The sequence below is a fragment of the Bubalus bubalis genome, chromosome 1 (assembly GCF_019923935.1).
Source record: "Bubalus bubalis isolate 160015118507 breed Murrah chromosome 1, NDDB_SH_1, whole genome shotgun sequence".
NCBI classification, from domain to species: Eukaryota; Metazoa; Chordata; class Mammalia; order Artiodactyla; family Bovidae; genus Bubalus; species Bubalus bubalis.
The window spans coordinates 151,183,643-151,327,821 of NC_059157.1; the positions used below are offsets into that span (position 1 = coordinate 151,183,643).

A 144,179-nucleotide genomic window follows, 5' to 3' on the forward strand; every position below is an offset into this window, starting at 1 on the left:
TACTCTGAACATCTGGGGCTGGGAAACATCAAACTATTGATACATTTCTAAGGTCTCCTGCTGGGTGGCTTCCTGTTAGGCACTGAAGGGAACTGAGGAACCTGAAGAAGCAGAAAGGCCCTGGCTTCCAGTGTGCGACAGTTGCTGGTGGACACTTGCTGCTATGGAAATAGACTCCAGATGAGCAGCCAGTGCAGAATCATCAGCCTTTAGTTAAGCGACACCACTTCAGCAGACCCTGGTGTCTTCAGGAATACAACAGCAGGTCAACTCGAAGGCAACACCACATCTGATCTCTTCTGATACACTTCTGACCTTCATCTTCCTTCTTCCTGCTCCAGGCCCCTTGTCTTCCTTTTTGCACTTCCAACTCCTTTATGTCAGTACAGTGTACAGACCATCTCAAAAATACTACACTTCTGTAATATTATATTCATAATCATTGGACACAATTTTAAACAAACTGAATTCCCATTTTACAGATAAGGAGATTGAGTCAGAGAAGGAAAGTACCTGCCTGAGAATCACAGCTGGGATGTGAACTCAGGACATCTCTTATGTCTATGCACTTAACTATATTCTATACTTCCTTTCACACACATATAAGTAGACTAAAAATTGTATTTCCACATGATGTCATATAAAAAAAAAAGCGACTGTATGGTAAAGACAGATGAGTACCACCTGTGGGCCTTTAAAATAAACATTTATTTTGTATCCTCATACTTTAGAAAAAGGAAGTTATAATAAAAGTTATATAATAAAGGATATGACCAATTTCCCTTCCTTCTTGATAGATTCATTCATATGCTTGGGGGTAAATATGGTTCCGTAAGTCATGCTACATGTCTGATGCTAACCTTTCCATAATAATATCTGACAGCAAAGGAGCATGTTATTGTGAACATTTATATTAATAGATCTGAACATTCTTAATGGAAAGAAAACTGCTTTTAATTTAACACAAAGGTCTCCCTGGATTGCCAAAACTGAAAATTGCTAGTCCTCATTAGTTGCCTTCTGCCTAATAATAACCTCAAAATGAAGATCCTCTCTTTTCCCTCACCTAAAATCCTCCTCTTCCCTTTTGCTAATGACAGCAATAACAAAGGGTCCTTTTGTGGACTCCAATAATTGCACTAGATGGAACTAAATAAACACACACACATACATACAAGCACCCTCTCTTCCATCACATTTTTCTCTAAAGAATATGTTAGATTATCAAAAAATGAATAAATTGCCTATTATATTGCCTAAATAAATCACTTAAATTTCTTTCACATAAATCACCTGATTTATTTATTATGATGATTTACTATTGGTGGCTCAGTGGTAAAGAATCTACCTGCAATGCAGGAGACGCAAAAAACACATTACCCTGGAGGAGGAAATGGAAACTTGCTCCAGTATTCCTGCCTGGAAAATTCCATGGACAGAGAAGTCTGGTGGGCTACAGTCCACGGGGTCACAAAGAGTCAGACACAACTGAGTGTATGAGCATACACACACACACACACACACACACGATTTACTATTAAAGAAAGAATCATTTCTTTTCCTCTAATATTAGCTCTACCTAATGACTCAGACAGTAAAGAATCTGCCTGCAATGCAGGAGACCCAAGTTCAATCCCTGGGTCAGGAAGATATCCTGGAGAAAGGAATGGCAACCCACTCCAATATTCTTGCCTGGAAAATACCATGGACAGAGGAGCTTGGCGAGCTACAGTCCACGGGGTCACAAAGAGTTGGACATGACTGAGCAACCCACACTTTCACTTCACTTTCACTATTAGTTTGTATACATGGCAATGCTTTTAACTCTCAAATTTTAATTCTGAAATAATAATCTACTTACAGGAAGTAGAAAACATATATATATACACACACACATACACAGGGAGGTCCTGTGCATTCTTCATCTATCCTCCCATCATGGTAACTAACATCTTACATAACTATAGTACAGGACCACAATAAGGAAACTGACACTGAGACAATCCATAGAGTTTACTCAGATTTTACCAGTTTAACAGACATATGTGTATGTATATGCGTGTGTACACACCTGTCTGTGCTATTTTATCACCTATGTAGTTTCCATGTGATCACCACAATCAAACTACGGAACTCTTCCATCATCATAGCTCCCATGTGCAATCTCAGTATAGCCACACCCAACCTCCACACATACCCCCATCACTAAATGCTGACAATCACTAAGCCATTCTCTTTATAAATGTGTTGTTTCAAGAATGTTATATAAATGGAATGACACAATTTATAACCTTTTGAGATTGACTCTTTTCACTCAGCATAATTCCCTTGAGATCCATCCAAGTTGTGTATATCAAACAGTTCATTCCCTTTTATTGATGAATATCCCACGGTATGAATGTACAAGTTTGTTTACAAGCAACAATTTTTAATTTTGTAAAAAATACCTGTTTTTCCCTAAAAAAATCTTACATGAAAATCAAATATCTAAATAAAAATGAAGTTGCTAGCTTGAAGCATGAGTTGGGACAGCCAGAGCTAGGTCTTCTTGGCCTCCTCCCCCATCTGCTCAGGACACCATTATTTAAATCAGTAAAGCCTAAAAAAAAGGCAGGAGAATGCATGGGAATGAACCCAATAAAATTTTTATATCTGCTCACAACAGTGAAAGTAGCAGTAAAACTCAGGCTGCTTTAAGGGAATCTACAGGAGTATACCCCCATCATCTTAACTGTAACCCTATGTGATGAGAGGGGGGAAGGGAGACTGCCTGTTTCTACATCAGAAAAAGTACTGTCCATTAACAACTACTTAATGAAATGAATTTTAAAGATGAGACTATCAGTTAGCTATTGCCAATAATACCACATAAGAAACCACTCCAAAACTCAATGGCTTAACAATAATCATTTATTCTCATACTTGGCATTAACAGTTATTTAGAAGAAGGAAATGGCAATCCACTCCAGTACTCTTGCCTGGAGAATCCCATGGATGGAGGAGCCTGGCAGTTAGTCCATGGGGTTGCAAAGAGTCGGACACGACTGAGCGACTTCACTTTCTTTCACTTTATTTCAAATACTAAAAGATGATGCTGTTAAGGTGCTGCACTAAGTATGTCAACAAATTTGGAACACTCAGCTGTGGCCACAGGACTGGAAAAGGTCAGTTTTCATTCCAATCCCAAAGAAGCACAATGTAAATAAGGTTCAAACTACTGTACAATTGCACTCATTTCGCATGTTAGCAAAGAAATGCTCAAAATCCTTCAAGCTAGGATTTTATAGTACATGAAGTGAGAAATTTCAGATGTACAAGATGCATTTAGAAAAGGCAGAGGAACCAGAGATCAAATTGCCAACATCTGCTGGATCACAGAAAACAGCAAGGGAATTCCAGAGAAATATCTACTACTGCTTCACTGACAATGCTAAAGCCTCTGACTGTGTGAATCACAACAAACTGTGGGAAATTCTTAGAGAAACGGAACACTAGACAACCTTACTGACCTCCCGAGAAATCTGTTTGCAGGTCAAGAAGCAACAGTTAGAACCAGACAAGGAACAGTGGACTAGTTCAAAACTGGAAAAGGAGTACATCAAGGCTGTATATTGTCACCTTACTTACAGAGTACATCATGTGAAATGCCAGGCTGGATGAATCACAAGCTGGAATCAAGATTGCCAGGAGAAATATCAACAACCCCATTTATGCAGATGATACCAATCTAATGGCAGAAAGCGAAGCATAACTAAAAAGCCTCTTGATGAGGATGAAAGACTGGAAAAGCTAGCTTAAAACTCAGCATTCAAAAAACTAAGATCATGGTGTCCAGTTCCATCACTTCATGCAAATCAATGGGGAAACAATGGAAACAGTGACAGGCTTTATTTTCTTGTGCTCCAAAATCACTGCAGATGGTGACTGCTGCCATGAAATTAAAAGACGCTTACTCCTTGAAACAAAAGCTATGACCAACCTAGACAGCATGTTAAAAAGCAGAGACAGTAGTTTGCCAACAAAGGTCCGTCTAGTCAAAGCTATGGTTTTTCCAATAGTCATGTACAGATGTGAGAATTTGATCAAAAAGAATGTATACCTGTGAGCAATTCATGTTGATGTATGGCAAAAACCAACACAATATTGTAAAATAACTATCCTCTAATTAAAATAAATAAATTTTTTAAAAAAAGAGAAGCCTGAGAACCAAAGAATTCATGCTTTCAAACTGTGGTGCTGGAGAAGACTCTTGAGAGTTCCTTAGACAACAAGATCAAACCAATCAATCCTGAAGGAAGTCGAACCTAAATGTTCATTGAAAGGACTGAAGCTGAAGCTTAAGCTCCAATATTCTGGCCACCTGATTTGAAGACCCAACTCACTGGGAAAAACCCTGATGCTGGGAAAGATTGAAGGCAGGAGGAGAAGGGGGCAAAAGAGAATGAAAGGGTTGGGTAGCATCACTGACTTAATGGACAAGAGCTTTAGCAAACTCCAGGAGATTGTGAAGGACAGGGAAGCCTGGTGTGCTGCAGTCCATGGGGTCGCAAAGAGTCCGACATGACTTACCAACTGAACAACTTTATCTGTCAACCCCACTAGAATGTGACTTCCCTGAGTGCAAGACCCATGTCTGTTATATTTAGCACTGTACATTGAGGCTAGTATGCTGCCTAGAAAATAAAAGGTGCTCACATATTTGAAAAAAAGACACAGTTATTTAGCGTGACCCTGCTTCAGATGTTCCATTCTGAGCCCAGTTGAGGAGGCAGAGACTATCAAGGGCATTTCTCTTTGTGGTGAAAATAGAAAGACAGGAACACAAGTGCAAATAAGCAAAGGCATTTTAATCTTCTTACCATATCCACTAACAACTCACTGCCAAAGCAAGGCACACAGCCAAGTCCAAAGCTAAGGAGCAAAGAAATACACTCCATCACCATGAGGACTGGGGAAATAGAATGCTATTTATTACCTACAGAGGGATTAAGAATTGTAACCAACAATTCAATCTACCACACTCAGAAGACTTGCTATCTCCCAAAATGTTTCCTCCATCTGACTGTGTCTTTGCTTAAGCCTTTGGTCCCTAACAAAAATGAAAATACTCCCAGCACTAACACTTTACTCCATAACTATTTATCCATCCCTTATTATGAGTATCAGACCATTTCCTATGAAAAGAGAAAAAAGGCCAACGTGTCTAGGGAAGGCAAAGAGTAAGGGACTGGGGAAACAACCCCAAACAAACTTTTGCAATATACAAATTTGCTGAGGATCAGAATCTATGTATTGTTACAAAATGAAAGGCAAAATGTTACAGAAATACAGTCACAGACGAAGAAAACAAATGTATGGTTACCAGGCAGAAAGGTGGGGGTAGAGGGGGAGGGATGAACTGGGAGACTGGGACTGACATATACACATTACTATACATAAAATAGGTAACTAAAAGACCTACTGGATAGCACAGGGAACTCCACTCAGTACTCTGTAATGGCCTATATGGGAAAAGAATCTAAAAAAAGAGTTTATATGTATAATTGATTCACTTTGCCATATAACTGACAGTAACACAACACTGTAACTATTCTCCAATTTAAAAAAAAAGGCAAAATGCCAAAATAGAACTGTACGATCAGAACACAGATATTTTTAAGATCCTCTCTGAAACACAGAATTCCACATCCCAGGCTATTCATAGTGTCACCATCCCAGGAATTTGTCTCATAACACTCTCCAGAGACTTCTACAGCATTCACTTATGCGGACACTCTAGATTCCAGATGAACATGGATTTATCTCAGCCTCTGTCAAGCAGCCTGCGCTTCAACATTATTTCTGATCTAAATGCATGAACAAAGAACTATCAGACATACTTAATACTTCCTGAATACAGCCCAATAGTTTATCCTTTTTATTAAAGGCTACCTTGTCTGAGTAGGTCATCTGTACTTCTCTGTCCACATGACCATTTACAAATACCATTTGTGCTATTATATACATTAAAGTACCCTGAAGGAAGAAAACTATTTGCTGTGTGTTGCACTTATGTTGCACGTGTGTGTTTGTGATGATACTAGGTCAGACTTCTGTGGTTCACTAATTATAATCAGTACTACTCAAATAAAATTTATCGAGCTTAGAATTAGATGTAGGTTTTAAGTAAAATGAAGTCTTGACCAACATAAATAACTCTCCCTACAAATCCCATTTACTGCCTCTCTAACACCATTTACATTTGCTTGATTTCTTATTTCATGGACAGACTCATAAGTAATTACTTAAAACTATGCCCATTTTTTAAAATACTGACTTCAATCAAATCATACTACTAACTACCCAAAGATTATGCATTGCACTCGCGTTGCCTTAAATAAATGCTAGTTAGAAAAGTCTAGTTAGAGAGACAAGTACATATAAAAACAGTAATGAGGAGTAGATATCTACATTTTCTGGGGTGGCGGCTGGTATGACAGCAGAGATGAGGCAGAAGCGCAAAGGCGATCTCAGCCCTGCTCAGCTAATGATGCTGACCATAGGAGATGTTATTACACAACTAATTGAAGCTCACCAACAGGGAAAAGACATTGATCTAAATAAGGTGAAGACCAGGACAGCTGCCAAATATGGGCTCTCGGCACAGCCCCACCTGGTGGACATCATCGCTGCGGTCCCGCCTCAGTATCAGAAGGTCTTGGTCCCCAAGCTTAAGGCGAAACCCATCAGAACTGCCAGTGGGACTGCTGTTGTGGCTGTCATGTGCAAACCCCACAGATGTCCACACATCAGTTTTACAGGAAATATATGTGTGTACTGCCCTGGCGGACCTGATTCAGATTTCGAATATTCCACCCAGTCTTACACTGGATATGAGCCAACCTCCACGTGAGCTATCCATGCGAGGTATGACCCTTACCTGCAGACTAGACACCAGATAGAACAGTGAAAACAACTTGGTCACAGGGTGGATAAAGTGGAATTTATCGTGATGGGTGGAACATTTATGGCCCATCCAGAAGAATAGAGAGATTATTTTATTCGAGATTTACATGATGCCTTATCAGGACATACCTCCAACAATATTTATGAGGCCGTCAAGTATTCTGAGAGAAGTCTCACAAAGTGCATAGGAATTACTATTGAGACCAGATCAGATTACTGCATGAAGCGGCACCTCAGTGACATGTTGACCTACGGCTGCACAAGGCTAGAGATTGGGGTGCAGAGTGTCAATGAGGATGTGGCCAGAGATACCAACTGGGGCCACACTGTGAAGGCAGTGTGCGAGTCCTTCCACCTGGCCAAGGATTCTGGCTTCAAAGTGGTGGCTCACATGATGCCTGATCTGCCGAACATGGGGCTGGAGAGAGACACTGAACAGTTTACAGACTTTTTCGAGAACCCAGCTTTCCGTCCTGACGATTTGAAACTCTACCCTACTCTGGTGACTCATGGGACAGGGCTCTATGAGCTCTGGAAGTCAGGAAGATACACGAGTTATTCCCCCAGCGATCTGATCGAATTGGTGGCCCGGATCCTGGCCCTCGTTCCCCCGTGGACTCGAGTGTACCCCATGCAGAGAGATATTCCAATGCCGTCAGCTCAGGAGTGGAGCACGGAAACTTGAGAGAGCTGGCATTTGCAAGAATGAAAGACCTTGGAATACAGTGTCATGATGTGAGAACCAGAGAGGTTGGAATCCAAGAAATTAATCACAAAGTCCGGCCATACCAGGTTGAATTGGTGAGAAGAGATTATGTTGCAAATGGAGGCTGGGAAACCTTATCGTACAAAGACCCAGATCAGGACATCTTGATTGGCCTCCTGAGATCACAGAAGTGTTCAGAGGAGACATTCCATTTCGAATTGGTTGGGGGTGTGTCCATAGTCCAAGAGCTGCACGTGTACGGAAGTGCGGTCCCCGTAAGCAGTCGGGATCCCACTAAATTCAGCATCAGGGCTTTGGCATGCTGCTGATGGAGGAAGCAGAATGAATAGCCAGAGAAGAACATGGATCTGGGAAAATAGCTGTTGTATCAGGGGTCAGCACCAGGAACTACTACAGAAAGTTTGGCTACAGACTGCAAGGTCCATACCTGGTAAAGATGCTAGAATAACACCACACCAGTCCACCTTGAGGCATCTCCTCCCGGGCAGGAAACCGATCCAGGATGTCTTGAAAACTCAGCACAGAGGCTGAGCAAAGCAATTGGATCTCCCTGAGCCCCTGGCAGGAGGCTCCCCCTCGCCCTGGAGCCTGGAAACCTTGCTTAGGGCTGGGTTGGGCTTCTGCTGACCAAGCCCATGGAGTCTGGACACTCAGACCCTGCCACACCACCCACTCCTGCATGTTCTCAAGATGTCACCTGTTTTCGAGGCTTAACTCCTGTATCTAGTTTCTCGGTTTTGCATGAGACTTGCAAGTGACCTAACCGTGACTCAGGCGAAGAGACAAAAAGCAAGTTAACCAGCTCATTTAGACACCACGATTCATGAACTAAAACTGGCTATGTCACTTAAGGAGTAAACTTAGGGGTAGGTTATTTATACAGAGTATAGACAAAGAGTCATGTCGGGATCATGTGAAAGCTGTCAGACGTTGATCTCTGTCCTGTTACTATAATACGTATGCGTTCCAGCACTAGTTTAAAAAATGAGCTTTCATTTTAATGGCAGTCATTGTGGTTCCTGCACTGCTGTTTGAAATATCTGTGATGGGGAGAGAACAGGTGAGGGTTCAAGCTTGAAACCAGCCTTTCTCAGTTCACTGGCTGCCATCTACAAAGGGCCATTACAGACATCCATTTATTTCAGGATTTTTATTGCCTGTACTTCCCACACACTTGACAACTGCAAAGCGCTGTGGGCGGCACTCTCGCCCAGAGAGGCGTATGGCGTCCCCGTTGGTCTGTCCTGAGCAGGCAGTCTGCCACACACACGTCTGAGCTTGTGTGTCCCTAAGACATGAAGACATAGCCATTCTTCCCTGCATTTTAATTCTTTCAGTTTTAAATGGAGAAAACTAAAAGTTTAACTCTGAGTTAAACTCACATATGAAAGTTAAAAAAAAAAATACTGGAAACGGGCCCAAATCTAAAAATAGGAGAAAGATTGGCTTTTTCAAAGCGTCATCTTCTAGGACTGCCTCTCTGTGACTTCCAGGTAAGCTATTAAGGAGACTCAGCCTGGAGAGGGTCTGTTCTTGAGCATGGCTTAACCTGCATCCCTGGGATTCGGTGGCATTTTACAAAAAGTTATAGTAAAGGGAGTTGATTCCTCTAAAGGTTTGAAAAATAAAATCTTCCACACACACACAAAAAAACAGTAACGATAACTTAGGAGGCATCTAAAAACTAAAGAGAGAGATGATAACTGTCCTAGAAGTTCAACACACAGATCACCATGGACTGGGCCCAACCTACTTAAGTTTGGAAAATATTAAATGAAAAGAGACAACAGGTCAATCATTAAGAACAGCAAGATTTTAAGAGACACTCCTAAAAATTGTACCACACAGCATCATTCTGGAAAAGACTTTTTGTAATGTGTCCTGAGATTCTTATATGCTCTTTGACAGCAATTTCATTCCTAAGAAAATAATGAGCAAAACAAAGATTGTTATAAGGAAAAAAAATGTGGCAACAACCAACTTTCGAGGTAGGATAATTAAATGTTGGCATATCAATCTACCAACTGTCTAATGCTGTGCAACAAGAGCAAACCCTAAGTGGCATGTAAGCTTATTGCTCACATGCCAAGTTAGTTGAGGCTGGTTCACCAGTTCTGCTGATCTTAGCTGGGTTTGTTCAATGTATGAGGTTGGCTGGCTTCATACAGGGTAACTGGGGCAACCTGGTCTGTGCCATCTCTTCCTCCGACACTCACCTAGGCATGTTTTCAGTTAAGACAGAGACACGAGCCTCCTGAGCCCTCAACTCAGAACCTTATTCTAATCACCAAACCCAAAGAGTAGAAAGGCACTACAAAGTTACATCAGGGGTCAACAAACTATAGACTACAGGCAAAATCGGACCCACTACCTGTTTTTTTAAATAAAGTTTTATTAGAATATAGACACTTCCTTTCATTTATATATTTCCCATAGATTTTTTACACTATAACAGCAGTGTAGTAGTAACAGAGACCATACAACCTAAAAATCCTTAAATGTTTATTATTTGGTCTTATTGTGAATTACAAGATAAAGAGAATGGACTCAGGAATAGTGAAGAATTAGGACTATTTTCATAATCCACCAGTGGAATATGTTTTATTATTAAATATGTTTTAAAAATTTTAATGGTTTAGAAAAGGTTTATAAAAGAATGTTAATGTTAAAGAGAAAGGAAGGTACAAAAATATACAGACAGTATGATCTCAACTCTACATAATTATATATAAGTAAATACAAATATCACAACTAATTCATGTATATAATCGTCATATAAATATTTAAAGGCAAGCCATAGACAAAAATATTTTCAAAATATATATCTGATAAAGGACCTTTATACAAAATAGACAAAGAATTTTTAAAACTCAAGAATATAATTAACACTGTTGTATGTTATATATAAAAGAGTGTAAATCCTAAGAATTCTCATCACAAGGAAAATTATTTTTTTCCATGCATTTAATTCTGAATCTATATGAAATAATGATATTCACTAAACTTATTGTGATAATCATTTCATGATGTATATCATTATACTGCATACCTTAAACATATATAATGCCGCATGTCAATTATATCTCAATAAAACTGGAAAAAAAAACTCAATTTAAAAATGGGCCACCAAAGACAAATATCATATGATATCCTTTATATGTGGAATCTAAAACAAAAATGATACAAGTGAACTTATATACAAAACAGAAATAGACCCACAGACATAGAAAACAAACTAATGGTTATCAAAGAGGATGGGGGATAAATTAAGTGTTTGGGATTAACATATACACACACTACAGTATCTAAAATCGATAACCAAAAAGGACCTACTGTATAGTACAAGGAAGTATACTCAATATTCTGTAATAACCTACAAGGGAAAAAAATCTGAAAAAAAAAGATACATATGTATGTATAACTGAATCACTTTGTTGTGCACCTGAAACAAACACAACATTGTAAATAAACTATACTTTCATTAAAAAATGGGCCAAAGATCTGAACAGACACCTCATTATATACAGAAGATATACCAGACGGCAAATAAGCAATATGAAAAGACACTAATCATCCTTTTATCAACAGGGAATTGCAAATTACAACCATGAAATGCCACCATACACCTATTCAGTTCAGTTCAGTCGCTCAGTCGTGTCCGACTCTGCGACCCCATGAATCACAGCACGCTAGGCCTCCCTGTCCATCACCAACTCCCGAATAACTAAAATCCAAAAAGCAAACAAAACCAAGTGCTGGCAAGGATGCAAAGCAGCAAGAACTCTCATACATTGCTAGTGGGAATGTAGAATGCCACTTTGGAAGACAGTCTGGTAATCTCTTCCAGAGCTAAACACAGTGTTACCGTAACAGCCAGCAATCTTGCTCCTAGGTATTCATCCAATTGACTTGAAAACCTTTATCAACACAAAAACCTGCATACAAAAGTTTATAGCAGATGTATTCATAATAACCAAAAGCTGGTAAACAAGATATTTTGACAGGTGAATGAATAAAGTACGGTACCTCTATACTAAGGAATATTATTCAACAATAAAATACATGCACTAACAAGGAACAAAAGACAAAATAACATTAAAGACATAATGCTAAGTCAAAGAAGCCAGTATATAAAAGGCTATATATGATTGCAATTACATGACACTCTGGAAAGGCTAAACTATACAGAGAGTAAAATGATTAGTGGCTGCCAAAGGTATCGGGTTCAGGATGAATAGGTGAAGTACAGGGGACTTTTAGAGCAGTAAAACTATTCTGCATCACACTATAATGGTGACTAGAAGACATTATGCGTTTATCAAAACCCATAGAACTTTATAGCACAAAATGGACCTTAATCTAAGAAAATTTTTAAAAATCATTTAGGAAGTCAGGGGATTAAATGCAGACTGTGACAAGAGATTCTAACTGTATTACCAATATACAGAAACTTCACTGAAGATGCATGTGTGCTCAGTCAGCCATGTCCATCTCTTTGCAACCCCATGGACTGTAGTCCACCAGGCTCCTCTGTCCATGGGATTCTCCAGGCAAGAACACTGGAGTGGGTTGCCATTTCCTACTCCAGGAGATTGTCCCAACCCAGGGTTTGACCTTGAGTCTCTTGCATCTCCTGTGTTGGCAGGCAGATTCTTTACCACTGGGTGAGCCACCTGGGAAGCCTGTACATGTATACCAAAATTACTGAATAATTAGATAAATGAATGGCAGATGAGAGGACCAGAGTTTTAGGTTTTGTTTTTTGTTGTTTTTTTTTTTTTTTTTTACTATTGGAGTGGGAGTTTACAGATAAACCATGGAAGTCAGATGGATCCACGATGTAAAGAATTAAAAGCTGGGGATAATATGAACTCATATTTAGCTTAATACAGATATAAATAAGTATAAACATTAATATATAGATTACTATAAAAGCATTTTTTTCAGTCACTCAAGGCCTGAAAGAAATGACACCCAGTACTTTTGCCTAGAAAATCCCATGAACAGAGGAGCCTGGTAAGCTGCAGTCCATGGGGTCGCTAGAGTCAGACACGACTGAGTGACTTCACTTTCACTTTTCACTTTCATGCATAGGAAAAGGAAATGGCAACCCACTCCAATGTTCTTGCCTGGTGAATCCCAGGGACGGGAAGCCTGGTGGGCTGCCATCTATGGGTCGCACAGAGTCGGATACGACTGAAGCGACTTAGCAGCAGCAGCAGCAGCAACAAGCATACCTTGTGCCTAGATACTGGCTTTTAAAACCATTCTCCAATAAATGGAACCAGAATTTCTTGGCAAAATGGCTGATTCTAAAGCAGTAAATACACAAAATGAGTCTGTAGTACCATAATTATGGTGGCAGAGAAGGGGAATGTGAAGGGGGAGGGAGACAAGGAATGGGGAAAGGGGAAGTAGAGAGAGGGGAGGAGGAGAAAGGAGAGGAAAAGGGAAAAAAACACATATACAAGCCCAATGGGACTGTGTCAAAGCAAAGGAAGATCAACCAAAAGAGCTACAAATAGCTGAAGCTAGAACAACTCAAACAGCAAAGTACAGTAGTATTAGCTAATAACCTCAATATAAAGTAAGTACTCCTGAGTCCATGTTGCTCTAAATAAATGACTGACCTAGTATAGATGTCCCTGAGAATCTGCAAAGGATTAGTTGCAGGACACCCCAGAGGCTCCAAACTACAAGGATAAAGGGCATAATATTTATACATTGCACACACCATGGTGTACACTTCAAATCATTTCTAGATTTATTTAAAATACTTAATACAATGTAAAGTGAAAGTGTTAGTTGCTCAGTCGTGTCCAACTCTTTGTGATCCCATGAACTATGGCCCTCCGGGCTCCTCCTTCCACAGATTTTCCAGGCAAGAACACTGGAGTGGGTTGCCATTTCCTTCTCCAGATCTTCCTGATCCAGGGATCAAACCCAGTCTCAGGCATTACAGGCAGACTCTTTACCATCTGAGCCACCAGTGAAGCCCAATACAATGTAAATGCTATATAAATCACTGTAACTTTTCCCCAAATATTTTTTTACAAAATTTTTTAAAAGTGAAGTATAGTTAGTTGATTTACAATGAAACACTATACTGAAGGGAAAAACAGAATGGTTGTATGGATACAGAATGACCGTAAGTTTATTGTTTACCCTCATTGCTGACTTGGAGCTATGCTCAATGCCACTGATCAACAGCACAAGAGTATTGTATTGCATATTTCTCCAGAAATGGAGAAGGCAATGGCACCCCACTCCAGTATTCTTACCTGGAAAATCCCATGGACGGAGGAGCCTGGTAGGCTGCAGTCCATGGGGTCGCTAGGAGTCGGACACGACTGAGCGACTTCACTTTGACTTTTCACTTTCATGCATTGGAGGAGGAAATGGCAACCCACTCCAGTGTTCTTGCCTGGAGAATCCCATGGACAGAGGAGCCTGGTGGGCTGCCGTCTATGGGGTCGCACAGAGTCAGACACGACTGAAGCGACTTAGCAGCAGCAGCAGCAGCAGCCCCAGAAAAGACCAAAATTCAAAGTACAGTTTCTACTGAATACACATCATTTTCGCACCATCATAAAGTTGAACAATCCTAAACTGAACCACCATAAATCAGTGACCATCTGTACAAGCAGAATTGATACAGAAACACAGTGACTATCAAACCTACTTCTATTAAGTTTGAAATATTATAGATCTTGTTTTACCAGAAGGAATCCTCCAACATGCCTCTTTCCAAGGCAATAAGGCAGCTCTTTCAAAATGTATCGAACTGATTATTCTCCTTAAACTACTTTTAAGTAGAGAGAGATAGTGAGACTGATTTCTTGCTTTCATCAAGGCTCACCACCTTACTGCTCAAGTTAGGTTAACATGTGACAGAATTGATAAACTGAGAATGAACAGCCTACATCTGTGCTTTTTATGACACCATTTCCTGATTCCTTAATTCCTAGGATGACTCAACTGAGGCTGGCCTATTTTTAAGTAAATTGGTCTATTTTTAGGAAAATTTGCCCCTATCATGAAAACAAGCCAAAAGCAGAGTGCACAAAGGCCCTGAATAAGGGAAACCCAAAACTTGCACAAAGAGTTCCATTATCGGCCTCCATGAATAAAATTAAATATATAAGAGGAGAACATGTGAAAAGGACAAAGGAGCAAGACTGATGGCACACCCACTAGCCAACTACAGGATGTGAGCATCAAAAGAAAAAATTAACAAAAAGAAAATAATCTGATTTTTAAAAGTAGGCACAGGTTTTAAACAGCAATTTTATCAGTTGAAGATATACATATATCAAGTAAGCATATGAAAAGATGCTCAACATAATAAGCCATTTTGTGTGTCTGTGTGTGCCTGCTCAGTCACATGCAACTCTGCGACTCCATTAGGAAAATGTAAATTAAAAAGCCACAAAGCACACCATCTACTATCTACCAAAATGGTTAAAAAAAAATGGCATCAAGTGGTAGTGAGGATACACAGTAACAGATGCTGACACACTGCTGGTGGGAAAGCATGCGTGAGTGCTCACGTCCCTTCAGTCGTGCGACCCCAGGACTACAGCCCACCAGGCTCCTCTGCCCACAGGGACTCTCCAGGCAAGAGTACTGGAGTGGGCTGCTATTCCCTTTGCCAGAGGATCTTCCCAACCCAGGGATCGAACCCACAGCTCCTGCACCTTCTGCAGTGCAGATGAACTCTTTACTTCTGAACCACCAGGGAAGCCTGGTGGAAAACTTTCAAAAAGGCACAAATCAACTGGAAAACAGTTAAATACACAATACTATAAAGATCCAACAATCAGATCCCTAGTTATTTATCCCAGTAAAATGAAAACCTATACAAAAATGCTCACAAGAGCTTTACTCCTAATCATCAAAACCTGGAAATTCAAATGTGTCTCAACAGGGGAATGGATAAACTGTGGTACAACCAATGTCAACAGTATTCATAATAAAAAGTAACAAACTCTTGATATATACCACACCTTAGACAAATCTCAACTGCACATGCTATTTGAAAAGAAGCAGACTTAAGTGTCTACATACTGTATGATTTCATATTACATATTTTGGAAAAAGCAAACCCTAAGATTAAAAAACAGAGTGGAAGTTGGCAGGGGTGAAGGATAGGTGAATGGTTTGAAAACAAAGGGGTAGGGTAGCAAAGGGAATTCAGGGGAGCTGGGGAGGATGACAGGATTTTTTTAAATTGTAGTGGCAATTATAAGGATCTATACATGTTAAAATTCAAATAATGTAAATCAAAGCATATGCTTCACCATTTAAAAATTAATGAATTTAAAAAGAAAAATCAAGTTAAAAGAACAACTGCAAAGGATCAAGTTTTTTAATCCCTTCAAACAGAAAACCAACTTAAAATAACCCAAGGTCTGAAAACACCTGGACTAATCAACACCATACATTTCCTGAGGCAATGCAATGAGAATTTACCACTACATCTGGGGTAATCCTGCTAAAAGGGCTTAACATCATTGTGAGGAAATATCAGACAAGGCTAAACTGAGGCCATTCTACAAAAACAACTGGTTTGGACTCCTCAAAAATGCCAACTACACCTTTAAAAAAACTCAGGAACGGGTTCAGATCAAAGAAGTCCAGTAAGAGAGCTCCACACAACACAATCTTAGATAAGGAGTTTATTATAGATGGGATAAATGACAAAATTTCAGTGTGGTCCACTGATTACATAACAATATTGTGTCAATGTTAATTCTCTGATTTTGATTACTGCACTGTGATTATGTAAGAAAATGACTTGCTTTGGAGAGAAAAAAAACAAGTATTTAGGGCGTTACTCATAAGTGGCTCAGGAAAAAAAAAATATTTTAAAAGACAAAGAAAAAAAATAAGGTTGTGTTTACATTTGGCAAATATGAGTGAAGGGTTTCCAGGAATTCTTTTTACTATTCTGCAACTTTTGTCTGAAATTATGTCAAAATTCAATTATTTTTTAAAATAAACATCCTTCACGCTAAAAATAACAGATCAAGTTATCTAAAGGTAAGAATCACCATGAACACATTTAATAAAATTAAATGTGAGTCATGGGAATGCTCTTATGACTTACTCCAAAACTGACCAGAGAACAGTGTCCCAGCACAAAGCCTGGAATTCTGGGTTCTACTGTGGCAAGGAACTAGCTTGATGCTGTTAAGCATCTTAACTACTGAAGCAACCCTCTCCCCTGGACTGCTTCCCTGTTCATCAAGGGCCTTTTGCCTATAAAATAGTGGCTTGACGTGGAGATCCGGCTATAAGAAAATAATCATATTGACTTAGAAATTATTCATATTTATAAACTGGGTTATAAATCAGGTTTCTGTGGTTCTGATTAATACCAGCACTTCTCAAATCGTATCAACCCTGGGACATCAACAATAGTATTTTGGGATCCATAAGCCTGGGAACTATCCTCTAAAATGGCAGATTTAGCAAGGCAGTGTAACTGTGCACACTCTTGGCTAACAGCTTTGCTTTTAGCTATATTCCTTCATCTTGTCACAGCTTTCTTTTAACCAACAGATTTCATTACTCATAAAGACAACATCAAAACAAGTAAGAAACACTAATTCTATCTAAGAAAACTGCAAGAAACTTAAATATGACACAAACATAATCACTTCAAGGACACAAAAAAGGGGGAGATTGTTTTTATTTTCATGCTTTTTAAAGTCTTGACACAGGAAGAGATAAAGACAGACCACAGGTAAAAATTTTAAATATACAGACAGAAAAGAAGTCACTTTAGAAAGAACATAGCTTTATTCATAACTTCAGGATTAAGGAGTCAAATCTTAAATAGGAAAGTGTTCCATTCAGCACTTACTCAATTTCCTTATTTAGTGATATATATAGAATTTATGAGTTAGCTCTTAGTTCTGGCATGCTCAGTTGTCTTGCTTATAGAAATAGGATCTTAAAACTTCATTTTCAGAACACTTTAAAAACCAAACCAATGCTTTCCCTTCAAGGATATGAAAGGTATTTCCTATTTAAATCTGATTCATGGTTTTATAAAGCAAGAAGAGCACATATTATTTCATCATCCATATGCTGGATTCTAACATTCTTTTTGACGGTGATGTGTTCAATGAAACAAACTTATAAAGACAGAATTCCTTCTCAATTTGTAAACCAAAATTTTAAAAGCAAAACCCTTGTAGAGACAGGAAGACATTTTTATAACATAAGCAGCTACAACACTAAGCTGCTGGCACAGACCAAAACAATTAAGGAATAAATTATTATTTAACCTTTCAATACTCTGTTTGCTATATAATTTGTAAATATTTTAAATATATCTTTTTCTGCAACAAAAAGATTATCCCCACCTTAACAGTTTTTGAAGATGTAGATACTATAAATAAAAAAAGATAACTTTCCTACTGAATGTCCAGTTATAAACTGAACCCTTAATTTTCCTATCCCAAGGATATAAAAATGATCTAAAGTAGATTAAAGTGCCCTACAAGTTCATCCTAAAAATGACTTTTCATATGCTCTTCCACTAAAGCAATCAATATAAAAAGAATGTAAAAGCATGTTTAGTGCTTGAAGGTTTAGGTAACCTCCTAGGAATCACAACTTGCAAGCTTTTAAACCCAGGGCTATACAATATATGAAAATACTAATGTCTCATAAAAAAGGCAAGCCAATAAACTTCTATTTGTAAATGGCCTAAATTTCAGTAATAATTCCATTCTCTGTAATTTTTTATCTAAACCTTCAAAGCCATCAACTTTTCAGTTCTTCAAGTGAGCAACTGAAATAGTTGCATTTATTCAGGTTTAAAACTAAATTTCTCTTCTCTCAATGTGAAGGCATAGACAGAACAGACAGTAAAACTATTTTGCCCAACATCCTGACCCTACAGATGTGGAAACCATATACAACATGATCTCATGTCATCATCGATTCACCTTCACCACCAGTAGCATCTTGAGAAATGTGAAGGTCTTCAAGCATCTCAGCCAGACTAATTCGAGGTGCTCCTTCATCATCTGTGTCACTTTCCACAGGAATGGTTGAATCTAAGACAAAATATAAAGAGAACTTCAAATAAATACAAATATAGACATACGCAAATACCTGCCCTCCCCATCGTTACTACTATTTAACCATATTATATCTGTAGCACTTAAATCACATCCAGAGCAGGCATTTAAATATGCACTGAATGACTGAACTTGCATAAATGTATGAATAACTACCCATTTGTATAGGCGACAGCAAATTGAGGGATCACGCTAGGATGCAAATTATATAAATGTAGCAAAGTAAGCAGTATTTTAGTGTTGTGAAAGTTTGGGATTTTTTTTTAGGGGGAAGATGGGTAAATGTTTCTAGAGTAGTTTTAGAACATACAATAAAAGTGGTTTATGGAATCGAAGTTTAAGATATCAAGATACTCATAGTGCAGAAATTATTTATTTACAGAAGATACAACTTAAATAATCCTTATTCACCAACCTCTATAAATGTTCACATTTTTTCTAATTGCTTCATCTTCTTCAAGATCTTCAAGGAAATCTTGGTATTGCCTACAGAAGGATAAAGAAACATTTAAGTATCTCTCCTTTACCAAAAAGTATGAAGTTCATGTATTCTTCATTTTCAGTATTACAAGGTGTGTTCCAAGTATTAAAATCTTTAAAAATAATAACTGAAGGTCAAATATGGATCTTAAATAAACACTGACAGGTTTTTGAAAAATATTTTCCTTCAAAATTACCTGATTAATAAAAAACAATACACACTTGAATATAAGTGAAAGTAGCTCAGTCATGTCTGACTCTTTATGACCCCTTTCACTATACAGACCATGAAATTCTCCAGGCCAGAATCCTGGAGTGGGTAGCCATTCTCTTCTGCAGGTGATCTTCCCAACCTAGGGATCAAACCCAGGTCTCCCACATTGCAGGTAGATTCTTTACCAGCTAACTCACAAGGGAAGCCCAAGAATACTGGAGTGGGTAGCCTGTCCCTTCTCCAGCAGATCTTCCTGACCCAGGAATCGACCAGGGTCTTCTGCATTGCATGCAGATTCTTTACCAACTAAACTATCAGGGAAGCCCCACTTGAATATAAGAGGACATTAAATATAAGACAATGAGAAGACCCCTTCATACTTTACCCTCTCCCTCAAAAAATGTATAGCCAAGTTGAAATACAAACATTTTTAAGACTATAGATGAAACAGTCAAATATGTACTTACAATATCTATTTATTATATATTTATACATACATACTTATTTTAAATTACACTATGAGACTATATTTTATAAATACTGCTGTCTCCCACTCACATTTCAAGACACTTTATTTAAACTTTTCATTTTCGTAGATACCAATATTATTAATGTCATCATTAAGGCCACTCTTCCAATCACACAATAAATTTTTCTAGAACACAGCATCTTCATTTCTCCTTAAATTGAAAACCAGCATATTTGGTATCAAAGAGCTGTTTTCTTTTACACTAAGTCATAAGTACTCATTTGCTCTCTGTGATATCCACAAGGTTATTATTGTACCTTGTGGATTATACTCTGGACCCACAAGAACTCATTATTTTCAAATGAATCATCTATAACAACATTGCAATCGTCAGGTCACAAATCAGGAAAAAATAACTAGATCTGTGGTAAAGGTCATTATATCTGCTCATCGTGATCCAAACAACGTATTGATAAGAAAACAAAATTAATATTGAGTGCAAGAAGCAACCGTGTGGTAACTATTTCTTGATGATATAAAAACCATAAAGACTTATCAAAAGGATTTCCTTTGAGACAATGTAAAAAGTATAAACAAAGTGTGACCTTTCATCTGTATCCGTGTTTTCTCTATCTCTTGCAAGTTCTTTCAGTTTCCAGTTCCTACGACGCTGACGTTTGGTACGGTCATAGCTCTTCTTGATTAATACCTAAAGAAATATTTGCAAAATTACAACAAATGGGAACTAAGTAACAAGACCTCAAAAGCCAACAAGATTTTTTAAAAGAAAGGTTATGGTAATGTCAGAAAGACCGCCAACTGATGATAGTGGTTATACCTCAAAGGAAAGGAGTACAGATCAAGAAGCAGTGTCAGAACTTTCAACATTTTTATTAATGTACTTAATATTTTATGAGAATGCATTTAGCCTTATGTGTATAACTGCTAAATTTACTAACTGAAATTTTCCAGTGACTGAGACTTTTTTATATTAAAAACTTCATGTTTCTGGTGGTTTCTTCCTTCTGTTACATCAAAGTTCAGTTTTCCGCTACCATTCATGTAAGTCATTCTGAAACATTATCAAAGGAAGACAATTTTCCTCCCTCATATTCCTACTAATAAATACTTACAGACTACATATATTCACAACTATATGTCCTAGAACAATTTAATAAAGTGGGGATAAAATAATTTCACAAAATCTTGTAAGACCATTTTAATCTCTTTTATGACCTCTTTGAGAAATACCAATTTAGACTTACACCTAAACCATGTTTCTATTTCCTAATTTATTAATTAATAAAAGCACAATTGGGTGATGAGGAGGGGAGTTCTTCTTATGCCACGACTTGATTTCTGCCCACAGCTAAAGAGATCAATATTTATTTTAAAACATTAAGTTAAGCAAGCAGGAAATAGCCTTTCACATTTCACATTCACTGTTGCTCCTGATTCTTATAAACTCATGTTAAAAATTAACATTTTTTTTTTCCGGAAGTAACATCCTTTCTCTTAAGACTTAATACTGTGAAGATTATTTTCAACTAATAATTATATTCAAACCTGAATGATGGTGTTAACTTTAAATGCCTTCTTAACAATACATGAGGGACTTTCCTGGCAGTGGTTAAGACTCCACGCTTCCACTGTAGGAAGCATGGGCTCGATCGCCGGTCAGGGAACTAATAAGATCTATATGAGCTGCCACCAAAAAATGAAGAAAAAAGGCATGAAATAAACTGAGCCTAAAAGAATGAACAGAATAAAGGTCATTGTTTTTAGCTATAAATTTATTTTTGCTCTATGGATACTATCAAGCAATTTGACAGAATGAAAATTTGCTAAGAGAAAACAAAAAACTCAATAAATCTTGGATTTTGAGATTAAGAATAATTATCTTACATAAAGATTTTGCTATTATAACTTAACTGCAATTTCAAAAGAAATATCTAAGTTTATTATTTTCAAAAAATGTGAACTCGTGCATCTTCCCCATAACAATTACATTAATCCCCATCAACACAAGAAAAAGGGGGGAAAAATCTAAAGCCTTACCACATCTGGGACTCTATCTGATTTCATTTTGTTGACATGCTCATCATTTAAGTTACAGTTGACCAAATCAAACCTGAAATGAAAATAATGAAACAATTAATGAAACACTTACTCTTTCCATGTTGTTTTATAAATGATCACCTAACAGTTCCTCCTAAGATCAAGCATTTAATACGCTTTCCCAATTCAGAAGGTATGCAGTAAATAGGCTTCTACAGATCATAGTAAAGATAATAATGCATTCTATCTCTAAGTTTCACAAGTCATCCACTATTGCCCACCTTACCATACTCTTGTAAAAGAACAAAACAGATATATATCAGTCTAATGTAAAGATTCAGTTAGATGGCTCCATTTATAAACAACAAAACCAAAACACCCTTCATTCTCCAGTAAAAAGAACTGAAACCCCAAGAGCAAAAGTAACGTTTAAGGCAAGCTTATTAACTTCTGCATCAGAATGGGCTATCCCATGCCCATAAAGACCCCTTACATATATAGCTGCCATATTTTAACAGTGAAATTTATTTTAACAGCATATGCCTAACAAAAAACTACTTGCTCCCCAAAAAAACACTTGCTCCCCCAAAAACTATACACATAATCTTATCATACAATTTCAGGGATCAATTACTCAAATCTTATAACAAATGACTCTAAGATAATGGCCAAAATGGAATAATTATAAGCTTCTGTCCAATCAGTAATTTAATTTATTATCAATAATAAAGTGAGCTATATAGCTCCTAAGAATTCTTAAATTCTTTTTAGGATAAACAACTTTATTTTAGATAGCTCTGCTGGCTCCCAGAGAAAATTTGCAATGCTAGTGGGCAGTTTAAAATAATATAAATTTATACAAACCCCAACACCAGGTCTCCAGGATTTAGAAGATGTCCCAAATGAGTGCGACAAAAATACTGTTTATCTGTATTCATTTCAGATGTTTTCTGTACCCAGACTTCCCCGAGGGTATGCTTAACAGGGAAGAAAATGAACTCTTCAATAATCTAGGCATAACTTAAAAAGTATCTCATAGAAAACTTAAATACAATGTTGATTTTGGTTTCTGATTTTCATTTTAAATTAAAAGTGTTTGACTTTCCAGACCTCTGAAACACTGTCAAAATTAACCAATTACTGAACTATGAGTAGAGAAAAACTCGTAAGTAATTCATAAAATAAATATTTTTGTTAAGATTTTATTCAAGGCTTCTAAAAACATTAACATTGTCACCTAAAAGCAGACACATATGTAGAACTTTCGAAAGAAATGTATTCACAGGGAGATCATCCAACAAAGACTGAGCAAAAAGAATAAAGTACGTTCATCCATGCGTGTGCTCAGTCACGTACAACTCTTTGCAATCCCACAGACTGTAGCCCGCCAGGCTCCACTGTCCATGGGATCTCCAGGCAAGAATACTGGAGTAGGGTGCCATTTCCTTCTCCAGGGAATTTTCCCAACCCCGCATCTCCTGCATTGGCAGGTAGATTCTTTACCACTGCACACCTGGGAAGCCACCTACTAAAAAAGCAGGGGGATCTTCATTTAAATACAGCAAATATCTTAAGTAACACCTTATGTTTTACACATAAGGTTAAAAACACCCGAGTTCACAGAAAACAATTTAACAATCCCAGCAGCACCACTGCCACAACAGCATCCAAATCATCCAATTAATTTTCTGAATGTCTACTATTTTGAGGCATAACTTTTTAAAAAAACTATCATGGAAACATCATCTCAAGTTTGAACTTTTTAAGCAAAAAACCACTAGGGCCCTTTCCAACATGGAATTTTACAAGCAATTGTAAATGACATTTCAAATTTCCTTGCTGAATTAAGTATAGCCATGCCAATACCTTTTACTAACAAAAACAAACCCAAGTAAAATGGGATTCAGAGCAAAACACTAAGAATTATAGATAGAATTAAAGAATCTCAAAGAGGTAAAAAGAAGAGATAAAGATAGAGGAAAAAACTGAAGTTAACAGACAGTTCCTGGATTTAGGGGAAAACTGGAGGGGGGCGGGCAAATTACCAGGAAAAGACTAAGTTCTAACAATGTATTTTCCGAAAACAAAAAAAACATATATCTAGCTTTATATATGTTGGAGAAGAAGTGGTGGTGTTTAAATGATAAGTGTCTGCTCTTAAATACTACTTTCATAGTAGAAGAAATAGGACTGACATGCTTGAAGAAATATCTGATTTCAGATATTGGAGTAAGAACTACACAATGTGATTTTAGAACACCTAAATGTTGTGGTGTTATCCCAAAACCTAACAATGCTTTCAAAGACTAGTAAAGAAAGTCATGTCAAAGGATATAAGAATACACCTACAGCTATTAAGAAACTGAGTCAATAATTAATAATCTTTCAAAACAGAAAGCATCAGGCCCTGATGGATTCACTGGTGAATTCTAGCAAACATTTAAGGGAGATATACCATTCCTCTAGAATCTTCTCCAGAAGGCAGAAGGACAGGGAACACTTCCTAACTCATTGACAAGCCCCACATTACCCTATAATCAATACCAAAGACATTACAAGGAAAGTAAACTACAGACCAATCTCTCATGAACATAGATTTAAAACTCAACAAAATATAAAAGAACTGTACACCATTACCAAGTGGAATTTAACACATGTAGGCAAGGCTAGTTCAATATTTGAAAATCAAGTTAATGGAGCCCATCAGTCATTAACAAGCTAAAAACAAAAAAAAAAAAAATCACACAATGATATCAATACATAAAAAGCATTTGACAAAATCTAACACTCATTCATGATAAAAACTCTCAGTAAACTAGACATAGAGGGAAAACTTCCTTCACTTGATAAGGAGTATCTATTTAAAAATTACAACTAACATTATACTTAATGGTCAGAAACTTGGAGCTTTCCCTCTAAGATCAGGTACAAGGCAAGAATGTCCCCTCTCACTACTCATTTGCAATATCCTACTGGAAACCCTAGCTAATACAAAAGATAAGGAAATGAAAGGTATATAGACCAGGAAGGTGAAAATAAAATTATCTTTACAGATGACACGGTCATCTACAAAGAAAACTTAAATGGACCAAAAAGCTCCTGAATATATATAGCAAGGTAACAGGATACAAGGTTATAAATGAAAGTCATCTTCCTGTTTACCAATACAAAAAATGATACTTGAAATGTTAAAACACCATTTACATTAGCATGTAAAACTTAAGTCTAACAAACTATAAGATCTGTATGGGGAAAACTACAAAACTCTCATGAACAAAATCAAAGAAATAAAACACAAAGATGTTACATGTTCATAGACAGGAAAACTCAATATTGCCAAGATTTAAGTTCTGCCCAACTTGACCTATAGATTTATGCAATTCTGATCAAAATCCCACGTTAAGCCACATAGGTATAATATACAACATAAAGAAAACAGTCAGTCATACTGTAATACCTTCGTATGGCGACAGATGGTAAGTAGATTTACCATGGTGATCATTTCATAATATTATGCAAATATCAAATCACTTGTATATAGAAAATAAACTACTGTACATCAACTATGTTTCAATTTTTTAAAGATCCCAGTAAGATTTTTCTGTGGGTAACAACAACTGATTTTAAAGTTTAAATAGATAAGCAAAAGATCCTGAATAGTCAACAAGATTTTGAAGGAGAAGAATAAAGTTGTAGGAATGACACTACCTAACTTTAAGACTTACCATACTGCTACAGTCATCAAGGCAGTGTGGTACTGACAAAAGAATAAACAAATAGATCAATGGAACAAAACAGAGTCCAGAAGTGTACCCACATAAATACAGTCAACTGATCTTTGACAAGGGAGCAAAGGCAATACAATGGAGCAAAAACAGTCTTTTCAACAAATGGTGCTTGATCAACCGGATGTGCACATGCAAGTTGCTTTAGTCATGTCTGACTCTTCGCAACCCTATGGACCATAGCCCGCCAGGCTCCTCTCTCCACAGGATTCTCCAGGCAAGAATGCTGGAGTGGGTTGCCATGCCCTCCTTCAGGGGATCTTCCCGACCCAGGGATCAAACCCATGTCTCCTGCAACTCTTGCACTGCAGGAAGATTCTTTACTGCTGAGTCACCAGGAAAGCCCGATCAACTGGATATTGGCATGCAAAAAAAAAAAAAAAAAAAAAACAGTCGATCTAGACACAAACCTTACACCTTCCACAAAAACTAACTCAAAATGGATCACAGACCTAAGTGGAAAACACACAACTGTAAAACTCCTAGAAGATAACAAAAGAAAAAAACCTAGCTGACCTTGGGTTTGGCAATGACTTTGTAAGTAAAACAAAGGCAGGATCCATGAAAGAACAGTTGATAAACTGAACTTCATTAAATTAGAAACTTCTGCTCTATGAAAGACAATGTCAAGAGACTAAGAAGATAATTTATACTGGGAGAAAATATTTCCAGAAAACACATCTAACAAAGGACATCATCCAAAATACATAAATAACTCTTAAAACTCAAAAATAAGAAAAAAACAATCTGATTAAAAAAATGGGCCAAAGACATTAACAGACAACTCACAAAAGAAGACATACAGATAGCAGATCAGATCAGATCAGATCAGTCGCTCAGTCGTGTCTGACTCTTTGCGACCCCATGAATTGCAGCACACCAGGCCTCCCTGTCCATCACCAACTCCTGGAGTTCACTCAGACTCACGTCCATCGAGTCAGTGATGCCATCCAGCCATCTCATCCTCTGTCGTCCCCTTCTCTTCCTGCCCCCGATCCCTCCCAGCATCAGGGTCTTTTCCAATGAATCAACTCTTCGCATGAGGTGGCCAAAGTACTGGAGTTTCAGCTTTAGCATCATTCCTTCCAAAGAAATCCCAGGGCTGATCTCCTTCAGAATGGACTGGTTGGATCTCCTTGCAGTCCAAGGGACTCTCAAGAGTCCTCTCCAACACCACAGTTCAAAAGCATCAATTCTTTGGCACTCAGATAGCAGATAAGCATGAGCAAATACTCCTCATCATGTGTTATCAGGGAAATATAAATTGACAATGAGATACTATCATATACCTATTAGGATGGCCCAACTCCTAAAAACGGATAAATCCCAAATCCTGACACCACCAAATGTTGGTGAAGATGTGGAGTAACAGGAACTCTCATACACTGCTGCTGCTGCTAAGTCGCTTCAGTCATGTCCGACTCTGTGTGACCCCATAGACGGCAGCCCAACAGGCTCCCCTGTCCCTGGGATTCTCCAGGCAAGAACACTGGAGTGGGTTGCCATTTCCTTCTCCAATGCATGAAAGTGAAAAGTGAAAGTGAAGTCGCTCAGTCATGTCCGACTCTTCGAGATCCCATGGACCGCAGCCTACCAGGCTCCTCCATCCATGGGATTTTCCAGGCAAGAGTACTGGAGTGGGGTGCCATTGCCTTCTCCAATACACTGCTAGTGGGAGTGCAAAATGATACCATCACTTTGGAAGGCACTTTGGTGGTTTCTTACAGAATTAAATATGTTCCTTGGTATTTACCCAAAGAAGCTGAAAACTTATGTCCACACAAAAACATGCAAAGGAATGTTTACAGTAACTTACTCATAACTGCCAAAACTTGGAAGCAACCAGTATGTCCTTCACTAGGTGAATGAGTAAACTGTGGGATATCAAGATAATACTTTGCATTTACAAAAAAAAAGCTATTAAGCCAAGACATGGAGGAACCTTAGACACACATTACTAAGTGAAAGAAGCCAATATAAAAAGACTACACAAGTCCAATAGGAGAAGACTATATGACATTCTGGAAAAGGCAAAACTATAAAGACAGTATTTAAAAAAAAAACAAAAAAAAAACAGTGATTGCCAGGGGTTAGGAGGGAGCACAGCAGGTTCTAAGGGGAATGAAAATATCCTGCATACTATAATGATGGATACTACAATGATGGATACATGTCATTATATTAATACATTTGTCCAAACTCATAGATAGTACAATACTAAGAGTGAATTGTAATGTCAAATATGCCATCATTTTGTGTGATTGTAACATGTCAACGTGGACATAAACTGTATGTCCATAAATCTATTCATACATTGTAACAAATGTACCACTCTTTTGGTGGGGGAAAGGCAATGACAATGGAGGAGGCTACCAGTGTGTGGAGGCAAGGGGTATACAGGAAATCTTTTATTGCATCTTAATTTTGGTATGAACCTAAAACTGCTCTAAAAAAAATATTTCTCCAGGCGATCTTGACCCAGGGATTGAACCCTGGTCTCCTGCATTGCAGGTGGATTCTTTATCATCTGAGGTACCAGGGAAGCCCCCCCACTTACCGCCCCCCCCAAAAAAAGTAAAAGTTATTTAAAAAAAAAACAAAAAACTTTTTTAAAGGACAGAAACTATTCTGAAGAGGCTGCTACTGGCTACATTTGAGGCAATCTGAGTAGAAGGGAGGGAGGCAGTGAAGGAAGGAAGGAGGTGGGAGAAGGCAGGAACAAAGGGAAAAAAATCAAAAATTTCAACAAAGATATCTGGCTATCAAACAATCAAACATTACTTGCTTCTTGATATATCACAAAAGGTATATATATCATCGCCTCTGAAATGTTCTGACAAAAAAAAAAAATTAACCTAAATTTAAATGAGACTTCAGATCCACTTTTAAAGGAAATATAAGAGATTATGAAGCAAGTTAAATAACATCAGGAGGAAATGAGAATATAAATCCACAAAATAAATGGCCTAGTTGCCTTAGAAAGTTGGTATCATAAAAAAAATAAATTAGAAAAAAAAAGCAGGTACTATTATTAATATTTAAGAGGTACAGTCAGTCCCCAGATAGGTACTGGTTTGAACAAACCATAAAAGACACTTTGGGACAAATGAAGAAATTTGGCAAGCTATATAGTTGATATGTATGATAATACTTTGATTATGTAGCAAAGGTTTCTAGGTTTTACAGATGCATATTGAAGTATTCAGTATTTAGTGATAATATATATATATTTAATTCAAAATGTTTGACATTTTTTAAAAAGTGAAAGCGGGTTAAGCTTATCATTTGCTCCTTCTGTACAAAAAGTAAAAGAAATACTTTTTCATAATAACATTTTAATATTAAAGAGAAAGAATTAACTTACCAGACAGCATAAGTCTGATAGTTTTCACCACAATGGCCACATGTTAAAAGCAAATGGCATACAAACACAAAACCCATTTTTAACTGAATGTGGTGTTAGCTTATTTGGAACCACAGTTTGGAATTACTAACAAATTAAAACCAAAAAAGAGTGAGAGAGGGAGACTAAAACAGTAAGTTAGGATTAGGGGAAGGTGAACAGGATGGAACTTACCTTTTTTGATATCATTCCAGCACCTGCACTGCGTTTTATATCTCGGACTATGCTGCATTCCATAACAATAAACTCCTCCAGTTGTTTGGGATGGCATAAACTATTGAAAGGGTGACTCCAGAAAGTGTTCCCATCAATATCTGCAACTAAGAGGAAACACAGAACATTAAAGAACGAAAGAACTGAAGTATTTCAAAAGACATCAAATGTGTTAACTAGGAAGAAGTTGATACAGTGAACTGAGAAGCATCAGGTCAACAGAAACCAGAGTGGCAACTCTCACTGCAGGGGACATCATTTATTCCTATACATCAACCCCAAATTTCTCAGAGAGTAAGTGAAACACCAGGTGTCAAAAATATCGTAAGTAGCTACTAACAAGTGCCTTTAAAATAAGAACGGATCCCATCAGCTGTATAGCTGTTTCGTGTGCTGGCATTTTATTTGACACATTATCAGCCATCTCAGGTGTTTAGTTTATGCGAAATAAATTTCTACCTGACTGATGTTCATCCCAATACTGCAAACAGAATTTTGACTGATGAATTCTAATTTATAAGGATAATAAATGACTTTCTAGAAAATATCAAACTCAATGTTTTATAAAAGAAAACTTGTATTACAGTAAACATATGAAAAAGATCAAGTAGGAGATGCAAGCAAGTACTGAGAGACACGTATCAATATAGGGTCTTCTTTTAAGTCAAATGTTTCAAAATGTAAAACATATGCTCCACACTAAAATTTGATAATGAACCTAAATAATTAGTCATAAAAATAAAAGAGGGAAATAAGTCCAGTTCAGTAGAAATTAATGGGATAAGACTAATAAAAACTTAAAAATTCAAACAAATTTTTCTTCAAAAAAAAAAAAAAAATACAAGAGCAACTTACCAAAAGTGTTAAATTCCAGTGTTTTAAAAACTGTACGGTATTAATTTTAACTAATTTTTTAAAACAGTATTACTGAGAATACTTCATAAAATTAACGTAACAAATTATTACTACTTTTTAAATGGAAATGTCAAGGCAGTTTCTAAAACTTACCTTGTAGGGTATTTGGATCTATGAGGTGGATGACACTCGTCACTCGAATACACACACAAATCTGGTTCATGTTTCCCAGGCTTTGTGCCAGTTTTGGAGACAGACAAACAACATTATCCTAGGAATAAGAAATAACATTTAGTGTGAAGCAAATTTTAAGTAGAAGTCTTTGATAAACACCATCAATGTAAACCTGATCAGAGTGCATTTGATCAAACCAAAATGTCATTTTTAATTCTATGTATCAACAGATGGCTTAAGAGAATCAGACTTTGCACAAACAGAAAATAAGCCATACCTTAAGATGGAGATAAGTGTCTTAATAAAATGGCTTTTAAAAGTATTTTAAAGATCCTAGTCACCAAGCTGTTTCTGTTTCAGTTCAGTCGCTCAGTTGTGTCTGACTCTTTGCAACCCCATGAATCACAGCACACCAAGCCTCCCTGTCCATCACCAACTCCTGGAGTTCACTCAGACTCACGTCCATCGAGTCAGTGATGCCATCCAGCCATCTCATCCTCTGTCGTCCCCTTCTCTTCCTGCCCCCGATCCCTCCCAGCATCAGAGTCTTTTCCAATGAGTCAACTCTTCACATGAGGTGGCCAAAGTACTGGAGTTTCAGCTTTAGCATCATTCCTTCCAAAGAAATCCCAGGGCTGATCTCCTTCAGAATGGACTGGTTGGATCTCCTTGCAGTCCAAGGGACTCTCAAGAGTCCTCTCCAACACCACAGTTCAAAAGCATCAATTCTTCGGCGCTCAGCCTTCTTCACAGTCCAACTCTCACATTCATACATGACCACAGGAAAAACCATAGCCTTGACTAGACAAACCTTTGCTGGCAAAGTAATGTCTCTGCTTTTCAATATGCTATCTAGGTTGGTCATAACTTTCCTTCCAAGGAGTAAGCGTCTTTTAATTTCATGGCTGCAGTCACCATCTGCAGTGATTTTGGAGCCCAAAAAAATAAAGTCTGACACTGTTTCCACTGTTTCCCCGTAGTTCATTTCAATTTTATTGAAGTGTGAATGCTTGGTTATTACTCTGTGTTAATATAGTTGGAGAAGACTCTTGAGTGTCCCTTGGACTGCACAGAGGTCCAACCAGTCCATTCTAAAGGAGATCGGTCCTGGGTATTTTTTGGAAGGAATGATGCTAAAGCTGAAACTCCAGTACTTTGGCAAAGAGTACATGCAAAGAGTTGACTCATTGGAAAAGACTCTGATGCTGGGAGGGATTGGGGGCAGGAGGAGAAGGGGATGACAGAGGATGAGATGGCTGGATGGCACCACTGACTCGATGGATGTGAGTCTGAGTGAACTCCAGGAGTTGGTGATGGACAGGGAGGCCTGGCGTGCTGCAATTCATGGGGTCACAAAGAGTGGGACACAACTGAGTGACTGAACTGAATATAGTGTGACTTCATTTACTCTCCATAAAAATTTCAGAGGAGCCATATGTTCCTCCTTCTCGTCTACATGTACCAATGTGTAATCAAAGATCTAATGACCCCCCAAGAGCACATATGCCTATGTGTGCACCAGGACATACTAACACCGATGTGGCTGTCTGTTTTTAATGTTATTAAAATATAAAAGGGAGCTGGATTATATTTTAAGCTGTATCTATTCACAATCATAGGCTCCCTCACTGAAAGGACACTCTGTACATCCTTACTGGCATCTAGCTCAGTCCTTTTTTTTTTTTCCTGAAACTTACTAAGATTCTCCAAAGATTAATGGAAAAACTTCTTTACACTGTATTCATTCAGCTACCTATATGAATCACTGAAAGCACTTAATACACAAGGCCTAAATATGTCCTCTCACCTAGATTCACTGCTTTATTTAAACTGGGGGGTCTGCAAAATAAGACCCTGAGGCAAATATTTGTAAATAAAGTTTTGCTGGAACACAGCCTAAGCCCTTCATTTACCTATTATCTATGGCCAATTTTGTGCAACAACAGCACAGCTGAGTAGTTGCAGAACAGACTATATAACCTAAAAACTGCAACTATTTACTATCTGGCTGTTAGAAAAAAAAATTTGCTGACTCTATTTAAGCCATCATTTCATGGTACTGTCAGTCAGTCAGTTCAGTCGCTCAGTCGTGTCTGACTCTTTGCGACCCCATGAATCACAGCACGCCAGGCGTCCCTGTCTATCACCATCTCCCAGAGTTCACTCAGACTCACATCCATCGAGTCAGTGATGCCATCCAGCCATCTCATCCTCTGTCGTCCCCTTCTCCTCCTGCCCCCAATCCCTCCCAGCATCAGAGTCTTTTCCAATGAGTCAACTCTTTGCATGTACTCTTTGCCAAAGTACTGGAGTTTCAGCTTTAGCATCATTCCTTCCAAAAAACACCCAGGGCTGATCTCCTTTAGAATGGACTGGTTGGATCTCCTTGCAGTCCAAGGGACTCTCAAAGAGTCTTCTCCAACACCACAGTTCAAAAGCATCAATTCTTCAGCACTCAGCTTTCTTTACAGTCCAACTCTCACATCCATACATGACCACAGGAAAAACCATAGCCTTGACTAGATGGACCTTTGTTGGCAAAGTAATGTCTCTGCTTTTCAATATGCTATCTAAGTTGGTCATAACTTTCCTTCCAAGGAGTAAGCGTCTTTTAATTTCATGGCTGCAGTCACGATCTGCAGTGATTTTGGAGCCCAGATAAATAAAGTCTGACACTGCTTCCACTGTTTCCCCATCTATTTCCCATGAAGTGATGGGACCAGATGCCATGATCTTAGTTTTCTGAATGTTGAGCTTTAAGCCAACTTTTTCATTCTCCTCTTTCACTCTCATCAAGAGGCTTTTTAGTTCCTCTTCACTTTCTGCCATATGGGTGGTGTCATCTGTATATCTGAAGTTATTGATATTTCTCCCGGCAATCTTGATTCCAGATTGTGCTTCTTCCAGTTACTAAACCATAATTAGTGATAACAGATTTAAAGCCTTAGAGTCAGAGACCTAAGTACAAATCCTGGCTTCCTTTTGTTGTTGCTCCTGCTGCTGCTAAGTCGCTTCAGTCGTGTCCGACTCTGTACGACCCCACAGACAGCAGCCCATCAGGCCCCACCATCCCTGGGATTCTCCAGGCAAGAACACTGGAGTGGGTTGCCATTTCCTTCTCCAATGCATGAAAGTGAAAAGTGAAAGTGAAGCCACTCAGTCATGTCTGACTCTTAGCAACCCCACGGACTGCAGCCTACCAGGCTCCTCCATCCATGGGATTTTCCAGGCAAGAGTACTGGAGTGGGGTGCCATTGCCTTCTGCGTCTTTTGTTGTTAACTTTGGCAAATCATCTAACCTCACCAAGCATCAGTTTACTCATCTTCAGAGTGACGGTGTGATTTACTCCAGTAGTTATGAGACTAAACAGGTGAAACATACTTAAGTACTCAGAAAGTACCGTTATGTAGAATGCTCACAATGAATTATAGCACTTATCATTATTAGTGATTTAAACATGGACATGTAAGTTCCTATGCAGCAGAGACATCTAGGACACAGTCCTTAATACACAGTCTTCTATACAACAGATCCCCAGTAACTATTTGTTGAATTTTAATTCAGTTCTATTTTTTGAAGCAGAGTTTTACCTTAGTACAACTAATGAAATGACAATTTTTGTCTTTAGGAAAAGAGATCAGATTTGCAACTACCAGAAGTGGTGGGGGTGGGGGCAAGGGGAAAGAGGAATTGGATGACCATAGTCAAAAGGCACAAACTTCCAGTTGCAAGATCAATGACTATGAAGGATATAATGTACAACATGATAAATACAATTAATACATCTGTATGTTATGTATGAAAGTTGTAAAGAGAGTAAATACTAAGTTCTTATGAGGAGAAAAATATTTCCTTTCTAATTTAATTTTATATCCATATAAAATAATGGATGGTCATTAAAAAATTATAATCTATATCTTTAAGTATTATTCAGATATTTTTAAAATCACAAAAATAATTCAATGCTCTCCTTCCATAATATTCTTTAATTTTATCATGCCAAAATCCAGTTTGCACACATTCCACAACGTGGCTCATTGATAAGTAATTTCCTCTATTCAAAGTTTCACAGAACTATCATGTGTCCACTAGAACTGCAAAGTTTAAGGAATATATGCCTTAAAAACTGCAATGAGGCCTTTTAATTAGTACACCAAAAATGTATAATTTTAAGCATGATTACTCTTAAATCTTTTTAACATGACTAAAATGTGTCAGAAATCATTAAGAAGTTATTCTAAATGTTTAACCAATCCCAGAAGGAAATCAGGAGCTAATAATTACATATAAACCAATTAAGGACATGGATTAATTAAATGAGAAAAAGTACCTTGCATATTGGAACAATTTCCACAGAAAAAGTGCTTTTGTAATTATATGTATTACTATGGATATCCTGAGAGATCAGTCTCTGTGAGGCTTTGTATCTGTTAAGAGAAAAAGTTAACAATTACAAAAAGGCAAAGGTCTTTTATTTGTCTAATCGTGGGAATATAAATTTTCATTAAATCATTACTTCCAAGGTCTGAAACAGCTTCCTGATGCCGGTTAGGGTGAAGTCTCAGCTCATCCACTTCATTTATAAACTTTCACCAGTCTGATTGCACACTGTTTTCCAGTTTATCTACCGAAAACCTTCAAAACATCCTCATGGCTTAGACCAAGCAAGTCTACATCTATCATCCATTAAAATCCACACTAATGTCCACTCCCAGTCACTGTTCACACTAATCTCACCCTTCAACACAAACACTACTTTCAAAAATTCCCCATTTTAGGAGCTTAAGTCCTTCCGACTCCATAAAGTTTCTCTCCAAAGTCCTTTAACCCTGTTCTTCTTTTTTCTTATTTTAATACATTGAATCAATGGTTCAGGACTACAGTGCTTACTATCATAGACTGAGTCTAGCTCCCCAAAGATTCTCAATGCTCTTTGGCTAATACTTCCGTTAAAAGTAGCTTGTCTAACAAATGCTTACTAATTGTGTAAGTAATCCTACTATAGTTTTACATATTTTAAGGTAAGTTGCCTAAGCCTGAAGAATGGATGTGACCTACGTTCATTCCCTGTTGCCTGGATTTAATCACATGTAGGTTTCAGAACATACCTAGTAGGGACGGTACACTGAAGAAACTCTACCATCTTCTGAGCATGCTGTTTTGAGGAATAATAGAAATCCAGACCATCTTTAAAGAAAAAAGCCATATTAAAGTAATACTGTAAAGATTTTCTTCTACTAATATGACTATATCACAAATTAAATGCATATTAAATTATAATTTTCTTGCCACAGGACACTAGGAATGCCGTATCACTTAAGACTTCTCTGACAAAAGGACAGATAAATCATACAAATGCAAACAAAACAAAACAAGATTCATAACTTAAACTTCGGACAAAATTCAAGGTCAAAGGGAACAGAAAAATATTAAACAGAACAAAAAAGGGTATTCTATGTAATAAACGGAACAATCCACCACAAAAACAACAGAAATGCATGTAATAGCATAGTGTTGAGATACAGAAATCATAAACTACTAAAAAGAAAAAACTGACAAATGTTAACACATGCAATCATCGAGGGAGACTAGTATAAGACTAACAAAACCAAAATGATCAAAAAACGAAATGTGCTGTGCCAAACTGCTGTCATGTCCAACTCTTTGCAACCCCATGGACTATAGCCCACCAGGCTCCTCTGTCCATGGAGACTCTCCAGGCAAGAATACTGGAGTGGGTTGCCATGCCCTCCTCCAAGGGATCATCCCAACCCAGAGATCGAACCCAGGTCTCCCACACTGCAGGCGGAATCTTTGCCATCTGACCCACCATGGAAGCCCAAACTGACCCGAAATAGGAAGGATACAAAGAGCTTGAAGAACCAACTATCAAGGTTGATTTAACTAAGATTAAAGAACATAGTCCCAGAAAGAATACCTATTACTTTCAAAAAATTGATAGAATATTCATAAAATATTCACATACAAAGATTTTAAAACTTTCATGATTCAGAAGACATTATTATAAGTAGGCACCACATATCCTAATTTCAAAACATATTACAAAGTTACAGTCATCAAAACAGTGTGGTAGAGACAAAAAGGCAAGTCTACAGAATCAATCCACACATACATAGTCAACTGATCGTGAACAAGTGTGCCAAGAATACACAGTGGAAAAATGATAATACCGTCAACAAATGACATTGAGAAAACTCGATATCCACATGCAAAAGAATGAACTGAACTCTTATATCATTAACAAAAATCAACTCAAAACAGATTAAAAAGACTCAAACTAGGACCTGAAACTGTAGAACTTCTAGAAGAAAATATGGAAAAAGCTTCATGACATCAGTCTTAGAAATGATTTCATGGATGACACAAAAAGAAAAATAAACAACTGAGGCGACATCACACTAAAAAAGCTCACACACAGCAACAGAAACAATCACCACATTAAAAGGGCAACCTACAGAATGGGAAAAAATATTTGCAAACCATGTATCTGAAAAGCGGTTAATCTCCAAAATCTATCAGGAATTCCTATGACTCATCCGCAAAAAAAAAAAAAAAAAAAAAAAAAAAAAAAAACCTGATAAGCCAATAAGAAATGGGAAAGGAATAAGACATTCCTCCAAAGAAGATGTACAAATGGCACAGATATATGAAAAAAGCTCAATGTTGCTAATCATCAAGGAAATGCAAATCAAAACCACAATGCGTTTACACTTCACTGCCTTCAGGACGGCCATTATCAAAGAAAAAAAAAGACACATACTAGTGAGAACATGGAGATACTGGAACCCTTGTACACTACTACTAAGGCAAATATAAAACAGTACAGTCACTATGGAAGACAGTGCAGACATTCTTCATAAACTTAAAATCAGAACTATCAAATGATACAGTAATCCTTCTTCTAGGTATTTATCCACAAGAAGTGAAATCAAGACCTCCTATGTTTATTGAGGTATTGTTCACTATAGCTAAGAAAATGGACATTTAGCTTGTTTCCACAACAGATGAATGGATAAATTGTGATATATACCTCCAAAGGAATATTATTCAGCCTTAAAAAGGAAGGAAATTCTACAACATGCAACAACATGGATGAACGTTGAGAACATTGTGCTAAGTGAAATAAGCCAGTCACAGAAAAATACTGCATGATTCTATTTATATGAGGTACGTAAAATAGTCAAAAGCATAGAGTAAGAGTGGGACTATGGTTGCCAGAGAGAAAGGAGAAATGAGGAGTGATTAGTTAATGGGCATAAAATTTCAATCAAACAAGATGATTCAGCTAGAGATCTGCTATATAACATTATACTTACTCAACTATAAGGTATTATACACTACCATACACTTAAAATTTTAAGAGGGTAGTTTTCATGTTGTGTTCTTATCATAATTAAATAAGAAAGAAAGAAAGAACCCATTAAGAAAATGAAAATACAGACCAGGAGAAAATATTAACAAATCTTACGTGAAAAAGGGCTTATGTCTAGTGTATATTTTAATAAATCTTACAACTTAAGACAAACAACACAATCAAAACTGGCAAAAATTTAAACTGCTTGTTTTACCAAAAAGATACAGAAATGATAGTAAGGTCATGAAAAGACAATTAAGATCATCAGTCATTAGCGAAAAGCAAATTTAAACCACAATGATACACCACTTCATCCCCTGCTGCTACTGCTAAGTCACTTCAGTCGTGTCCAACTCTGTGTGACCCCATAGACGGCAGCCCACCAGGCTCCCCCATCCCTGGGATTCTCCAGGCAAGAACACTGGAGTGGGTTGCCATTTCCTTCTCCAATGCATGAAAGTGAAAAGTCAAAGTGAAGTCGTTCAGTCGTGTCCGACTCTTCGCAACCCCATGGACTGCAGCCTACCAGGCTCCTCCGTCCATGGGATTTTCCAGGCAAGAGTATTGGAGTGGGGTGCCATCGCCTTCTACAATAGCTATTTATACAAAGAAACAATAGCAAGTGATGTCAAGATGTAGAAACTGGAACCCTCAAAGACTATTGACAGGAATATAAAACGATACAGCCACTTTGAAAATGGCAGCTTCTTAAAACGATAAATACAAATTTACCATATGACTCAGCAATTCTACACCTAGGTAGGCACTCAAGAAAATAAAATAGCTTAATGCTTGCTGAGAAAAAAATGGAAAAATATAGCTTTAAGTACCAGCTACAGAGCCAATATGATACTCAGAAGAAAATTTATTTAACTTTAAATCTATATATTAGAAACTTAAAATAAGCTAAGCTTTCAATTAATTTAAATAAAAAATACTAAAGAAAGTAGAAGGGGAAAAAATTGTATAGCTATGTATGGCAATGCATGTTAAGTAGACATAGGGTGATCATTCAACAATACACACATATATCCAATCAGTATGCTGCATACCTGAAACTACTGTTTTATGTGAATTTTACAATTCTATTTCAATAAACAAATTTTAAGTAGAAGGAGTTAGTAATAAAAACAAAAATTAAGAAAAAAGTAAGACTTTGTTTTTTTGATAAAACTAAAGCTAACTCTTTAGAAAAAACTACTATAAGAGACAAAACTCTGGCAAATCTGATTGGACTGGGGAGAGAGAAGAAGTGAAAGAAGATGAGAAAAGACAAACCTTGGCAACAATGAAGAAGATATAATGATGAGTTATGGATGAGATTTAAGACCACAATATACACACACACACACCATGTTCAATTCTATGCCAAGTATGTGAAAAGCCAAATGACATGTATTTCCTTGGAAAATGCTATTAAAATTGATTTAAGAAGCAGTATAATACCTGAAAAAAATTAACATCCTAAAAAAGGATTTGAAAAGGTTTTGCTTCCTCCCTCTCCTCATACCAAACTGAATGGCTTAATGGGCTGGTACTTATTAAACTTAAAGATGCTGATTAACACCATGCAGAAAGAGAAAAAACTGATTGCTTCTATATCACTAACATAATAAATAGCAATATTAGAGAGCACAGTTTAAATATAATTATGTATGCACATGAACCAAATACAAATCTCAACAAATACTCTATTTAGGGATGAAACACAAACAGACAATAATGACTGTTACATTACCACTCAACGCTATTCTCCACTCCTAGACAAGAGGGAAAAAAGAAAGGGGAGAAAAAGAGGGAATAATACCATAAAGGAAGAAATAAAACTATCATTGCATACAAATAATAATTTACCCAGTAAACCGGGAGTATTATGTAATAACACAAGAATATAACGTAAACCATTAGTGATATTAAGAAATTTCAGAAAGATCAACCTATAAAATCAAGAGCTTCCCGAAAATATTAGCAATAATGACAGAAAATGTAGTAAAAACCACCATTCCCAATAACTAAAAGTATAGAATACTCTGGAAAAAAAAAAGTGAGAATCATTCAAAATCTTGATGAGGAAAACTATGTCAAAGAAATACAGAAAAGAACTGAAAAAACATGATTATGCACCAGGTCACCTAGGGTCACACAGCAAAAACATGGTGGGAAAGAGATTCAAATTCACAAAATCTGGCTCCACAATTAATGCTCTTACTATCAACCAAGTTTTACCAAAGAATTAACAAGAGGGTACATATTATGAAGTATAATTTACATACTGTGATAAAAGCAATGAGACAAAATAAACTAGAACTGTGGGAAAGGAATTTAGTATATATAAGAAAAGAGGTATTTTAAATCAGTGAGTAAAGAAGAGACTACTTGGTAGGTAAGTACTGAGACAATGCAAGTTAACTTTTTGGGAAAAAGTCATACCAGGTAAGATTAAAGATCCAAAAAGTAAAGCAAAAATCTACTTTTTAAAAATAATCTTGAGAGTATAAAGACAGAAAGATTAAAGAAAGATAGAAAGATTCTATCCTATGTAAGATAGAAAGTCATAAGCCATAGCTATATGACTAAAATGGGATTCCTTAGTAGCTATATTACTAAAATCGGCTTCCGTAAGAATCCGCCTGCAATGCAGGAGACCCCGGTTGGATTCCTGGGTTGGGAAGATCCACTGGAGAAGGGATAGGCTATCCACTCCAGTATTCTTGGGGTTCCCTTGTGGCTCTCAACTGGTAAAGAATCTACCTGCAATGAGGGAGACCTGGGTTCGATCCCTGGGTTGGGAAGATCCCCTGGAGAAGGGAATGGCTACCCACTCCAGTATTCTTGCCTAGAGAATTCCATGGACTGTAAAATCCATGGGGTCAAAAAGAGTCAGACACGACTGAGTGACTTTCACATGTCGTCATATGACTAAAATATGAACGGCTTAGATAAGAGAAGACATGAGACAGTAAGTATCTGCTCTCTCAGCTCACACTCAAGGGCATGCTCTGCATGCTTCTCTCTGTATATAAATACACACATAATGAGATTGATATCCTCTATAACAGACAGGAAATAAATAAGGAAAAATTAGATATATAAAGAATAATTCATATTAGATAAACAGCCAATACATATGAAAATGTTAACCCTTATTAGTAATCAAGGAAATGAAAATAAAAACAAGATGCCATTATTTTCTTCATTAGAACAGCAATCAGAAAGCCCAATACAATCTTATGCAGTACTGGCAAGTGTTTGGTAAAACAGAAATTCTCACAAGTGATGGGACTATTTTGGAAAACAATCTAGTTGCACATGTAAAAATTTAACATTTGCAAACTCTTGTCCAGTAATTTCAATTCTTGAACTCAGTCCCAAAGAAAAATTACTAGCTATGCACAAACATAAAGATGTTTGCTACAGTACTGCTTGTAATAGCAAAAAACTGGAACATCTTGTAAGCCAATTAATAGGAAACAACTAAATAATTAAAAACACAATGATTAACAAATATACAACCACAGAGTTAAAAATAATGAAACAGGATTATATGCAATGATGTGGAAAGGTTTCTAAATATAGTAAGATGGCACAGAATGTTACAGAACCATCTCAAATATGAGGAGAAACCAATGTTATCACAATTGATATACAGAATAAACACTGTTAATATTCTGTTTTAAGGGGCTATATCTGGGAATAACAAGTGGATAAATGGGACAGAGGTCCTTTATTCATAAAAGCTTGTTTTCTTTATAATTTTTAGAATTTTAAATTTAAAATTTTATGAATTTTTATAATTACGATGATTTTAAAAACACAGTTACAAGCAAATTAACAAAATATTAATTTACATCAAACTAAGAACCAGTAGGAAAAAAAACAGATTTAATTCTAGATGAAAAAAAGGACTGTTACACTTCCAGCATTTTGGTTTTGAAAGTGACTGCAAAAATATGTCTCAGAATGTATCCACGTCTTTCGCTACAAAAAATTAAGTGAGGATATTTCTGTCATGCTGATGAACAATAATCAGAGTTTTCTGTTTCCTTTGCTAGAATATTAGGATCCCAATTTCCAAGTTACTCAGAACAAAAGTGCATTTTTGCCTGATGGCTAGCCACAAATAGCAGACACCATGTTAAACAGGTAGCAAAGTACTTTACCTACAATAAGCTACATTCAGTAAGCTACATTCCACAGATTTTGACTATTAACCTTATGTCTGGTAATGCACTCAAATCAGATACAAAGTTTAAAAGAGTTTCTCCAGGTGACAAAACTGGTATTTTTCCCCTCATTTAAGAGACCCCTAAACCATACTTTTAAGTACTTTCTTCAAGACATATGAGATAAATGAATAACACATCAGTAAGTAAAAGAGGAACTTACACTTTTAAAATAAATAGCACAAGAATTTGGTCATTCCTTCAAGAAAAGCTATCTCTAAACCCGTACTGTAACAACTAGGAAAACTATGTACATGTCCTACAACTAAAAACATTCACTTTTAGCAAGAGACTGAAGTATTTGCTAAATATTTATATTTTCTATTATTAAAGAAATATTCATCCATCGACTAGTATGTGTAAGTATGCTACACTAATAAATAATAAGTGCTAAGACAGAACACACTCTGAGGAGCCATTATGAAACTATGCAAATATTTTAAAATTCCACCTTCAAGAAATCTAATTATATCATTTGTATATCACTGTTTATTATTACTGAGTTTACCCTTCTGATTCAATTCACAAATGCCACTAGGCATATGAAAAACAAAAATATTACAACAGATCTTAAAAATAATTTCTTTTCAAGAAGAAACTGAATTCTGCATAAAACAAGTTTTTGATAAATTTCTACCACTTTACATTCTGTTAATGCAGTTACTGGTTTACTCATTTGGTAGCCATTTAGTGTAAATATAAACTAAAATAGAAAAAAAATTTTTAATTTTTTATCTAAAAAATTAAATTAAAAAATTAATCATATTTCAAATATTCAACAGCTACTTATGGCTAGTGGCTATCATATTAGTTGGATAATGCAGAAAAAGAATTCAGATTTTTTTTCTTCCTAACAGAAAGTTCTTTTGGACAGTCCTATTCTAGATATTATCAGTAATGATAAAAGACTCCTTAAGATAGGTAAAATCTGAAATCATTTCAAATGCTTTAAATTTTAACTCACCATGAATCTCTTTGATACGAAGTGTATTCTGGTGCATCCCATACTTCAAAATCAACTGTTCCAGATAGTAGAAAGTTTTTTTGTGCAAAGTCTAAACATAAATGAGTTATCAGATTAACAGATGAAATACAAAAAAAAAAAGGCACCTACAGACAGCATACTAATTTTTTTTAATTTTTATTGGCGCAGTTACTTCACAATGTTGTGTTAATTTCCACTGTACAGCAAAGTGAATCCGCTATATGCATACATGTATCCCTTTTTTTTTTTTCAGATTTCCTTTATATGTAGGATAGCACGATAATTTTTAATACAATCTAAAGATTATCTAAAATGTGGCAGTGATCTTTTTCTAAAGGTGAATGTCCCAAAGACCTGGAATATCCTTGGTGCCTGAACTAAACTTGGAAAGAAGGGAAAGGAGAAGGCTTTACCTACTATTTATAATGGACAAAGGCAAAATACAGATGGAGGACTCACATATCATCTTTCTCTCATTACCTTTTGCCTGACTTGAACCACAGCCTTCCAGAAATCCTTAGCTTCCACTCTATGGCAATCTCCACACATCTGGGGCTGAACAACATAATCCACCACAAACACTTGCTGAAGGATGGCACCATTCATCACCTGACAAAGAAAACAATCCACTCCTTCATTCTTTCCTTTCTCAAAAGAAGATCCTTTAATATTTAACTTAAAATCTTTTTCTATGAATGCTTTGAGGACATTAGTAATAAATAAGTTACATTTAAAGTCATTAAGTTATACTATTTCCAGAAACATATATAGGTTTAATTCATAGGATTTATTAGATTAACATTTCAAATTTACCTTTGGGTTGAAGTGGTTGTAAGATATTCTTTGAAGATTTTTTATAGCTATAAACACATATATATATAAATTTTTTATAGCTATATATACATATATATGTACCTCCCTGGTGGCTCAGATGGTAGAGCGTCTGGCTACAGTGCGGGAGACCTGGGTTCAATCCCTGGGTCAGGAAGATCCTCTGGAAAAGGAAATGGCAACCCACTCTAGTACTCTTGCCTAGAAAATCCCATGGACAGAGGAGCGTAGTAGGCTATAGTCCATGGGGTTGCAAAGAGTCAGACATGACTGAGCGACTTCACTTCACTTCACTTCACTTTGCAAGTAATCATACCTGCAAACACATTTTTTAGCTTCCCTGGGGGCTCAGACAGTAAAGCATCTGCCTGCAATGCGGGAGACCTGGGTTCGATTCCTGGGTCGGGAACATCCCTTAGAGAAGGAAATGGCAATCCAGTCCAGCACTCTTGCCTGGGAAATCCCATGGACGGAGGAGCCTGATAGGCTACAGTCCATGGGGTCGCAAAGAGTGGGACACGACTGAGCAACTTCACTTTCACTATACATATATATGCGTGTGTGTGTATAAAATTCATCCTTTGGAGACAAAGAAAACTCTCAAAGAAGTCATTCCTTAATTGTTCCCAAACTTAACCAATCATCAGAAATCACCTGGGAAGCTTTATAGATTCCTGGGTCTTATATCCAGGTGAATCCAGTTTGATTCAGTCACTGTGAGTCATAATCATCAGCCAAGTTTGAGAAGCACTGCCTTAGCTCATGTTTTTACTTCAATCTTATTTAAAATAAAAATGACTTTGAGAAAATTAACTTAGCCCACTAATCATGAACAAAGGCTGATCTTACTAGTGACCTCATCATTTCTGCAGATGATCCAAAAGAAAACAAAGAATTAAAATTAAGAATGTTATTTGTTTCTCTTTAAGTTCCCAAGTCATAATTTACCAATAGCCCCATATTTTCACTACCTACACTTTAACCATGCCAAAAAAATTATGTATAGCTTACCTCTTTCTGAATAGTCAGTTTAACTTTAAGTCTCTTAGAATGAGGCTCAGTCCAAACAAAGCTTGCATCTACAAGCCGTACCTTCAATAAAACACAAACAAAAAGAAACATAAGTTCCCTTCTGAAGAGAAAAAAGATGCAAGAATAACTCAAAATAAAAAGATTTCACAGATGCTTAAGCAATCCCATGACTAATCTACCTGACATCACCAATTTAAAAAAAAAAAACCTTCAGAGGTATGGCAACAAAAACAGCAAGTAAAGTGAAAATCTAATGACTATATTAAAGCAAATAATTCAAGCAAAAATTAAAAAGGAAAAAAACTCCTTTCCCCTAAAAACAGTAGTTTTTCTAATTCAAAGTACGCTTTTTAGGAGAAAACAAAGACCTGATGACTTCATCATCTACTAGAAATCTCATGAACAAAGGTTTCTACTTTTATTATTCTCTCTATAGTAAATTTGTGGCTTAAAAAATATATATGGACATTCATTCTTCAGAGGGAGTCTCACGCACTGATTACTGAATCCACAATGGTAACTCACTGCTAAATCAGCAGTCAGCAGAAGCCAAAAACAGTTTGCCCTATGTGACAAACTCAATGCAGTTCATATGGCTAAAATGAGTGTTTTAAGAAAGGAGGTTGGAGAACAAAAAAAAGAAGTTGTTTCATTAATTTGAGCAGGAGTTTAGGTAACCTGAACTGAGGGGCTGGAAATAATAGCAGCAGAAGGATCCAAGCCAAGAGATATTTGGGAGATAAAATCTATAGGATTTAATAACAAATAGATATGGGAAGATTTTAGAATGATAGTCAAGGATCCAGCTTGGACACCAAGGTAACACTATTTTTCTGACACACAAAAAAAAGAGATTATTTGAGGACTGAGAGAAATATAGCAGAGGAATGTGCTATATTTGGTTTCAGACAGTTAAGTTCAAGAGGATTTATCTGAGATATCCCAGTGAAGTGTTCAGGAGATAGTGAGATATACACATTTGGTCTGGTGCTCTATGGAGAAATCTGAGTTATAGATAACAGGTTTGGGAGACATCAGCAGGCAGATAATAATTTTATCAAGACCTGTCTGGTAAGAAGTAGATAAGCTAGTATAGATACAGCAGTCCAGAGTAAAACCCTCCTCACATGACTGGCTCCCCTAAACTAAAGCTTAGTAGTCAGTCAACAAGTCACCAGGTACAAAGGGTGACAAAGAGCTGTTTATTCCCTCAGTCTCCATCTGCAGCAGTTCAAGGAAGCTCCATGGGCCTGTATAAGACTGCCCTTTCCTCAGCCTCCAATCTCCATCTGTAGGAGTGGAGAGAGAAACAGATCTGCTTCACCATTCCCCAGCTCAGTCTCACCACACTATCTGTCCTCAGACAACCAGGACTAATACAACTTACTGAGCCCTTTAACTTTCTTTACCATTACCTGAGCCACCTGCTCATCTCCCACACTCCAATCTCCATGTGTAACACATATGCCCTTTTCTGTCCCATCCAACACTCCTCCCCAAATCCTGAAAACCTTTTTATTGTGGCCTCTGGAATTCAACATTCACTAACAACAAAACATTCTAAATCCTCAATCTCTTTCCTGAACATTCCTTTCACCTTCTAGATCTTCTGATTATATATATATAGCTCTCCCTACAGCTAATGAGGCTGTGACGGCGCAGAAGCGGTGGCTGTGGTTTTTCCAGTGGTCATGTATGGATGTGAGAGTTGGACTATAAAGAAAGCTGAGCGCCAAAGAATTGATGCTTTTGAACTGTGCTGTTGGGGAAGACTCTTGAGAGTCCCTTGGACTGCAAGGAGATCCCACCAGTCCATCCTAAAGGAGATGAGTCCTGGGTGTTCATTGGAAGGACTGATGTTGAAGCTGAAACTCCAATACTTTGGCTACCTGATGCGAAGAGCTGACTCACTGGAAAAGACCCTGATGCTGGGAGGGATTGGTGGCAGGAGGAGAAGGGGACAACAGAGAATGAGATGGTTGGATGGCATCACCGACTCAAAGGACATGGGTTTGGGTGGACTCCAGGAGTTGGTGATGGACAGGGAGGCCTGGCATGCTTCGGTTCATGGGGTCACAGGGAGTCGGACATGACTGAGTGACTGAACTGAGAAGTTAATGAGAAATAATGACTGATTTTTTCATCTTCTCAAACTTTTATCATCAAAGGATCCCAGGACTCAGTCCTCAAATTTCTCCTTCTCTAAACTCCCTAGGAAATCTCATCCAATTTCATAGCTTTAAATACCATATACATCCCCAAATTCATTCTCTTCAGTCTAGACCATGCCCTTGCTTATTCATCCAGCTCCCCACTATTTCTGCTTCCATGTCTAATGAACAGCTAAGTACCACCTGAGATGAGTCTTGATTTCTCCCACCTGACCTCCTCCTTTTGAAGTCTTTCTTACTTTACTAACAGCAACTTCCTCCTGGTTGCTCAAGAACCATAAAAGTCACCCTTGACTCTTTCAACTCATAAGCATACATCCAGCTTCATAAATAAAGCCTACTGACTACCTTCAACAACAGAGCTAGAATCAATCCACTTCTCACTACCTCTACTACTGATTCAAATATCATTTCTCATGATTACTACAGTCGCTCCCTAAAGGCCCCCATCCCCCTCATATCTATTCTAAACACATGGAATTCTCCAGGCAAGAATATCGAAGTGGGTTGACATTCCCTTCTCCAAGGAATCTTCCCGACCCAGCGATCGAACCTGGGTCACCTGCATTGCAGGCAGATTCTTTACCATCTAAGCCACCAAGGGAGCCCCACTCAGAGTAAAAACCAGTCCTCAAAAGGGCCCATAAGGCCTGACCTACTTGGACTTTCCTAGTTCACCTAGTCTTCCCTAGTTCACCCCCAAGTACTTTCTCTTCCCAGTTCCACTCTAACCATACAGGTATGCTCCTGTCCCTGGCCTCTACACTTGTTTTGCTACCCATAGTGCTCTTCTCTAAGCTGTGGCCTCCTCCCTTACTGCTTTTCATGTTTATTCTAGTATCACCTTTGGAGAAGACAATGGCAACCCACTCCAGTACTCTTGCCTGGAAAATCCCATGGACGGAGGAGCCTTGTAGGCTGAGTCGGACACAAATGAGCAACTTCACTTTCACTTTTCACTTTCATGCATTGGAGAAGGAAATGGCGACCCACTCCAGTGTTCTTGCCTGGAGAATCCCAGGGATGGGGGAGCCTGGTGCGCTGCCCGTCTATAGGGTCGCACAGAGTCGAACACGACTGCAGCGACTTAGCAGCAGCAGGATCACCTTATCGATGAGGTCTCCTCTAACCACTCTATTTTGAATTGCAACTCTTCCTGAGCAGTTTTGATCCCCTTCCTCAATTTTTCCTCCACAGAATTTATACCTTTTAATATACTTATTTATTTTGTTTACTGCCACTCCACACCTTCCCCTTCAACCAAAATAAAAGGTCTCTAAGACAGAGATTTTCCCTCTCTCATTCACTGCCATATTTCTGACACCACAAGCAGACTGGCACAAGGTTGACACTTAATAAACATCTGTGAAATGCTAATGAATTATTAAAGAACATTTGACAAAAGCCTGAGGAATCAAAGCAAAAGACCAAGTTAACACAAAAAACTGACTCCAGGGGGGGAAAAAGAAAAAAAACTTGAGGCAAATCAGAGAACAGAAGGAAAGTATAAAAACAACAATTAAACTTTCAGAAATATTCAACAAACTGAATCAAGAACATTAAAAATTCTAAACTTAAACTATTAGTACTGAAAAAAATTCATACAAAAATTGGAAGATAAAAGAAACTGCCAGGAACACACAGGAAAAAAGGATTAAAGACAATACAAGGGCAAAAAGGCATTTCACAAAGTTTTAAGCTGGTAGGGCCAACATTTGACTAATGAGAACTCCAGAGAGAAACAAACAGGGAAATAAAGAGAGAAACTTCAAAGAACTACTACACGAAATTTTTTCAGAGGATAAGAGAATCTGAAGGCCTTCAAACCAAAAGAGTCCATTTCAATTAAAAACATAGCTGGTGGAAATAATTCATAAAGTTTAGCATAAAGAAAACGGAAAGTGTTATGTAGAGAGGCTAACTAGACTAACAAACCCTGTTTGGTTTTTGGAGATGTTTATGTACTGACTTTAAATAATAAGTACAGGTATCTTCCTTCCAGAGTAATGAAAATTTTTTTTAAAACTGAAAACCATAGCCCTAATATTATTATAGTCTCCAAAATTATGTTTAGTGATGGTCGTATATATATATTTTCATAAAAGATTATTGCACAAAAGAGGTTCTCAAATAATCAACTAAAAAGTTTGATTCTATACTAAATCTTTTAAAGCAAAAGGACTTTCATTTCCATTAAAGAATATATACAGACTGGTTCCAAATAGGAAAAGAAGTACGTCAAGGCTGCATATTGTCACCCTGCTTATTTAACTTATATGCAGAGTACAGCATGAGAAACACTGGGCTAGAAGCAGCACAAGCTAGAATCAAGACTGCCGGGAGAAATATCAATCACCTCAGATATGCAGATGACACTACCCTTATGGCACAAAGTGAAGAGGAACTAAAAAGCCTCTTGATGAAAGTGAAAGAGGAGAATGAAAAAGTTGGCTTAAAGCTCAACATTCAGAAAACCAAGATCATGGCATCTGGTCCCATCACTTCATGGGAAATAGATGGGGAAATAGTGGAAACAGTGTCAGACTTTATTTTTGGGGGCTCCAAAATCACTGCAGATGGTGATTGCAGCCATGAAATTAAAAGACGCTTACTCCTTGGAAGGAAAGTTATGACCAACTTAGCATATTGAAAAGCAGAGACATTACTTTGCCAACAAAGGTTCGTCTAGTCAAGGCTATGGTTTTTCCAGTGGTCATGTATGGATGCGAGAGTTGGACTGTGAAGAAAGCTGAGCGCGGAAGAATTGATGCTTTTGAACTGTGGTGTTGGAGAAGACTCTTGAGAGTCCCTTGGACTGCAAGGAGATCCAACCAGTCCATCCTAAAGGAGATGAGTCCTGGGTGTTCACTGGAAGGACTGATGTTGAAGCTGAAACTCCAATACTCTGGCCACCTCATGTGAAGAAATGACTCATTGGAAAAGACTCTGATGCTGGGAGGGATTGAGGGCAGGAGGAGAAAGGGGCGACAGAAAATGAGATGGCTGGATGGCATCACCGACTCGATGGACATGAGTTTGGGTGGACTCCGGGAATTGGTGATGGACAGGGAGGCCTGGCGTGCTGCGATTCATGGGGTCACAAAGAGTTGGACATGACTGAGCGACTGAACTGAAAGATGAAAACAGCATGTGTAGTAGTGTGCTTACCTACAGCAGTATTTAACAGTTATTTTCTAAAATCTACTCACACAAAGATTATCTGAAAATGAGACATTAAATCACACCCACACCCACATACACCTACAAAAACTGATTTTTAGCTATTTGACCTACCTTACTCAGAGGGGCTTTGATTTTTTTCAAACACAAAGCAAGAAGATCCCTGGATTCTAATGCACACTGTACCCAAGTTCCTGGTGGCTGGAAATACCTGGGAGAAAAGGTACCATATTGAAACTCAGTATCTCTCAGCAAAAAAAAAAAATTCATTTAAATATGAAGACACAACATGATTATTAATCAGATATAATAATACTTAAGGTTGATCTGAGGCACTTAACCCAAACATATTTTAATAGGTTCAGAAACTTTCAATTAGACCAGTAGTTTAGTTAAAAAGGTGAAATTCTGAGTATTTGAGAAAGTCAATCTGTAATAACTTATTAAAAGGTCTTATTACTTCAAGCACCAATAAGCATTACAATGACGACAAAATGTGAAGAATTTCCTAAAGCTATGTTCTGAAACATGGATAAAAACTCATCTCAAAATAGCATTAAAATGGTTTATAGTGTACAAATAAAATGCTTAAGAACTGCTTATTTCTCACATGCACAAAAAATGTAAATTAGTACCTAATACTATGTATAAATAAGAGCTCAAGACTACTCACATACTTCAAATCCCTTTTCAGGCTTCCCTGATAGCTCAGACACTAAAGAGTCTGCCTGCAATGCAGGAGACCCAGGTTTGATCCCTGGGTAGGGAAGATCCCTGGAGAAGGCAATGCAACCCACTCCAGTATTCTTGCCTAGGAAATCCCCTGGACAGAGGAACATGGTGGGCTACTGGCCATGAGTTCACAAACAGTCAGACATGACTGAACGACTAACACACGAATCTTAATTTTAATTTTCAAATTTTAAATTGTAAAATTTAAAATTTTACATAAAACCTGACTAAATTAAAATCTTTTATATATGTACTTGAAGTCTTATAGCCCAACCAGGCAAGGAGTTAGGGCAGTGCTTAGCATATAGTAAATGCTCAACAAATGTTTGTTAAATACATAATACTTCTAAATGTATTATGTGAATGCTTTGTTCATGCTCGTTAAGTAAATATTCTGATTTTCACTTTTAAAGGTTCACTGAAAAACCTTACTTACACAGGTCCCTTTGTTGTAAGCCAAGTTTTTAGATTTAGAAAATGTTTCATATGTCATCTAATAAAGCCCCCTCATTCTGATGAGGAAATTAAGGCGTTAGAGAGGTTAAGTGGCCAAGTTTCAGAGACCTAGTTCAGGAGGAATTTAGTGTTTTTCTCACTCCACATCGCTATAAAGAATAGAGCATATTACAGATTAAGCCTCATATCAACCAAGATTACAAACTATAATCTCCCTGAACCAGAATACAAGTTTCCTGTTTTTAAATTTATGTACATGTTTTATGTATTTTTCTGGGGAAATGCACTTTTTAAATTCTTAAAGGGATTCATGAACCCCTCCCTCCCAAAAAAGTTACACACCACTAGAGTCCTAATCCACTTGGGAAGTCACAGACATGTAACTTTATGGGTAGCCTCAATGGGCAGTTTTGTATTACTCAATAGCAGACTAGACATAAGCTATTTATGCAACAGCTAAAGAATATAAAAAACATTAACTTAAGTTTGCCTTCAAATTTTTGACCATCCTAGACATGATATACTGAGCTTTTTCCCCATTAGCCATAGTCATTTTAGTTACACAGGAACATTAATATATGATTTTTAAAACACAATGCCAAATTAATTTTAAATATAAGGTGCTTTTTACCATATATGGCTTCGAGTGATTGAAGGGAAAAACAAAAACTTCATGGTAATTGTAACAGTTATGTCTTTAAAATCTGCTCTCACTCCTGAAAACATGAACTTTTATGTATTAATTATACATATCAAACCTTTTAATCCCTTAACAGAAAAAAAGATTCAATCCCTTTATACTAACTTTACCACATTTGCAGGGAAAACTAGAAAACTACATTACAAAATTGCAAATTCTATAATCTCTAGCTTTGACACCATAAATAAAACTTAAATCTCAGTTACATGTACTTTAGTATATGTATCTTAATCTCACTATATTCTAGTGGCTCTCCTATATATGAATTTCAACTTTAAGTAGGATAAAAAAGTATCATACTATACCTTTGGCATTGTTTGCAGAAAGATATAGAGACTTGTTTCGGAATGCCTTGGCTGATGTCTACTTTGCTTCGCAGACAAGCCACACAAATGTTAGCAGGATTTGGACTAATTGGGACACCACAATCGCAGCATAAGCTTAAATAAAGCATACATTTTTTCAAGTTACATTTCATGAGTGTACTAGTTAGATTTAAAAACTATCAAACAGGGATTAGCAGATACAAACTACTATATATAAAATAAACAAGGTCCCACTGTATAGCACAGGTAACTATAACCAATATCCTATAATAAACCATAATGGAAAAGAATATGAAATATATAACTGAGTCACAGTTATATATATATAACTGAATCACACAGTTTATATATAAAACTGAATCACACTGCTGTACAGCAGAAATTAACACAACATTGAAAAATCAACTATACTTCAATAAAAAGTAATAATAAAATTAACAAACCAACCAAAGTCTTAAAGTTAGGCCATAGTATCTCTGCACTTTTTAAAAACCTGACTTTGAGCAATCTTCAAAGATGCACTAGATTTTTTAAAACCTTGGATTATTGAGGGGAAAAAAAAATATGGCCACAATTCCAAAAAGCCTCAAAATATGACTGATATACAAAAGGTTAAAAAGAAAAAGGTCTAGAGAATCTAAATAACTGCTAATAGTAATCATTAGACAGCTTTATAGTCCAAAGGCAAAAATTTTTTTAAAGTCTCAATATAGCACCGGGACTGCCAAAATGTAAAAAGGATGGAAGAGTATCAGTATAACTGATGGCAGAGTCATAACCCTAGGTGTATTGGGAACAGAAAGTATTTAAAAATCACTGAGCTATCCAAAATAAGAGTTCTATGATCACTAATGTCCACTGTAGTAGCCACCAGGCATATGTAACTACTTAGGATTTGAAATGTGGGTAATAGAATTGAATACTTAGTTTTATTACATTTTAATTACTTGAAATTTAAAAGGCCACATATGGCCAATGGTTGATGCCAATCTAGAAGAATGTACAGAGACTATTTTAACACTTTTAAAACAGTATTTACCACAACAAACTTTCTGGCGAAAAACGAACTCGTTTTTTCCAGGAAACAAGGCTTTTCATTTTTCCCACTTAAGACAAAAGAATCCCCCTAAAAGAAAAGCTTTCCCCCACAGTAAATTTTAGACTCATTTTAACGTTTTAAAATGTAATGGGGATAGGGGGAAAGGGACGCGACTCACATATGTCCAGGTGTGTGCTTGACGGGGTCTGTCATATACTCCATTTTTCTGTACACCTTGATTTCAAGGACAGAGAACAGTGAAATTTAGACATTTTTCTATTCACTCCTTTATACAAATCTTCCTTCTGCCTTTTCTTTATAAGACAGCCAAGTCTCGTACAGCAGCAAATAAGAAAAACCCATTCCACCTGCAATCTCTGGAAGAAGTAATTTCCTTAATAACACAAAGAGGCGACTGGCGGAGGATCCCATATGCAAGACCCTCGGAGCCAGGAAACTGGGAGCTGACCTCGGGTGTCACTTGGGCGCCAACCCCGGCGAACTCAAGGAGGGGCCAGAAATGGCCGGGGCCGTCCCGGACACCACCAGCCCCAAACCCTGCTGCGGACGCGCCTAGAACCCACTGCAGAAGTCCGCGGGCGGTGTCACCGAGCCTGCGGGCCACCCACCCCGACCTGACCCCGCACCCCGCGGTAAGACCTCACGCGAGCTCCTGCTGGCGGCGCACATGCTGCGCCCAAGCGGCCCGAAGTCGGCCCACGACCAGGGAGTCCGCCCGGGTCTCGTCTCAGAGACCCCCGAGACTGCAGCGCGGGACTCCGCCGCCAGAACTTACTTAACACCACTGGGCCTGACCCAAACGTGCTCAAAATCTGCAGCAAGACCAGCTTCAGTAGCCCAGGGAGCAGCCGCCGGAGCTGACGCCGGTACAGTGCAGATCACGCGATAGAAGGGTTCGAAATCCCGCGAGTCGCGAGACGAGACTCACAGCTGCGGGTGGGGGCGGAGGAAGGGGAAGGCGCTGGGGAACGTTGGGCGGAGCGCAGGCCGAACCGGTGGGATGGATCCAAGAGAGAAGATAGGGGGCTCTCTCGTCCTATGGCTCCTGAGATTTAACACAGACTTTATAACTCTTTACTATTGGGTTATCATCCTTCCTTGGCCAGAGCTCACTCGAAGCCACTCTTTAGATATCCCTATTGGGAGCTTGCTCGTTGGTTAAATGATTATATAAGAGTTATCCGTTCACGGCACCACAGTACACAAAGAAATTAGAGTAACTTCCATTGAGGGCAGTGCCTTTGTTTTGCTCACCGTTATATGGCTAATGCCTGTCACATCATAACTGCTCCAATGAATATTTGTTGAATAGATGAGAAAGAAATGTAAGAAGTAATTGTGAAGTCTATGTTATTTTAAGACCATTTATTATTAGAAAGTGCTCCCCAATAGTGCACTTAATGACTTTATACCTTGATCCTAGAGCAGCTCAGAAAGAATATAATCACTCTTATGACAGAATTTCAAATATTTGAAGAGGGCAACCATATATATTTTTTTCTGTGTTCTCACCCCAAATTTCAAGGAATAAGCCGGGTTACCTTGTGATCAGAGAAGGCCTCCCATGTCTTGTGTAGGGAACTTAAGTAGTCCCCCGTTCCTTCTTATTTCCACACCCCATCCTTCCAAGGTATAAGTTTGATCTTGTTATATTCCCCTGCTTTTAATCCTCCAAAGGTCTCTGCTCTGGATTATTACCTATACAGAAAATTCAAATTTCTCTGCATAGATAAAAGACCCTTCAGGATCTGGCCTGGACATAACCTGTCACATTCCTAAGCACACAGCCATACAAGCCAACTGCCAGGTCCTGCAGGAACTAATCTTCCTTTTCCAGCCAATCTGTGAATACAAGCCAGGTTCTGAATGTCTGGGGCTGTTCCTTTTTTCTTTCTCAATACACTGCTTCCATACTATGTATGATTTGTCATCAAGTACCATAGTGCCAGGTTTGCTAGGCATTAGATCAACTCAAACATGGTTCCTGTCCTCATGGAGCTTATGTTTTACAGGTGAGGCTGATATTTCCAAACAACTAGGTAATTTGCTGAGAGTTCTGTAGCAAGTAAGTGGCAGAACCAGGACCCAAACAACAGTTTGTCTGTGTCTATGTGCCACTATACTAGGCTCCCAGCCCTTCTGAGGCTCAGATCAGCTATTCTTATTCATGGGCTTTTTTTTTTTCCCCCAAGAAACTATTTATTTTCCACCGACCTCATTTACATTTTCTCTTTAAGAGTATGTGAAGGAGCCGTGTAAGATCACCATGGTGGTTGTTCCTCCCCGGTCAGTGGCCTGAGCCACGGCAGCTGTAGACCAGCCTTCAGAGGCAAGCAGAGTACCATGGTCCTCCAGGAGCAGCTGCTGGAAGGCACTGTGGCCATCTGTGCCTGCAGACCCGTCTGCAACCTGGGGTTGAGTAGAAATAAACTCGGGACCTGGAGTGATTCATTCACTCTGAAATTCCTCCTGGGTCTCAGCCTTATCAGCACCACCTGCTCTTCCTTTTCAGTCTCTTCAGGATCCCTGAAGAAGCAGAGACATGATCTGACCTCACACAAGTGCGCACCTGAGATGGAGCCTCACAGGTGCAGAATCCCCAGGCCAGTATGGCCACATCAGACCCCAGGAGCTCCCCTCTTGCTGTGGGGGTGGCAGTGTCCACACAGCACAGGGGAAAGTCTGTGTGACCTGGAGCAACAGTAGGCGGGTTGCTGTAAGACGCCTTTGTGAGACTGGTGGTCAGCCCTGGGGTCTATAAGCACAGGAGACAGGGCAGAAGCTGCCTACATCTGGTTAGTGATGATTACAGGAGTGGATGACGCACCCCATGATGGAAGTAGCTCCCATAGCAGCAGCAAACTTCAGCACAGCTTGGCTGAATGGCCAGCATTCCTGGAGCACGTGATACTGGCATCAGCTGGGTTTTCAATGTCAGCAAGGGCATGAGCTGCCAGCAGAAGCTTCTCCCAAATTCTCTTCAGATTCACAAAGTTAACGCCATCACTTTTCCTTTTGTAGATGTGCTATCCCGTTGGGAAGTCGCGTTGGCGCCCCCTTACTGGGCTCTGCTGTGAGGAATTTGAGGACATTTTCCTCCTTCGTTTGCAGGCTCTCAAGGGCTCCAGATATTGTGAAATTTTCCCTCCCAAATTACAAGGGGGAGCATGTAACCACAAACCACAAACGTGACATTGATATAAATATTTTAAAAATTTATATCAGAATCCATAGAATCTCTTTCTTGACCAATTAAGGTAAATATAAATATTTTCATCAGTTTTGTTTTAGCTTACAACATTACTTTCTTGGAGACCCCGGTTCAATTCCTGGGTCAGAAAGATCCGCTGGAGAAAGGAGAGGCTACCCACTCCAGTATTCTTGGGCTTCCCTTGTGGCTCAGGTGGTAAAGACTCCACCTGCAATGTGGCAGACCTGGGTTCGATCCCTGGATTGGGAAGATCCCCTGGAGAGGGGAATGGCTACCCGCTCCAGTATTCTGGCCTGGAGAATTCCATGGACTGTATAGTCCATAGGGTCGCAAAGAGTCTGACACAACTGAGTGACTTTCACTTTTCTGGGAGACAACTTGAATAAGTGTTTTTAAAAGTAGAAGTGAAGTCGCAGAGTCGTGTCCGAATCTTTGCAACGCCATGGACTGTAGCCTACCAGACTCCTCAGTCCATGGGATTTTCCAGGCAAGAGTACTGGAATGGGATGCCATTTCCTTCTCCAGGGGATCTTCCCAACACAGGGATCGAACCTGGGTCTCCCCGCATTGTAGGCAGACGCTTTACCGTCTGAGCTTAAGTATCTTCTATACTTAGCAACTAATAACTCCTCAATAACTGTTAGTGAAATTCTATACAACACTTTCGAATGCAGAGTATGGCTCTTCTTACCCCATGTGATAGCACATGTGTCTCATTATCCAGAGATTAGTGTAGGAGAGGTTTATTATGGAGCACACTTAGAATCAACACCTGTGGAAGGGGAGGGAGGAACCCACAGTTGGGTAGGGAGAGATGTGGTGCCCTGCACTCTGATGGAGGCCTCACCAACCATAATGCCAGAAGCTCTGAAGCTAAGTTCAGTTTTCCCCAGGGTGCCGGGCCATGGTTCACTGATGAGTCATTGGATGTGACTGCCCACTGAAGAAGGCATAACCTTGGGTGAGGTTTCTCTTTTCAGCCAAGGGAGTCCCAGAAGTGGTGAAACTCAAGAGTTTTCCACCAGTAGCAGGGATAAGGAATAAGTACTTCAGAGGAATAAGTCCTTCATTCCTGAAGGCGTATCTAGGCAGCGCCTCACAGCATGCCTTACACAAAAGCAGTTTGTCTATAGAACTGATACTAGACCTGGACTCTCAGGAACCACTCAGGTGGCATAGTGGTAAAAAAAAATCCTCTTGGCAATGCAGGAGATGCAAGAGATGCAGGTTCGATCCCTTGGTCAGGAAGATTTCCCTGGAGTAGAAAATGGCAACCCTCTCCAGTATTTTTACCTGAAAAATTCCAAGGATAGAGAAACTTGGTGGGTCCATGGGGTCAGACATGACTGAGCATGCATGAATTCCCTTCCACACTGGACTCTCAGGGCCTTGCTTCATGTCCCACGACTTTTAGACCTTCTGCCCCCAAGGAATTGCTTCACCTCTTTTAAGCTTCAGTTTCCTTCTTTCTATTTTTTTAAATTTTTATTGAAATATAGTTGAGTGTTGTGTTAGTTTCAAGTGTACAGCAAAGTGATTCAGTTATATATCCATATTGTTGTTGTTGTTTAGTTGCTAAGTCAAATGCGACTCTTGCGACCCTGTGGACTGTAGCCCACCAGGCTCCTCTGTCCGTGGGATTTCCCATGCAAGAATACTGGAGTAGATTGCCATTTCATTCTCCAGAGGATATTCCTGACCCAGGCATTGAACCCATGTCTCCTGCACTGCAGGCAGATTCTTTACCACTGAGCCAGCGGGAAGCCCATGTATATATATATATGTGTGTGTATATATATGTGTGTATATATATATATATATGTATGCGTATATATATGTGTGTGTGTGTATATACATACACACATATATATATTCTTTTTAAGATTCTTTTTCATTATCAGTTATTACAGTATATTGAGTATAGTAGTTTCGTGTGCTGTACAGTAGGTCCTTGTTGCTTCTTTCTTTCTAAAACTGTCTAATTATTTGTCCCTCATAAAGTTGTTATGAGAAATGATTAAGATAAGGTATGTAAGCTACAAAATGAAGTGTTTAGTAAACTGCAAAAACTGTTATGGATGGAGGTATGTCATTCTCAGCCAAAGTTCCTTAACACAATTGAGTTAAATGGCAAGAAATGGTTAGTATTTGGTACATCCATTGTATAGAATTTCAGATATCACACTTGTGATCTTGCTTCACTATTAATTTACAAGATAAAGAAATTATAAACAAAATAAAATTTGAGTGTTTATTTTTTGTGAAATTCATTCAGCTATGACATCTGTGCATATGTCTGCATGTACATTTTACTTCAAAAAAAAGTTTTAAAAATACAAATAAACTTGTACATAGAATCCCAGTTTTTTAAAAAAAAAAACAGATAAAATGATAAAATCAAAATAATAATACTTGAGAAATTTCCCCACTTTAGCAAAGTGGGAAAATAGGTATCCTAAAAGAGAAGATGAACAATGAAAAAATCAGTTCAGTTCAGTCGCTCAGTCGTGTCCGACTCTTTGCGACCCCATGAATCGCAGCACGCCAGGCCTCCCTGTCCATCACCAACTCCCGGAGTTCACTCAGACTCACATCCATCAAGTCAGTGATGCCATCCAGCCATCTCATCCTCTGTCGTCCCCTTCTCCTCCTGCCCCCAATCCCTCCCAGCATCAGAGTTTTTTCCAATGAGTCAACTCTTCGCATGAGATGGCCAAAGTACTGGAGTTTCAGCTTTAGCATCATTCCTTCCAAAGAAATCCCAGGGCTGATCTCCTTCAGAATGGACTGGTTGGATCTCTTTGCAGTCCAAGGGACTCTCAAGAGTCTTCTGCAATACCACAGTTCAAAAGCATCAATTCTTCGGTGCTCAGCCTTCTTCACAGTCCAACTCTCACATCCATACATGACCACAGGAAAAACTATAGCCTTGACTAGACGAACCTTTGTTGGCAAAGTAATGTCTCTGCTTTTGAATATGCTATCTAGGTTGGTCATAACTTTCCTTCCAAGGAGTAAGCGTCTTTTAATTTCATGGCTGCAGTCACCATCTGCACTGATTTTGGAGCCCAAAAAATAAAGTCTGACCCTGTTTCCACTGTTTCCTCATCTATTTCCAATGAAGTGATGGGACCAGTTCCCATGATCTTAGTTTTCTGAATGTTGAGCTTTAAGCCAACTTTTTCACTCTCCTCTTTCACTTTCATCAAGAGGCTTTTTAGTTCCTCTTCACTTTCTGCCATAAGGGTGGTGTCCTCTGCATATCTGAGGTTATTGAGATTTCTCTCGGCAATCTTGATTCCAGCTTGTGTTTCTTCCAGTCCTGCGTTTCTCATGAAGTACTCTGCATATAAGTTAAATAAGCAGGGTGATAATATACAGCCTTGACGTACTCCTTTTCCTATTTGGAACCAGTCTGTTATTCCACGTCCAGTTCTAACTGTTGCTTCCTGACCTGCATACAGATTTCTCAAGAGGCAGGTCAGGTGGTCTGGTATTCCCATCTCTTTCAGAATTTTCCACAGTTGATTGTGATCCACACAGTCAAAGGCTTTGGCATAGTCAGTAAAGCAGAAATAGATGTTTTTCTGGAACTCTCTTGCTTTTTCTATGATCCAGCGGATGTCGGCAATTTGATCTCTGGTTCCTCTGCCTTTTCTAAAACCAGCTTGAACATCAGGAAGCTCACAGTTCAATGAAAAAACAGAAGTGAACAAATTTAGATGTACCAAAATAACTTTCAACAACAAAACAAAACAAAAAAGCAAGAGAGTTCCAGAAAAACATCTATTTCTGCTTTACTGACTATGCCAAAGCCTTTGACTGTGTGGATCACAATCAACTGTGGAAAATTCTGAAAGAGATGGGAATACCAGACCACCTGATTTGCCTCTTGAGAAATCTATATGCAGGTCAGGAAGCAACAGTTAGAACTGGACATGGAACAACAGACTGGTTCCAAATAGGAAAAGGAGTACGTCAAGGCTGTATATTGTCACCCTGCTTATTTAACTTATATGCAGAATACTTCATGAGAAACGCAGGACTGGAAGAAACACAAGCTGGAATCAAGATTGCCGAGAGAAATCTCAATAACCTCAGATATGCAGAGGACACCACCCTTATGGCAGAAAGTGAAGAGGAACTAAAAAGCCTCTTGATGAAAGTGAAAGAGGAGAGTGAAAAAGTTGGCTTAAAGCTCAACATTCAGAAAACTAAGATCATGGGAACTGGTCCCATCACTTCATGGGAAATAGATGAGGAAACAGTGGAAACAGGGTCAGACTTTATTTTTTGGGCTCCAAAATCAGTGCAGATGGTGACTGCAGCCATGAAATTAAAAGACGCTTACTCCTTGGAAGGAAAGTTATGACCAACCTAGATAGCATATTCAAAAGCAGAGACATTACTTTGCCAACAAAGGTTCGTCTAGTCAAGGCTATAGTTTTTCCTGTGGTCATGTATGGATGTGAGAGTTGGACTGTGAAGAAGGCTGAGCACCGAAGAATTGATGCTTTTGAACTGTGGTATTGCAGAAGACTCTTGAGAGTCCCTTGGACTGCAAAGAGATCCAACCAGTCCATTCTGAAGGAGATCAGCCCTGGGATTTCTTTGGAAGGAATGATGCTAAAGCTGAAACTCCAGTACTTTGGCCATCTCATGCGAAGAGTTGACTCATTGGAAAAAACTCTGATGCTGGGAGGGATTGGGGGCAGGAGGAGAAGGGGACGACAGAGGATGAGATGGCTGGATGGCATCACTGACTTGATGGATGTGAGTCTGAGTGAACTCCGGGAGTTGGTGATGGACAGGGAGGCCTGGCGTGCTGCGATTCATGGGGTCGCAAAGAGTCGGACACGACTGAGCGACTGAACTGAACTGAATAAGGGCCTATTATATAGCACAGGGAACTCTACTCCATGCTCTGTAATGACCTATATGGGGAAAAAATCAAAAAAGGGATATATATATATATATATATATATATATATATATATATCAAATATATATATTTGATTCCCTTTGCTGTACATCTGAAACTAACACAACATTGTAAATCAACTAAACTCCAATAAAAATTAAGAAATAAAAAAGTAAACTTTATCTCCACTGGGTCCCAAAGATCTAAGAATTTGGGGATATGAAACTTTCTCCTCTCATCTTTCTTTTCAGTAATTGCTACCATGTCAGTGTCTCATTCATCCTAAAAGCCTCCTCACCTCTTCCTCTCAGATTATCTCAAAGATGTTTGGTGTCTGTTTTTTATTTCACTCCTATAGAAAGAATGGAAGGGACACACAAAACTGTACTTGTAACGACCAGTCAGTCTGGAGGTGATGGGGAGAATTTTTCTGCCAAAACTGTTAAGAAGTAAACTTACTTTGCCTATGTGGGCATTTTATATCATCTGAAGTAGAGTTTCAGGAGAGATTTCAAGGATATACAGAGAGTGTATGTAGGCAAATTTGGATGTTAAATAAAAGCACTTTCTAAAACTTCTGGTTATGTAGCTGATTTACTTTAGGATACTTATCTGTTAGTTGAACCATGGCCTCCCAGTTAGTGATGAAAAAATCCTCAAAGTTTCCAGATAGGAAAAAACAGGTCTCCAGCAGAGAGTCAGGATCAGAATAGCTTCAGACTTCTCAAAAGCAACACCAGATACAAGAAGACAATGAAGACATACTTTGAAAATTTTGAAGAAAAATTGTTTCCAACCTTGAATTCTATACTAGACTGAATTATCAATAAAGTGTGAGAGTTGAATAAAGATATTCTCAGTTTCACCCTTCTGAGGAAGTTACTGGTAGATATAAACCAAGCAAAAGGAAGACACAGGACTCAGGAAATAGGAGGAAAGCAAAATCCCAAGGTGATAGTTATACACTATACAAAGGGGACTTCACTCTGGATTGGAGCAATCAGATGACTCTGAAAAAGATTTCTACAAGAAACTAAAAATTGATGACATATACAGTGTTTCTGAATATCTTAAAGAGTTTAGTAACTGGCAAATAGTTGGATATTGATAAGGGAATACTATGAAAAAATTCCACACAAAAATTTGAAAACTTATTGATAATAGATCAATATCTTAAAAAGCACAAACTACCACAACTCACCCCAGATGAAGTAGATAGTTTAAATAACCTGATAACTACTAAGGAAATTGAATTTGTAGTAATTTTTTTCACAAGGCTTCAACACTTTTCTTCATCAGCAGTCGGCTAACTAATCCCATCCACATTCCCCTTCTCCCTCTTTACCACTAGGAGCAACCAGGAGACATGACTTTGGCCAGCAGGTTACAAAGGGGAAGCCTATTGGGCAATCTTCCAGAAAACTTTAGCTTTCTTAATAAAAAGGCACAGACTCAGTGGGTATGCCATTTTGCCCTCATTCTTTGCCCCTTTGCCCTTTTGTTTGCCTATTGTCTGAAATGCAAATGTGATGCATGGAGGCACAGCAGCCACCTCCTGACCACAGGCAAAGAGCAATAAGGGCAAGGGCCAACAAGCCAATGGAGAGGCAGGAGAGAGCTAGAAAGAGCCTGTGTCTAGGCTGTGTTATTATATGGTGGCACCAACCCAGGAGTCCTTTCCCTTGAAGGAGAAAAAAAAAACACCACTTTTTTTGTGTAAGCCACTATTGGCGAGATTTTCTATTATTTGTCACCAAACACATTTCTAACAGATTCTTCACTCACAGGAGATTCTCACCAGGACTAATACACTATAGCTACCTCATAAGACTATTACAAGGATGAAAAGCCTGATAGCTGCTTAATATTCTCTGTTTCAGAAACCAAATTGCTGACACTGCCTTTTCCTTTCTCCTTTCTCTACAATATTTTCTGTTTCTTATTCTTCTCAGCTTGGCCTGAATTTGTATTATAATTAGACTCTTGCCAGTCATTCTCCTAATTGGATTGGGCTTTTGTTCTAGCTCAGACAGCTCAGAATTTTTTAATGGTCTTCCTAAACCATTCCAGCCCAGGGCAGTCACTCACTTCTTTGACCTCATAGCTCTTACTGTCTGCACTTCCCAACTGCCAATTCATCATGCAGCATCCCATGACACTTCTCATACAGCTTGTATAGAATAATCGATGTTTAGAGCTGGAAGGGACATTAAAAATCATCTTCTCCAGCCACCCCAGAGAATGTGAATTGTGGCTTAAATCTTCAATTTTTCTTTACCTCGTCATGGGTTTACCACTGATCATCCCAACTAGATCTTAAGCTCCAAAGGAAAAGAAAAATGAATAAATATTTGTTAAGTTACCTGCTATAAGTCAGACACTTTACACTCACTGTTTAAATTTAATTTTCACAGCAGTCCTATGAAATAGGCATTAATCCCCATTTGCCAGATGAAGGAACTGAAGCTCAGAGAGGGGTTACTTAGCAAAAGTGCCATTAGCCTAATTTTAGAAACTGAGACCTGATTTAAATTTTAAAAAATGTTCATTTGGGGTTTGTTAGGACTGCCTCCCAGGACACACAGATCCAGGATGCACTTGAATTGTGTTCTGCCAGACTACAAAATGAGAGAGACTGATAAAGGCAAAAACTGCAAGGTTACAGTTAATTACGTGAGTTACTTACTAAGAATTATAATTGGAGCTGGCAAGAAGTAAGGGTGATTGTTAAGTAAGGATTGGTTGAGGTCTGAAATTGTTGCATAGCTATAAGGGGAGACCTTGAGAACATAAGATTGCAGTTGGCAGGATTTGTTTTAAATGCAGCTGCTAGTTGTGTCCCTGGATGTGTCCCACACACCCAGGGACACAACTGGATGTGTTTAAAGATGTTTAAAGAATGTTCAATTCTTAGTAGTTTATGGGACATGTCTCAGTAGTTTAGGGACCTGGCCACCCAACTCCATTTTTGTATACCTGAAATGTGATCACTCCGCTATAATTTCAGTTTGTCATCTGTACAATACCTAGAAAGAGGGGAAGCCTATTCTGGCTCAGGTTTTAAGAAGTTTACATGTCTTTAACCTCCCTCTAGGCTGCTAAACCACTTGATTGGATTTTGTCTTTGGGGGTCCTGCAACCTTTAAACTACAAGAAATTCTGCATTTTCTTCCCAGGCTTTCTCTCTAATAAGAGATTTAAAATATATCTGTGATATTTTGCCATATAATAAGAAATATCTATACTTGGTCTTTATCTCAAATCCCTGACACAGGACTCCTGATCAGATCAGATCAGATCAGTCGCTCAATCATGTCCGACTCTTTGCGACCCCATGAATCGCAGCACGCCAGGCCTCCCTGTCCATCACCAACTCCCGGAGTTCACCCAGACTCATGTCCATCGAGTCAGTGATGCCATCCAGCCATCTCATCCTCTGTCGTTCCCTTCTCCTCCTGCCCCCAATCCCTCCCAGCATCAGAGTCTTTTCCAATGAGTCAACTCTTCGCATGAGGTGGCCAAAGTACTGGAGTTTCAGCTTTAGCATCATTCCTTCCAAAGAAATCCCAGGGCTGATCTCCTTCAGAATGGACTGGTTGGATCTCCTTGCAGTCCAAGGGACTCTCAAGAGTCTTCTCCAACACTACAGTTCAAAAGCATCAATTCTTCGGCACTCAGCCTTCTTCACAGTCCAACTCTCACATCCATACATGACCACAGGAAAAACCATAGCCTTGACTAGACGAACCTTTGTTGGCAAAGTAATGTCTCTGCTTTTGAATATGCTATCTAGGTTGGTCATAACTTTCCTTCCAAGGAGTAAGGGTCTTTTAATTTCATGGCTGCAGTCACCATCTGCACTGATTTTGGAGCCCAGAAAAATAAAGTCAACCACTGTTTCCACTGTTTCCCCATCTATTTCCCATGAAGTGGTGGGACAGGATGCCATGATCTTAGTTTTCTGAATGTTGAGTTTTAAGCCAACTTTTTCACTCTCCACTTTCACTTTCATCAAGAGGCTTTTGAGTTCCTCTTCACTTTCTGCCATAAGGGTGGTGTCATCTGCATATCTGAGGTTATTGAGATTTCTCCCAGCAATCTTGATTCCAGCTTGTGTTTCTTCCAGTCCAGCGTTTCTCATGATGTACTCTGCATATAAATTAAATACACAGGGTGACAATATACAGCCTTGACGAACTCCTTTTCCTATTTGGAACCAGTCTGTTGTTCCATGTCCAGTTCTAACTGTTGCTTCCTGACCTGCATGCAAATTTCTCAAGAGGTAGGTCAGGTGGTCTGGTATTCCCATCTCTTTCAGAATTTTCCACAGTTGATTGTGATCCACACAGTCAAAGGTTTTGGCATAATCAATAAAGCAGAAATAGATGTTTTTCTGGAACTCTCTTGCTTTTTCCATGATCCAGAAGATGTTGGCAATTTGATCTCTGGTTCCCCTGCCTTTTCTAAAACCATCTTGAACATCAGGAAGTTCACGGTTCACATATTGCTGAAGCCTGGCTTGGAGAATTTTAAGCATTACTTTACTAGCGTGTGAGATGAGTGCAATTGTGCGGTAGTTTGAGCATTCTTTGGCATTGCCTTTCTTTGGGATTGGAATGAAAACTGACCTTTTCCAGTCCTGTGGCCACTGCTGAGTTTTCCAAATTTGCTGAAATATTGAGTGCAGCACTTTCACAGCATCATCTTCCAGGATTTGGAATAGTTCAACTGGAATTCCATCACCTCCACTAGCTTTGTTCGTAGTGATGCTTTCTAAGCCCCACTTGACTTCACATTCCAGGATGTCTGGCTCTAGGTCAGTGATCACACCATCGTGATTATCTGGGTCATGAAGCTCTTTTTTGTACAGTTCTTCTGTGTATTCTTGCCATCTCTTCTTAATATCTTCTGCTTCTGTTAGGTCCATACCATTTCTGTCCTTTATCAAGCTCATCTTTGCATGAAATGTTCCTTTAGTATCTCTGATTTTCTTGAAGAGATCCCTAGTCTTTCCCATTCTGTTGTTTTCCTCTATTTCTTTGCATTGATCGCTGAAGAAGGCTTTCTTACCTCTTCTTGCTATGCTTTGGAACTCTGCATTCAGATGTTTATATCTTTCCTTTTCTACCTTTGTAAATTCCTAAGTGGTAAGAGTACAGGGAGCAACTTTTTTCAAGGAGACTCTGGGTGGGCTCCTGGCTGGCTCCTGCATGAAGGATGGTCACCAGGAAGACCAAGCCATGATTAGAATTTTTAAACTTTCATCTCTACCACCCATCCTCCAGAGAGGGGAGTGGGACTAGAAATGGATTTAGCAATTGACCATGGCTATATGGGGAAGCCTCCATAAAATCCCAATAGTTAGGGGCTCACAGAGCTTCCAGGTGGGTGAACACGCATACACTGGTAGGTAGACGTACCCCACTTCATGGGGACAGAAGCTCCTGTGCTCAGGACTCTCCCAGGTTTCACCCTGTGCATCTCTTCATCTAGCTGTTCATCTGTATCCTTTATTGTATGTTTTAATAAACTGGTAAACGTGTTTCCCTGAGTTCTGTGAGCCACTTTTGGAAATTAATAGTACCTAAGGAGAAAGCTTGGAGAAGGGCATGGCAATCCACTCTAGTATACTTGCCTGGAGAATCCCATGGACAGAGGAGCCTGGCAAGTAACAGTCCATAGGGTCGCAAAGAGTTGGACACAACTGAAGCAACTTAGCACAGCACAACAAGGAGAAAGCTGTGAGAACCTCCTATTTGTAGCCAAGTCAGAAGTTATGGGTGACCTAGAGACCCAGGGACTTAGGACTGATATCTGAAGTAAGTTGGGAGCAGTCTTGTGGGATTGAGCCCTTAACTAGTGGAATCTGACACTATCTCCAGGTAGACAGTGCCACAGTTGAATTAAATCATAAATCTACCTGGTTTCCAGGAGAATTGCTTGGTGTAGGGAAAATACCCTCACATTTCATGACCAGAAGTGTCAGGCATGTTATGAATGTGACAGTAGTGTGAGAATAAAGAGAAGCACAGGAGAATTATAGGTTTTTTCCAACTCAGTATATCATAGCCAAATAAGATATTGGTTCTTTGTATTTAATGTAACATGGTTAAGATGCAGTGCTGATAGAACAAAAATATTTTACTGTTTTGTTTTAGTGAAAAAATTGTTAGCTATCCATCATGATAAAATCTTATATCAAAAATACATATATTGTTAATGCGGAAAAGTTTTTGTTCTATCTGAACAGCAGCAAACAAAAGTGCTTGGTAGAGAATAACTTTGTAAGCTATTTGAGATAATTCATACCACTAAGAAAAAAATAATGGAAATATTTAGAGAAATGAAATTTAGTAGTTCCAAATTTCATAGAAATGTCAGCAATGTTTGATTCCATTCGGTAAACCAATTGTATCTTTATTTTTATCTGCAATATTTCATACTTTAATCTGGGCCTCACAGGTTTTTAATTTGGAGATTGGAAGTCTTTCAACTGCGTTACCTTTTTGCAGAACTACCTTAATGCTAGATTGGCAATTAAAATGCAGGTGTAATTTTCCTCTAATGCCATCGCTATTGTTTAGGTAATAAGAAAAATCTTAGGTAATTGGCTTTGAAGACTGCAACCCTATATCTGTCTTCTGTCTCTGATACAAGACACATTTGATTTTTAAAGTGCATAGATAATCTCTTCATTTTTAAAAAAGTGTAATTTTACATTTCTATATTTTAAAAAGACTTTGGTCATAATTTTAGATGCCTGATTTAATTAATGTACATGCCACTTTGGGGAACATACCTTTGCCTTTATGAGTTTATTTATAACTTTCTAATTATATTATATACTGCTTAAGTCTATAAACTCAAGACATGCAATGAGTATCAAACTTTTGAAAATACCACAGGTTATGGTAATTGGTTGTACATGCTTAAAACATTAACCAAAAATAAATAAGCTAAAATATATATACATATATATACATATATCTAAGCCCACACAGGCTTCTAGTCATGTGGGTGATTATTCCTATTAACCATAAGCCTCAACAGACAAGGGCTATACCTTGCAGATCTTTATATCCATCAGGTCTAATACAGGAGAATCTAATAAACATTTGAAAGATGAATAAATGTGTTTCCTTGAAGGCCAGTCAGGTGGTCCATACTTCTTTGAGTTTCTTCAGATTGTTAGCACCTTGTTTTGTCCCAAGTAAACAGCATTTACTAATTGGCATAAGTGTTAAAAGAATGAAAGGGGAAAGTCTCCTTTGTCTTTCTCTTCAGGCTACCTGATTGTTCTAAATATTCCCATCAGCATGTTATGTCAGGGATTCAGGCAAACCAGATGTACACTATGACCCAGCCATTTTACCCCTGAGCTTTGTCTTTTCTTTGATCTGATAACAATTTGTTAAAGAATACTTAATAATTATTACTCTGTTAAAATACTCTTTTAAAAAAATAGGATGCTGGGAGAAAATGAAGAAACCCAGCTTGTATGAATTCTGTTCATATTTGTTTTCCCCCACTTTGTTTATGAAGAAGTTTGCTATTTATTCATTTATGTATTTAGCCATACCATGCGGCTTGTGGAATTTTAGTTCCCTGACCAAGGATTGAACCCTGGCTACGGCAGTGAAAGCAGACAGTCCTAACCACTGGACCACCAGGGAATTCCCAGGAGCTTATAATTTATAAGGGAGGACTCGAAGTGATGTACCATCACAAATCCAGTCCATGGGGATTTTTGATATTCTAACATTGGCTTTTAAAAAATTGAATGAATAGTTCAGTCACTCAGTCGTGTCCGACTCTTTGCGATCCCATGAACTACAGCATGCCAGGCCTCCCTGTCCATCACCAACTCCCAGAGTTTACCCAAACTCTTGTCCACTGAGTTAGGTGATGTCATCTAACCATCTCATCCTCTGTTGTACCCTTCTCCTCCTGCCTTCAATCTTTCCCAACATCAGGGTCTTTTCAAATGAAATACTACGTTCTTAATTATAAGCATGAGAAACTGACTCTGGCTTAGTTAGTTAGCAAAAGGAATTTGTGACATACTCTTGGTAGGCCCCAGAATCCAAAGGAAGGTTAAAAACAAGACTGAGGGCCATGCAGCCAGGAATACCACCCGAAATCACACAGCAGAGCCAACATATCCAGTCAAAACCACACAGATATCACTATCACAGTATATACACGGCAGCCTGCCCTGCAGATACAGCTATTGCTGCTAGAACCTCAGTCCCTGCTTCCCTAGAACTCTGTGTGGCCATCATGAGGCTTCCTGCTGTCCTTAATTCTTTGCATCATTAACTCAGAAGTTAAGGGCTGGCACCTGTAATCAGCAGAGCCTACATCATGTGAGCAGATTGAGACTGGGCAGTAACTAAAGATATAGAGTTTGAGCCACTGACCACTGTAGTCCAGTCCTATTCATGCTAATTTTCCAAGAACTACCTCCTACTCTCCTACCTTTGCCCTTTCCAAGTTTAGAATCCCTATATCAGCTTAGCAATTCGCACATTCATTGCCAAAATTAACACAGTCGGGTGCATTCAGTTAAGAAGTCTAATAGCCAGATGTTCTTGGTAAATGTTTATTGGGCTATTTTTAGACAGTGGTGATGTATTCAATTAATATTTGTGAATGTAAAACAGAAAGCCCTAAGTGGTCATGACTGCGGTCTTCCAATATTCTTTTAAACTTCAGAACTAGCTCTTGAATAGAGTCTGTAAGTGCCTTGAGAAACCAATTAAAATCTTAATCCCTGTATGGAGTGATTTTCTTTCTCTTCATTACTGTGCAGTCTTGCTGCTTGCTGATCCATCAGCAGCACTGTCAATGACAGTCCCTCTCTAATAACCTTTAATCCGTCTAACAGAGTGAGCAATCAAACAGCTCAGTGAAAATTTACTTGAGTTCAACAAATTCTTGGTTACACTTACTAATATTTTCAAAAAGCTTCTAAGAGGGTAAGTGGTGGCCGAGAATATGATATTGATTCATGAGTTGCTTGGCATGTAGCTGCAAGTCTTAATTTCACGTACAAGGAAATGCTTTTAGCTGTAGGCACTTTTACATCTGTTCACAACACAACAAACTTGTCCTCTGAAATCCTAGCAATGAATTTATTGCTGAAGTTTAGAGACTTTTCAGTAAAACCCATCCATGTCAGTAAAATCTATAGACAATAAACAATTTTTTGCGCATGCAATATTTCAAGAGACTAAACTGTCAGATTTAGAATCAATTTATGTTTATTGAGCACAGTCTGTGTGTCAAGCACTGTTTAAGGCAAAGTTACAAGCATTCTCTACACTGTTGCTGCAAACCCATAAGGGTAATAGATTAGATCCCACTTCACTGGTGAGGAAAACAAACTCGAGCCCCATGGGACTTACTGGAGATCACAAGCGTAGTAGTTGGTAAACCCAGGGTTTCAGCCTGGCTCCTGATCTAAATCAGCTCTCTGCCTCAGCAGAACCATCCAGGGTGAGTAAGGGTTTCAGCATGACACAGTGGTTAAGGTAGATTAAGCTTTAGGCAGAGATGTGTAACATCTAGCAATTCTTCTCTGATTAAAATGCCATGGGGGCTTCCCTGGTGGTCCAATGATGAAGAATCTGCCTGCCAACGCAGGAAACATCAGTCCCAGGTCTGGGAAGATCCCACGTGGCATGAGGCAACTAAGCCTGCATGCCACATCTACTGCAGCCCAGGCACCACAGAACCTGTGCTCTGCAACAAGAGAAGCCACTGCAATGAAAAACCTGAGCACAACGACAAAGACCCAGCGCAGCCAAAAAAAGAAAAGTCATGGATTAAGCCAATGATGAACCTAGATTGCTGGGATCTCATTGTGGCACTGCAGTTTGGCATCCTATTATTCAAAACTGAGTTGAAAGAAAGGGCACCATCCAAAGCAAATGGGTGTTTCACCTGGTAAAAGGATGCCCCCAGATGATGGAGGATGGCTAAATAGAAACCTCCTCACATTTCACTGCATAGGTTTAGAAGGCAACAAAAATAAGCAAAATAAAAGCACATATAAAATAATGATGTAGTGTGAAGTAAGTCAGACAGAGAAGGACAAATATATGACAACCCTTATATGTGGAATCTATAAAGAAAAGATACAAATGAACTTAAAAAACAGAAACAGACTCATAGACTTAGAGAATGAACTTACAGTTGCTGGGGGAAGGAATGGTGGAAGGAATAGTTAGGGAGTTTGGGATGTACATGTACACACTGCTATATTTAAAATGTATAACCAACAAGAACCTACTATATAGCATATAGAACTCTGCCCAATGTTATGTGGCAGGTTGGACAGGAGGGGAGTTTGGGAGAGAATGGATATATGTGTGTGTGTGTGTGTGTGTGTGTGGCTGAGTCCTTCACTGTTCACCTGAAATTATCATAACATTGTTAATTGGCTATACCCCAGTGTACCAGCTTCCCTGGTGGCTCAGAGGGTAAAGCATCTGCCTACAGTGCCGGAGACCAGGGTTTGATCCCTGGGTCAGGAAGATCCCCTGGAGAAGGAAATGACAACCCACTCCAGTACTCTTGCCTGGAAAACCCCATGGACTGAGAAGCCTGGTAGGCCCCAGTCCATGGGATCACAAAGAGTCAGACACGACTGAGTGATTTCACTTCACAATGCAACATAGAAAGTTTAAAAAAATAATAATGATGTAGAAAAATGTTTAGTGACTAATGATTGGATAGTCTATGGCTAGGGCATGTATCAGAGAAGGCAATGGCACCCCACTACAGTACTTTTGCCTGGAAAATCCCATGAACGGAGGAGCCTGGTAGGCTGCAGTCCATGGGGTCGCTAGAGTTGGACACGACTGAGCGACTTCACTATCACTTTTCACTTTCATGCATTGGAGAAGGAAATGGCAACCCACTCCAGTGCTCTTGCCTGGAGAATCCCAGGGACGGGGAAACCTGGTGGGCTGCCGTCTATGGGGTCGCACAGAGTCAGACAAGACTGAATCGACTTAGCAGCAGCAGGGCATGTATCAGAGAAGGCAATGGCACCCCACTCTAGTACTCTTGCCTGGAAAATCCCATGGGTGGAGGAGCCTGGTGGGCTGCAGTCCATGGGGTCACTAAGAATCAGACATGACTGAGTGACTTCCCTTTCACTTTTCACTTTCCTGCATCAGAGAAGGAAATGGCAATCCACTCCAGTGTTCTTGCCTGGAGAATCCCAGGGATGGGGGAGCCTGGTGGGCTGCCATCTATGGGGTTGCACAGAGTTGGACACGACTGAAGTGACTTAGCATGGCATGTATTTTGCAGTCTTTTTTTCCTTGTTTAATTTCATGATTCCTTGTCAACATAAGTAACTCTGGACTTTATTGGATCCTAAAACTGGTCCAAGGGTGCTTTAGCATGACTCCCAGAGCCATATGGGTAACAGATTATCCATTACTCTGGTTCCATGGCATGGAGTTCGGAATTACATCCAGCCCATACTGTCCTAGTTTGGAGGGGTTAAAAGCAATGAACAAAGATTTTATTTATATTGGAGAAGGAAATGGCAACCCACTCCGGGGTTCTTACCTGGGAAATCCCACCGACAGAGGAGGTTGGCAGGCTGCAGTCCATTGGGTCACAAAAGAGTCAGACATGACTTAATGACTAAACAAACAACGTGAGTATGATATACTCCTCCAAATCCGGCATGTGTCCTGTGATTCCCTGATAGTCGTGGTATACCTGGCCAGGGTGCAGTTGTCTCCAGCATGTACCCAAGCAAGACCAAGACATCCTGGACTGCTTTAGCATTATGTATATGAGACTAGGTCTGACAGTCCTAGTCTTTGAAAGGTCTGATGGGAGCCTCATCTGCTCAGACTTACCATCCCCAACTTTGTATCTGCTGGTGTGGCCCCCTTGATGGGTTCTCAAGTAAAAGCACTTCTGACTGTTAGTAGGAAATGAGAGTTGATGCCTCTACTGCCCAGCTAATCTGTTCTAACTTCATGCTGCACCTTCAAATATGTAAACCTTGTTTGATTTACCCAAGTGTTGTCTGCTTCTGACTGTCCAGTCAGTGTGAGCCTATTATTCACATTTGTCAAGTTGGTGTGTGTGCAGAGCTAAATGTCTAAAATAATTCCCAGATCACTGACTTGCTGATTATAGACTCTTTGCAAAGGAGATGGGTAGATTTATGGTGAAACTGATACTCAGTTATGGTTCTTTTCCTTACAAAATGTAATGAATGAACCTTCAAGAAAAGATTTCTTTCTATCATGTCCGTCTAAAATAAGTACTCTTTTATACGTATCACATAATCTTAAACTAAGTTCTGCTAAATAACTCACATAGAAAGGAAAGTCTAGGGCAAAACAGACATTAAAATTTATGAAATGTGAAATGTGCTGTAGCAGTAAAGCTTCTAGAAGGAGAGTGTTCGGGTAGCAACAGAGTCTAACGTATTTTTGTATGTGATATTGTGATATGGAAGGAGAAAGCTTTCAAAAGTAATTTGAAAATAATTTAAAGATCTAGGTATAGTTTTGTAGGAATTAATAATCTCTGGCAAACATTTTTATCTGCAACATACAATGTTAAATTAACTTCCACTCAACAGAAAGCTGCTTCTTCCACTGGGTTTACGGCTGATGGAGCCCTCACTCCATTTCCAACATCCATTTAACTATTTACCCATATCTTTTACTGAGAAGTATGCCTTCCTTTTTATTTTATTGGCTTGTGGCTGTTTTCTCTCTGTGGATCCAGGCCAAATGGGGAAAAAATGAACAAGGTTATTATGTCTTTGAAAAATCTTTAAAAGGCTATATGACTCTTAACAGAGTCATATTTTCAAGGACCAAGTAAATTATTTGGGGATATATTACTCTCTGTTACAAAATAGCTTCATAGAGTTTAGCTATTTTGAAGGTTAGTATAGAGATTTGGTAAGCTTTGTGTTTCATTAATTTTCTGATTTTTGTAATTCACTTCTATTTGTAGTAGAAAGTATTGAGTCACAAAAGGAATAAAAATTCTTTCAGAGGCTCTCATGATGAGGCAATGGGACTCCATTCATCAACCTTCTGGTTTCTACTCCCCTACTCCTTCAGTGGCCTTTCCATGTGGCTCAGTGATAAAGACTCCACCTGCTAAGCAGGACACTTGGGTTTGATCTCTGGGTCGGGAAGATCCCCTGGAGAAGGAAAAGGCAGTCCATTCCAGTATTCTTGCCTGGAAAATCCCATGGACAGAGAAGCCTAGCAAGGCTACAGTCCATGGAGTTTGCAAAGAGTCAGACATGACTTGGCGACTAAACAACTCTTTCAGTTATGGATAATTAAATTAGCCAACTTAATATTACCTTGGAATTATCAGTTAGGTCAGTTATACCTTTTTAAATCTAGGGAGTAGATTTTTTTTTTAATGTTTTAAACCCTGAAATGACACATCCAAAGAATATCACACAGATCTTAAGTGGTCCAGTTTAATGAATTTTCACAAACTGGACACAACTATGGAGACTGTGCCAACTGAGAAAAAGAACACAACCAGAGCACCGGTTGTGTCCCTTGCGCCCTTACCCCATTCTCCTTACTTTGACACTGTAGACTACTTTTGTCTGTTTTTGAATTTATATAAATGGAAACAAACAGCATGTATTCTTTTGCTATGCTGTGCTTAGTCGCTTAGTTGTGTCTGACTCTTTGTGACCCCATGGACTGTAGCCAACCAGGCTCCTCTATCCATGGGGATTCTCCAGGCAAGGATACTGTAGTGAGTTCCCTTGCCCTCCTCCAGGGGATCTTCCCCACCTAGGGATCAAACCTAGGTCTCCTGCATTGTGGGCAGATTCTTTACTGTCTGAGCCATCAGGGAAGCCCGTGTATACATTTCGGTCTGGTTTATTTCACCTTTATGAGATTCGTCCATGAGGGTACGTGTAACAATAGTGTGTTCATTCTCATTGAATATTATATGATTTATTTATCTATTATTGATGACTTTGGGGTTGCTTTTCATTTAGGGCTATTATGAATAGTGCTGCTGTGAACATTCTTATACATGTCTTTGGTGAAGCTAGGTGTTCGTTTCTGTTGGGGATTTATCTAGGAATTAATTGTCATAGATCTCATGTGGTATTGGCTATCTTTTCATTCTGGTAGGTTCAAAGGTATGATGGAGTTGGCTCAGACCAGCTCTCAGGGATCAAAGGTTAAATTTGTAATAAGTTTGACAACTGGTTGCTAAAAATAACCATTATTAAAAATTAACTTACATAAACATAAGTAAGTTATATTAAAACAAAAGTATTCAAAATTTATCACCTCCTAATTACTGTACTACATTTGACTATCATTCTATGCTATTGAGTTTATTTATAGTAACTTTATCCATGTGAGGGAAATACTATATAATACATAATATTATATGCATCTCTTTAGCAATATCTTCTAGGTAGTTTGAGATTGACCACAGTGGAATATTTACACTATGAAAACTGGGACATGCCACTAATCAGGGCTTGATTTATACAGAGTTCAGAAAGTGATTGGGGAAATATTAATAATGCAGATTAAACTTAAAAGTTTCATGTATGTAGCTGGTATCTTGTGAATAGCTAAAAAAATTATCAAAGCATGGTTGAATTACAGCCTTAGATAAGGATGCAAAAGTTCAGCAAAATCAGAAAGAATTCTGTAAGAATCAGTTGGCTGTATGGAATTTACAGTAAAGAGTATACACTGTATATTTTATTATTTGTCAATTTGTGATACGCACACATACAGACTTTTCCTCCTTCTAGAAAGCCAACTGTCGAACATTTACCAGGATACCTCTGGTTATTGTGCTGTCACATTATGATGTAATGTTTTCTTTCCCTGAAGACTAAGAAAGTTGAACACATTTTCATAAGTTTATTGATCAGTAGAGTATCATTTTTTTTGTAAAGTCCCTATTAATTTTAAGTCATTTTTCTTCTGTGTTCATTTCTCTATTGATTTGTAGGAATTCTTTATGTATTCTTGATAAAAGTCCTTTATTGAACATACATATTGCATAGGTCTTCTAGTGGTGTTTTTAAGTAGAGAAGCTCTTAATTTTCAGTTAGTACGGTCTTTTGCTCTGTGGTTAGTGCTGTTCACGTCCAGTCTGAGAAATATTTGCAATCCCTGAGGTGGCCATGTTTCCTTCTAGAAACTTTGATGTTTTACCTTTCACATTTAGATCTGCAATCCACTAGGAACTGATTTTTCTTTAAGGTGTGAGGTAGAAGCTAGGATTAATTTTTGTATGTGTGCAGATGGACATCCAATAAGCTCAGAACCTTTTGTTGAAAAGATCATCTTTTCACCATTGTATTTTAGTATTCCTTTTGTCATAGCCAAGGGACTGTCAGCCTGTAAGTTTTACAGGACAGTTTTAAATCAATGAAACACTGAATTTTGGCATTTGCCAACCATCTTAGCAATTCATCCAAAAGAGATTTTATTTCAGTTTGTTAGGGAACAACTTGTCTCACCTCCAATCAACAATGTTTATTGATTTTCACTCTAAACAAGACTCTGGGCTGGCCTCTGAGAGCATTATCTCCTGCTCCCCGTGCCCATCAACTCTACACACAGTCCCTTTATTCTTTTATCTCTTTCTCAAGCACCTTGACCCTGAAAGTCATAAAATAAGAATTTCTGTCAACATCTTATTTTTCTAGAGATTTGTCATTGTATCTTTTTGCTTTAAGTAACTTTCTTTCTTTCTTTATCTTTGGCTGTTCTGGGTCTTCAGCGCTGCGTGGACTTTTCTCTAGTTGCAGCGAGGGGCGGCTACTCTGTAGTTCTGGTGTGTGGGCTTCTCATTGTGGTGGCTTCTCTTGCTGCAAGCAGGGTCTCTAGGGTGTGTGAGCTTCAGTAGTTTTGGCATGTGGGCTCAGTAATTGTGGCCCACTGGCTCTAGAGCACAGGCTTAACAATTGTACCACACAGGCTTAGTTGCGCCACTGTATGTGAGATATTCCCAGATCAAGGGTCAAACCCCTGGCTCCTGCATTGGCAGACTCTTCACCACTGAGCCACCAGGGAAGCTCTTTATCATTAGATCTTTTGATAATTTTGCAAATTACTTTCTCTCAAATATTTATTTTATAAAATTAAAGTAAATTCTGATAACACATTCAGATTATCTGTTGAACAAATCAATATTTACTTTATAAACCTGTGAGAAAGAGTATATTTGTCAATAAAGAGTGACCCTTGTTTTTTTTTTTTTTTCCAAAATAGGGAACAACAGATTTCCTTGACAGAATGACAACTTGGTTATTCGAATTTACAGAACAAAACAACTTAGAAGTAATTAAAATCAATAAAATTCATTCAGGAAGAACATATGAATGAGAACATAATTTATTACATAAGTGAATTAATTTCTTAATTCTGTTATTGATTTTATTGTTCAGGAAGAAAGCAAAAGCTCCACATTGCAATTGCCATGTAATTGTGGATAGATTTTCTGTTCTTTCAGTTTGATTGTAAAATGTACCTAATCTTTCACTAGAGGGCATCTTTACTCCATTTGGTCTTTTGTAAAAATAAACAACAGCAACTAATATTTTGCTTAATGTTGTCATGTTACCTTTTAACCTCTCCTGATGCTAAGGAGAAAGTTGTGGCTGATCCTGATACTAAAAGAACTCTTAGAAACACACACACTATCTTCTTATTAACAGTTCTAGCATTAATAACTCATACTACTATGAATAGTAATTTTCCTTTACCCTTCTAGGTTCTGTGATCAGACCCCTTGAAATAAAAGACATATTAAAAAGAGAAAAACAAAATAAAAAATAAAAAGAGAAAAACACACAGAAGTTTATTAACACATATATCATGTATACATGGGAGATACCCACGAAAACTGAGTAAAATACCCTGAAATGGCCCAATCCATCACTTGAAATACTATCTTCAGCTAAAGACAAAAGAAAGATGCTGGGGACTAGGGGGGCCAGTTACAGGAGGTTATCAGGAAAGACACAGTAAACCGGGTAAGGTTGTTATGCAGATTTAAGCCAGCACCTTCTTCATGGATGAGTTTTGTGATTTAGAGTCATTCTCTTCCTGGTACAGAGAGGAAGGCACCGTAATCAATGGAGATTTCCCTTAGAAAAGGGTAAATTCAGCTCTGTTTTGGAGCTTCTCCTGTGTCTGCTGTTTCTTAAAAAATAATAATAATAATAGTTCAAAATAATCCTTATGCCAAAGAGGTATATTTTGGAGTGGCCTATTCTGCTACTTTTCATTCCATCCTTTGAAAGTTCCCTGCTAAGTTTCCCTGTGAAGTTGGTAGTCTCACTGAACTAGTCTCTTAGTACTGAGAATAGGTCAGTTCAGTTACAGAGTTGTGTCTCACTTCAGAAGGTGGTGTAAGGGACGAAAAATAATTTCCCCTCTATCCTCCCAGGTTGTTGGCTGAGACCCACCTGTAATAAAAAAGAGTAACAGGAGATAAACAAATGTAATTATATGGGAGCCCCCTCCCCCAGCCCCCCTACAAAGACATGAAAATCAAATTGAGCAAAGCAGGACACTTTTATACTGTTGTAGCCATGCGTTCCAGGAAACAAACTCACTCAGGACTGCAATGCAGATAGTGGAGTGCAGTTTATTACACCAGTGGGCCCAAGGCAGAGTCTCCTCTTAGCCAAGGACCCTGACCAGTTTTTGTGAAAATCTTATATACCCTCATCCAAGGTAAAGAGCAATGGCTGCGCTTTGCTGGAGCAGCTGTGAAGAGATACCCCACGCCCAAGGTAAGAGAAACCCAAGTAAGATGGTAGGTGTTGCAAGAGGGCATCAGAGGGCAAACACACTGAAACCATACTCACAGAAAACTAGTCAATCTAATCACACTAGGACCACAGCCTAACTCAATGAAACTAAGCCATGCCCGTGGGGCAACCCAAGATGGGCAGGTCATGGTGGAGAGATCTGACAGAATGTGGTCCACTGGAGAAGGGAATGGCAAACCACTTCAGTATTCTTGCCTTGAAAACCCTATGAACAGTATTAAAAGGCAAAATGATAGGATACTGAAAGAGGAACTCCCCAGGTCAGTAGGTGCCCAATATGCTACTGGAGATCAGTGGAGAAATAACTGCAGAAAAATGAAGGGATAGAGCCAAAGCAAAAAGAATACCCAGCTGTGGATGTGACTGGTGATAGAAGCAAGGTCCGATGCTGTAAAGAGCAATATTGCATAGGAACCTGGAATGTCAGGTCCATGAATCAAGGCAAATTGGAAGTGGTCAAACAAGAGATGGCAAGAGTGAATGCTGACATTCTAGGAATCAGCGAACTGAAATGGTCTGGAATGGGTGAATTTAACTCAGATGACCATTATATCTACTACTGTGGGCAGGAATCCCTCAGAAGAAATGGAGTGGCCATCATGGTCAACAAAAGAGTCCGAAATGTAGTACTTGGATGCAATCTCAAAAACGACAGAATGATCCCTGTTCATTTCCAAGGCAAACCATTCAATATCACAGTAATCCAAGTCTATGCCCCAACCAGTAATGCTGAAGAAGCTAAAGTTGAACAGTTCTATGAAGACAAACAAGACCTTTTAGAACTAACACTCAAAAAAGATGTCCTTTTCATTATAGGGGACTGGAATCCAAAAGTAGGAAGTCAAGAAACACCTGGAGTAACAAGAAAATTTGGCCTTGGAATACGGAATGAAGCAGGGCAAATAGAGTTTTGCCAAGAAAATGCACTGGTCATAACAAACACCCTCCTCCAACAACACAAGAGAAGACTCTATACATGGACATCACCAGATGGTCAACACCAACATCAGATTGATTATATTCTTTGCAGCCAAAGATGGAGAAGCTCTATACAGTCAGCAAAAACAAGACCAGGAGCTGACTGTGGCTCAGACCATGAACTCCTTATTGCCAAATTCAGACTTAAATTGAAGAAAGTAGGGAAAACCACTAGACCATTCAGGTATGACCTAAATCAAATCCCTTATGATTATACAGTGGAAGTGAGAAATAGATTTAAGGGCCTAGATCTGATAGATAGAGTTCCTGATGAACTATGGAATGAGGTTCGTGACATTGTACAGGAGACAGGAATCAACATCATCCCCATGGAAAAGAAATGCAAAAAAGCAAAATGGCTGTCTGGGGAGGCCTTACAAATAGCTGTGAAAAGAAGAGAAGTGAAAAGCAAAGGAGAAAAGGAAAGATATAAACATCTGAATGCAGAGTTCCAAAGAATAGCAAGAAGAGATAAGAAAGCCTTCTTCAGCGATCAATGCAAAGAAATAGAGGAAAACAACAGAATGGGAAAGACTAGGGATCTCTTCAAGAAATTCAGAGATACCAAGGGAACATTTCATGCAAAGATGGTCTTGATAAAGGACAGAAATGGTATGGACCTAACAGAAGCAGAAGATATTAAGAAGAGGTGGCAAGAATACACAGAAGAACTGTACAAAAAAGATCTTCACGACCCAGATAATCACAATGGTGTGACCACTGACCTAGAGCCAGACATCCTGGAATGTGAAGTCAAGTGCGCCTTAGAAAGCATCACTACAAACAAAGCTAGTGGAGGTGATAGAATTCCAGTTGAGCTATTCCAAATCCTGAAAGATGATGCTGTGAAAATGCTACACTCAATATGCCAGCAAATTTGGAAAACTCAGCAGTGGCCACAGGACTGGAAAAGGTCAGTTTTCATTCCAATCCCAAAGAAAGGCTATGCCAAAGAATGCTCAAACTACAGCACAATTGCACTCATCTCACACGCTAGTAAAGTAATGCTCAAAATTCTCCAAGCCAGGCTTCAGCAATATGTGAACCGTGAACTTCCTGATGTTCAAGATGGTTTTAGAAAAGGCAGAGGAACCAGAGATCAAATTGCCAACATCTTCTGGATCATGGAAAAAGCAAGAGAGTTCCAGAAAAACATCTATTTCTGCTTTATTGACTATGCCAAAGCCTTTGACTGTGTGGATCACAATCAACTGTGGAAAATTCTGAAAGAGATGGGAATGCCAGACCACCTGATCTGCCTCTTGAGAAATCTGTGTGCAGGTCAGGAAGCAACAGTTGGAACTCGACATGGAACAACAGACTGCTTCCAAATAGGAAAAGGAGTTCGTCAAGGCTGTATATTGTCACCCTGTTTATTTAATTTATATGCAGAGTACATCATGAGAAATGCTGGACTGGAAGAAACACAAGCTGGAATCAAGATTGCTGGGAGAAATATCAACAACCTCAGATATGCAGATGACACCACCCTTATGGCAGAAAGTGAAGAGGAATTCAAAAGCCTCTTGATGAAAGTGAAAGTGGAGACTGAAAAAGTTGGCTTAGAGCTCAACATTCAGAAAATGAAGATCATGGCATCCGGTCCCACCACTTCATGGGAAATAGATGGGGAAACAGTGGAAACAGTGTCAGACTTTATTTTTCTGGGCTCCAAAATCCTGGCAGATGGTGACTGCAGCCATGAAATTAAAAGACGCTTACTCCTTGGAAGGAAAGTTATGACCAACCTAGATAGCATATTCAAAAGCAGAGACATTACTTTGCCAGCAAAGGTTCGTCTAGACAAGGCTATGGTTTTTCCTGTGGTCATGTATGGATGTGAGAGTTGGACTGTGAAGAAAGCTGAGCGCTGAAGAATTGATGCTTTTGAACTGTAGTGTTGGAGAAGACTCTTGAGAGTCCCTTGGACTGCAAGGAGATCCAACCAGTCCATTCAGAAGGAGATCAGCCCTGGGATTTCTTTGGAAGGAATGATGCTAAAGCTGAAACTCCAGTACTTTGGCCACCTCATGTGCAGAGTTGACTCATTGGAAAAGACTCTGATGCTGCGAGGAATTGGGGGCAAGAGGAGAAGGAGACGACAGAGGATGAGATGGCTGGATGACATCACTGACTCAATCACTGACTCGATGGACGTGAATCTGAGTGAACTCTGGGAGTTGGTGATGGACAGGGAGGCCTGGCGTGCTGCGATTCATGGGGTCGCAAAGAGTCGGAGACGACTGAGCAACTGATGTGTGATGTGATGTATATACCCTAAGTTTACATGCTCAAACCCACCTCCCCAAATTCTCTGAAACTAGTCTGAACAAAGGAAAAGAAAGATACAATCAAAGTTAACCCGTGATTCATATGATTTATGCCTAGGTAGTTTATAGTGGACAATTATCAATAGGCCTTTGGTCATACCCCTACAAGCATAATAGAATTTATTATTCTATTTGGTTACACAGATAATTAGAATATTCATTTAGGCGATGGAGAGTCTAGGTATGAGCCCTGGGGCTCTTCCATCTGGCGGGTAGGGGGTCTGGTTTTCCAGTTGGTATGTCCTTTCCATAGATACTGGGCATATAGCTCAAAGTCCACAGTCCATCCCAAGATGGAGTCCTGCTTTCAAGATGGAGCCTGTTCCATCTGTTTCCTCCTTCAATACATTTTAGACAAAGAAACAATAAACATCTGAAGAATTGACAAGACAGGAGGGTAGTAACATGATGAAGTAGCAAGGTTTGTTCCTACAGCTTTCTTGGCCCTAAATTCCCTGTCTCTGGTGATAAAAATGCCTTCTACCCTCCTGCTACAGGGAGGGTACCTTGTACATGAGAGATTTATCTCCTACTTTTAGGGGCGGACAAAGTAAGGTCAGAGTTCTTATATCAGCCATTTCTAAAGTAACTTTAATTCAAAATAATCAATATACCAATGTGGCATATTTTAGGGTGACATATTCTGAACCCCTATGGCTATAGGTGATATAGCTGGGCTCCAAAAGTGAGGCTTATATGGTTCAAGCCAATAGGTATTTAATAAGAGGCATTTCTAGGGAAACAAAATAGTAACAAAGGTTGGTAATTGAAAGAAACTGTAAGTCCAATTTCTGAGTTCTGAGGGGAGCCAGTGATTTTGAGATATTTGGGTGTGAAGCATCTTTTGTGGTTTGAATCTCTCTGGTGATGTCATCAGGTATCCAAGGAACTTTATGTGTGGCCCACACATCAACAGGCATGAAGGCTGGCCACACAGGAACTGTTGCAGTGATTCCTCTGAAGTTTATATCAAGTTTTCCAGCTTCAGTTTGCAGAGAAAAGGGCAGCCTTTGTTCTCAGTGACTTTAAGTCAGATGAACGGAAGAAAATTAGAAATGTTAGCTTGAAGAGTCATCACAAGATACTTGAAATTAGAAGAATTCGGCATGCAGCCTAATTTACAGGTAGGTAAAAAATCTCAAAGACAATTTACAGGACTAGATTCTGGTATCCACCGAATGTGTGCTATTGAATAATAATTCTCACAGGTTGCTTACTGGTCACAAGAGTAAAAAACACCTAACTATGCAAATAACACCTTGACCAGAAAATCAAAATGAGCACAAATTATCACAAATGAGGGACTGAGGACACAATGCCACTAATGTAGCCAGGATGCAAAATCTGAAACTAATGATGAGGAAATATTAGTCAAGCTCAAAATAAGACAAATTCCACTTTTTTGTTTTACAAGGTCTATATTTTTCCAAAATATTAAGGTCATAAAAGTCAATGAAAAGCCAAGGAAATGCTCCATATTAAGGGAGACTAAAGTCCATTCTAAAGGAGATCATTCCTGGGTCTTCTTTGGGAGGACTGATCCTAAAGCTGAAACTCTAATACTTTGCCCACTTCATGTGAAGAGTTAACTCATTGGAAAAGACTCTGATGCTGGGAGGGATTGGGGGCAGGAGGAGAAGGGGATGACAGAGGATGAGATGGCTGGATGGCACCACCGACTTGATGTACAAAAGTTTGGGTGAACTCCGGGAGTTGGTGATGGACAGGGAGGCCTGGCGTGCTGCTATTCATGGGGTCGCAAAGAATCGGACACGACTGAGCGACTGAACTGAACTGAACTCAAAGAGATGTTACAGCTAAGTACAGTTGGCCTTGAACAGCAAGGGAATTAGAGGTACCAATCTTCCTCACAGTCGAAAGTCTACAGTTAGCTTTACAGTGGTCCATGCATATCTGAGGTTCAGTATCCTCGGATTCAACCAACTGTGGACCATGCAGTACTGTAGTATGTATTCAGTGAAAGAAATCCCTGTATACATGGACTCACGAAGTTCAAACCCATGTTATTCAAGGGTCTGCTATATAATAACCTAGCTCTAGATTGGACCCTCTGCTGGAAAGGAAATATTTGCTATAAATATATTATTGGGTCAATTGACAAAATTGGAACGTGGATGGTAGATTTAGGAAATATAATTATATCCAGATTAAGTGTACTAAAGTTGATAAAGGTACTATGATTATATGAGAGGGATACCCTTGTTCTTTGTAAGGTTAAATTAATTAAACAGGAAACCATTAGACTGAGGTGCTTTGCCTGCATAAGCAAACCACAGCCTAGGTCTGTAAATGCTTCAAGGTGGAGAACTCAAAACCAAAGGACAACCAGTCACCAGCAGCAAACTAGGCTTTTACAAATGAGGCAATCAAATAATTTCCTTGCTTTGTTTCTACCTGTTCTCTATAAAAATCTTTCCCTGAGTCCTGTTGGTGGAGCGCTCCTTTCTCCTTCTGGTTTGGTATTGCCTGATTGGAATAGTATAAACTCTTAATATTTTTAATATGCCTTAGTTTGTCTTTTAATAATTCATACAAACTGAAGTATTAGGGGTAAATACAATGGGAAAAAGGTGGTTCAGAAAAAACACACATACAATGAGTTTATATCTGTGTATCTATCTTGATATTGATATAGATATATAGAGAGATGAGGGGACTAATAATCTACCAGAATGGCATAAAGATAACCTTCAATGACAAAAATTTGAGCAAAATATGCATTAGGATATCTTATCTGAATTGCCAGTATCTGACTAAAGTAAAGCCCCCCAAAATGCAGCTGCCATTTAACACCCCTCCAAAGGAGTTGCATGTTTGGGAGAAAATGAAATTCTAGCACCAGGAGGTAAGAATTCAGCTGCCATAAATTCCCTTCCAGGGGAGTTTCCAGCCAGGAAGGAGGTTCCCCAATAGCATCAGGATGAAAAAGCTAAGTAGAATCTTTTGTACTTTTCATCTAAAGTCCTTAACCACCCCCAACCTTTTCCTCTATTAAGCTGCTATACAAACTGTTATGAGTGGTCCTACATGTATGTAAATAATTGTCTTTCCTCCTGGAATGTGGCTATTGTCAGTTAATTCACAGACCTCCACCACCCCACTCTGAGGTGGTAGAGCAACAGTTCTTCCCCCAATAAAGAGCAAAAGATAAAGCAAATGAGGCAAAATGTAAATAACAGGGGAATCTGATGGAAGGCATATGGGTGTTCTTTGTACTATTCTTGCAAATTTTCTGTGAGTTTGAAACCATATCCAAATAAAAAGTTTTAAAAACTAAAAAAGAGATACTCATTGAAATAATGTCTGCAATAGCAAAAAAAGAAAAAAGTATTCAATAATTTTTATGTGTCCATTCAATGTCATCATCAAAGCTGATGTTTTTAAAATGTTCTTTAACATGGGAGAATGTAACATAAATATTCCTTTTAAAAAAAAAAGAAATGAAAGCAATCTATACAGGATGATGCCAGTTAGGTCAAACACTAAATGGTTTATGTATTTACCCAGGATATTACATAATGTAAGAAGAGTCTCATGAAATTGTTTGCAGCTTCATAACTGGAAACCCAGTTATTTCTGAACAGCTCTCAGATCAGATCAGATCAGTCGCTCACTCGTGTCCGACTCTTTGCGACCCCATGAATTGCAGCACGCCAGGCCTCCCTGTCCATCACCAACTCCCAGAGTTCACTCAGACTCATGTCCATCGAGTCAGTGATGCCATCCAACCATCTCATCCTCTGTCGTCCCCTTCTCCTCCTGCCCCCAATCCCTCCCAGCATCAGAGGCTCTTCCAATGAGTCAACTCTTCGCATGAGGTGGCCAAAGTACTGGAGTTTCAGCTTTAGCATCATTCCTTCCAAAGAAATCCCAGGGCTGATCTCCTTCACAATGGACTGGTTGGAAATCCTTGCAGTCCAAGGGACTCTCAAGAGTCTTCTCCAACACCACAGTTCAAAAGCATCAATTCTTCGGCGCTCAGCCTTCTTCACAGTCCAACTCTCACATCCATACATGACCACAGGAAAAACCATAGCTTTGACTAGATGAACCTTTGCTGGCAAAGTAATGTCTCTGCTTTTGAATATGCTATCTAGGTTGGTCATAACTTTCCTTCCAAGGAGTAAGCGTCTTTTAATTTCATGGCTGCAGTCACCATCTGCACTGATTTTGGAGCCCAGAAAAACAAAGTCTGACACTGTTTCCACTGTTTCCCCATCTATTTCCCATGAAGTGATAGGACCAGATGCCATGATCTTGGTTTTCTGAATGTTGAGCTTTAAGCCAACTTTTTCAGTCTCCACTTTCACCTTCATCAAGAGGCTTTTGAGTTGCTCTTCCCTTTCTGCCATAAGGGTGGTGTCATCTGCATATCTGAGGTTATTGAGATTTCTCTCGGCAATCTTGATTCCAGCTTGTGTTTCTTCCAGCCCAGCATTTCTCATGATGTACTCTGCATATAAGTTAAATACACAGGGTGACAATATACAGCCTTGACGAACTCCTTTTCCTATTTGGAACCAGTCTGTTGTTCCATGTCCAGTTCTAACTCTTGCTTCCTGACCTGCATACAGAATTCTCAAGAGGTAGGTCAGGTGGTCTGGTATTTCCATCTCTTTCAGAATTTTCCACAGTTGATTGTGATCCACACAGTCAAAGGCTTTGGCATAGTCAATAAAGCAGAAATAGATGTTTTTCTGGAACTCTCTTGCTTTTTCCATGATCCAGCAGATGTTGGCAATTTGATCTCTGGTTCCTCTGCCTTTTCTAAAACCATCTTGAACATCAGGAAGTTCACGGTTCACATATTGCTGAAGCCTGGCTTGGAGAATTTTAAGCATTACTTTACTAGCGTGTGAGATGAGTGCAATTGTGCGGTAGTTTGAGCATTCTTTGGCATTGCCTTTCTTTGGGATTGGGATGAAAACTGACCTTTTCCAGTCCTGTGGCCACTGCTGAGTTTTCCAAATTTGCTGGCATACTGAGTGCAGCACTTTCACAGCATCATCTTTCAGGATTTGGAATAGTTCAACTGGAATTCTATCACCTCCACTAGCTTTGTTCGTAGTGATGCTTTCTAAGGCCCACTTGACTTCACATTCCAGGATGTCTGGCTCTAGGTCAGTGGTCACACCATCATGATTATCTGGGTCATGAAGCTCTTTTTTGTACAGTTCTTCTGTGTATTCTTGCCATCTCTTCTTAATATCTTCTGCTTCTGTTAGGTCCATACCATTTCTGTCCTTTATCAAGACCATCTTTGCATGAAATGTTCCTTTGGTATCTCTGATTTTCTTGAAGAGATCCCTAGTCTTTCCCATTCTGTTGTTTTCCTCTATTTCTTTGCATTGATCGCTGAAGAAGGCTTTCTTATCTCTTCTTGCTATTCTTTGGAACTCTGCATTCAGATGTTTATATCTTTCCTTTTCTCCTTTGCTTTTCGCTTCTCTTCTTTTCACAGCTATTTGTAAGGCCTCCCCAGACAGCCATTTTGCTTTTTTGCATTTCTTTTCCATGGGGATGGTCTTGATCCCTGTCTCCTGTACAATGTCACAAACCTCATTCCATAGTTCATCAGGAACTCTATCTATCAGATCTAGGCCCTTAAATCTATTTCTCACTTCCACTGTATAATCATAAGGGATTTGATTTAGGTCATACCTGAATGGTCTAGTGGTTTTCCCTACTTTCTTCAATTTAAGTCTGAATTTGGCAATAAGGAGTTCATGGTCTGAGCCACAGTCAGCTCCTGGTCTTGTTTTTGCTGACTGTATAGAGCTTCTCCATCTTTGGCTGCAAAGAATATAATCAATCTGATGTTGGTGTTGACCATCTGGTGATATCCATGTATAGAGTCTTCTCTTGTGTTGTTGGAAGAGGATGTTTGTTATGACCAGTGCATTTTCTTGACAAAACTCTTTTAGTCTTTGCCCTGCTTCATTCCGTATTCCAAGGCCAAATTTGCCTGTTCCTCCAGGTGTTTCTTGACTTCCTACTTTTGCATTCCAGTCCCCTATAATGAAAAGGACATCTTTTTTGAGTGTTAGTTCTAAAAGGTCTTGTAGGTCTTCATAGAGCCGTTCAACTTCAGCTTCTTCAGCGTTACTGGTTGGAGCATAGACTTGGATTACTGTGATATTGAATGGTTTGCCTTGGAAACGGACAGAGATCATTCTGTCGTTTTTGAGATTGCATCCAAGTACTACATTTCGGACTCTTTTGTTGACCATGATAGCTACTCCATCTCTTCTGAAGGATTCCTGCCCACAGTAGTACATATAATGGTCATCTGAGTTAAATTCACCCATTCCAGACCATTTCAGTTCGCTGATTCCTAGAATGTCAACATTCACTCTTGCCATCTCTTGTTTGACCACGTCCAAGTTGCCCTGATTCATGGACCTGACATTCCAGGTTCCTATGCAATATTGCTCTTTACAGCATCGGACCTTGCTTCTATCACCAGTCACATCCACAGCTGGGTATTCTTTTTGCTTTGGCTCCATCCCTTCATTCTTTCTGCAGTTATTTCTCCACTGATCTCCAGTAGCATATTGGGCCCCTACTGACCTGGGGAGTTCCTCTTTCAGTATCCTATCATTTTGCCTTTTAATACTGTTCATGGGGTTTCAAGGCAAGAATACTGAAGTGGTTTGCCATTCCCTTCTCCAGTGGACCACATTCTGTCAGATCTCTCCACCATGACCTGCCCATCTTGGGTTGCCCCACGGGCATGGCTTAGTTTCATTGAGTTAGACAAGGCTGTGGTCCTAGTGTGATTAGATTGACTAGTTTTCTGTGAGTATGGTTTCAGTGTGTCTGCCCTCTGATGCCCTCTTGCAACACCTACCATCTTACTTGGGTTTCTCTTACCTTAGGCGTGGGGTATCTCTTCACGGCTGCTCCAGCAAAGCACAGCCAGTGCTCCTTACCTTGGACGAGGGGTATCTCCTCACCGCCACCCTTTCTGATCTTCAAGGTGGGATAGCTCCTCTAGGCCCTCCTGTGCCTGCGCAGCCACGGTGGGGTTTCTCCTCCTGCCCGCCGCCCCTGAACTCGGGCTTAAAGACATGGGGTATCTCCTCCCAGCCGCCACCCCTGACCTTGGACGCTTGGTATCTCTTCTCGGCCGCCCCCCCTTGACCTCGGACGTGGGGTAGCTCCTCTCAGCCGCACTTAGCGCGCCCGTGAACAGCTCTAGGAGTTAAGATATGTCTGGGGAGGGAAAGTAGAAGAGCAGTACCACATTTCTCCTTGTCTCTCTGGTTCCAAATTTCTGCTTTTGATAAATAAATCCCATCTCTATTCTCTAGAGCATAGTCCCCAATATAAGGCACATCTTCTTTTTCTTGCTTTATTTCTAAAGGATAAAATAAATCATCTGCGTGTACTAGGGAAATAAAAGTCCTGCAAATGAAGAGAGACCCCTTGACATCAATACAGAAAAGAAAACTAATTTAGTACTTGAGATATTATAATTTATGAGAGATATATATTTGGTCAGTCAGATGACCAGAATATGTTTCTCATGTGTATTTGATCTCTATCCACAGGTCCTGGCTCATAGGCCCCAAAACCCTTGGAATTTCATCAGTGTGGAGAGTGATAAAGTTATCTTTTATGTTAATGAGGTGACAGTGGAACCAACAATGAAAGGGTTGGAAATTTTAATCTTACTCCCAACCTCCAGGGAGGGGAGAAGGGCTGGAAATTGGAAGGACTGATGCTGAAGCTGAAACTCCAATACTGCGGCCACCTGATGCAAAGAACTGACTCACTGGAAAAGACCCTGATGCTGGGAAAGATTGAAGGCAGGAGGAGAAGGGGACAACAGAGTAAGGTAAGATGGGTGGATGGCATCACCAACTCAATGGACATGAGTTTGAGCAAGCTCCAGTAGTTGGTGATGGACAGGGAAGCCTGGCATGCTGCAGTCCATGGGGTGGCAAAGAGTCAGACACAACTGAGCGACTGAACTGAACTGAGCTGAACCATCATCCGAGCCTTCAGTGAGTTTTCATATGTTGCTGGCTGAAGGTTTGAAGTATTACAAGAATAAACAAACTGTGACAGACAGACACCAAGTGAGCAAATGCTATTGGAAAAACAGTGTCTATAGACTAGCTTGATGAAGGACTGCCACAAATTTTCAATTTATAAAAAAATGCAGTATCTGTGAAGCACAGTAAAATGAAGCATAGTAAAATAGGGTATGCCTATAATTCCAGATTTGTTAAAGGTCATATTCCTGGGAGAGGCTGAAACTGCAGGTAGGTTAGGTATTATGAAGTCTTGGTCTGGTGATGTGGGGCTTAGCACAAGTGATCTCATTTTGGGCCTGTTTCTTTTATTAACAGAGTGAACTTTATCCTGTGGAATCTGATGCTCTCTCTGGGTAGATAGTGTCAGAATTGAGCTGAATTCTTGCACAGCCTACTGGTGTCTGAGAATTGCTTGTGTTGTGTGGGCAGTCCTCCCTGGAAGCACAGACACATTATAATTGGGTCTAGGAACCTAACTGAGTGCTGAGTAAGCGCAGCAGAGTAGTACATGCACATGGGTAGCCTGTGAGTAACTATGAAGTCAGGATGAAGTCTCACACAAGTGAGTAAAGCAGAGGAAAGACTGTTTAAACTTCTCTTTCCCTAAGAGGCAAAGAGTTACTCCAGATAGCCTGCTGGGTTAACTCCAGAATTGTGTGTGGACATTTCAGGGGGTATGAAGCCCAGACCTTGCAGATAACTCTGCATAGGGAAACAGGAGTTGGAGCTTATCTGGAGAGATCTTCCCAAGTTCCAAAAAGTTAAAGTAGGGATTCAAGGACTGTTCTGTTTCTGAAGAGCCTGTTTCAAAAGCAAAGGTAGAGAGAAAGTTCTTCCTCTCCTTTACAGGCAGAGGAAAATCATTTTCATTTATCCTCACACATGGGCAGCAGCTTTTTGCACTTTGGGGACTCTGTGTATGAAGTGTGGGATCAAATGAGAGTGACACCTGGCGAACAGCTGAAGACTGAACCTCCTATTTCATATATCCTGGTTATTAGTCTTCTAGCCTCCACAGTTACTGGGTTACTGGAATTTTGCCCAGAGCACCTCTATCTCAGCAGGCTCTCACCTTTTCCATATTTTCTTATTCCATTTCTGACTCCACACTCCTTACTTCTCCTGCTTTGGCCACCTTCCTCCCCTAGCAAGGTGAAACTCTATTTCCCTTGTATTGTTATACAGAGTAATTTTTTTTTTCCATCCACTACTAGTCTCTGGAACTTCAAAGACATTTCTACTCCCTAACACTTTCACAACTTAGGCATCAGCTCCAGATCCCACTCTTTATCTGCAGAGAAAGATGGGCAGAGGCTTTGTAACTTCAGATTTCCCTTCTTCTTTACCAGGATTTGAGAAGAAGGAAGAGAGAAGGAGACATGTATTGCCCAACTACTGATATGAATTATGCCTTCCTTTCCCTCCATACTTCCCCTTAGAAGGCAACAATGAACAAGAGGGGAAAAAAAACAAGAAAGCAGCAATAGCTAGACTCAGGTTTAGTTTTAAATTAATATTTTCCTCTGATTTTTTCAATTTCCTTTGCTCTAGGATATCTATTTCTATTTATGTTATCTAAAAATTGAAATATATCATATATATATGTATATATAATGCCTAGTGATATCATTTTTATATATAAAATTAGTAAAGATTTTTGGTTTTGTAGGACCAGAGCAGTTAAAAATATATTGTCAGTAAAGTTGCGTGGTAAGTTGGCATCGATAATCATATTCAAGGTTCAGTTCTGGGGCTTCCCTGGGTGGTACAGTGGTAAAGAATCTGCCTGCCAATGCAGGAGACACAGTTTTGATCATTGGTCTAAGAAGATCCCACATGCTGAGGAGCAACTAAGCACCACAACTACTCCACCTGTTCTCCAGAGCACAGGAGCCACGACTACTGAAGCCTGAGAACCTAGAGTCCATGCTCTGAAACAAGAGAAGCCACTGAATGAGAAGCCCAAGCACTGCAATGCTTAGTAGCCCCTGCCCATTGCAACTAGAGAAAAGTCTGAGCGGCAACAAAGACTCATCACAGCCAAGAGATAATTAAAAAAAAAAAAAGATCAGTTCAGTTCTAACCTAGGTTTGGAGTCCTAGTGTTCTTAAATTGTCTTCAAAAATTGTGCACAGAGCAAAGAGCACAGATAGAGCTACAGAAAGTGTACACCATGTGTAGTAAATATTAGTCACTGAGGAATGACCACAGATAGATAAAGCTGTCTCTCTTATTGTCACTGATGCAAGTACAAAATGACTGCCTGTCACACGCCAGGAAATGCTGTCAAAGGCTGGACAAATTGTCAGAGCTTTTGGAATAGATCACAGAATGTTCAAGCCTAGGGCAGTTGGTATGACTCACTCAACCCGGCTTCAAGGACTCTCAGTAAGATGTTGACCATCAATTTGTCAAAAGTCTTCTGCTGACTTTCAGGAGACACTATTTATCTTCCTTCAAAATACAATTCATTCAGTAATGCAATAAAACCGAAGAGTTTAATCAAAAGGTAATAGTCAAAACCCTTACATTCCTTGATTAACATCAAAATAAAACTGTCTGCAACTGTGTGCCTAAAGGTTGCTAGAGAAATCATGATCAGGTGCACATATTCCAAACATTATCATGTCTCCATGAAGATCTGCAGGGAATCTTCATATTCAAAATGTGGGGAAGTCCTGGACTTGGACTTCCATTGCAATGCTGAAAAGTGGCAATTAGGTAGATGCATTACTGTGCCCAGGCTGCCATCACAAATACCATAGACTGGGTGGCTTAAACAACAGAAATTTATTTCTCCCAGTTCTGGAGGCTGGAAGTGCATGATCAAGGCATTAGCAGGTTGGATTACTCCTATAGCTTCCCACTTAGGTTGCACATGGTTACAACCATCCTCATATGGTCTTTACTCTGTCTGTTTTCACCTCAGGTGTCTCTTTGTGTGTCCAAATATCCTCTTCCAAAGGACACCAGTCATATTGGATTAGGGTCCTCACTCTACTTCCTTTTAACTTAATCACCTCTTTAAAGACCCTATCTTCAAATGCATGACTTATGGTCTTCCCACCTTAAAGCATATGTGGTTTAAGGTCTTCCCACTTTAAACCATATGTTAAAAAACTTCATAAAAATCCTGCCTTTGTCTGCCCCACTTTGAAACACTAGTTTCACAGTAGTCTTCTCCTTTATCATTTTGAGCAATAAATAAACTGCACTTTGTTTTATCAGCACATTATTTTGGTGGTATTTTCAGGGAGTCAGTTCCCAACATTAGAAGATTCTTGAGAAACTGCATAGTTCTACTGTTCATCACACTTGAGTCCCTCATACGTTATCCCTAACAAATAACATTCTGGTTTCTACTTGGGCCTTGGATCCAGGGCCTGGGAGTTCACTATCTGTAAGTCATGACCCTTTAGACAGTGACATTTTTGGAGCTGGCCGGGTTTTTAACAGGAGGTAATAATGTGATAGTAGTAATAAATGTCATTTCAATCAGTGAAAGGATGGACGGCACGTGTCAGGCTGCACTGGTACTCCTTTAGTTAGCTGAGAAAACTAGGATTAAAAGTTTTATTTACCTCCTTTCAATCTCCTTTATTTTTCTGTGTTTTATTTCTTTCCTACTCCATCATTGTAAAATTATTTTTAAATGATTTTTGTGTGTGATTATAATATTCTCTTTGTAGAACATTGTTGGAAACTTTGAGAAGAAATAAACAGGAAAATAAATCTTTGGAGGACTTCCCTGGTAATCCAGTGGGGAAGACTCTGTGCTCCCAGTGCAGGGGGCTTGGGTTTGATCCCTGGTCAGGGAACTAAGACCCTACATGCTGCACAGTGCAACCTAAAAAAAAGAAAGAAAGAAATCTTTGGAAACTGGGGGGAAAAAAGCTCAAGATAATAAATTTTCAAAAATATGTTTATTTTCAGAGCTTCATAATTATTTTCTATAGATTTCTTCTTTATTATGCTCTTAATACACTTTGAATTAATGCAGACATAGTCTCCAATAGTATTCATTTTAAACATTGATAAAACTAGCTTATGAAAAAAGAGAAGAAAAAATGAGTATCTCCCCAAAATCTATTAATTTGGAAAAATATAAACTACTGACATATATACAAAGAGAACAGCATTGCTGATTATCATTATGATGCAGAAAAACAGACACCCTTGCCAAAAGTTCTTGCCAGTAAACAAACTGAAAATAAAATATTGAAAATTTTTCTTAAGTTCTACTTACCAATAAAAACTACTTAATGATGTAATTATTTCAAGGAGGAAAATAAGAATCACTCTGAATTAATAAGTGAGAAGGCAATGGCACCCCACTCCAGTACTCTTGCCTGGAAAATCCCATGGACGGAGGAGCCTGGTGGGCTGCAGTCCATGGGGTCCCAAAGAGTCAGACACGACTGAGCGACTTCACTTTCACTTTTCACTTTCATGCGTTGGAGAAGGAAATGGCAACCCACTCCAGAGTTCTTGCCTGGAGAATCCCGGGGACGGCGGAGCCTGGTGGGCTGCTGTCTCTGAGGTCACACATAGTCGGACACGACTGAAGCGACTTAGCAGCAACTTAGCAGCAGCAGCAGTAGTCAGAATATAGAGAAAAGGTGTGTATGCATATCTGGAGTGTTTTCCAACACCAACAGCCAGTTCTCTGATACTCTGGACCCTAATTGAATATCCTCTAATTCAATTTTTAAAAATCTTTTTTTTTTTTTTTGGCCACAGAGCATGTGGGATCTTAGTTCCCCAACCAGGGATAAAACCTGCGTCCCCCTGCAATGCAAGAGTAGTCTTAACCTCTGGATCACAAGGGAAGTCCACCTATAATTTCATTTTGATATGAACTACTTAGAATTAGCACAGATACCACGAAATTAAGACCCAGTCCTGCATAAAACTAGCTGCACTTCCAATGCCAGTCTCAGGTATGGCCACCCATACTTCCAACCTACTGTTAAAAGTGGAGGTTCCCATGATCCCATCCTAAAGTTTGCTAATTTGCTGGAATGGGTCACAGAACTTAGGGAAACACTTTATTTCTATTTATCATTTTATTGTAAAGGATATAACTCAGCAATAGTCAAATGGAAGATATGCATAGAGCAAGGTACAGGGGGTAGAGGCAGGCATGGAACTTCAATGCCTTCTCCTGGCTTGCCACCCTCCCAAAACTTTTATATATTCACCAGCCAAGAAGCTCATTAAATCTCATCATTCAAGAGTTTTTATAGACTTAACTTTCCAGACTCAAGATGCAGATGATACCACTCTAACAGCAGAAAGTGAAGAGGAACTAAAGAGCCTCTTGATGAGGGTGAAAGAGGAAAGTGAAAAACTTGGCTGGTAACTCAACATTCAAAAAACTAAGGTGATGGCATCTGGTCCCATCACTTCATGGCAAATAGAAGGGGGAAAAGTGGAAGCAGTGACAGATTTTTTTTCTTGGGCTCCAAAATCACTGCAGATGGTGAACGCTGTCATGAAATTCAAAGGCACTTGCTCCTTGCAAGAAAAGCTATGACAAACCTAGTATGTGCATGCTCAGTCCTGTCTGCCTCTTTGCGACCCCATGGACTGTAGCCTGCCAGACTCCAACATCCATGGAATTTTCCAGGCAAGAATACTGGAGTGGGTTGCTATTTCCTACTCCAGAGGATCTTCCTGACCCAGGGATCAAACCTGCATCTCCTGCATCTCCTGCACTGGCAGGTGGATTCTTTACCACTAGCACTAACTATTATATCAAATGCTTTTTATGCATCTACTGAGATGATCATATGCTTTTTATCCTTTATTCTGTAATTGTAGTATATCATAATGATTGATTTGCAGATACTGAATCATCCTTCTGTCCCTGGAATAATTTGATCATGGAGTATGAACCTTTTAACGTATTGCTGAGTTTGGTTGGCTGACATTTTGTTGAGGATTTTTGCATCTATGTTCATCAGGGATATTGGCTTGCAATTTTTTTTGTGGCATCCTTTTCTGCTTCTGGTATTGTGGAAATGCTGACCTTGTAAAATGAGGTTGGAAGTGGTCCATCTGTACTGATGTTTTTGGGAAGAGCTTGAGAAGGACCAATATTAACTCTTCTTTAAATGTGTGGGAGAACTCATCAGTAAGCTATCTGGTACTGAAAAATGATAGATTTTTATAGTTAAGATATATGAACAATGCTTAAATTACTTCTGGGGAAATACTACTCACTGTGGTACTTGGCAGACTACTATGATTAGTTTCACTTCTATATTATATTTATATAATTATATTCATATAATATTATATAATTTTATTTATATAATATTTATAATTATATGATTATCTATAATATATATTATATTTAATATTGTTCCAATATTAAAATCCTGTGCAACCCTCTCAAATGATAGAATCAGGAGAGCCACAGCTGAGTCTTCCCCACTCCGGTTCACTCATTTATGAATAATAACTTTTGATCCTATTTGTTACAGTTTGGCTAAACTTCTATTACTGTTGTTCAGTCATTCAGTAGTGTCTGACTCTCTGTGACCCCATGGATTCGAGCACGCCAGGCTTCCCTGTCCTTCACCATCTCCCAGAGCTTGCTCAAACTCATGTCCATTGAGTCAGTGATGCCATCCAACCATTTCATCCTCTGTCATCCCATTCTCCTCCTGCCTTCAATCTTTTCCAGCCTAAGGGTCTTTTCCAATGAGTCTGCTCTTCACGTGAGGTGGCCAAAGTCCTGGAGTTTCAGCTTCAGCATCAGTCCTTCCAATGAATATTCAGGGTTGATTTCCTTCAGTATTGACTGGTTTGATCTCCTTGCAGTCCCAGGGACTCTCAAGAGTCTTCTCCAATACCAGAGTTTGAAAGCATCAATTCTTGAGCACTCAGCCACCTTAATGGTCCAACTCTCACATCTGTACATGACTATAGAAAAACCATAGCTTTGACTATACAGACCTTTCTTGACAAAGTAATGTCTCTGCTTTTAATATGCTCTCTAGGTCTGTCATAGCTTTTCTTCTAAGGAGCAAGTGTGTTTTTTGTTTTTTGTTTTTTAATTTCATGGCTGAAGTTACTGTCCACAGTGATTTTGGAGCCCAAGAAAATAAAGTCTCTCACTGTTTCCATTGTTTCCCCATCCATTTGCCATGAAGTGATGGGACAGAATGCCATGATCTTTGTTTTTTGAATGTTGAGTTTTAAGCCAACTTTTTCACTCTCCTCTTTCACTTTCATCAAGAGGCTCTTTAGTTCCTCCTCGCCTTCTGCCATAAGGATGGTTTCATCTGCATATCTGAAGTTGTTGATATTTCTACCGGAAATCTTGATTCTAGCTTGTGCTTCATCCAGCCTGCATGATGTACTCTGCGTATAAGTTAAATAAGCAGGGTAACAATATACAGCCTTGACAAACTCCTTTCCCAGTTTGGAACCAGTCCATTGTTCCATGTCCGGTTCTAACTGTTGCTTCTTGACCTACATACAGGTTTCTCAGCACACACGTAAGATGGTCTGATATTCCTATCTCTTGAAGAATTTTCCACAGTTAGTTGTGATCCACACAGTCAAAGGCTTTAGTGTAGTCAATGAAGCAGAAGTAGATGTTTTTCTGGAATTCTCTTGCTTTTTGTATGATCCAATGGATGTTAGCAATTTGATCTCTGGTTCCTCTGCCTTCTCTAAATCCAGCTTGAATATCTGAAAGCTCATGGTTCATGTACTGTTGAAGCCTCACTTGGATGATTTTGAGCATTATCTTTCTAACATGTGAAATCAGTGCAACTGTGTGGTAGTTTGAACGTTCTTTGGCATTGCCTTTCATTGGGATTGGAATGAAAACTGCTCTTTTCTATTCTTGTAACCACTGCTGCATTTTCTAAATTTGCTGGCATATTGAGTGCAGCACTTTCACAGCATCATCTTTTAGGATTTGAAATAGTTCAGCCGGAATTCCATCCCCTCTACTAGCTTTGCTTATAGTAATGCTTCTTAAGGCCCACTTCACTTTGTACTACAGGATGTCTGGCTCTAGGTGAGTGCACACCATCATGGTAATCTGGGTCATTAAGATCTTTTTTATATAGTTCTGTGTATTCTTGCCACCTCTTCTTAGTATCTTCTGAATCTATTAGGTCCATGCTGTTTCTGTCCTTTATTGTGCCCATCTTTGCATGAAATGTTCCCTTGGTATCTCTAATTTTCCTGAGGAGATCTCTAGTCTTTCCCATACTATTGTTTTTCTCTATTTCTTTGCATTTTTACTTAGGAAGGCTTTCTTATCTCATTGCTATTCTTTGGAACTGTGCATTCAGATGGTTGCTGCTGCTAAGTCACTTCAATCGTGTCCAACTCTGTGTTACCCCATAGACGGCAGCCCACCAGGCTCCTCCGTCCCTGGGATTCTCCAGGCAAGAACACTGGAGTGGGTTGCCATTTCCTTCTCCAATGCATGAAAGTGAAAAGTCAAAGTGAAGTCGCTCAGTCATGTCTGACTCTTAGCGACCCCATGGACTGCAGCCTACCAGGCTCCTCCATCCATGGGATTTTCCAGGCAAGAGTACTGGAGTGGGGTGCCACTGCCTTCTCCAATTCAGATGGTAGATGTTTCCTTTTCTCCTTTGCCTTTTGCTTCTCTTATTTTCTCAGCTATTTGTAAGGTCTCCTCAGACAATCATTTTGCCTTTTTGCATTTCTTTTTCTTGGAGATGGTTTCGCAATGTCATGAACCTCTGTCCATACTTCTTCAGGCATTGTATCAGATCGAATTCCTTGAATCTACTTGTCACTTCCACCATATAATTGTAAGGTATTTGATTTAGGTCATACTTGAATGGCCTAGTGGTTTTCCCTACTTTCTTCAATTCAAGTCTGAAAATTGCAATTAGGAGTTCATGATCTGAGTCATAGTCAGCTCCTGACCTTGTTTTTGCTGACTAGATAGGGTTTCTCCATCTTTAGCTGCAAAGAATATAATCAATCTGATTTCGGTGTTGACCATCTGGGTGATGTCCATATATAGAGTTGTCTCTTGTATTATTGGAAGAGGGTTTGCCATGACCAGTGCATTCTCTTGGCAAAACTCTATTAGCCTTTGCCCCCCTTCATTTTATACTCCAAAGCCAAACTTGCCTGTTACTCCAGCTATCTCTTGGCTTCCTGCTTTGCATTCCAGTTCCCTATGATGAAAAGGACACCTTTTTTTTTTTTTTTTTTTTTTTTTGGTATTAAGTTCTAGAAGGTCTTATAGGTCTTCAGATAACCATTCAACTTCAGCTTCCTCAGAAATAGTGGTTAGGGCATAGACTTCAATTACTGTGATACTGAATAGTTTGCCTCAGAAATGAACCAAGAACATTCTGTCATTTTTGAAATTGCACCCAAGTACTGCATTTCAGACTCTTGTTGACTGTGAGGGCTATTCAATTTCTTCTAAGGGATTCTTGCCCACAGTAGTAGATATAATGGCCATCTGAATTAAATTTGCCCATTCCCATCCATTTTAGTTTACTGATTCCTAAAATGTCAATATTCACTCTTGCCATCTCCTGTTTGACCACCTCCACCTTACCTTGATTCATGGATCTAATATTCCAGGAACATTTCATGCAAAGATGGGCTCAATAAAGGACAGAAATAGTATGGACCTAACAGAAGCAGAAGATATTAAGAAGAGATGGCAAGAATACAGAGAAGAACTGTACAAAAAAGAACTTCACGACCCAGGTAATCATGATGGTGTGATCACTGACCTAGAGCCAGACATCCTGGAATGTGAAGTCAAGTGGGCCTTAGAAAGCATCACTATGAACAAAGCTAGTGGAGGTGATAGAATTCCAGTTGAACTATTCCAAATCCTGAAAGATGATGCTGTGAAAGTGCTGCACTCAATATGCCAGCAAATTTGGAAAACTCAGCAGTGGCCACAGGACTGGAAAAGGTCAGTTTTCATTCCAATCCCAAAGAAAGGCAATGCTAAAGAATGCTCAAACTACCACACAATTGTACTCATCTCACACGCTAGTAGAGTAATGCTCAAAATTCTCCAAGCCAGGCTTCAGCAATATGTGAACCGTGAATGTCCTGATGTTCAAGCTGGTTTTAGAAAAGGCAGAGGAACCAGAGATCAAATTGCCAACATCTGCTGGATCATGGAAAAAGCAAGAGAGTTCCAGAAAAGCATCTATTTCTGCTTTATTGACTATGCCAAAGCCTTTGACTGTGTGGATCACAATCAACTGTGGAAAATTCTAAAAGAGATGGGAATACCAGACCACCTGATCTGCCTCTTGAGAAATTTGTATGCAGGTCAGGAAGCAACAGTTAGAACTGGACATGGAACAACAGACTGGTTCCAAATAGGAAAAGGAGTACGTCAAGGTTGTATATTGTCACCCTGTTTATTTAACTTATATGCAGAGTACATCATGAGAAACGCTGGGCTGGAAGAAACACAAGCTGGAATCAAGATTGCTGGGAGAAATCTCAATAACCTCAGATATGCAGATGACACCACCCTTATGGCAGAAAGTGAAGAGGAACTCAAAAGCCTCTTGATGAAAGTGAAAGAGGAGAGTGAAAAAGTTGGCTTAAAGCTCAACATTCAGAAAACAAAGATCATGGCATCTGGTCCCATCACTTCACGGGAAATAGATGAGGAAACAGTGGAAACAGTGTCAGACTTTATTTTTCTGGGCTCCAAAATCCTGGCAGATGGTGACTGCAGCCATGAAATTAAAAGACGCTGGCTTCTTGGAAGGAAAGTTATGACCAACCTAGATAGCATATTCAAAAGCAGAGACATTACTTTACCAACAAAGGTTCGTCTAGTCAAGGCTATGGTTTTTCCTGTGGTCATGTATGGATGTGAGAGTTGGACTGTGAAGAAGGCTGAGCGCCGAAGAATTGATGCTTTTGAACTGTGGTGTTGGAGAAGACTCTTGAGAGTCCCTTGGACTGCAAGGAGATCCAACCAGTCCATTCTGAAGGAGATCAGCCCTGGGATTTCTTTGGAAGGAATGATGCTGAAGCTGAAAGTCCAGTACTTTGGCCATCTCATGCGAAGAGTTGACTCATTGGAAAAGACTCTGATGCTGGGAGGGATTGGGGGCAGGAAGAGAAGGGGACGACCGAGGATGAGATGGCTGGATGGCATCACTGACTCAATGGACGTGAGTCTGAGTGAACTCCGGGAGTTGGTGATGGACAGGGAGGCCTGGCGTGCTGAGATTCATGGGGTCGCAAAGAGTCGAACATGACTGAGCGACTGATCTGATCTGATCTGATCTGATACAATATTGTTGTTTATAGCCTCAGGCTTTACTTTCACCATCAGGATCATCCACAACTGGGCATCACTTCTGCTTTGGCTCAGCCTCTTCATTCCTTTTGGAGCTATTTCTCTGCTCTTCTCCAGTAGCATATTGGGCACCTACTGACCTGGGGAGTTCATCTTTCAGTGTCATATCTTTTTGCCTTTTCATACTGTTCATGGGGTTCTCAAGGCAAGAATGCTGAAGTGGTTTGCCTTTCCCTTCTCCAGTGAACCACATTTTGTCAGACCTCTCCACCATGACACATCTACCTTGGGTGGCCCTACATGGCATGACTCATAGTTTTCTTTGAGCTAGACAAGGCTGTGTTTCTATGTGATCAGTTTGATTAGTTTTCTGTGATTGTGGTTTTCTGTCTGCCCTCTGAACAGAGGCTAAAACACAGTGGATTAAACTAAGTTAACTTATTTCTCTCTCATAGAACAGTAATGCTTTTTGTGCTCACCTCCACATCTGGTTCCAGCCTGCTGGATGTGGGGGTTAAAGTCCATAGCAAGTGGCTTCGTGTTTTAGATGATGATATAAAAATGACACACATCACCTGTACACATCCCATCAGGCAAAACCTAAGACACAAAGCCCCATCCACTGCAAGGCAAGCTGAGATATAAAGACCAGCTGGGCTGCAATGTATGCATGCAGTTAAAACTTGGGGTTCTCTTTCCAAAGGGAAGAGTAAAAACTGAAACGCAGTTTGTACTCTAACCTATGCTGTCCTTAAAATACTCTGGAATATTATCTCCAAGTTCTGTCTGTCTAGCCTGCCTCTCCTTTGTCCTGCACCACTCTTTCCACTCTACCATTCTCCCTTTACATTCTCTCAACATTATTTAAATGCTTGATTCTCCATGTATCTGGTCTAGACAGCATGTTAAAAAGCAGAGACATCCCTTTGCTGACAAAGATCCATACAGTCAAAGCTATGGTTCCTCCAGGAGTCATGTACATATGTAAGAATTAGATCATAAAGAGGCTGAGCACCGAAGAATTGATGCTTTTGAGCTGAGGAGCTGGAGAAGATCCTTCTCAAGAATCCCTTAGACTGCAAGGGGATAAAACCAGTCAATGCTAAAGGAAATAAACCCTGAATATTCATTGGAAGGGCTGATGCTGAAGCTGGAGCTCCAGTACTTTGGCTACCTGATTTGAAGAGCTGACTCATTGGAAAAGTCTCTGATTCTGGGAGAGATTGAAGGCAAAAGGAGATGAGGATGGCAGAGGATGAGATGGTTGGATGGCATCACCAACTCAATGGACATATACCTGAGGAAACTTCAGGAGATAGTGGAGGACAGAGGAGCCTGGCGTGCTGCAGTCCAATGGGTCACAAAGAGTTGGACAGGACTTAGCAACTGAACAACAGTTCCAGACCCAGCTTCTTTCCCTGGAAGTCATTGAGTGGGACTCAAAGTTTCAGCCTTCTAATCTCTTGGTCTTTCTGGTGACCAGCCCTCTCCTGAGGCTATCCAGAGGCCCCACCCAAATTATCTCATTAGTATAAATTCAGATGTATCCTAAAAGGCTAATTATGGATAACAAAGATACTTGCTGTTGTTCATTCACTCACTCCTGTCCAACCCTTTGTGACCCCATGGACAGCAGCACCCCAGGCTTCCCTGTCCTTCACCATCTCCCAGAACTTGCTCAAACTTGTTTCCATTGAGTCAGTGATGCCATCCAACCATCTTGTCCTCAGGGTTTTAGGAGCTGTGTCTTCCACTTCCACCCTCTTTCACACCTGTTGTGCCTACAACATACTCCTCTGGTTCAGTTTCTCCAGGATATAAGCATGTGACTGCTGCCTGGGGATAGTTACTAGGCACATGGGAGTGGAACTGAGGATCCAGCCTCTCTTAATACTGACTTAAGGAGATCCCTCAGCTTTCAATACCACACCTTCACCCCTGGTGTGTCCAATATAAATATTTCAGGAATTTTCTAGAGCAAACCTATCTCTCAGCTAGTCTTTAGCTTGTTTTGACCAATAGCATATGGGAGAAGTGATCCTGTGTGACCTCTGAGCCTCACCCTCAAGAGATGCTGCAGCTTTGGCTCTCATTCTCTTGGAAATATGCCCTAACACTGTCATGGAAGAGGTCTGGTGTCACCTGTTGAAGAATGAGAAGCCACAGGAAGAACTGAGGCCCCCGTCGGTTGCCAGACACATGAATGAGGCCATCGAAAGCCAGCTATTCCTCAGCCAACCTGCCAGCTAATCACAAATGTATGACTGAGCCCAGACGAACACACATGGAGCAGAGAAAAATCACTACAGCCACAGCCTACTCAAAGTTTCAAGCCACAGAATCATAAAAATAAATGGCTATTTTAAAACTTCTGGCCGCCTCATGTGAAGAGTTAACTCATTGGAAAAGACTCTGATGCTGGGAGGGATTGGGGGCAGGAGGAGAAGGGGACCACAGAAAATGAGATGGCTGGATGGCATCACTGACTCGATGGACATGAGTCTGGGTGAACTCCAGGAGTTGGTGATGGACAGGGAGGCCTGGCGTGCTGCAGTTCATGGGGTCGCAAAGAGTCGGACACAACTGAGCGACTGAACTGAACTGAATTTATTTCCTAGCAAAAGTTAAACTGATACAGTGGTAAAGTATAATGATGTCTGCTACTTTCAAATGTTTCTGAAAAAATATATATATACATACACATACATACAAATATCTATATAAATATATTTGAGAAAGGTAAAGCAAGTATGTCAACATATTTGTTGTTTAGTCACTAAATTGTGTCAGATTCTTTGCGACCCTATGAACTGCAGAACACCAGACTTCTCTGTCCTTCACTATTTCCCTGAGTTTACTCAAACTCATGTCCATTGAGTCAGTGATCTCATCCAACCATATCATCCTCTGTTGACCTCTTCTCCTCTTGCCCTCAATGTTCCCAGCATCAGGACATTTTCCAGTGAGTCTGCTCTTCACATCAGGTGGCCAGAGTACTGGAGCTTCAGCTTCAGTATCAGTCCTTTCAATGAATATTCAGGACTGATCTCCTTTAGGATGGACTGGTTGAATCTCCTGGAAGACCAAGGGACTCTTAAGAGTCTTCTCCAGCACCACAGTTCGAAAGCATCAATTCTTGAGCACACAGCCTTCTTTATGGTCCAACTCTCACATCTATGCATGACTACTGGAAAAAACCATAGTTTTGACAATATGGACCTTTTTCAGCAAAGTGATGTTTCTGCTTTTTAATATGCTCTCTAGGTTTGTCATAGCTTTTCTTCAAAGAAGCAAACATCTTTTAATTTTGTGGCTGCAGTCGCTGTCAGCAGTGATTTGGGAGCCCAACAAAATAAAATCTGCCACTGTTCATATTACCAATTGTTAAATCTAGGTAAAAGGTATATGAGTATTTATTGTACTGTCCTTTCCATCTTTATGTATGCTAGAAATTATTTAAATTAAAAGTTGAAGGAAAAGAAAATCTAAAATACAGAGGAAAATAATATTGGGAAAATGTTGATAATTTTTGAAGGCAAGTAATGAATATACAGGGATTCACAATGCCAATTTTTGCTTATGTTTGATATTTCACAGTAAACAAGTTAAAATATACAGCAGGCTTGATACTAGGCAGGGAGTTAAGATTTGGCTCCTAGTCCGCTTCAACAGATCTGCTTCTGTTGCCTCTACAGAACTGTTGCGTTTATCAGTTTTGCTAAAGTTTCAGACTCTCTAGGTTACCTATCTACTTTCCAACCCTCTTCTTCCTTTCTAGCAGAATCTGTTTCCCACTAAAGAACTAAAGAAACTGAAAATGGCAAGCTTCACTTCCCTGGGCTTCCCAGGTTGAGCTACTGATAAAGAGCCTGCCTGCCAATGCAGGAGGCATAAGAGATTTGGGTTTAATCCCTGGGCCAGGAAGATCCCCTCGAGGAGAAGGCAACCCACTCCAGTATTCTTGCCTGGAGAATCCCATGGACAGAGGAGCCTGGTGGGTTACAGTCCATACGGTCACGAAGAGTCGGACACAACTGAAGCGACTTTGTATGCGGCACACACAGGCTGCTTATAGCCTTCCCAGAGCACGGATGGTTTAGGGCCCAACCAGAGGTTTGGGGTGAAATTTATATGCAGAATTTGGGGTGCCCTTGTATGACTCCATCCTTTCTAGGATGTTCCCCTTTATTTTCCTGCTTTTGTGGTCCCTGTAAACTCTCTCCCCTGGTACTTTAATTCAGTAAAATTGTGGATTTCTGTACACAGGGATTTAGCCAACCCTCCTAGGGCTTGTCCTCAAGCTTAAAATTTTTAGAAATGGGGAAACTCACTGAGTGCATTTTTCCTTTTCCAACTTCACACCCAGTTTCTACCCGCTTTTAGTCTCCAATGCTTCCAGGGAGTTGTTTATTTTTGCCCAGACTTTATATTTGTCATATGCAGGAGGACTGGACTAACAGAAGCTTTTTGTTGTTCAGTCATTAAGTTGTGTCCAACTTTTTGTGACGCCATGGTCTGCAGCAGGCCAGGTTCCTCTGTCCTCCACTATCTCCCAGAGTTGGCTCAAACTTATGTCCATTGAGTCAATGATGCCATTAAACCAGCTCATCCTCTGTCACCCTCTTCTCCTCCTGCCTTCAGTCTTTACCAGCGACAGGGTCATTCTCAATGTGTCAGCTCTTCACATCAGGTGTTCAAAGTATTGGAGCTCCAGCATCAGTCCTTCCAATGAATATTGATACTTACTTCACAATTCTCTTCCAGAAGACAAGAGAAATATGATAATAAACTCATAATTTTTAGGTATTCAACCTTAGTGAATGCATACTATGAAGAGAATCAGAATCTGTGTAGAAACTGCTTAATCTTGCTTTTTACAAACTATCCCAACTCTTTGAAGAACTGCTAATATTAAATATGTTCATTTTTTAAAATAGACTGGTGAAAAATATCTGTTGTCTTAACATATTAGCCATAATATGAACATATATAGCCATCATATAAACTATTGATTTTTCTTATATATAAAAGGAAATAGTGTTAGTGATCATTTGACTTTTACTTCTATTAACCTAATTTAAAATGTTGACTTGCTCAACATTTTATCCTCAATAGCAGCCTGAGAAAGTACAGCCACTTAGTAAGTTGTTGAAAAAACTTATACAGTGAGCAATATATACAATTAATGGAGTCAATCTCTTTATGGTTTTAATTGGGGAAGTACATATTCCAGATCAAAATTTGAAATGCAATGAAAATTTACCATAAAGACCTATCAGAAAAGCAAAGTACTCTGTTGGGTTGGCCAAAAACTCAGGTTTTTGCATCTTATGGGAAAACCAGAACATTTTGGCCAACCCAATATATTACTTTTTTAAATATACACAAATCAATAGGGTCTGAAATAATAGCCACAGAGGACAATTCATACGTTAGAAAAAGCAGAATGTGAACCAATCTGGAAGAGGCTAAAGATACCATCTTCTCTCATTTTCCAATAATTCAAAAGGTACCTCCGCTATGCAATTATGCATTATAAATGCATAATATATAATTACATTTATAATGTTCCTGAGATTATGATTAAGGACAACAGACTCACATTTTATATGCACAGTAGCGATAAACCTTGTAAAAGTGAAAAGAGTAAAGGTTAAGAGACAGCACACTTATTTTGGACCCTTCAAAGTGCTGACTTAACTGAGGTGATTGTGATGGAATCTCAGCTTTCCTGATGCTTATGATGAATCAGAACAGCCAACTGACAGATAACCTTTTCTGGATCGGCTTCCATTTATTGTTTTTGCAACTGGTTAAATGATAATGTCATAATGTAGACCACTGTGAATCCACAGGAAAGTGATTACAGACACAGGGAAATGTCTTTCTTGGAAATTTTAACTGGTTTATCTGTGTGAATGAAAACCCTTGATGAGAAGATTGTAAACACCACATTTGTCTCATGATGCAGTATCAGCCCTGGCTTCTTTATAGAAACATTGCATTGTTTATCCAACACTTGTTGTTTAGTCACTAAGCCGTATCGACTCTTTTGTGACCTGATGGACTGTAGCCCACCAGGCTCTTCTGTCCATGGGATTTCCTAGACAGGAATACTGGAGTGGGTTGATGATGCCCTCCTCCAGGGGATCTTCCCAACCCAGGAATTGAACCCGTGTCTCCTGCATTGGCAGGAGGATTCTTTACCACTGAGCCACCAGGGAAGCCTTATCCAACACCTGGGAATGCACAAAACACAAGCTGCTGAAACTTCTGGTAGATACAGGCTTTGTCCACAAAACAGTAACTTTTCAAGCCATATTCCGCTTCTGTCTCACATCTTGGTACTTCAAGAAATTACTACAGTCTCCAGATATATTTTGTTCAATCTGCAAGTATTTTTAAAGAATGAAACAGTATTTTAAAGTATGGAGAGCTTTGTTTCTCAAAAAAAAATTTTTTTAAGCATAAGCAATAATCCAGATTTCCATCTTCTCTTGAAACTTGGAGGATGTGGCAACTCAACATTCAAATTCCTGCATGAGAGCTGAGTATTTGCAGCTCCTAAGGCTCTCAGTTCACTCCATCCTTTCCTTACCTTCTCAGCTCTAAAAGATTTGAATTTGAGATCTTTCCCTTAAACGATTACAAACTATCTTGTAAGCATTATTCACCAATGTATGTAAAACTGAAGTTGTTGCTGAGAAGGCCCAATGGTCTTTGAGAATCAGGCCCAAATACAGGAGATTTTAGGAGTAATCTCTCTAATCAAATCCCTACAAAGAATATACAAGCTTTGCTAAGGTGACTTTTCAGCATACAAGCCAAAACTATTTTTTTTTCTGCATTAATCTATATATACAGGGTTTTAAGAGAGGTGTTGAGCATTTTTTCAATGTAATTTATTTTTATTATAAGATGTAAAAATTCACTACTTTTGCCAAACATATATTTCCAGCATGAAGTAAAAGTAAAAATGTCTATAATTTCTAACTTAAGAGTGATGGGAGGGGAATTCCCTGGAGGTCCAGTGGTTAAGACTCTGTGCTTCCATTGCAGGGGTTTGATCTCTGGTTGGGGAACTAAGATCCCACAAGCCATGTGGCCAAAAAAAAAAAGTGATGGAAGAATTTAAAGAAACTGAAAACAAGTCCTAAAAGTTGCCAAAACATCAGAAAATTGAACTTGTCCAAAGAATAAGCATAATCTATAAAAAAGAAGTAAATTCCTGACCAAAATTCTGATAGACCTTACTAATATGTATTTTCCACTTGATCTCATTTACTCATCAAGACAATCTTACAATGTGGATTGTATTCATTATTTATTGCTGCATAAGAAATTGCCCCAAAACTTAGAAACTAAAAACGATAAACGTTTATTGTTTAATTAACCATAGATAAGACTTAGGAAAACCTGTATGATTATGAAACTAAAATGTTGATAGATAACTTTTCCTTCCATTTATTCAGATGGTGTTTTGTACAAAAATCCTCCTCAATATATACACACCCGTGAAAATATACATATTTGAGAGAAGTTTTTGAGCAGTGCATGCCTGCGTACTAAGACGCTCAGTCATGTCCGACTCTTTGCAACCCTATGGACCAGAGCCTGCCAGGCTTCTCTGTTCATGGGATACTCCAGACAAGAGAACTGGAGTGGATAGCCATACCCTCTTCCAGGGGACCTTCCCCACCCAGGGATCGAACTCATGTCTTTTGCATCTCCTTCATTACCGCTAGTGCCACCTGGGAAGCCCTTTTGAACAGTAACATTATAGTAAAAATAGAAATGTTTTCCACGTGAACAGCTTCCACCACCCCCACCCCACCTGTTCTTACAGTGGCTGTGGATCCTTAGCCAACTGAGAGTGTCATTGTTCAGTTTACTTCCCTTCTTTCCCTTGCTTTAGTTTTTTTTCTCTATTTCCCTGATTCTTTCTTCAAACAAAACTACTTTTAAAATATTGCTTGGATTTTATGAACCCAGTCTTGCTCTTGGGACATTCTACATGAATTAGCAAATAAAATGTACCCTATTTTTATCGTGACATTTTACAGGAAATTAAAACCACACTATAACAACGACAAACAAAACCCCTGAAAAATTGCTATTATAGGCTCTTCCATAATGCAAATTAAATAGTTGACTGCAATACACATAGAACATCTGCTAATTCAAATTAAAATGAATGAGGAAATAAATTAGAATTGCTTTTTCCTTCTAATTATATAGAAAACTAAATGTATTATGAGCCAGATATTCTCAGTATTTTAAGGCATTACCTATTAGTGAGGTTAGTACAGTAAATTGAAACAATAACTAAATAGTATCCTGGAGACCTTCACTGAAAGAGTTAATGATGGTGGCTGCCTAAGTGCTTAATTAACAGCTGCGTAGAGCCACCAGGCAACTCTAATGCAGTAATAACAACAAAAGGCACAAATTTATTCTAAATCCCAAGCCAGTATAGGTCATAGTTCTTTTTTCTTGAGTTGAACAATTTTATGCTCTCTTGCTTTAATTACTTGTTATCAAATGTATTATCTCGGTATGCATATAGTATAAAATAGCAGAAAATTGAAGACAGAAAATAATGTTTTAAAACATCTCATTGTCAACATTTTTGAAAATGATCATTTGAAAGCCTGCCAGAAGGATACAAAATATAATGCCCATTTCTCTAAGAAAACCTGACTTCTTTCCTTTCAACATTTTTTCATCACTAAAGAAAAAAAAATCATGCTTCTTTCAATAGCATATATATCAAAGTCAGAGCAAATCCCCAAATTGAGATTAGCATGACCCTAACTCCCTATGACATGAAACCTACTAAAGTATTCACATTTTTTACATTGCTTAAAATTAAATGAATTACTTAAATTATTTGAATTCATTAAAATTAAAAGAATTACAGCTGGAATTACTTTCAATTGTACCTAATGAGAAACTTAACCAAATACTTGTTTAAACAAACTATGGTAGCTATTCTCATTAATTTTTCAAAGGAGCTATCAAAGAACTAGTTAACTTTCCACTTTAGCATTTCTTGTGTTTAGCTTTCATCCTGTGAACGCATCTTGATACCAAAATAGCTCTTCCCCCACCTGTACTTACATTCCAGAAGGAATAATGAGCAGGAAGAAAGACAAGATACATGTGCCTGCTTAGACCCTTTAAAGAGAGCTTTTCCAAATATCCCACATGGTAGACATAGCTCCTAGGCCAGACCTGTACTATATGTCCTATGTCTACCCCTAGCTTCAAGAAAGTCCAATAAATCAAGTTTTGAGCTATACATATTACCATCAAAAACAAATGGAGTTCTGTTAATGATGAAATAGAGAGAAACATATCAGGTAGTGATAGCTTATGGTGAATGATGTCAGGTTTGTGATCTCTGAAGGAGAGAATTTTGCTGCAGGACCAAAGATAATGGCTTCAGTCACTCAGAGTTTCATGTGGCAAAAGTTTTATTACAGTGAAAAAGATATAGAGAAAGCTTCTGACGTAGACACCAGAAGGTGCCCCACTGGCTAATCTTATCAAGGCCTTATATACTTTGTCATTTGGTTGCTAAAGGTCTTACCGGGTTAGTCAGAAGGTTCTAGTTAAGAAGAAGAAACATGTCCTTGACCAAGATACATTGTTGGTATATAATCATTAGTACAGAGCTTAAAGAAAGACATGCCCTTGAGCAAGACATGTTGTTTTGTTGTGTAATCATTATTTCTGGGCTTAAAGAAAGTTAGTCTTAAAGATTGTTGTCATAGCAACTCAGAGTTTAAGAAAAAACGTCTTATGTGATTCAGTTCAGTTCAGTTCAGTCGCTCAGTCATGTCTGACTCTTTGCGACCCCATGAATCGCAGCACGCCAGGCCTCCCTGTCCATCACCAACTCCCGGAGTCCACTCAGACTCACGTCCATCAAGTCAGTGATGCCATCCAGCCATCTCATCCTCTGTCGTCCCCTTCTCCTCCTGCTCCCAATCCCTCCCAGCATCAGAGTCTTTTCCAATGAGTCAACTCTTCACATGAGGTGGCCAAAGTATTGGAGTTTCAGCTTTAGCATCATTCCTTCCAAAGAAATCCCAATGTTAAAAAAATAAAAAGTTTGTCCCTTTCTCCTCCTAGGTTATCAACCTACCTAAGAATTAGCTCTTGGCAATCCACTCCAGTACTCTTGCCTGGAAAATTCCATGGATGGAGGAACCTCGTAGGTTACAGTCCATGGGGTCGCAAAGAGTCAGACACAACTGAGCAACTTTACTTTTTTTCACTTTTTAGGCAACTACCACTGTCTGCTAGATGGCATGAAAGAAAGACTTAACGATATCACAAAGATTGCAGAGGAAAAGAGCGAAGAGATTAAAAGTTTAGAGAACATGAAAAAATGAACAGACAAAGATGACCTGTTCAATAATTGATATCCCGGAGTTAAAATTCAACAGGGAAAGTGTAAAAATTAAAATGTAGAAAAATTTTACTGAAAAAATACTGAACTCTGAGTTAGGATACATTGTACATAAGGGGCAAACTGGGATGGATCAAGATATGCTGCAGTTAAATTACTGAACTTGGAGAATTAAAAATATTAATGTCTTAAAAGGAATTAAAAAATATTACTCAGGCAAACAAGTCTTTTATAAGAGAAAAAATGATGTCACACTGAGTCTCAGATTTTGATAAGGCAAATATCCATGCCAGAAAGGAATAGAGTGAGCACTGTCTTCTAAGGGCTGAAAGAACTAGTCCCACAAATATTATATCCAGCCAAGATATCACTTGGTCATAAAGCAAAGAAGCAGACATTTTCAGGGATCAAAGAACTTAGCGAATATAGCAACCTCTAAGTTCTAGGGGCTCTGGGTGTAGCAGACTTGGGTATGGTATAAGCCTTTTTGGAGGAGTTAACTATCAACCCCACCATAGAGCTGCCAGAACTTACACAGAACTGGGAAATAGACTCTTGGAGGGCACAAACAGAACCTTGTGCCCCAGGACCCAGGAGAAAGGAGCTGCTAAGTCACTTCAGTCGTGTCCGACGCTGTGCGACCCCATAGACGGCAGCCCACCAGGCTCCCCCGTCCCTGGGATTCTCCAGGCAAGAACACTGGAGTGGGTTGCCATTTCCTTCTCCAATGCAAGAAAGTGAAAAGTGAGAGTGAAGTCGCTGAGTCTTGTCCGACTCCTAGTGACCCCATGGAATGCGGCCCACCAGGCTCCTCCATCCATGGGATTTTCCAGGCAAGAGTACTGGAGTGGGGTGCCATTGCCTTCTCCAGGAGAAAGGAGCAGTGACCCCATAAGAGACTGACCCAGACTTGCCTGTGAGTGTCTAGGAGTCTCCAGTGGAGGCGTGGGTCGGTGGTGGCCTGCTGCAGGGTTGGGGGTATGGAGTGTAGCAGTACATGCATGGAATCTTTTGAAGGAAGTCACCATTATTTTCATTACCTCCACCATAGTTTAGCCCCAGGTAAATAGCAGGGAGGGGACACAGCTCCACCAATCAACAGAAAATTGGATTAAAGATTTCCTAAGCATGGCCCTGCCCATCAGAACAAGACCCAGTTTCCCCCTCAGTCAGTCTCTCCCATCAGGAAGCTTCCATAAGCCTCTTATCCGTCTCCATCAGAGGGCAGACAGACTGAAAACCACAATCACAGAAAACTAACCAATCTATCACATGTACCACAGCCTTGTCTAACTCAGTGAAACTATGAGCCACACCGTGTATGGTCACCCAAAATGGATGGGTCATGCTGAGGAGTTCTGAAAAATGTGGTCCACTGGAGAAAGTGAAAGTTAAATTACTCAGTCGTGTCTGACTCTTTGCGACCCCATGTACTGTAGCCTATGAGACTCCTCCATCCATGGAATTTTTCAGGCAAGAGAACTGGAGTGGGTTGCCATTTCCTTCTCCAGGGGATTTTCCCAACCCAGGGATCAAACCTGTGTCTCCTGCATTGCAAGCAGACGCTTGTATCACCTGAGCCACCAGGGAAGCTGGTCCACTGGAGAAGGGAATGGCAAACCACTTCAGTATTCTTGCCTTGACAACCCCATGAACAGTATGAAAAGGCAAAAATATAGGACCTTGAAAGATGAATTCCCCAGGTTGGTAGGTATGCTACTGGAGATCAGTGGAGAAATAAATCCAGAAAGAATGAAGAGACAGAGCCAAAGCAGAACCAACACACAGTTGTGGTTATGACTGGTGGTGGAAGCAAGGTTTAATGCTGTAAAGAGCAATATTGCATAGGAACATGGAATGTTAGGTCCATAAATCAAGGCAAATTGAATGGTCAAACAGGTGATGGCAAGAGTGAACGTCAGCATTTTAGGAATCTGTGAACTAAAATGGACTGGAATGGGTGAATTTAACTCAGATGACCATTGTATCTACTACTGTGGGCAAGTATCCCTTAGTAGAAATGGAGTGGCCCTCATAGTCAACAAAAGACTCTGAAATGCAGTACTTGGATGCAGTCTCAAAAACGACAGAATAATCTCTGTTCGTTTCCAAAGCAAATGATTCAGTGTCACGGTAATCCAAGTCTATACCCAGACCAGTAATGCTAAAGCTGACGTTGAACCATTCTGTGAAGACCTACAAGACCTACCAAAACTAACACCACAAAAAGATGTCCTTTTCATTATAGTGGACTGGAATGCAAAAGTAGGAAATCAATAAACACCTGGAGTAATGGGCAAATTTGGCCTTGGAGTACAGAATGAAGCAGGGCAAAGGCTAATAGAGTTTTGCCAAGGGAACACAGTGGTCATAGCAAACATCCTCTTCCAACAACACAAGAAAGATGCTACACATGGACATCACCAGATGGTCAACACCGAAATCAGATTGATTATATTCTTTGCAGCCAAAGATGGAGAAGCTCTACACAGTCAGCAAAAACTAGACTGGGAGCTGACTGTGGCTCAAATCATTAACTCCTTATTGCCAAATTCAGACTTAAATTGAAGAAACTAGGGAAAACCACTAGACCATTCAGGTATGACCTAAATCAAATCCCTTACGATTATACAGTGGAAGTGAGAAATAGATTTAAGGGACTAGATCTGATAAAGTGCCTGATGAACTGTGGGCAGAGGTTTGTTACATTGTACAGGAGGCAGGGAGCAAGACCATCCCCCCCAAAAAGAAATGCAAAAAAGCAAAATGGATGTCTGAGGAGGCCTTACAAAGAGCTGTGAAAAGAAGAGAAGCAAAAAGTAAAGGAGAAAAGGAAAGATATACCTATTTGAATGCAGAGTTCCAAAGAATAGCAACGAAAGATAAGAAAGCCTTCCTCAGCCATCAGTGCAAAGAAACAGGGGGAAACAATAGAATGGGAAAGACTAGAGATCTCTTCAAGAAAATTAGAGATACCAAGGGAACATTTCATGCAAAGATGGGCTCAATAAAGGACAGAAATGGTATGGACCTAACAGAAGCAGAAGATATTAAGAAGAGGTGGCAAGAATACACAGACGAACTGTATAAAAAAGATCTTCATGACTCGGATAAGCATGATGGTGTGGTCACTCATCTAGAGCCAGACATCCAGGAATGTGAAGTCAAGTGGGCCTTAGGAAGCATCACTATGAAAAAGCTAGTGGAGGTGATGGAATTCCAGCTGAGCTATTTCAAATCCTAAAAGATGATGCTGTGAAAGTGCTACACTCAATATGCCAGCAAATTTGGAAAAGTCAGCAGTGGCCACAGGACTGGAAAAGGTCAGTTTCATTCCAATTCCTAAAAAAGGCAATGCCAAAGAACGTGCAAACTACCGCTCAATTGCACTCACCTCACACGCTAGTAAAGTAATGCTCAAAATTCTCCAAGCCAGGCTTCAACAATACAGGAACCATGGACTTTCAGATGCTCAAGCTGGATTTAGAAAAGTTAGAGGAACCAGAGATCAAATTGCCAACATCCACTGGATCATTGAAAAAGCAAGAGAGTTCCAGAAAACATCTATTTCTGCTTTATTGACTATGCCACAGCCTTCGACTGTGTGGATCACAACAAATTGTGGAAAATTCTGAAAGAGATGGGAATACCAGACCACCTGACCTGCCTCTTAGGAAATCTGTATGCAGGTCAGGAAGCAATAGGTAGAACTGGACATGGAACAACAGACTGGTTCCAAATAGGAAAAGGTGCATGTTAAGGCTGTATATTGTCACCTTGCTTATTTAACTTATATGCAAAGCACATCGTGAGAAACGCTGGGCTGGATGAAGCACAAGCTGCAATCAAGATTGCCGGGAGAAATATCTTAATTTTTAACCTCAGATATGAAGATGACACCACCCTTATGGCAGAAAGTGAAGAAGAACTGAAGAGCCTCTTGATGAAAGTGAAAGAGGAAAGTGAAAACATTGGCTTAAAGCTCAATATTCAGAACACTAAGATCATGGTATCGGGTCCCACCACTTCATGGCAAATAGATGGGGAAACAGTGGAAACAGTGGCAGACTTTATTCTGGGGGGCTCCAAAATCACTGCAGATGGTGACTGCAGCCATGAAATTAAAAGACGCTTACGCCTCGAAAGAAAAGTTATGACCAACCTAGACAGCATATTAAAAAGCAGATACATTACTTTGCCAACAAAGGTCTCTCTAGTCAAGGCTATGGTTTTTCCAGTGGTCATGTATGGATATGAGAGTGGGAGTATAAGGACAGCTGAGTGCCGAAGAATTGATGCTTTTGAACTGTGGTATTGGAGAAGACTTTTGAGAGTCTTGGACTGCAAGGAGATCCAATCAGTCCATCCTAAAGGAGATCAGTCCTGGGTGTTCATTGAAAGGACGGATGTTGAAGATGAAATTCCAATACTTTGGCCACCTGATGCAAAGAAGTGACTCATTTGAAAAGACCCTGATGCTGGGAAAGCTTGAAGGCAGGAGGAGAAGGGGATGACAGAGGATGAAATAGTTCAAGGGCATCACCAAGTCAAGGACGTGAGTTTGGGCAAACTCTGGGAGTTGGTGATGGACAGGGAAGCCTGGCGTGCTGCAGTCCGTGGTGTAGCAAAGAGTCAGTCATGAATGAGCAACTGAACGGAACTGAAGACTTTATAGAATTAACAGAACCAGTGAAGAGGCCCAAATAATGCCTTATTAATATATTTCTTTTGCTAGAGAATCTGTGCATGTGTAGCATTATAGAGTTGTAATGTTAATAAGAATTTGACTATTAGATTAATAAAGTGGTTTCAATTTAAAATGTAGATGAGTAATTGACTTAAATTTATAACTTAAGTAGAAATTATTTATATTGTTTATATATAGTACAAGAATATTTAATAGATTTTAAAGGTCACCATATTTTTGAGTTTAACTAAGTCATAGGAAAGGCTTACTTACTTGGAAAGGTTTGTCATTCATACAGTTAAAGGGCTTAAAGGCAGTACATTAAAATTTCAAGCCCAGTTTAAAACATTTAAAATAGTTTAACTAAATTTGAAAATATAACCAAATATTAACTGAAGGCCATTAAAAGTGACAGTTCAAATTTGCTAGGATTATAATGGAAGAATATGATTTGTAAACTGAACTGAGTCTAAATTGTCTAAAAGTCTGAATTGCCTTCTTTTGTAATTATGAAGAAATGTACATTTATGCAGGAAGAAAAAAAAGGAAGTGAAACTTAAAGAACGATGACTTCAGTTAAATGTTTCTTTACCATTCTCCCTTCTGTCTTATATCCCCTAAGGTTAAGACAAAAGATTATGAAAACCATTGAGGATTTATAGTCATGATGTTGTTCCTGTTTTTTAAAGTTCTGTTTTCATTTTAGCATTGAATATGTTCCTGCTATGAAACCTAACAGGATTAACACTGGAGAGGTAGGGTGACCAACCATCCCAGTTTGCCGGGGACTGAGAGGTGTCCTGGAACTCTGGAGGCACAGTACTAACTCCAAGATTGTTGGCCACCCTAGTGGGAGGCATTGTGGCCTAAAGCTAAGACTGTGGATTAACCTACATTTGAGACTTGGCTCTTCAACTTACTATCTATTTATCAGGGGCAAATTGCTTATTTTTATGCCTCTATTTTCTCCTCTATAAAATGAGTTACTATGCAGAAAGCAGTCACAACAGTACTAGAGTTTAGTAAGCATTAAGAATACACTACTGGACTTCCTGGTGGTCTAGAGGTTAGCAATCTGCCTGCCAATGCAGGGAACACAGGGTCGACCCCTGGTCCAAGAAAATTTCACATGCTGCAGAGCAACTAAGCCCATGTGTCATACCTACTGAAACCTGTGAGCCTAGAGTCCATGATCCGTAACAAGAGAAGCCACAGCAATAAGAAGCCTGCACACTAACTAGAGAATAGCCTCTGCTTGCCTCAGCTAGAGAAAGCCCACACACAGCAGTGAAGACCCAGGGCAGCCAAAAATAAACAAATAAATATTAATAAATAAAAATGTAGAAAATAAACTACTTACTATTGCTGAGGCCCTATCCTCTTTTCTTGATTATGTTGCTTTTACTCCTTTACTCCCAAACCTGTTGACCCTTTATTTCATATTTTGCCTAGATTCAAAGAACACCACCAGTCCTTGTATCATGGCTTGTCCAATCCTGAGGCTTTCAGTTTTGTTTCTTAATCTTGATTCATTTATTGGTTGACTGGTTTCATGATCAAGTAGATTTTTTTTTTTTACAGGAAATTCAGTTCAGTTCAGTCCACTGTTCTGTCCAAATCTTTACGACCCCATGGACTGCAGCACGCCAGGCTTCCCTGTCCATCACCAACTCCCAGAGTTTGCCCAAACTCATGTCATTGACTTGGTGATGCCCTCCAACTATCTCATCCTCTGTCATCCCCTTCTCCTCCTGCCTTCAAGCTTTCCCAGCATCAGGGTCTTTTCAAATGAGTCACTTCTTTGCATCAGGTGGCCAAAGTATTGGAATTTCATCTTCAACATCCGTCCTTTCAATGAACACCCAGGACTGATCTCCTTTAGGATGGACTGATTGGATCTCCTTGCAGTCCAAGACTCTCAAAAGTCTTCTCCAATACCACAGTTCAAAAGCATCAATTCTTCGGCACTCAGCTGTCCTTATACTCCCACTCTCATATCCATACATGACCACTGGAAAAACCATAGCCTTGACTAGACAGACCTTTGTTGGCAAAGTAATGTATCTGCTTTTTAATATGCTGTCTAGGTTGGTCATAACTTTTCTTTCGAGGAGTAAGCGTCTTTTAATTTCATGGCTGCAGTCACCATCTGCAGTGATTTTGGAGCCCCCCAGAATAAAGTCTGCCACTGTTTCCACTGTTTCCCCATCTATTTGCCATGAAGTGGTGGGACCCGATACCATGATCTTAGTGTTCTGAATATTGAGCTTTAAGCCAACGTTTTCACTTTCCTCTTTCACTTTCATCAAGAGGCTCTTCAGTTCTTCTTCACTTTCTGCCACAAGGGTGGTGTCATCTTCATACCTGAGGTTAAAAATTAAGATATTTCTCCCGGCAATCTTGATTGCAGCTTGTGCTTCATCCAGCCCAGCGTTTCTCACGATGTGCTTTGCATATAAGTTAAATAAGCAAGGTGACAATATACAGCCTTAACATGCACCTTTTCCTATTTGGAACCAGTCTGTTGTTCCATGTCCAGTTCTACCTATTGCTTTGCCACTTTATGTTTAATTGAAGGATAATTGCTTTACCAAATTTTGATGTTTTCTGTCAAACATAAACAAGACTCAGCCATAGGTCCACCCAAGTCTCCTCCCTCCCAAACCTCCCTCCCATCTCCCTCCCCATCCCACCCTTCTAGATTGTCACAGAGTCCCTGTTTGAGTTCCCTGAGTTATACAGCAAATTCCCATTCACTATCTATTTTACATATAGTAATGTAAATTTCCATGTTACTCTCTCTGTACATCTCACCCTCTCCTCCCCTCTCCCCATGTCCATAGGTCTGTTCTCTATATCTGTTTCCCCACTGCTGCCCTGCAAATAAATTCATTAGTATCATCTTTCTAGATTCCATATATATGCATCAGTATATAATATTTATACTTTTCTTTCTGACTTAGCGAAAAGGGTACCCTCTTGCATTGCTGGTGGGAATGTAAATTGATACAGTCACTATGGAAGACAGTATGGAGATTCCTTTAAAAATTAGGAATAAAACCTCCATATGACCCAGCAATCCCACTACTAGGCATATACTCTGAGGAAACCAAAATTGAAAAAGACACATGTACCCCGATGTTCATTGCAGCACTATTTACAATAGTTAGAACATGAAAGTAACCTAGACGTCCATCAACAGATGAATCACTGTCTTTTTAATGAGTGCTTCCCAGGCATTAGAAGAAAGATTTCAGAAGGTGTGCCTGTGTGCATGCTGTCACTTAGTCATGGTGGACTCTGTGACCCCATAGACTGTATCCCGCCAGGCTCCTCTGTCCATAGGATTCTCCAGGCAAGAATACTGGAGTGGGTTGCCATTTCCTGCTCTAGGGGATCTTCTGGCCCCAGGGATCTAACCCATGTCTTCTGCATTGGCAGGTGGATTCTTTATCCACTGAGCCACTTGTGAAGCCCTTCAAAAGGCAAAACTCTCCAAGTAGACCGTGGGCTCTGGTTAGCAGGAAGCAGCTGCCTGAGGAGAAGAAACCATAGCCACTCAGGAGGAGCTTGAACACCCTGGAGAAGAGACAGAGCCCAGAGCTGATGGGATGATGAGGTATTGAGGTGTGAGGGATGAGTCAAAAGACTCGGCTGGGTGCAGGATGACATGAGGATGAGGCAAGTTTTTCATCTCAAATATTGACTTCTGGAGGGAAGCAGTTCCCTACCCCCACCCTGCAACCTTATGTGTTTGGGGAAAAGGAATCAGTTCTAGAGTATGGCAAAAAGGAAAGGAGACTGGACAGAGAAAAAGACCTACTAACTGCAATAATGATTTTAAAGGTCTGGAAGTTTAAAAAGAATTAAATATTATCTGCAAAGCTTCCAGTAATATAGGCCTTCAAAAAAATGTTAGCCCCTCTGCCCCACTGGCTTTGGAAGTCCCTTGGTGCCTGCAGGGTGCTTTGCATTTGCTAAGTGCTCGCTAAGAACATACTGCAGAACAAGATAAGGCTGATGGCCACAGCCTATTCCCCAGGAAATATTTGGGCAAGATTTATAAGATTTCATATTTACAAGCCTGAATTTCTCTATATCATAATCCTCTCTCAGCATCCCCTGAGTCCAATTGCTCTGTCTTTACCATCTTGCAGAGAACTGGGATCCTATTGTTATATGGAACTCTCCAACCTATAGCCCTTGGGACCTCTTTCCTTCTCAGCATTTTAATTCAAAATTTAAGCTTCACCTCTCTCACACTGGTGGTTGCACAATACCTCTGTTCCTCACACCAGTTGGATCACTAACTGTGCTGCTCCATGTCCCTGCAGGGACCCCAGCCATGGCACCCTATCATGCCAGGCTTGGGTTCAGCAGCGGAATCCATCTAACCACCAGCCTGTGCACATGCAGTCCTCCAGGGATGACAGAAAGCTTTTTTTCTTAACTAAAAACAACCAACTTAACAGTTTTCTATTTTCATATGCTTCTTCTTTCTGCATTTAAACATTAACTATTGAAAAATTATGCCAGATTTTACTAGGAGTATTTAACACCTTGCCAGTATTTCAAACTTCAATTATGATTCATACACTCCACAGCAGTTACATCATCTTTGTTCAATATAATAATTATTCATGAGCACTCTTTTCCATTAGCTTTCCTCCTAATTCAGACCGTTAATATACCTCATGCAGCTTCACAGCTCTGCCTAGCTCCTAGAGGAGGACAGGACCTCCAGGCCCTACATCATACCCAGTTTATCTAATTACCATGTCCTAAGACATCTTCGTGAAACACAGACTTGATCATGCAATGCTCCTGATCAAAAACCTTTGATGATTTCCTGCTGTAGAAGAGCAAACCCCTGCTGCTTCTCAATCATGCCTACCTTTTTAACACCTCTCTTTGGGTTTCATTCCAAGCTGCTCATCTTCAGGGCTGTCGTTCAAGGTATTCCTGGTATACTGAGTGTCCACTAACTATAGAAGTTTTCTTGCAGCTTTGTTTTCTCAATCTTTCCCTCCTCCTTACTCCAAGAGATTTTTGAACCTCTTTTACAATATGTCTTATGCTGAAATTATATATGTATTGCCCACTTCCATAAGATTGAGACCAAGGGACTAGAATTGGTGTTTTATTTATCCTCCTCACTCCCATTTCTCCTTGGGTAATTGACCTGTGTGTTCCAGAGTGTAAAAGCAACATCACCAATATACATGATCCTGGAACCCTCCTTCTTATAGCAGAATCTGATTGGAGCAGAATGGATACTTAGGCTAAGCCAAACAGATTATCTCCTGAATTTGGAACTAGAACACACACACATAAAATCTAGGAAAGTAAGTGGGCTTAGTGTCTGAAGCTGTAATTTGGGGTTATCTTGATGGGCCATCTACAAACAGGTCAGAGAGCAGAGAGGAGGCTTACAGAAAGCAGTGTGAAGCAGAAGCATTGCAAGGGCAGGAAGTCATGCAGTAAGAGAGAAGAGGGAAACAGAATTGTTGTCCAAAAACAAATAGCCTGCCAGATATTTCTCCAAGGGAAAAAAATGGATTTATTCAGGATCAGCAGAGAATCGTAATTTGGGGTCTGCAGGGCATGAGCTTGAGTAAGCTCCAGCAATTGGTGATGGACAGGGAAGCCTGTCGTGCTGCAGTCCATGGGGTCGCAAATAGTCGGACACAACTGAGTGACTGAACTGAACTGAACTGAGGGCTTCCCAAGTGGCTCAGATGATAAAGAATCTGCCTGCAATGCGAGAGACCCAGGTTTGACTCCTGGGTCCAAAAGATCCCCTGGAGAAGGAAATGGCTACCCACTCAAGTATTCTTTCCTGGGGAATTTCATGGTGGGCTACAGCCCATGGGGTCACAAACCCCATGGTCACAAACCATCTGACATGACTGAGAGATTAACACATATACAACCATGGTAAACCTCGTTCATTCAAGTTCCCCCATGGCAAGGGAAGGAGAACACTTTTACAGAGGGGAAAAGGTGGTGAGGAGGGGCTAGAGTAAACAAAGAGTCCAGTGACTTTTCATCAACTGAGTCCTTGGGGGAAGGGTGCGGGGATCTGGGGTCGGGGAAGCAGAGTCCTTTCTTCTGGCTTTTGCAGGGCATGAGAGCTCCAAGAGGAGAGTGAAAAAGCCAGCTTAAAACTCAACATTCAGAAAACTGAGATCATGGCATCTCATCTCATCACTTCATGTCAAATAGATAGGGAAACAATGGAAACAGTGTCAGACTTTATTTTGGGGAGGCTTCAAAATCACTGCAGATGGTGACTGCAGCCAAGAAATTAGAAGACGCTTGCTCCTCGGAAGAAAAGTTATGACCTACCTAGACAGCATATTAAAAAGCAGAGACATTACTTTGCCAACAAAGGTCCATCTAGTCAAAGCTATGGTTTTTCCAATAGTCATGTATGTATGTGAGAGTTGCACCATAAGGAAAGCTGAGCACCGAAGAACTGATGCTTTTGAACTATGGTGTTAGAGAAGACTCTTGAGAGTCCCTTGGACAGCGAGGAGATCCAACCAGTCCATCCTAAAGGAAATTAGTCCTGAATATTTATTGGAAGGGCTGAAGCTGAAGCTGAAACTCTAATACTTTGGCCACCTGATGCAAAGAACTGACTCATTTGAAAAGACCCTGATGCTGGGAAAGATTGAAGGAAGGAGGAGAAGGAGACAACAGAGGATGAAATGGTTGGATGGCATCACCAACTCAATGGAGATGAGTTTGAGTAAACTCCGGGAGTTGGTGATAGACAGGGAAGCCTGGTGTGCTGCAATTCATGGGGTCACAAAGAGTCGGACACAACTGAGCAACTGAACTGAACTGAGAGCTCCCCATTCTGGTCTCCCAACTCTTTTTTGTTTTCTGCAGCATTGCACTGCTTGCCAAATCCCAGCTCCCCATTCAGGGACTGAACCCACACCCTCAGCAGTGAAAGTTGAGTCCTAAGTACTAGAGGCCAGGGAATTCCCTCCCAACTCTCTTTAGTTGAGATTTCTGTGTATTAAATTTTTACAGAGAACAGAACCAAGGAGGGTGTGCGGGTCAGGGCAAGGAAAAGAAGAAGATGTCTAGCCATTTTCCAATTCCACTGGGGTCTGACTATCTTCCTAGCATAGGTACTAAGAAGCTTCTCTGCACCCTTACGCTTCATACAAACAAACCTGAGTGAGAATGGTCTTTCCTTACAACTAAGGGATCCCTTATTAATACAGCCTAGCATTGTTCTTTGCTTATTAAATGTCTATTAAATTGAAGTGTTAAAAAACATTACCCTGATTAGAATTTCCTTCAGTTGAATTGGGACTGGGCAGCCTCAGGAATACAGGACATAAGTGGACCAATGTGCCATGAGTGGTGGTTGCTGATTGTTCCCATGGAGCTTATCCTCCAACATGGAGGAGAGAGGGCAGGACTTTCTCCAGTGTCCCAAACTGTCTCATAAATTTTATATTAAAAAATCATGAGTCATTTCTCCAGAGCAACACACATTTATTACCTTTGTTATTAAAAATGAATGATTAAATATTTTATATTTTATTCTAGATTTTCAGTAATCTTGAGGTTGATTTGATATTGATTGATAGAATGAACACTTTTACTGGAAGCTACAAATAAAATACTTAAAAGCACAATCCTACGGACTGAACTAGTCACAGGAGGTTTGATTAAGATGTATAGAATTCTATATTTGCTGACCTTAACATGAGGGCCAAAGGGCAGTTCCCATCACAATTAAACCCTGCAGCCTGTATCAGAATTAACCTGTAGGAAAATTTGACCATTATTTAGACATTTCTGTTATGAAACACCTTCCTGAATTGGAATAAATAAATTATATGTTAGTCAGTGCTAAAACAAGAAATACTTTAAACATGAAATTTAGCTTGCATACCACACAGAGGCTATGTTGCTAGAAACAAATTTTAAGAACAGATTTTACACGTTTGTACCTCCTAACTATTACCGTTTCCGTGTGTGCAGTTAAGCATGTGACCAGAAATGTAACAAAATGCCTGCATGATGATGTACGCTTTTTAACACAGTGAGAAATATTTAGAGAGTAGCTTGATTGCTTCATCAAGTAAAACAAAAAACAGTGTTTTATATGTTCCTTTCCTGATTCAGTTTTATTTTTTATAAGTGCATGTGTGTAGCTAGTTATGCAGAACAGAGTAAAATGCAAGATCTAGGTCATTTTGGCCAAAGAAATGGAAAATGTTAACTGTTTTCTCAACTGAGCTTCACCTCTGGCAGGGAAAGGAATTTGCCGAGAAATTCAATGCTAGTGCAGACTGAAGGAGATGCTGTTGAATAAGAAATTAAGCAATGCTACTCACAATGAAACTATGCATACATAATCTCCTTATGAAATTCATTTATGGAGAGCAATCTGGGTAGATTGTATGTGCTTTAAAATGAGAGAAAAAAATCACAATTCTCCAGCATTCTTCAGTCCTTTCAAGCTCTTTCTGTGAACTTGTTTGCCTGAAAGTTTATAGTGCGGACCTGGCCAGTGTTATGCAAGTGAAGCAGAGCTGGTATCCAGTCCTCTGACCCACAAGGTACCGAGTCCAAGAATTAGCAAAACAGTCCAGGGTGGCGCGAGCTTGGAACAGACACTGTGCATTTACCAAGTTATTTACCAAATAATTTGGTACATGCCAGAGGTGATCCAACCTTGTCAAACCAGTCTTTTGACAAGTTATATATTGCTGAAGCACATAAAACTTCACTTTTAAAGCTTATTAGGTGCTTTGGATGAATATTTCAACTTGATTCATTATAAACCAAGATGTAGTTTGGCAAAAGGATTTGGACAGGATAAGAAGTAATTTAAATTATTCTGTTCTTTTTATGTACATTTCATGATAGATATATCATTTTTTACTTTTTCCATTTCTTTAAGGAACTTAATACAGTATTAAAAGATAAATTAAGTAAACTCTGGGATATTATGCAATGGACTATTAATAGAATAATATAGTCTCATTTGAATTATATGTATAGAGATAAAAGTTCTTTGATGTAATAGAAAATAAAAAAGAAATAGAAATCTACAAACATAATATGAGTCTATGTAATGAAAATCTACACATAGAAAACAATGCTAGAAGGAAATACACAAAAATATTTATAGTGAATGTGTTCGGGTGCCACTGAGAGTCATTTTTTCTTCTATTTTCAAACTTTGCAAATTTTCCTTTATGAACACACATTATTTGTTAATGGTAAAATAAGCTTAACAGTGTGGTCACAAATGTATACATTTTATGATCAGATATTCAGTGAAAATACAACCTTTAAAATTTTCTCCATAACAGATATGATCTTATTTTTTTACTTTACCTTTGTCTGTGCTGGGTCTTCACTGCTGTGAGCGGGCTTCCTCTAGTTGTGGTGAGCAGGGGCTTCTCTTCATTGTGGTGCGCAGCTTCTTACTGCCGTGGCTTCTCTTGTTGCAGAGGTTGGGCTCTGGGCACATGGGCTTCAGTAGCTGTGTCTCACGGGCTCTAGAGTGCAGGCTCAGTAGCTGTGGTACACCGGCTTAGTTTGCCTCTTGGCATGTGGGATCTTCCTGGACCAGGGATCGATCCTGTGTCCCCGGCATTGGCAAGCAGACACTTTACTACTGGACCGCCAGGGAAGACCAAATCTGATCTTTTTAATAATCCCCAACACAATGGATAAGAAAGAAAAGCTAAATTTTATTCTAATCTGGTAAACATAGTCAAATCCAACTAAATAAACTACCTCTTTTATGTAACTTAGTCTCTGCCTGAATGACCCAAGTAAGCTCTTTTTCAGAGCTTCACTTCCTTTCCCAGATTCTCTCTAGAGCATGCTGTGGGTCTACCAGTGAAACGTGTGGCTACATGAGATTATGATCAGAGGTGGAAACTAGGTCCTGGAAAATATAGTATATTCCGCTATATCTTTCATGATCTAAGACAGAGTGGCTGGTCTCTACTGCTTCCTAGGCTGACTCCTGGAGAGGCACCATGGGACTGCTGCTCTCAGCCACCAAAGTCCACAGCTGGTGTCACTGTGATCTGTTCTCAGTTTCATCAGGACAGTAGATTCAGATCTTATTAACACAGCTGAGCATATGAATCAAGCCTCACCTGAAGCTAGTCCTAACTCCAGATTTTTCTGTTACCATTCAGAAACTATTAACTTTTCTTTATTGTTTAACCCAGTTTAGGTTTATGTGCTCTGAGACATAAAGACTTGTAATTGATTTCAATCTCTATGTTTTGTTCAACTTAGTATCGCGGTGATAAGTCAGCATGTTTAAAAATGTTTTACAAACTGTCATAAAAGGACAAAAAAGAAAATAGTCATGCAGAAAACAAAAAAAGGCATCAGGTAATGAGATCTTGCTCCCTAAGACTTTTCTTTTCTTCTGCTGACCCTAAAGAGATAGATAGCAGATCCTTCATAGAGAACCAAATACCAGCCTTGTTCTGGTGTTGACTATTAAACTTCTCCAGTGATTACTCTATTTCAGAGATGTTGTCCTAGAGATGCCCTGCTCTAGAATCCTTGCTGGTATGTCTGTGAGTAGTGGATATAAGTAAATGGAAGTGGCATGAAGACTGTGAAGCAGCACCTTCCAGCGCCCAAGCACCTAATGAGTAGCTGTGGTCAGACAGTAGGTTGCTCTGATGTCTGAGGAGCAGATGATTTTCTTGCACAATCACAGTGGCTGATCCAGTGAAGTGGGGGCAGGACAGGCAGACAGACCTATCCTAGTGATGATGCTCACCATCAATATCATGGCATCAGAGCCTAGACAGTCTCATGATGGTGACTCCTCAGTGACCTTGATTAATTATGTACCTGATAGTGTCATATCAAATACAGAGCTATCAAAAGCATTCACAGACTCTGTGAAAAGTTTTAAATGGGAGAATGCCTGGCCTGTTGATGTTTCACCGGCTACCAGTTCAACTGGTGGCAGTGTGTAACCAGCAAACTTTCCCAGGGGTGCCTTTGGGTGGCTTTAGAGCAAGTTAAGCAAAACTGTTTACAGGCATTTGTCTCTTGCCTGTGCTGGCTGGTCTCCATCAACTGTCTTTAAGAACAGAGAGCACCCAGGAAGGTTCAGCGAGAAAGACTCCATGAAGGTGGTGATATCTATGTAGAGTCTTCAACAGTTGTGCAGGAGCGCCCCTGGTTTATTGCTGCTGCTGCTTAGTCACTTCAGTCATGTCTGACTCTTTGTGACCCCATGGACTGTAGTCCACCAGGCTCTTCTGTCCATGGGGTTCTCCAGGCAAGAATACTGGAGTGGGTTGCCATGCCCTCCTCCAGGGGATCTTCCTGACCCAGGGATTGAACCCACATCTCTTACATCTCCTACATTGGCAGGCGTGTTCTTTACCACTAATGCCACCTGAGAAGCCCCTGGTTTACAGAGAAGGCAAAAGAGAGAATGGATACACAGATGAGATGTGAAATAATGGTTTAATCTGAGGAACTCCTAGTAGTTGGGCATGGTGATATTGTGTAAACGTGGGGAAGTAAGAAGATGAGACCGAGAAAAGAAAGCTGGCTTCTCTTGGTGAAGGTCCTTGCATAATAAGCCCAGGATTTTTCATTTTTTGCAGTGGGTGATGAGATAGCATCAGAGGATTTTAAACAGAGATAACATTGTCAGATTCGCATTTTCTGAAGAATACTCCAAGGCCAAATTGAGAAGGACTGGGGGAAAAAGAAGCCCAAAAAGCTAGAATATAACCTAGAGAAGAAAGGATGAGGGTGTGAACTGAGACAGGGCTGAGATGGGAAGGGAAGATGGGATCCTTAGGAGGTGAGGTGAACTAGAACTAGTGATGGATTTGATACAGAGGTAAAGGAGCATGAAGAGTCTAGGCTGAGTCCCAGATGTCTTTATTTTACAACTAGTGACTAGTAAGTGACAAGACAAGAGGAGTGTTTGGAGACTGGACAGAAGAGGAAGATCTTTTCATTTATTGTTGGGTTTTTTTTTTTTTTCTCCTGGCTGTGCCATAGGGCTTTCAGGATCTTAGTTCCCTGACCAGGTATCAAACCCAGGCCCCAGCAGTGAAAGTGCTGAGTCCTAACCACTGGGCTGCCAGGGAATTCTGCATTAAGAGTTTTTGAAACATCTAGGCAAACATGTCCAGTGACCAGTAGGATGGTTGGGTGTAGAGGAAAAATGAGGGCTGAGAGACAAATTTTAAAGTCACAAGCAGAAAGCCATTATTCATGGGAGAAATGACCTTGCTTAGAGAGATGCAGAGATTATGCATTGAACCTAAGAATTTCTTTAGTGACACAAGGAAATCAGGACTTTTACTGAAAATACATAGGTGGCACTTTCTTTATGAAACCTTCACAGATTCCCAGGCAAAATTGAGCCTTCCCATGTGTTTGGAAAGGATGCCGTAACAAAATATTTACCAGAGACTGACTGGCTTAAACAATGGAAATTTATTTTGTCACAGTTCTGGAGACTAGAAGCCCAAGATCATGTGTTGGCAGGTTTGGTGTGTTCTGCAAGCCTCTCTCCTTGACTGTGGATGGCCGTCATCTGACTGTGTCTTCACATGGTCGCCTCTCTGAGAACATTTGTGTCCTCATTTCCTCTTCTGATAAGGACACCAGTCATACTGGATTAGAGCCCACCTTAATGACCTCATTTCAGCCTAATCACTTCTTTAAAGTCCTGTCTCCAAGTACAGTCACATTCTGAGGTTCTGGGTTAGGACTTCAACAAATAGACTGAGCGAGCAGGGACATAATTCAGCCCATAAGAGCATGGCTGGGCTAACACTGTGCTTCCCAGGTGGCACAGTGGTAGAGAATCTGCCTGCCAATGCAGCAGACGCAGTAGACACTGGTTCCATCCCTGGGTAAGAAATACCCCTGGAGGATGAAATGGCAACCTACTCCAGTATTCTTGCCTGGGGAATCCCATGGATGGAGGAGCCTGGAGGGCTACAGTCCCTGGGGTCACAAAGAGTAGGATGTGACTGAGCACGCATGCACGGGCTCACACCACATCCCTCCCTGATGCTCCCTGCACGCCCTTAGCTTGTGCTCTCAGCCTTTGCCTATGTGTGCATCCCCTGCTGAGACACAGAGCTCCTTTTGGGCAGTAGCAATATCTTACTTATCTCTGTGTCCCCAGACACTGAACCATTACTACTGGTTTCCAGAAATTATTTGCAAGCTTGAGCATACTCTAAATTTGGGGGGAACACCTCATTAACAAAACAGGCTTTTCCTAGACCAGAAACAGATTGCCCAAGGACAAATTGCAGCCCACAGATGTGTTTTGTTTGGCCACATTGTTTTTGTTTTATGAAATCAAGAGTTTTTACTTTTTTAAATCTGGAATTTTCACTTCTTTTGTATAATATAGAGATTTGGCAACTTGCGGCTTTGTTCCTGTGTTGCAATAATCAGCTTGGGCTTATTGGCAGCTGCCACATTTATTTCCTTTTCTAATTTTCATTATGAATATTATAATGAATCCTCTTGTAGCTTTCACATAACTTTGGTGATTATTATAGTTTTCACAATCTCATTTCACCTGTTTAGAGCAAATTCCAAATATTTTAGTATGCCTTTGTAACTGAAAAAAAGTATATGTTTTACATAACCACTATGCCATTATTATATCTCTGAAAATTAGCAATAATTCCTTAATAGCATCTAACATACAGTCTATATTCATATTTTCCTGTCTCAAAACTGTCTTTTTATACTTGGTTTGTTCAAACTGGGATTCAAAATTACTCATCACATTTGATTGTTTTGTGTCCTAAAACCTTTAAAAAATATCATTTAGTTGTGTTAAAAATTAAGTCGTTTGTCCCATAGAATGTTTCAGATTCAGAATTTGGCGGGTTGTGTTCTCACATCATTTTATTTGCTTTTCTAGCTCTTTAAAAAAAAACAAAACTGTCTTAATTGCCTGTAGTTGCGGTGCATGGGCTCTAGAGCACATGGGCTCGGTAGTTGCAGAGTGCAGGCTCTACAGTGTGTGAGATCTTAGTTCCCCGACCAGGGATCAACCTGTGTCCTGCGTTGCAAGGCAGATTCTTAACCACTGGACCACTAGGGAAGTCCCTCTTCTAATTTTCATACCTCCTACAAATGGCTAGTTAAATCCAAAGCAGTGCTGCTCAATGTCACTGTTTGTAAGGGATACGGATTTTCTATGTCTGTGCTAACCAATAGAGCAGCCACGATCAATGTATGATGAGAGAGTCCTTGAAATAACAGAGGAACTGAACTGTCCAGCCTGTTTTTCAGCTATCTATAGCTGTGAACTAAGGTTTAGTGCATAGGAAATAGAAGAAAGTAATGGCCTCAACTTCTGGGTCTTGTCTCTTAAAGGAAGGGGACTAGCTTTCACTCTCCCCTTCTTCAGACTTCAGATTCCTGCCTGTGTGAGTGCGGTGATGAGTATTCCCCACCATAGCCATGGAAGAAATATTTTACACATGGCAGAGCAGTAAGATAGAATGAACTTGGACTCCCAATACCATACCACCCCCAGACTGCTTATGTTTAAACTATTATGGGAAAGTTATGCTCTATCTTACTTTAAGCCACTGTTAAATTGGATCTGGCTACAAAGCAAACAGATTCTCTAATACATGTCCCATTTAACTCAGCACACAAGCCTACTGTGGGAGGAGAACTGTTTCCATGGATGTTAGTCATCCCTCTACTTCAACCTGCTGTGTGTGTCTCTATCTAATGAACAAGGTACTGATAGTCACTTGCAGAGATGGCATACGCATGGGCTCAATCAGGGATTTTCCCTCCCAAAAGCCCTCCCTGCCACTACTGAGTACTTAATTTTCCAGATGGTTCAGTTCAGTTCAGTTCAGTCGCTCAGTTTCAGATGGTAGCAAACCATAAAACCAAAATATTCTAGTTGTCTAGGGTCCTGACAACTAGCTGCATCATGTAGATTCCTGTAACCTTTCATTATGTAGATTGAGCTTCCCAAGTTGGGCTCATGGTAAAGAATCTGACTGCCAATGCAGGAGACTTAAGAGATGTGGGTTTGATCACTGAGTCAGGAAATCCCTTGGAGGAAGGCATGTCAACCCACTTCAGTAATCTTGCCTGGAGAATCCCATGGACAGAGGAGCCTGGTGGGCTATAGTCCAAAGGGTCGCAAAGAGTTGCATGCTACTAAAGTGACTGAGCATACACACATGTTGACCGTAAGAATAGATGCTTAATTCTGCATTTGCCAGGCTTGCTTTACCCATCATTCTTCTGCCAGCACTAACATCATTTGTGTTATTTATTGAATATCCTAGACACCACCATCGGAGAAGGCAATGGCAACCCACTCTAGTATTCTTGCCTGGAAAATCCCATGGACGGAGGAGCCTGGTAGGCTGCAGTCCATGGGGTCACAAAGAGTTCGACATGACTGAAGCAACTTAGCAGCAGCAGCAGCAGCAGCAGACACCACCATGCTTTCTTAGTAAACATTGCTTTCAAACAGGATTTTTATTAATGGCAAAAAAAGGTGAAGCCGTGGTATAATGCTCCAGCTGTTCCTATCATGGACTGTGGCCTTAAAAGGCAGAAAATGGAATGGATAAAGGAGAGGGAAAATCATAAATGCCAAACTAGAGCTGCATGACCAGTTGTAAAAATGAGAACAAAACCTCTACTGTACTTTCTTAATTGGGCATCTGGCCTTCAGAATAAAATTTACATTTTCCAGCCTCCCTTGCATCTATCTGTGGCTGTGAACTAAGGTTTATTGAAGTTGAATTAAGTGGTGGATTCAACTTTTGGGTTGTGCCCCTAAAGAGAAGGTAGTAGCTTTCACATTCCCTTCTTCAGATTTCAGGCTTCTGCCTGGTAGGCGACTGTACTGCAAGAAGCTTGAATAATTACTCCTCCCCCCTATTCTTTACAAGAAATAGCATTTGAACAAAAGTCTTTATCCTCTTTGCTCTTCCTTTTTCCCTAGTGTTTGCTTCATAGCAGTAGTCTGCAAATTTCTTTGCCAGTAGTTCCTCAAAAGAATTTTTTAAAAATTTGTTGCACAATTTTAAGTTACCTAAGATTTTTCAGCATAAGTTTGAAGTGAATATAATGTGGGGTATATTATAAATATTGACATTTTAAAATAAAATACACCGTTCCTTCAAATAAATGCAAGAGAAACTTAACAATATAGCAGTTTAAAAATAATTAGCATTCATTAAAATATTAAAACAAGTTCTTTTTCAACAGTCAAAAGTTTTACACCATTTTTTACCTCCTTAAACTCCTATTTGCATTCTACTTCCGTCACAGAATTCCATCCTAATGTATTACATTCCTTGGTTTGAGTGTCTTTTATTGACCATTCTCTCATACTCTATGTAGCAAAAATATGCATATATATAAAATTAATGTTTTTAGACTCTCTGTGAATTTGACTCTAAGATTTTTAAAAATGTCTTCTAGATTGGATCAGCCATACAAGTATTATGTAAACACAAATGATCAAAATAGTTTCCATATAAAAACATTTGATCAAAGAAAATAAATATAAAAATTAAAACTCAGATGTTTGTCACTTTCTGAATTAGATGGAGCTTTTTAAAATATATAACTTTATGGGTGAATGAGTCTAATTAGTAGAATGAGACAAGGTAAAGAATTATTTCCAATCTTCACATTTTTATAGATTTCATTTCTGATAAATCTTATTCATATAAATAAGTAGTTGGGAATAAAAGGAGTTTCAGTCTAATGGTATCATTTGGTTCTTTGAATTCCTTCTAAGTTATTTTTTAAAAAAGATGAAAAAATGTTATTTAGCTTCAAATATATATTTACAAAGCTAATAGTTTACAACACAATTGGGTTCTCCTTCAATTTTATTGTTAGCAAAGAATTAGAAACCATTGGACTTGCAAAGGATTTAGTACAGAAAAAAAGAGATTGGACCAGGACCTGCGCTCCTGGGAGAGAAGGTTCCCATGGGTAGACCCTCACCCATGAAAAGGGTGAGGGAATGAAAAGGGCGAGCCACAGTCTGGATATTCCAGTCCTGGCGTCCTGCACGGAGGAGACAAGACCCCTTGCCTGCTGGGAAATGCACTAAGACTGAGAAGTCTAGACTCTGCTTGGGAGGCCTGCCCATGTGCTGGCTTGCCAATAATCAGGACAGAGGGAGTCGTGCACTGGCCACTGCTGCAACCTGAGGATGTGAACACCCCGATCCTGCTCACTCTACACCACAGCCTGGTGCAAGATCTGGGACCACCAAGCCTTGGGAAACGACTCAGTCCAACTACACAGAGACAGAGCAGGGCACCTAGAGTGTAATTTGGATGGAGCCTCAGAAGCCACTGTCAGCACGTGCATGAGGTGACATCACACGTGTGCTCAGCAGCCAGCTGCTGAATCTTAGGCAGACAGGACCTGGGAGAGGACTCGTCTAGCTCCCCCAGGACAGCCTGGAGGGCCGCGGCTCTGAGTGTGGCAGTGATGGCCGCTGTCAGCGCACTCAGGGGTGGTGAGAGTGCCCAGCTCTGTGTGTTCCACACTGCAGCTCAGTGCTGGCTCTGAGGCAGACAGGTCCTGGGAGAAGACTGCCACAGAGGCGGCCCAGATCTCAGGTGGCTGCACGACCACCTCAATTCCTGCTGCCACAACACCCAGACCTGCCTCCACACTACAGCCTACTCCACACTACAACCCTGAACTAGATCCGGGGCAAACACAACAGAGAAAGGGATGCAACCTTCAGCTGCTTCTGAGCGGAACTGAGAACATAGGTCCTCCATGATTGCACCTGTCTCCCTTCAGCAATCACCTACTTTAGCGGCAGCGCATGCACTCAAGGGCAATGGAACCTGATCAGACCTGACCCTCAGGGGTTCTAATCCAACAACTAGGGAGCAGACCTCACCCTGTCAGGGCGACAACAGCCGTGGAGCAGAGAGGAGGCCCCACACAACATCCAGTGCAGCCTCTGGACACCACAACACCAACCACCTGCCCTGTCAAGATGATATCAGCCAGCATACCCTGAGGAAAGGCATGACTGGTGTCCATACCAAAGTCAGCCCTTAGACCAGAAACACTGGGTACACACTGGGTACACACAGGGGCGCTCCCTCACAATAACACCACTTCTAGACCACAATAATAACTCTTCCTCCTAACTCATAAAGACAGAATTTAGTAAAAGGAAAAGGCAGAGGAACTACTCTCAATTAAAAAAACAAGAGAAATCCCCCGAAAGAATAAATAATGAAGCAGACCTCACCGATCAATTAGAACCCAAGTTCAAAAAAAGTGGCAATAAATGTGCTAACTAAATTGAAAAAGGATTATTGACAGAAATATAGATCACTGACCAAGGAACTAGAAGCTATAAAAATGAGCCAGTCAAAACCAGACAATTAAATTGCTGATCTAGAAACTGATCTAGAATCAAAGAATAGCAGACTAAGTGACGAAGAAGAATGAATAAATGATTTGGAAGCTAGATAATGGAAATCACCCCATCAAAACAGCAGGCAAAAAGACAAATTTTAAAATATGAAAGCAACATATGAGATCTATGAGATAATATAAAACATATGCCAGCCTATGTATAATAGGATCAAACTGGTCTCATCAAATCTTTTATTTTCCTTCTGGTTTTATTGAGGCATAATTGACATATGACACTGTATGAAAGTGAAAGTGAAGTTGCTCAGTCTTGTCTGACTCTTTGCAACTCCATGAACTATATACAGCCTACCAGGCTCCTCAGTCCATAGGATTTTCCATGCAAGAGTACTGGGTTGGGTTGCCATTTCCTTCTCCAGGGGATCTTCCCAACCCAGGGATCGAACCTGGGTATCCTGCATTGTAGGCAGACGCTTTTACTGTCTGAGCCATCAGGGAAGTCCATGACACTGTATAAATCTAAGATTTATAGCATAATGATTTGACTAACAGAAATCATGAAATGATTATCATAATAAGTTTAGTGAATATCCATCATCTCATATAGACATGAAATTAGACTCTGTGGGAGAGGGAGAGGGTGGGATGATTTGGGAGAATGGCAATGAAACATGTATAATACCATATATGAAATGAATCGCCACTCCAGGTTCAATGCATGATACTGGATGCTTGGGGCTGGTGCACTGGGATGACCCAGAGGGATAGTACGGGGAGGGAGGAGGAAGGGGGTTTCAGGATAGGGAACATGTGTATACCTGTGGCAGATTCATGTTGATATATGGCAAAACCAATACAATATTGTAAAGTAATTAACTTCCAATTAAAATAAATAAATTTATATTTTAAAAAAAGAAGTAGAAAAAAATATTTTTCTTTTGTAATAAAACTCTTAAGATTTATTCTCTTAGCAACTTTCATATATAATATACAGCCATGGGTATTTTTTTAAACTAAATATAGTTTCCTGTGCTATACAGTAGACCCTTGCTGTTTATTTTATATATAGTACTTTTGTATCTGCTGATACCAAACTCATACTTTATCACTTCCCCAACAGTTAATTATATTTATCATGTTGTGTATTAAATCCCTTATAACTGGAACTTTGTATCTTTTGATTACCTTCATCCAATTCCCCCACTTCTTGCCTCCGGTAACCACAAATCTGAACTCTTTTAATATGACTTTGTGGTTTTTAAAGTACAACTTATCTAGAATGCTGTTAATTTCTGTTATACAACAAAATGATTTGGTATTTCTATTCATTTCAAAATAATCATGATAATTTTAATTAGACTGTGTCACCATTCAAAGATATTACATAGTTATTTACTATATTTGCCATACTGTAGATAGCCATACTTTTTTCAAAGTTGCTGATCTCTTAAGTTCAAACACATTTTAACAACACTGCATTTTTACTCCCCCCTACCACCACCACATTTACTGATTTTGACGTCATATTTTATTTTTGTTTGGGTATTCTTACCACTAATACAGATTATTTTACTACTATTACCTTTTAATCTTCCCATTACCTTTATACATGGCAGTTTTGTTACCTTTACTGTATATATTTGCCTTTGTGTGTGTGTGCTCTGTTGTATCTGACTCTTTGCGACCCCATGGACCTCCGGGCTTCTCTGTCCATGGGATTTCCAGGCAAGAATACTGGAATGGGTTGCCATTTCCTTCTCCAGGAGATCTTCCCAACCCAGGGATCAAACCTGCGTCTCCTGCATCGCAGGTGGATTCTTCGTCTGCTGAGCCATCAGGGAAGCCCATATTTGCCTTTACTGGTGGGATTTTTCCTTTCTTCATTGCATGTTTCTAGAAGTGGTCTTTTTTTTTTCTTCTTCTTCTTCTTAGGAAAGTCCCTTCAACATTTCCTGTAAAGCTGGTTTGGTGGTGCTGAGCTCTTTTAGCTGTTGACTGAAACTTGACCTCTATCAAATCTGAATGAAAGTCTTGCTGGGTAGAGTATCTTAGTTGCAGGTTTTTCCCTTTCGTCACCTTAAGTATATTGTGCCTGCAGGTTGTCTGCCTATCAGCTGATTGCCTTGTGGGAGTTCCCTTGTACTTGTTGCTTTTTCGCTTGCTGCTTTTAACTTTCTCTATCTGTAACTTTTTCTGTTTTAATTACAGTGTTACTGGTGTGGTTTGCTTTGAGCCAATCTTGTTTGGAGCTCTGCTTCCTGGTCAGAGAGTATCCAGCTTGATGATCCATTCCTCTGTTATCATGTAATCTATTAATGAGTCCTTCTAATGTTTTGCATTTCAGTGATTATATTCTTCATTTTCATTTGGTTCTCCTTTATATTTTCTAATTCTTTGTTTAAAATTTCTAACTTGGACTTACCTGGTGGTCCAGTGGTTAAGAATCCACCTGCCAATACAAAGGATATGGGTTTGATTTCCGTCTGGGAAGATTCCACATGCTTCAGGGCAGCTAAGCCAGTGTGCCACAACCACTAAGCCTGCTCTCTAGAGCCCACATGCCTAGAGCCTATACTCTGCCACAAGAGAAGCCCCCGAAATGAGAAGCCCTTGGACCACAACTAGAGAAAGTCCAGATGCAGCAATCAAGACCCCAGCACAGCCGAAAATAAATACATTTTAAAAAATAATAAATAAAACTTCTAACTTCTCATTCAGTTCATTAAATCTTCTCCCAAGTTCTTTGAACATCTTTGCGATCATTACCTTGAACTCTATAAGGCTGACTGCGGATGTCTACTTCACTTACTTCTGCAGTTTTATCTTGTTCCTTCATTTGGAAGATCCCCCTGTGAGGCAGATTTTGTCTAAGTTGCTGTTTTTATCTCTGTTTATCTGGTAGATTGGTTACATTTCCTGACCTCAGAGAAGTAGCCTTTTGTAGGAGATGTCCTATGCATCCCAGTAGTATACCTCCCTTTGGTCACCAGAACTATATGTTCTATGGGTGCCCCCTATTTGGGTTGTATGGGTCCTTCTGTCGTGGTGGGCTGACTCTTGTGGGTGGTCTGGTCAGCATGGCTGACCCTCAGTCTGGTTTGTTGCCAGGCCCTGCCTTGTGTGGAGACTGCCAGCCACTGATTGGCAGGGCTGGGGCTGGGAGTTCCCTGACAGTGTTGGTTAGGACTAGTTAGGACTCAGTGCTTTCACTGCCAGAGCCCAGGTTCAATCCCTGATCAGGGAACTAAGATCTCACAAACTGCACAGCATGGCCAAGAACAAAGAACAAAAACAACAAAAGTAACTGCAAACAACAACAGAAACAAAGATGCTGGCTGCAGGCCTAAGGAGGACCCTGGCCCACTGGTGGTGGAGCTGGCTTCTGGAGCAGGTGGCGGTGGAGCTGGGCTCCCAGATCTAGTGTTGGCCAGCTGGTAGGCGGGGCCAGTTCCTGACACAGCTGGCTACAGGGCTGGGCATATCCCAGAGCTGGTGTTGGCCTGGTGGTGACTAGGGCTGGACCCTAGGTGGGGCTGGTTTCCAGGAGGGTTTAGTGCTGGCTTACTGGTGAGCAAAGACAGGTTCCCAGATCTGTGGCTGCAGGACCCAGAGCTAATGCAGGCCTGCTCATGGTTTGGCTGGATGCTGGTTTGGAAAGCTGCTAGGCTGTGGTGGTTCTGCGGCTGCAGTCTGTCCACTGGGGGTGGAGTCAGACCCCAGGGTCTCTGGCTGCAGGACCCTAGGGCTCCAAGGGCTAGTGCCAATGTGTTGATATGCATGGCAGGTCCTGGGCTCTCAGGTGAACTGGTCTGGGTCCTGGGGTGGCTAAGAGCTCAGGCAGTCTTAAGGTAGCAAACCTGCTGGTGGGTGGGACTATGTCCCTACCTGGCTAGTTGCTTAGCCTGAGGCATCCTAGTACTGCTGCCAAAAGACTGGTGGGCAGACCCAGGTCCCCAGGCTAATAAGCTAGAGGGTGGATTCTAAGATTGTGCTTTGCCAACATCATTGTCCATGGGGTAGAATGAACACCTAAAAATATTAACAGCTGCCGCCAGCATCTACGCCCCCATGGTGAGCTCCAGTTGCCTCTTGCCTCTCTGGAGACCTTCCAAGATCAGCAGGCACGTCTGACTCAAGCTCCTTTCAAACTACTGCGGAAGCCCTGGGTGCCCCTGAGATTTCGTGTGTTCCTTTTAAGAGTGGAATTTCTATTTCCCACAAGCCCTATGGGCCTCCTGAAAGTAAATCCCACTGGCCTCCAAAACCAAACGTTCTGGGGGCTTGTCTTCCAGGTGCAAGGCCCCAGGACTGAGAAGCTGGGTGGGGGCTCAGACCACTTATTCTTTGGGGAGGACCTCTGTGATTGTAATTATTTTCTCCTTTGTGAGTCACTCCTTGATGGCTCAGTAGGTACAAAACCCGCCTGCCAATGCAGGAGACACAGGAGACGTGGATTCCATCCCAGGGTGGGGGAGACCCCTGGAGGAGGAAATGGCAACCTATTCCAGTATTCTTGCTGGAAAATTCCATGGACAGAAGAGCCTGGCAGGCTACAGTCCATGGGGTCACAAAGAGTTCGACATGAGTAAGCATGTGGCGTACACACACACACACACCTCCCAGGGATAATGGTCTTAATTATACCATGCCTCTACCCCTCCTTCCCATCTCATTGTGGTTCCTTCTTTATATCTTTAACTATAGGCAGTTTTTCCTGCTAGCCTTCCAGTTTACATAGTTGGGACTTTGGTGTGTCCCTGGCAGAAGGTGGGCTTAGGGCCTTCCTACTCTGCCATCTTGGCCCCACCTCCAGTCTCATCAAATCTTTTGTATCCAAGTTAGACAAGATACAGATCCTGTCATGGGTTTATCATCTGGGTGAGATAAGGGGCCAGAGCCCCCATTTTCTACCAATGGTCTTTGCTCTGATTTTTAGGGACCCTTTCTTATTATTTAGAAGTTAAATACTTCTTTAACAAGAGTCAGGAGCATAAAGAGACTAAGTCATTGATGGGAAACTGTCATTTCTCCTACTGTGCCACTTCCTGAATGCTCAGTCACTTAGTTGTGTATGACTCTTTTATTACCCCTATAGCCTGCCAGTTTCCTCTGTCCATGGAATTCTCCAGGCAAGGACACTGGAGTGGGTTGCCATTTCCTTCTCCAGGGGATCTTCCCAACCCAGGGATCGAACCAGGGTCTCCTGCTTTGGCAGGTGCATACTTAACCACTGGGCTACCTGGGAAGCCCTGTGCCACTTCCTAACATATCTGAATTCAGAATATCCTGTTTCTAATGGTGGCTCAGATGGTAAAGTGTCTGCCTACAAGGCGGGACACCCAGGTTCGATCCCTGGGTTGGGAAGATCCTCTGGAGAAGGAAATGGCAACCTACTCCATTACTCTTGCCTGGAAAATCCCTTTGACAGAGGAACCTGGTAGGCTACAGTCCATGGGGTCGCAAAGAGTTGGACACAACTGAGCGACTTCACTTCACTTCACTTCACTTCAATGTTTCTCTCTCAACCAAAAAACGTTAGACAGCAAAAGACACCTGTGTATTTATGGTGCCTTGATTAAAGAAAGCTTCTCCAGTAAGAATGGCATAAGATAGCTTGTTGTTCAGTCCTCCTGGGGTTTTACACCCTGATAAATTAACCAGAGTAAGATCCATGATCTGGGGAAAATACACTTGTAATAAGTTAAAGTCTATTGTAAAAGAAGAGATGGGGAAGCAGAGACTCAAGAGTCCTCAAACTGAAACACATCTCAGAAGGATCAGTTGTAAGAAGCTGAGAATCTGGACACTGATTCCCTCAAAACTTTCCATGTGGAAGTACCCCTTGGAATGTTTTTATGTACCTCTAAATTTACTGAGTAACAGGCAAATTTGGCCTTGGAGTATAGAATGAAGCAGGGCAAAGGCTAACAGTGTTCTGCCAAAAGAACGCACTGATCATAACAAACACCCTCTTCCAACAACACAAGAGAAGACTCTACATATGGACATCACCAGATGGTCAACACTGAAATCAGATTGATTATATCCTTTGCAGCCAAAGATGGAGCAGCTCTATAAAGTCAGCAAAAACAAGACTGGGAGCTGACTGTGGCTCAGATCATGAACTCCTTATTGTCAAATTCAGACTGAAATTGAAGAAAGTAGGGAAAACCACTAGACCATTCAGGTATGACCTAAATCAGATCCCTTATGATGACTATACAGTGGAAGTGAGAAATAGATTTAAGGGCTAGATCTGATAGACAGAGTGCCTAAAGAACTATGGATGGAGGTTAGTGACATTTTACAGGAGACAGGGATAAAGACCATCTCCATGGAAAAGAAATGCAAAAAAGCAAAATGGTTGTCTGAGGAGGCCTTAAAAAGAGCTGTGAAAAGAAGAAAAGTGAAAAGCAAAGGAGAAAAGGAAAGATATACACCCATTTGAATGCAGAGTTCCAAAGCAAGGAGAGATAAGAAAGCCTTCCTCAGAAATCAGTGCAAAGAAATAGAGGAAAATGATAGAATGGGAAAGACTAGAGATTTCTTCAAGAAAATTAGAGATACCAAGGGAACATCTCATGCAAATATGGTCTCAATAAAGGACAGAAATGGTATGGACCTAAAAGAAGCAGAAGATATTAAGAAGAGGTGTCAAGAATACACAGAAGAAGTGTACAAAAAAGATCTTCATGACCCAGATAATCACGAAGGTGTGATCACTCACACTCACACTCACCTAGGGCTGGACATCCTGGAATGTGAAGTCATGTGGGTCTTAGGAAGCATCACTACAAACAAAGCTAGTGGAGGTGATGGAATTCCAGTTGAGCTATTTCAAATCCTGAAAGATGATGCTGTGAAAGTACTGCACTCAATATGCCAGCAAATTTGGAAGACTCAGCAGTGGCCACAGGACTGGAAAGGGTCAGTTTTCATTCCAATCCCTAAGAAAGGCAATCCAAAGAAAATTCCAACTACTACACAATTGCACTCATCTCACATGTTAGTAAAGTAATGCTCAAAATTCTTCAAGCCAAGCTTCAGCAATACGTGAATCGTGAACTTCCTGATGTTCAAGCTGGTTTTAGAAAAGGCAGAGGAACCAGAGATCAAATTGCCAATATCCGCTGGATCATTGAAAAAGCAAGAGAGTTCCAGAAAAACATCTATTTCTGCTTTATTGACTATGCCAAAGCCTTTGACTATGTGGATCACAATAAACTGTGGAAAATTCTGAAAGATATGGGAATACCAGGCCACCTGACCTGCCTCTTGAGAAACCTATATGCAGGTCAGGAAGCAACAGTTAGAACTGGACATGGAACAACCGACTGGTTCCAAATAGGAAAAGGAGTATGTCAAGGCTGTATATTGTCACTGTGCCTATTTATCTTATATTCAGTGTACTTCATGAGAAACGCTGGGCTGGATGAAGCACATGCTGGAATCAAGATTGCCAGGAGAAATCTCAATAACCTCAGATATGCAGATGACACCACCCTTATGGCAGAAAGTGAAGAACTGAAGAGCCTCTTGATGAAAGTGAAAGAGGAGAGTGAAAAGTTGGCTTAAAGCTCAACATTCAGAAAATGAAGGTCATGGCATCCGGTTCCATCACTTCATGGCAAATACGTGGGGAAACAGTGGAAACAGTGGCTGACTTTATTTTCTTGGGCTCCAAAATCACTGCAGATAGTGATTGCAGCCATGAAATTAAAAGACACTTGCCCCTTGGAAGGAAAGTTATGACCAACCTGGACAGCATATTAAAAAGGAGAGACATTACTTTGCCAACAAAGGTCCATCTAGTCAAGGCTATGGCTTTTCCAGTAGTCATGTATGGATGTGAGAGTTGGACTATAAAGAAAGCTGAGCACCGAAGAATGGATGCTTTTGAACTGTGGCATTGGAGAAGACTCTTGAGAGTCCCTCAGACTGCAAGGAGATCCAACCAGTCCACCCTAAAGGAGATCAGTCCTGGGTGTTCATTGGAAGGACTGATGTTGAAGCTGAAACTCCGATACTTTGGCCACCTGATGTGGAGACCTGACTCATTTGAAAAGACCCTGATGCTGGGGAAAATTGAGGGCAGGAGGAGAAAGGGATGACAGAGGATGAGATGGTTGGATGGCATCACCAACACAGTAAACATGGGTTTGGGTGGACTCCAGGAGTTGGTGATACACAGGGAGGCCTGGTCTGCTGTGGTTCAAGGGGTCACAAAGAGTCAGACCTGACTGAGCCACTGAACTAACTGAACAGTTTGAAAAACCACTATAATTTAGGATATGTCATGCGAAGAGTTGACTCATGGGAAAAGACTCTGATGCTGGGAGGGATTGGGGGCAGGAGGAGAAGGGGATGACAGAGGATGAGATGGCTGGATGGCATCACTAACTCGATGGACATGAGTCTGAGTGAACTCCGGGAGTTGGCGATGGACAGGGAGGCCTGGCGTGCTGTGATTCATGGGGTCGCAAAGAGTCAGACACGACA

At 39.8% G+C, this 144,179-nt stretch overlaps 1 protein-coding gene, 1 long non-coding RNA gene and 1 pseudogene across 4 annotated transcripts; 1 reads left to right on the plus strand and 2 right to left on the minus strand.

Annotated features, from left to right (window-relative positions):
• The first annotated feature begins 6,484 nt into the window (after positions 1-6,484).
• LOC102393002 lies at positions 6,485-8,120 on the plus strand (annotated as a pseudogene).
• Positions 8,121-17,349: 9,229 nt separating this feature from the next.
• Positions 17,350-55,724, minus strand: NMD3 (NMD3 ribosome export adaptor). 3 transcript variants are annotated; one of them, XM_044945260.2, is made up of 16 exons: positions 55,706-55,724; positions 53,649-53,704; positions 52,411-52,545; positions 50,332-50,428; positions 44,846-44,926; positions 43,484-43,612; positions 42,983-43,073; positions 35,529-35,607; positions 34,751-34,847; positions 30,399-30,516; positions 29,352-29,497; positions 22,854-22,966; positions 21,990-22,062; positions 20,537-20,640; positions 19,184-19,254; positions 17,350-18,744 (listed from the first exon to the last, which is right to left on the minus strand). In XM_044945260.2, the coding sequence occupies exons 2-16, from the start codon at positions 53,690-53,692 to the stop codon at positions 18,614-18,616; spliced, it is 1,509 nt and encodes a 502-aa protein (XP_044801195.1). In that variant the 5' UTR covers positions 53,693-53,704; positions 55,706-55,724; the 3' UTR covers positions 17,350-18,613. The 3 variants fall into 3 exon arrangements, with proteins under 3 accessions (XP_044801195.1, XP_044801191.1, XP_025144620.1); XM_044945256.2 differs by lacking the exon at positions 55,706-55,724 and adding an exon at positions 55,033-55,180; XM_025288835.3 differs by lacking the exon at positions 55,706-55,724 and adding an exon at positions 54,267-54,495.
• Positions 55,725-78,496: 22,772 nt separating this feature from the next.
• LOC123334171 lies at positions 78,497-94,677 on the minus strand. Its single transcript, XR_006552000.2, has 2 exons — positions 94,424-94,677; positions 78,497-79,102 (listed from the first exon to the last, which is right to left on the minus strand). It is a non-coding gene; the product is annotated as an uncharacterized LOC123334171 (long non-coding RNA).
• Between the last annotated feature and the right edge of the window lie 49,502 nt (positions 94,678-144,179).

Coding starts and splice junctions, on each gene's coding strand:
- NMD3 (XM_044945260.2), bottom strand. CDS start 53,692: ATGGAGTATATGACAGACCCCGTCAAGCACACACCTGGACATAT. Junction 52,546..53,648: donor AAGCACACACCTGGACATAT/GTGAGTCGCGTC, acceptor GCTTTATTTAAG/CTTATGCTGCGATTGTGGTG. Junction 20,641..21,989: donor CAGATAGAGTCCCAGATGTG/GTAAGGCTTTAG, acceptor ATATTTCTTTAG/GTATTAATCAAGAAGAGCTA.